The sequence below is a fragment of the Lycium barbarum genome, chromosome 1, assembly GCF_019175385.1.
Source record: "Lycium barbarum isolate Lr01 chromosome 1, ASM1917538v2, whole genome shotgun sequence".
In the NCBI taxonomy this organism is placed as follows: Eukaryota; Viridiplantae; Streptophyta; class Magnoliopsida; order Solanales; family Solanaceae; genus Lycium; species Lycium barbarum.
Genome location: NC_083337.1, coordinates 164,338,853 through 164,483,031, shown reverse-complemented (window position 1 = coordinate 164,483,031; position 144,179 = coordinate 164,338,853). Strand labels below are relative to the sequence as shown.

Genomic DNA, 144,179 nt, shown 5'->3' with positions numbered 1-144,179 from the left:
TACTGATCATATTTTTATTCAGACTTATCTTATGTCATCTAAAAGTAAATTCATCTTGAGTAAGGAAGAACAATGATAAAAGGTTTGAATTGTTAGAATCTCATTGTGTACACATTAGTGCACATAATGATGTAACCAAATAGTAGTAACAAACCGGGTAGTTAAAGGTGATTCTAGGTTGTTGAGATTATTTATTAATGGAAAGTGATTCAAGCATTACTTAGTCGTGGTTAGAAAGTTAAAAGCTTAGAAGTGGCAAAGGTAAATGAGAAGGGCCTTGAGAGAGAAAGAAGGTTTTTTTTTTTTTTTTTTTTTTGGTTATTAAAGGAGCAAAGGGCATGCGAAAACTACATTTACGGGTCCTTTCTTTTCTTTTCTTTTCTTTTTGTTATAAAAGAGTGTAATAGCAGTATTATCTTTTTCTTTCTGTTTAACCTAAAATAACCATGTTCGCTCATCAAAATAGTACAAAGAGGAAATTTATCAGTATTCACCAAAAAGATGTGACTTTATAATTTTGATTTTATGACATAATATTAATTTATTATATTTTAAAAAAAATTATTGGTTCAGAATTTTATATTTATTAAAATTTTAGTCATTCCAACATATAACATTATGTTCAGTTAATTCATATTACATAAGGTTTGTCTACTCCGATAAAAAAACATCCGATTATAATACGACGTTGCTTTAATGGCTCGATATGAAAAATATCATCAAACAAATATGAGAGGGAGTTAATTGCACTAAACCTCAAACTTGGAAAGGAGTTAAATGCACTACACCACAAACTTAAGGCAAAGTTAATGAAGTTGGATAGAAATTAAATTACTAGGAGTTTTAACTTTTCAACAAGTATCTTGTTAGGGAGGAGGGGAAGAAGAAGTGGGTAAGCGACATCTGTCAATATTTGAGTGGGTGAAATTTTACTCTAAAGGAAGGTTTACATTTTCAAAGGCGATGGACAAGGCTTGTTGAGTTCTTGCCAACGTTTGCAAGTGAAGGCGTCTAACTACTTGCGTATACAAAGCTTTCCTTTTCCATACACATAGGCATTTCATTTTCATTTAATATGATTTTTCCACCTATGGTCCAGAAGGAAGAGGTTGATTTTTAATGCTTCATAATTGTTATTTTAGTTTTATGATTCTTTTTCACTAGAGATCATGAGTCAGAAATGAAATAAGAAATTTGTTAATAAAATACATGAAATCTTTGTAAAATCACTTTGTTCTATTCAAATTGTAACTAACATATTACAGGGGACATTATTCATCCGAGAGCTATACTCTTTTCTTAGGAGAAAGAATGCTAACCGACCACTATTTTTAACTAATGAGCAGTCATCCTATATATTCAAGGTATATATCAATTTATGTTAAAAAGAAAAAAAGATCAACGTGTGGTGCTCCACATAATTTGAACAACCAATATGCCCCACCTAGGCCCAGAATCGTTATTTGCGAATTGCCCTTCTTTTGGGGTGGTCTTTAAATTTTGCCATTCATATTTGAAATCTTTAAATTTTGCCCTTCGGCTAAACTTCATGGGTTCCAGGTTCGAACCCTCACACAGTCAAAATTTTAAAAAAAATTCGCAAGACAGAGTTTAAATTTCGCTATGCCCCCATCGGCATACACTTGTGAAGGAAATTACCAAAGTTATGTCGGACCCGGCATACTTATGCCTTATGGGCAGACTTGGCATAAGTATGTCGGGTCTGACATAACTTTGGTAATTCCTTCACAAGTTTATGTCGGGTCCGGCATAAAAGTTTGCCCATTAAAAGTATGCCCCTACCGGCATAAACTTGTTAAGGAATTACCAAATTTATGTCGGACCCGGCATACTTATGCCTTATGGGCAGACTTGGCATAAGTATGTCGGGTTCGGCATAACTTTGGTAATTCTTTCACAAGTTTATGCCGGTAGGGGCATACTTTTAATGGGCAAACTTTTATAGTATGCCACATAAGGCGGAATTTTTCCTTAAGGCATAACTAAAAGTTTGCCTTATAAGGCAAAGTCTATACCTTAAGAAAAAGTTCTGCCTTATGGGGCATACTTTTGGTTATGCCTTAATTAAAAGTCTGCCCCATAAGGCATAGTTCCATAAGGAAAAGTTTTGCCCCATAAGGCATAACTAAACTATGTCTTGAGGAAAAGTTATGCCCCCTCCGGCATAATTTTAGTTTTTCCTTAAGGGCTTTATGCCGGATCCGGCATACACTCCCCCAGCCCTGCCTTGCGAAATTATTTTTTTATTTTATGTCTGAGCGGGGGTTCGAACCCAGAACTTCAGGTATCCAAGCGAAGGGCAGAATTTAAAGACCACAAATATGATGGGCAAAATTTAAAGACCACCCCAAAAGAAGGGCAATCCGTGCAAAAAAAAAATGTTATTTTGCATCCTTACCTACACCCAAATGCCCCGCTAAGGCCCCGTCTCTTCCGTATTCTGGAATTTCATCGAAAATCATTAATTCTCTATTAATGGATATAAGAAGTCTTGGTAAAAAACTAAAAACTACGTACAAATACCTTAAACTAATCAGAGCTGCAGATGGTGATGATCTTAGAAATGCATGTTTCAAATATACATAAGTGCAAGTTTCTAATTTTTTCATATTAGTCCTTCTATAAATTGTACGTGCACGTCCTCTGTTTAGGCCAACTTGCTCTAGATCCTTTTTATTCCTGGATAAGCTTTCGGGGGAGCATGGAAAATATATCTGTTTTTGATTAATAAGAAGTTGTCCCACCTGACTAAACTCGACATGATGATGATGATGTCCTTATTATTAGCTAGGTTGTCATTTTTTATCTTTGTGTGTGTTTTATGTCATGTACGTGTTGGTTTGCCTATACACAAAATGTGTTGGTGTATCGCATTCAGGGGCAAATGTATGTATAAAAAATGGGTTACCTGAATTCATGGTCACCCAACTAATGTATATTATGTATATAATTCTTAAAATATATCTAACATTAACTTAAGGAATACATAGTCAAGCTGGACCGAGTGGAGCACTGATTAAGTGTTGAGTTTAATCCAAGATTGGCCTTTAATGTTTTTAATATCTTATCTTAAAAGCAACGGTGCACTCATCCTCTTAAAATTTTGGATTCACCTCTAATCGCATGCTACCTCGTAGTTGTATGTAAGAATTAGTGATGCTTCAAATTAAACTCCAAATTGACTTTTGAGAAAAGCAGTGTAGGAAAACAATACGAAGGTGTTGCTAGTATTATTAAACCTTTTGTTCTTTCCTAAAGCTTCCACCCTTCTTGCTTAAACACTTTACTTTTCTCATGGTGCTTTAAACTTTAAAGAGAGACATAGATGAAAATATAATTACTCGCTCTATTTCAATTTATGTGCCGATGCTCGATTTGAGGGTTAGACGAATTATTTTTTTATCAAAATTTTTTCATATGTTTTTTATTTATTTTTTGAATTATTAATTATTGTAACTTATCATACTTTTTATGTAGTTTCTAAAAATATATATTTTATTTCGAAAAACTAAAAGATACTATATATATTCAAATATACGACCAAAACTAAGAAGTTTGAATAACATAAAGCAAAAGTGTCACATAAATTGAGATAGATGCAGTAATATATATGAGGATACTAGAGTGTCAGCAATTACGAATATATTAAAATGAGCTGACTACTCCCTCCGTTTCATATTAAGTGGTACTTTTAGCTTGGGCACACCCTCTAAAAAATATAGTCACTCCTAAAAGTAAGAAGTGTTTTTGTTTACTTACTTTTAATTATATAGTATCTATTTAATAATTACATAAAAACTCATTTATCTAAATATGGATAACTTTTAAAAAAAAAACAATTAATACCTTATTGATTATGTGAAACACAAACTTATTTTCAACAAAATAGAAAAAGTAACAACCACACTTAATATGAAATGGAGGAAGTGTATAGTACTCAATATATTTGGTGGGTTCTATATTACTAGTATAAATTTATCAGATTATAAAAACCAGGTGGTTAAGAGTTGTTAATTTACTATTAACATTTCTTTAGCAGACACAAATGTTTGGTCACTTTGCCGTTTCCTTTCCTTTTCTAGGACCATTCTTTTAACATATTATAAAATGTTCCACAACGTGTCCAATGGGTCAAAACAGCATCAAATTTCAATCCCCGCTTTGGATTAAATTGACTTGGAGTCTTGGAGACAACTTCTAGGAGTTTGCTTAGCTTTTTAATTGACACTTCTTTTTTGTCAAGTACTGAGACTTCAGTGAACGCTCTAGAATACTGATATTAATTATTTTCCTTTATTTTCTTCTTAAAACCCACAATTCTAAGGATCACCTGGAAATCGCTTCTTTAATTTTCAGAAATCAAGATATCAGAAGAGTAATGTCGCATTTTATTTTGATATACGTACATTAATTGGCAGTACGCTACGCAGTACGCAGTATGCCCATATTCTTGTGACATATACTAGTTGTAGCTGTAAAATTAATTAGACTTTGAAGAGTGTACATGCAGGTGACATTTAGATACAGGATGGGCAGCCTGATCCTTAAAAAAGAACATTTAATTGGTTTTAACCTCACATATACTCTATATAGCTACTATTTTTTTTTTTAATTATTATTGTTGTTACTATTTGTTTAGTTGGATGGAAAGAAATTCTATGGAAATCGATGATCTTTTACGTAGTAATAATAATAATTATCCTATTAAGTACTCATTCTAGTACAACTTGACCGTTCAAGAAGAATCGAATCATACATTTGAATACATTATTCTACACGAGAAACTTGTGTTTGGTATGAAAGAAAATGTTTTCCGCCAAAAATGTTTTCCGAACAATAAGTTATTTTGTTACTTAGATTTTGGATGTTTGATAATTAAACAGCAAATAGTGTCTTAAAACATTTATGTATAATCAAGCGAAAACCATGAGGGTGGGTGATGGGCTGAGTTGTGGGAGGAGACGGTGACTGTGAAATGTTAGTACTTATGCAACTTGTTTTCTCTACTTCTATAAGTGAATTTTTTTATTTTATTTTTAAGAAACTTATTTTCCTAAAAAATATATATTTTACACTAAACAGGAGAAAATCGAATAAATATTTTCCTTCATGCCAAAACACTATAGTAGCAGCAGCTCGTTCAAGTGGTAGCAAGAAGAGTACAGGTGCGGTCCTTGTTGAAACTGTCTAACAAGTAAAGGTGTTAACCGGTTCCAACCGGAACCGGACCGGTAACCGGTTAGTTAACCGGCCGGTTCCGGTTTTAAACTCCAAACCGGAACCGGTCCGGTTTGGAGTGCTTAAAATCTTTTTTTTTTTTTGTATTATATATATATATATTATAGTATTTATTTGTATATTGTAGGTATATTTACATATGTTATACAACTTTATAATTAAAATTTAAATATTTACTGACTAACAGCCTAACAACAAGTCAGCAATACAGAATAGTGCTTTTCGTATACATATATATGTATAACTTACATATACTTACTATATATATGTATAACTAAATATATGTATAACTTAATATATATACTATATATATGTATATATATGCACTATATACTATATATACTTATATATAGGTATTATATATACTTAATATATATACTAAATATATGTATAACTTAATATATATACTATATATACTTAATATATATACTAAATATATGTATAACTTAATATATATACTATATATATGTACTATATACTATATATACTTATATATAGGTATAACTTAATATATATACTATATATACATATATACTATATATACTTAATATATATACTATATATATTTATATATAATATATACTATATATACTTATATATGTGTATAACTTAATATATATACTATATATACATATATACTATATATACTTAATATATATACTATATATATTTATATATAATATATACTATATATACTTATATATGTGTATAACTTAATATATATACTATATATACTTATATATATGTACTATATACTATATACTTACTTATATACTATATATACTATATATACTTATATATATGTACTATATACTATATATACTTACTTATATACTATATATACTATATATACTTATATACTATATATACTATTTTTTCTATATATACTATATATACTTATATATGTTTAAGTATACTATATAACTTAATATACTTATAAGTATATTCTTAGTATATTTTAGGTATATTCCTAACTTAATAAAAGTAAAAATATGAACACAAGTAAATAGAAGAAAGCTCAATGAGCCATATATTTTATTCATTCTTCGATAACATTTATTTGCAAGTTGTATTTTTTTTTTAACTTGCAAATAATACATGAGTTGTACAAAAATAGTAGAATAATAAAATCACCAATTTTGAACCATTTCGTTAATTTCCCCCACATCATATTCGGTCATGAAAATATCTTCAAAGTCTTCCATTTGGTCCGGTCCACTAGCTATCAAATCTTTAATTTCTTCCTCTTCGCCTTCCTCCGCTTCTGAGTTTTGGTTGCGTCGCTCCGATCTAATCCAATCTCGAATGCACACTAGTACTTGCAAGCTAAAGCCGGATAATAAATGTCTATGGTCTCCAATTTGCTGTCTTCCTTGGCTAAATGCGCTCTCCGAAGCCACAGTTGATACTTGAACCGTAAGGATATCTCGAGCCATTCTTGAAAGTACCGGATAGCTTGCCTTGTACTTCTTCCACCATGCTAAGACGTCCACCTCATCCAGTTGGTTGATATCCACATTTGGCTGCATCAAATAAAAGTTAAATTCATCAAAGTTTGCGGTAGAAGAAGAGGTTGGCTGTGAATGTAAAACTTTTAAACCCGACAAGCCCTTTTTGCTACTCTGAGAAGTAGTAGGGCGTGCAGCAACGGGTGTAGCACGTTCTTCCAAACTAGAATAATGAGTAAAAACTCTTCTAAACTCATCATCAATAACGAGATCGGCTTCAGCTAAAGATGGTTGAACTCCCTCTTCAATTTCTAAAAATGTATAAATTTGACTAACCAAATTTTTAGTATAAGACACTTTTAAACAAGGATTTAAAAGGGAACCCAATATAAATAAAGTTGGGATGGGAAAAAAATACTTCTTAAATTTGATTATCATTTCAAAAATAGCCACTTGATAATCGGGTTTATATTTATACTCTTGTAAAACTCTAGCTATTTCCGCTAAATAGGCTAAAATTCCGGTTACCGTGGGATAGAATTGTCTAGAAAAAGGAAAAGTTGCATTATAAAAATTTTCTAAGAGTTCAATACATTTTTTAACATCTTCCCAATGCCTAAAGGTTAACCAATCCTCACTATCAGTATTATATTTGTTGTGAACTTGTTGTATGAGAATCCTATACTCATATGCTTGTTGTAGCATAATGTAAGTGTAGTTCCACCTAGTCTCAATTTCTACTTGAATTTTCCTAGGTCTAAGGTTATTTTCCACACAAGCATTCTTAAAATCTCTAATTCTTCCCCCATTAGCATTACAAAAAAGAAACGCAACAGCATTTCTAACTTTTTGAACAGAATCATCAAAATGCACAAGACCATCTTTAACAATTAAATTTCAAATGTGACAACTACATCTTACATGAAAAATATTTCTTAGAGGAGGGTTTATTTCTCTTTTTAAAAGACCAATTGCCTTTGTATTATTAGAAGCATTATCTAAAGCAATACAAAGTGTTTTTCTATAAATGTTAAAAAATCTCATTATAGTAGACATTGAATCGGCTAAAAATTTTTCATCGTGACGACCTTTTCCTTCGTCATATAAAAAAGCTATAATTCTTTTTTGCATAACTCAGTTGTCATCAACCCAATGACATGTAATAGCAAAAAAATCTAAATGGTTAATACTAAGACCCAAATCAGCGGTAAGACAAACATTATAATTTAAAGAATTAAATACATGGCGCAAATAAAATCTATATTTTTTAAACAAATCTATAACATCGGCTCTACAAGTACTTCTAGGAATACCCTCAAATAACGGGTTATAACAACGTTGAATGTAAGTAACAAACCCCAAACCCGAGGGAAAGGAAAATGGTAAACAATCATAAGCTACCATTTTAGTTATTTCTACGCGTTCTTTTTTCTTGTCATACTTAAAATTTCTACCGGTTCGTGGGTCTATCGTCATTTGAATTCCCCCCACATTTGAACCCGTTTGTTCTCCCCAAATATCCATATGTTTGGTTCCCATATGACCATTTAGTGTACCCGTTCCACCATCCTTACCAGTTCCTTGCTTAAAACTAAATACTTGTCCACATAGGGTACACGTAGCTGTTTGGTTTTCCCTATTCTTAGTCATAAATTTCCAAACTTTAGCTGTTGGCTTACGAGTTCTAGGCGGTTTGTCTTGTGTATGTGATTGTGCAGGACATGTATCTCCTATGGGATTTTCGGGGGGTTGTGTTTCATCATCATCATCTAAGTCTTCATTAAAAGTGTCGGTAAAATGTTGTTGCATTGCCTCATGACCTAAAAGTGGATTATTTCCACCAACATCAATACCTAAATTAGGTATTTCTTCCACAAATGTTTCCTCATTAAGCGCACCCCTAACAGTACGACTACTACTACCGGCACCACGTCTTAATCTCTTTGACATTATTAAATAGAATTAATTTAAATCACAATCAAATAAATCACAAGAAAATAAATTACAACAAATTAAATTGCGTAAATTAAATTGCGAAAAATAAATTGCTAGAATTAAATTGCGAAAAATAAAGATAGAGTTGGAACGAAGGTACCAAATTGCCGGATTAATTTTCAACAAAGTGAAGGCGGCTAGAATTGCAAATCCACCAAAGCTACTTCGAATTGTTGCAAAATCACCAACTCCACCAACAATATTATAATTGCAAAATTAATAATTGAAAGTTAAAACTATAATAAGACTTTGTGGCTAATTATTGCAAAGAAACTGTAATTGAGAGATTGAAATTTGAGAGAAAGATGAAGAAGAGTGAATTGATGTGAATTAAAATGAAAATGAAGAAGGGTTTATATAGAGGTGGGGATGGGTTAAAGTGTTAAAAAAAAAAAAAATTGGGGGCCAAAAATTAAAAAACTGACCGTTTGGCAACGACCATTTTTGCAAATGGACCGTTGCCAACGGTCCATTAAGGCCCAACGGCTCTTTCCTTTTTCTTTTTTTTTTTAATTTTCGGTTAAACCGGTTTAACTGATCCGGTTCCGATTTTACCGGTTTAACCGGTTCTGGTTTCCAAAATATTGAAACCGGATCGGTAAACAATTACTCGGTTAACCGGTTCCGGTTCCGGTTTAACCGGTCCGGTTACCGATTAAAACTGGTTAGCCCGAACCGGTTGCCACCTTTACTAACAAGTAACATGTGATCATGTGACCTCATTCAAACAACCAACAACAAAAAACAAGTAATATTAAGTATTCTTTCTTGGCGCCCTTTCATTTCTAATCTGTCTAAAAAAGAATGTCATCTTTTTATAATTAGAAACAACTTAACTATAAAATTTTCCTTTATCCTTAATAAAATAATCATGGCCACACAAATGTTTAGAGTTTGTTTTAGACCACGATTTTTAAAATCTTTCTTTCTTCTTAAATTTTAGGGAAAAGGGTCAAAAATACCCCTCTACTTTGGAAAAAGGGCTAAAAATATCCTACGAACTTATTTTGGGTCAAAAATACCCCTCTCATCCTTAAAGTTTTCAAATCTACCCCTGTCTTGACGGAAATTATCCCCCAAAATAACCCAATTTTTTTTTTTAAACCCGCTTTATCATTTAAACCTGACACAACTAAATAATAACCCATAAGATCCCCTTATTCCCCAATTCCCTCAAACTTCAAACCTACATATTGGGGGTATTTTTGACTCAAAATAAGTTCGGAGGATATTTTTAGCCCTTTTTCCAAAGTAGAGGGGTATTTTTGACCCTTTTCCCTAAATTTTATACCAAGTTACAAGGTGCCATGTAAATTAGGACGAAAGGAATACTTAATATGTATGTGTCGGCACTTACTTTTGTAAATGGCCAAAGTCATAGATGGACCCCTGAACTTGTCCTGATTTTTTATTTAGACCCCTTAACTGAAACGTTGACCATCTGGACCCTCGAACATAAGATAAAATGTCACATTTGAACCCCTCGTGCCAGCTAGGCACTCGCGTGTAGTCCACTTGCAGTGACATGGAAAAATAGACCAGTGACATGGAATATCTGACCAATAAAAATAAGCCATGTCAACAAAAAAATTAATTTAAGAAAAATTAATTTTAAAATCTATTTAAATAATTTTAAAAAATCTGAAAAACCCAACCCATACTCTCCGATAGCCCACTTCACCGCTGCCACTGCCGCCGCTGCCTCCGCCGCCCCACCACCGCCGCCGCTTCAAAATCTATTTAAGTAATTAAAAAAATGGTGTCGTTTTTTGTCTGAGATTTATTTAAATAGATTTTGAAGCGGCGGTGGCGGTGGTGGGGACGGGGAGGCAGCAGCGGCAGTGGCGGCGGTGAAGTGGGCTATCGGAGAGGATGGGTTGGGTTTTTCAAGTTTTTTTAATTATTTAAATAGATTTTAAAATAGAGTTTTTGTTAAAATTAATTTTTAATGATTAAAAATTTTAAAAAAGGAAAAAATTTGGTAGCTCACGCTCTGTTTTAAGCAGTGGACTACATGTGTGTGCCCAGCTGGCACGAGGGGTTCAAATGACACATTTTATCTTATATTCGAGGGTCCAGATGGTCAACGTTTCAGTTAAGGGGTCTAAATGAAAAATCAGGACAAGTTCAGAGGTCCATCTATGACTTTGGCCTTTGTAAATTAATGATGAAGTTCACATGGTTTAAATACATAAAATATAAAAAGATTCTGAAGCGAGGAAAACGTGAAAAGCTATCGATACTTATTGCACATTTCAGGAAGTTCAGAAAAGAAATACATCAATTATTGAATGGATGATTACATTTTCGCAGGGATTTAGTAGCTCAGATTGGTTGGCTAGCTGAACTTTTACTTTGTTGGTGAGGGTTCGAATCCCCATATTATAATTTCATTCCTCATTTTTCCTTCTCCTACCCCCTATGTAAAATTAAAAAACGGATGCTTACATTTTCGGAAATCAAGAAGAAAGCTCTTTAAATTAAATATTTATGTTTTAAATATAAAACTTTCCACGTATATCATATAAATTCTATTCCTTTTAACTGAAAAATAATCCTCCACTAAGTAGGCGTTTGGCCATCAATTTTCAAACCATGGTTTCAAATCAGCGTTTGGTCATCAATTTTCAGTCATGGTTTGAAATCTGGTTTGAAATCATGGTTTGAACCCAAATCATCCAAAAAGCATGGTTTGGGGTTTGAAATCATGATTTTAATTTTTTTAAATACAAAATTTAACCCATAAGTTAATATTTTGTAAAAAAAGACTCATAAGTTGGTAAATATTTTTAACAATTACCCTCATCAATCATTTACCAATCTCATTAACTTACACCAACCTTTATTTATGTCCACCAAACTTTAATTTATGTGGGAAGATTATATTAAATAGTAGTTACATTACTATTCATGTTAAATTTTCGATTTTATTGAAGTAAAATTTGATTAATTGATGTTGCATTTTTAGAAAAGCCTTCTAGTAGTGTATTAATTTTGTTATAAACTATGATTTGCTCATTTGGTAAGATTGTATAAGAATTGAGAATGTTTTGATAGTTTTCATAATTTGTGGGTTTTTTATGTCTATAAGAGAAAATACAAGTTAAAATATCCAAATTGTATGTCCAAATATGATTTGAAACCATGTCCAAACGGGCCTAAGCGATTGGAAATCAGGGTCTATATGTCAGGGATCTAATATACATGGGGCACATATCACTGACCTCTTTTGTAAATACGATCAGTCTTTTCTAAAAAAACAGATATTTTGAAATATAATTTAGACTAAAACGACCCTTAAAATGGAATGAACAGAGTACAAAGATGCATTTTACAAAATCTGGTTCTCATAAAAAATAAAATATTAGCTGATCCAAAATCTGAAAATCCTAATATAGAGTTGAGCTGTGTAAAATAACGTGTTCCAATTGTCCCTTGAAATTTATATATATATAATACTATATTAGAAGCATGAGTTGGGGTGGTTTTGTCATCCACCTCGGACTCATGTTAAAAAAAAAAATGGACCTCGTACTAAAAAAATCAAGCAATATAAAAAAATAAAAATAAAAGTGGATCGCACCACCTCCAAACTCATGAAAAGAAAAAAAATGGACCCCATATTAAAAAAATCAAGCAATATAAAAATTTAAAAAAACGTGCACCTCATATTAAAAAATCAAACAATATTCATGTAATTCAAAGTATCCCATTAAGTCAATAATGGTGGATTCATTGTCATATGCGTATCAACCCATTAGTGGGAGCAAATGAAATTATTGTATAGCAAAAAAACGTGGACATCATATTATTGCATTTCTTCAAAAGGTTAAGTAGCCAAACCATACAATTTCCTTTCTTTTCTTATATTAGCCTGAGATCTAACCTGGTTATTTAACTATTGTATTTATTATTCCGCCATGTCATTTATTTGTTATGTTTACTAAAATAAATATACTTAAAATATTTATATTTTAAAATAAGATAGAATTTAATTTCTTTTTCATTTTTATTCTTATTCTAATAAATGTGAAAAGAGATTAATGTCGTAAAAGAAAAATATTATTAAATGGAGATCAAATAATAAATAAGATAAATTAGTCAAATTATAATTCTAATTGACGTTTCCTTAAAAAACGTGCAAAAGACAACATGACAAGTAAAATGAGCTAAACCAAGAATATTCACCAAAAAATAAAAAATAGTAGTTTTTCGTTTAAATAGAAAATCAAATTTCTACTTTGTTTCGTTTTAAACATGTAAAATTAATTTAATAATTTGAATTAGAATTATCCAAATCAAAATTTGATAAAAAAATAATAAATATTGTTTAGGTCCAATCTACGTACATTAACAATAGAATATTTTACACCTTTAAATTAATCGAATTAAAATTCAAAGTATCAACTGATGCTTAAATATTGCTATTATTTTGTCTCAAAGAGAGAAAGATAGTTTCCTTTTAAACAAGTCTTCTCTTTGAAAAAGTATTAGTAAATTTTTGCAAACTTTGTATTCGTAGAAAACACTAATATAATAAAGTTTTGGGTACGGAGCACAAACTACAATGTTATATTAATCGTGTTTTGAACAAAATATACATATACATAAAAACAGTGCAAACTTATGCATGTTTATTAGCAATATAAAATATATATATATATTATCACTACCTAACCATAAGTACATATATATAAATATATTATAATTTAAAGTTTTGAGCCCGTGCTGTCGCCATCTAGTACGGTGATAAGTTCATGGACCCAATGACCTTTTTGTTTTCTTAGTCCTTTATAAGGGCTCGAGGGGTCATTATTCTCACATGCTTCATGTTTTTCTTAATTAATTCTAGAACAGTCCAACTTTGCTAGCACGTGCCTTTAAATGCTTACAAAACTTGAAAGTTGTAATGTGAGGGTACCTAATTACATGCTTTGGATGAGAAATCAAATGCGCAATTATTTTACTACTTAAATTGGTTCCTTTGATTATGTCAACCTAGAACAAGCTTTTCTTTTTCAAGTTTTAAATCCCAACAAAAGCAACGTTAGTAAGAAAAAAATCATCTATCTAAATTCTGACAGACAAAATTATTAAGTACATAAGCTGATGAGAGTACTAGTAAACTAGTCCAAGCACTATCATGATTTAAAAAAAAAATTTAATACATCAATAACTCCTCAAATTTGCAGTAATTTTGAAAAAAACTATGTTTGGTAACTTTGTAGGACTATACTTGGTATATTGTTGTTGTATGCTCAGAGTATCATAACTATCTTACCATGTAAAAGGGGAAGGCGAGACCATGATTTCACGATGTCAACATAGAATGGTATCATTTACTCAATAGTGAATATTCTAGATCAATTAATAGTAGTAGTTGGACATCTCCACATGGTAGCAAATATTTAAGAATGGTTACTATTTTCCACGTGATGATTGGCTCTCTTTTAAATTGATGAACATATGTACCAGATACGATGCATTATGGGGTATTGATGATAGTGGATTTATGGACATGCACTAGAAACATTTGGAGCATAACTTTTAGAAAAAAAAAAAAAGAATATATAAATTGCCACCTAAATTAGTTCAGAAAAATTACATACTTTACTTTATGGGTGACTTCTCTTGTTTGGAGGAGAATGTGAAGGATTTGGTTTACACTAACTGTTTGCTAATGGTTGCAGGTACACAAACTAACATAAATGGAGGATTTTTAATTCAACAGGTACCACAGAACAACCACACCGAAGGAATACCAACAAGCAGCGAAATACAGTGCAATCAGGATGTTGAGAAGAAATTGCAACTGGTTGGAGGCACTTTTGACAAATGACATGAAGTGGAGTTACTGCTCTTAATGATTGAGCACATGGAACACAACAGACCTCTTGAGTACACATGGGCATACAGTTTCTATTTAGTGGCTGTTTCTTAGTTGGTGGTATTAGCACCCCGGGATGCTCATCCTACTGAGAACTGGTCATTAGTTAGAAAATGATAGCCTTGGTGCATATAGAGGGCCAAATATAGAGCATGTGAGATATAGAAACAGAAGTTCTTTATGGAGCAATTATTTCAAATTTCATTCTATTAGTAAGTTTTTAACATTTTGTAATATCAAATTAAGACAAGTTATAAGTCTTAGTTTGATCATTAGTTTAAATTTTGTATTTTTCATTAGCCTTTTTGGCTACGGTTGTACAAACTTCTGGATTTTTTTGATAAAATTTATAAAATTAGCCCTAGGTCAAAAGCCTAGTGGACTTGAATTTAAAAAAAAAAAAAAAAAAGTAGAACTTATACTCTCCTAAGACATATATAACTAGTCGCTTGGCAGAAGGCATTACACACTTGTAAACTTTGTATTCGCCTTGTATTACCACCTCAAACACAATTTGATTTACTTTATTATAAAATTTTCACAAATATCTACCTTTTAGCTGCTTCTAACAAGCTATAACTATAAGTTCATTATTTACAATTCGTAGCTGGTTTTTCCTATATTTAGTTCCTGGACGCGTCACATAAATATAGCCAAAATATAGACTAAATACACGGAACTGTTGAGCAAATAATGCCTCTATTTAAGGAAAAAAAATCATTTTCAAAACTAAACAGAAATCTATTTTTAATGTTCCATAAATCACGCAAATCTCATTCTCTTCCATATCTAATCACATATCTCATTCAACATCTAATCATTCACATAAAATTTGAATTCAAAAACTCTCTTCATATTTTTTCCGAAAATATAACTAAAAAAAATCTCTTTTTAATGTTCCATAAATCATGCAAAGCTTGATTTGTTCATCAACTGAATTACACGTTTCACCGTGTAATTGCAATTTTTTTTTTCTGAAACTTTTAGTTGTTTTTCATATATATTTTGGCTATATTTTTAATTGTATTTTGATTATTATGTTCAATATTACTTATTCTGGTTTCTGTTGACTATATTTAAGATATATTTTTCATATATTTTGACTATATTTAGAAAAATTTCAAAAAAAAAAGTTGCAGTGAAAACGTTGCTACCTCAATTATGAACTCAATTATGACTATATTTTGGCTATATTTTTTAATTATATTTTGATTAATATGTTCAATATTACTTATTCTGGTTTCTGTTGACTATATTTCAGATATATTTTTCATATATTTTGACTATATTTTTCAAAATTTCAGAAAAAAAAAAATTGCAGTGAAAACGTTGTTACCTCAATTATGAACTCAACTTGAATTCGATATTTCAACAGATGAATTCAAATATATATTCGTCGTTTAAAACGCAAAAATAACAGAGAATCTTACATATTTTAGGAAATAGAGTTGAATTTTGGGGGTAAAAGGTTGAAATTAATGAGCAGTTAATACAGAGTAAAAAAAGGAAGTGAAAGAAATCAGAAACTGATTTGAAAAGCACGAAATTAGGGGAGATGGGGAGTTAGAAACGTGTATATTTAGGAAAAGGGGGGAGAGAGAAAGTGTGCAGCTAAAAAATAGGGGTGTGGGGAGTGGTAAGTTAATTGGTAGAAAAGTGGGTAGCTATAAGTTGTAAAAATATAATATTATAGCTACTAAACTTAATTATTAAAAAGTATAGTTATATTCCATAAATATATAACATAGTAAGCTATGCCAAGTAAAAATTACTACTTTATTCACTTCTGTTTTTGTACATTGCTTTTCTTTTTATTACTCTTTTTTCATCTCTTTCTTCATTTTTATTTTTGTTTCTGTCGATATCAACGTGGAATCTGGGTGCTGCTACTCACTGTCAAATTAAAGTTAGGTTGCTCACCCCAATTTTTTTTTTTTTTTTGAAGTTCATGGTCTTTGTTGGACAAAATAATAGCCCAAGAACGAGCCCAATTGCATAAGTTGGCCGACCCAACACTTGTCATATCACCATGTTTATGCGCGGACAGTCCTTTTTTTGGGGGAGTCTTTAATTTTGGACCCTCAAATTGCTAGTCTTTAATTTTTGTCCTTCGCCTATAATACTCAAAGGTACTGGGTTCGAATTCCGACTCAATAAAAAAAATCGTAAAGCAGAGTTTGGTAGCAAAGTATGCCTATTCAGGCAAAAGTCTGCTTATAAGGCAGAGGCTTCTTGCAAAGTTAAAAAAAAATAAAAATGTCTTAAGGCAGAATTTTGCATCAAGGCTAACCTCTGCATTATAAGGCAGACTTTTGCCTGAATATGTATACTTTGCTATCAAAATCTGTCTTGCGAAATTCAAATCCTGCCTTGCGAATTCATTTAAAAATTTTGACTGAGCGGGGGTTCGAATCCGGAACTAATGAATTTTTCGGCGAAGGGCAAAAATTAAAGACCATCAATTTGAGGGACAAAAATTAAAGAAACAGCCCCCCCCCCCCCTCCTCCCCCGCCCCCCGACAACCACCAAACCCAACGAAGCGATCATGCAAATTGCCCTCATATCACCGTTAGCCCACATTTGTAAATTTGTTGCTCTATTTGTTTTACATATTTTATGTCTGTAATTATAAATACGAATACGCTGGAAAAGAATACTTAATACATCGACAACCCCCGATAATTAGAGAAACGTTTATTACCAAGGGAAATATGTAAAATAAAAAAATAAAAATACAAAAGACAGCCCACTTCTAAAGTTAGACAAAAGGCCTCAACTTGAGCAACACCCTAGCTAGTTTAGAATCAAAACTATTAGCCTGGTAAGAGCTTTAGCAGTTCTCATTATGCCTTGAAATATGCTCTGATTTCTTTCTAGTCAAGTTGATTTCAGCTCTGCATTATTTTCATTTGCATATTTTTCTGCCCCCTTTTGGGGCAATTTTGAGTATTGCATACCAGTCTTCTCCATGAAACTCTTTTGGAAGTCCCTCACATTCTATATGGTACAACTTCCTAATAGAGCCGAGTCCATGTTTATCACTTTCTTAACTTCCTAATAGAGCCGAGTCCATGTTTATCACTTTCTTTGTCCCATTTTAACTTTTGCTTTAGCTCTTGTCATGTCCATTAAGAAAACAATAAATATAATGTATATTTACCTCTATTTATTAGATATTTTTTTTTTAGAATTGAACATTATTAAAAATAATTAATTTCTTTAATGCTAAGGGTTTAATTGGAAACAATTGCCAACTAGAATCTTTCAATTTCTAAAGTGACGGAGGGAGTAGATCATTAGGCATGTAACCAGCTTCCTCACATTATTTCCTTACGTTTAAGATTTTCTTCACCAGTCAAGATGCTTGGTTATGAGGGTTTTAGTGTAAATTTACAAAATATAAATGAAAAAGGGCCAAATATACCCTTCGTTATACTTTGGGTCGAAAATATATCCCTGCCGTTATACTATTGGTCTAAATATACTCCTCGTCCGTTAAAGTTGTCCAAGATGGACATCCAATCCTACTTGACACTGACATTTGATGAGGTGGATGCCACGTAGCATGCCACCTCAGCACCCCTAACCCATTTTATTCCCCCTCTATTTGTTCTTCCACCACTAAAATCTTCTTCCCTTCCACAACCATTGCCACCACTACGGTAAAAAATGTCCAAAACATTGTCTTACTGATTAAGATTAAAAAATTAATTCTTTTTTGATATCTTATGAATTTAAGTATTGATCTGAACATTGTCTAATAACTTCATAGAAAAAGGTATTCGGAGGGATCAAAATACTCTGATTGATGGCCATTTCAAAATATTGAATCAATTAAGAAAAGAAATTAGAGGGGTTGTAATATCTCAAATCAGGGGGATCTGAACATTTTTCGCTTGCAATGAGACTGCATTTCGTTTGCTGATTCATTTCTGTGGATAAGCCATTGCTTTCCTCACTAACGTGGAAAGAAAAAAAAAAAGGACAAAAAAAATGAATTGGAAAAAAGAGGGAATCTGGCGTGACCAACAAGGATGATTTACTTTAAATGGATGACAAATAAAATATCTGATAAAACTAATATATTATGTAAAAAGTTGAACAGTTGCTTGTTTCAATTTGCTAGATTCTATTTGAGTTTCTTTTGCTTTTAAATTTTCTAATTTGTTTTCCTGACCATTTATTTGGACCATATTAGATGGGAAATTGCAAAGTTGGCTACTTCTTGGTTAGTTATTTCTGCCTGCTCAGTTAGATAGACGAGGAACTCGTATCTAACTATTGACTTTTGCAATGGATTCTTACTGTCAAATCTATTTATACCACAGGAGCAACCTCATTTCTCTTTACGATATACCAGTATATTATAGCGTACTATGATTAAGATTTTATATTAGAGCTCTGGATAAACTGAAGTGGAGAACTAGAGCTCTAACTATATGGCAAGAGTGGTAGCAATGGTGGTGGAGGGGAAGAAGATTTTAGTGGTGGAATAACAAATACGGAAAAGGCTCATAAATACCCCAACCTATTAAAAAAGGTTCATAAATACTCTCCTTCCACCTTTTGGTCTAAAAATACCCTTCCATCCACCTTTTAGGTCTCAAAATACCCTTAAGGTTTGTTTTTGGCTCAAATATACCCCTCAAACTAACATGTCAAATTTAACTCTTTTAAAAAGCCACGTGGCATTTTCTAATTTGTTTTCAGTAAATTGATATAGCCATGTCATTCAGGAATTAAAAAGATCCTCCTATTTAGTTCAATGCAATCTTGTAAAGTGAAATCTGAAGTCCTGCTCAAGATCTAAGGCAGCGATTGAAGAATTACTCTGAATTGTCACAATATCTTTTTTTTCACCTTTAGACTTGATTCACAGTTGAAAAACTTTGATTTATAAATAGAAGAGACCAATGTGTGTCTGGATAACCCAAATTGTTAGACAAGTATGTACAGAGAAGCTGAGAAGGCATTGGCATGTTGTAAGGGTACGTGTGACCAATTACAAAATGCCATGTGGCTTTTCAAAATAGTTAAATTTGACTTGTTAATTTGAGGGGTATATTTGAGCCAAGAACAAACCTTAAGGGTATTTTTAGATCAAAAGGTGGAAGGAGGGTATTTATGAGCCTTTTCCGTAACAAATATAGGGAAAGGGTAAAATGGGAGGTGACATGCTACGTGGTATCCACCTTATCAAATGTCAGTGCCACGTAGGATTGGACCACCTTGGACAACTTTAACGGACGAGCGGCATATTTGGACCAATAGTATAACGATAGGAGTATATTTGGACCCAAAGTATAATGGTGGTATATTTGGCCCTTTTCCGAAGTATAAATTAAGAAAATTAACATGTGTCCCTCCTTTCTGCCCTGTCTTTTTCTCATCCTTTCTCTTGCTATAGTTGATTCAATCGAACCAAACCAACGGTAACCACATAAAAAAAACTATAAACTCCAAATTCATTGTCTTTTAGCGCCAAAAATAGTTGAAAACAGTAGAGGCTACTTGTTGCGACAAGTCAGCGAGTTGTTGGAAAGCGTAGAAGTTGTCCAACAGCTTCCACAATTGTTGCAACAAAAAGGCTAAATTATTTATACCGATTTTAGTAGTTGTTGCAACAGATAAGTACAGAAGTTGCAACAACTCTGTTGCAACAACTGCATAAATTGTTGCGTGTTGCAGAAACTACAATAGCTGTTGCAATAAATTCAGAAGCTCTTATATAGCATCTTTAGCACTTGTTGCAACAACTGTAACTACTACTGTAAATTGTTGGAAAATCAGCAGTTATACCTAAATGAATAATTGAAATAAAACAACATTGTTTTACTTACCAAATGAGCGGAAATCACCTATGAAGTAATGCCAGTGCTACATGAATGAAATTCGATCCGAAAATTATGTAAATTGGGTGAGTTCGTTTTTTTTCTTAGAACAATTTTTTTCTAAATGAAAGAAGAAAGCAGCAAAAACAAAAGAGGAGGGGGGTGGGAGGGGCTGGAGGTAGGGCGACGGGAGGGCGAGGCTGGGGGCGGGGTAGGGGGCCGGGTGAGGTGCGGGGGGCCGAGGGTGTATTTTAGAGTTTATATTGGTTGGGTCAAAGTGTTAAAAATAAAACTTGGAGGCAAAGTGTTAAAAACAAAGCTTGGGGTAAAAGTGTTAAAAACAAAGCTTTGGGGCAAGTTTGAAAATGGAAAACTCCCTAATCACTAATCCAAATTTTTTCACCCCTACTAAATACATAAAACTTGAGTTACCCCAACTCAATTTTGAAACTTTTTTTGTCACCTATAATTAATTTACCCAAGATGCTTGATTACGAGGGTGTTAGTGTAAAGTTACAAAACATAAATTAAGAAAATTAACACGTGTCACTCCTTTCTGCCCTGTCTTTTTGTCATCCTTTCTTGCTATAGCTGATTCAATGGAACCAAACCAACGGTAACCACATAAAAAATAAAATAAAAACTATAAACTCCAAATTCACTGTCTTTTAGCGCCAAAAATAGTTGAACACAGTAGAGGAAATCACCATTTACAGTATGTACTCCATAGCTGCAAGCTCTTTCTTCAACCATTGCAAACCACTCCAGAATTCACCTTTTCACAATCCAAACAGACCCTTATTTACAGTTATACGCTCTTCTTCAAGTGTTGCTCAAGAAGCCGATAAATCATCATCTGAGGGTTTGGAATTTCCGCCAATAAAGGGGGCGAAAAGGGTAGTGTTGGTGAGGCACGGGCAAAGCACGTGGAATGCAGAGGGTCGTATCCAAGGCAGCTCTGATTTCTCAGTTCTTACTTCTAAAGGAGAGTCTCAAGCTGAAACTTCCAGACAAATGCTTATTGATGACTCCTTTGATATCTGCTTTTCAAGGTAAGATTCCTAAACTATTGGTTCATGTTTATGCTACCAAATTTATGATTGAAGTACTTGAGGGTTGGGATAGTATTACAACTTTGATCACTTGTTCAATAACTCAGGCAGTTTTCTGAGTAGCCACCAGTAAAATTCCCCAAATGTTTGTTGGGCATGCGAACAAAGTCCCACATTAGTGTTATCGACAATTATAGAAACTTAGGTTTCATTTAAAAGAGTTGATCAAGAACACAGAGTTTTGTTGTAATTGGTGCTGAGGAAAAGAGACAATCTTCGTAGGTTTTTCTGATGGACTGGTTTGATTGATCCAACATGGTTCCAGTTGTGTCAAATCCGTGAAATTGTTATATGGGGATGGAAACATGTAATTCTTTATTTACTTAGTTGTTTTAGTATTTCCAAGTTTCAAAATTTGCTGAGTACTCAACTGGCAGTTGTGATAGGCATAGGGATATTTAATGAAGAAGTGGAGCATTGATTTTTCCTTTAACTTGCACAAACATCTTGTATCTGCTAACAGCAATTTCCTAGTATAGTAGGTTTTCCTGACTAGGGAAAGAAACAGTAGCCCCTTCATTTGTTAGGAAGCTCTATTAAGTAAGACACTGCACATTTGTCGCAATAGACTGATCATAATATTTAGTATTGTACGGCATACATTTACCATTTTTACACAGGGATTTTGGTACGCGTAGATGTGCTTTCAAGTGGACCTAACTCAAATGTATGGAAACATTTGAGAAAATGTACTTTTGGTGTATTTCGTATGTCGCACTACACCTTTTGGAGTATCTTGTCCGTTCTACATTTATGGGTTGGGTGGGGGTCTTGACGACATATTTAATTTAAATTTCCGGGATCCATCTTCTCCACATTTCTCCTTTTGAGGTGAAGTGGAAGGAAAGAAATAAGAAGTTCCTTTTAGAGGAGAAAGTGGGAAGCTGCATGCTAAGTCCCAACCCCAATGTGCACATACAAAGCGTTTCACGAACATAATTTCTTTCCATACTAGTGGGGCTTTTATTCGGACTAACTTATCAAACTAGACAAGGACTATATGCTCGAGCACTCCAGTATTCAAAACTCAGATTGAGTCTTGACTTGGCTCCTTTACGACTCACCTCTCAGCAAGGGTGGTTCTCTTCAGTGTGTGGCAGTAAGCCAGAACTGAATTTGGGGAATCCATGCTTAGGACGCCGAAAGCACTTTAGGCTGTCATGTATTTGAAGAGCAGAAACATGTCAGATCACTGTGAGATTTTAGGCATTCCGTATCATGGTTTCATTCATAACAATGAAAACATAATCTGCTCTTTTAGTGTCTGTATTCTTGAGTTTTCTGCTGGTGACCTTTCACTCAGAGGAGTCGTCTTGTATCTGTTAGTGGGTTATTCTTTGCAAAGGAAAGAGGAAGAAACTAATTATTTGAAGAAATAGATAAGGGAGAAGAAAATTTCCAGATTAACTGCAGCACTTGCATTTTGAATTTTATCCTTGATCTTAAATGCCGGAGAGAAGTTAAAGGGTTTCAAGTAGTCTGTTCTTAATAATCTGCGACCACAAATTGCTTGATAATTTCACTTTTAGCTGTTGCATGTAGAAAAAAAGAGTCTCTTGCTATTCATTTTTATGTTTCCAAAACGATTGACAGAAGTGGCCTGCATGTTCCAGTCCACTGCGTCGCTCGAAGAGGACAGCTGAAATAATATGGGGTGCTCGTGAGGAGGAGATCATTACTGATTCTGACATGAGGGAAATTGACCTATACTCATTCCAAGTCAGTTGTAGTTTACACCTCTTCTTTGTGTTTTCCTTTTGGACTTGAAATATGTAAATATGGCAACAAGATGGCAAAAGTTATTCTTGTTGACTGTTGCATGTGGATCACTCATGCAAACATATGTCTGCTCTAGGGCCTCCTGAAACATGAAGGAAAAGCTAAATATGGTGAAGCTTTTAGTCAATGGCAATTAGATGCACCAAATTTCGTCATTGACGGTCACTACCCAGTGAGAGAGTTGTGGGCTCGTGCTAAAAGCTGCTGGGACAAAATCTTGGTCCATGAAAGCAAGTCTGTCCTAGTAGTTGCTCATAATGCAGTTAATCAGGCTCTCGTTGCAACAGCCCTGGGTAGTCTTTGCTTAATATAATCATAATTGAATATGAGGTTTCTAGCATCAGCTAGCAGTCTGAACCTAGTTTTTACATTTGTTTCACCATCAATCAGGATTAGGAACCGAGTACTTCAGGATTCTACTTCAGAGCAATTGTGGGGTTAGTGTGCTGGACTTCACTCCACAACCTGAGGGCGGAACCCCAAGTATCTGCCTTAATCGTTTAAATCAGGTATCCTGTCTGGTAACACTTTTGATTTAATCTTAGCTATTAAAGTTCAGCCTAAAATATCTTCCTTTCAGAAAGTTTCTAATGCTGTAATACTGAAGCTGAGTTGGTAGGATCTTATATACCCATAGTACTTCATGCAGTAAAATTGAAATCTGACCTTGACTTTATGGATCCACTACATCAGCTGAAAAACCTTGATGTAAATAAACTGAACATATCATTTGCCCCATGAGAATATCGGCCTTTTAATTGCTAACTCCATCATGATCTTATTTAGTGCAATTTTTGAAACTGAATATTACATCTGATTGTCAGATAGTCCAGGTCAACATATTACTTGTAGTTTCAATCTTCTTTTTATTCATTTTGTTTTTCAACTACTGGATGCATCTTTGTTCTTTATGGCTTGATTTGGAGTTTGGACTTCAAGGCTCTGGTTTGTCGTTTATCTGATTATCTTTGTGGTGTGACTTAATTTTTGATAATGCAGACCCCAGGATCGCCTGTAGCAGTGGGCAGTTCTGCAGGAAGAAAAGCTAGTAACCGGATGGTACTTGTCTGCCATGGAGTGTCAGAGAGTGACCTACAGGTATGCAATAGGCTATGGACCAATTATTCTATATTTCCAATAAACAGACATATTAGGCTCCTTGATTTCATATTTGTGAGATAAAAAGGTAGTCTATGAGACTATGACCCAGAAATAGCAACTAATGCTTGGGGAAAAAAAATTATGTGAGAACAGAGCAAAGTTGAAAGCATGTATATTTTCTGAAAAGGGGCCTTTTGATCCTTATTGAAGTTTGAATCTGCAAGACTCGTATAATTTCTGGTGAAAGACTAGTTTGAGTGCTACACATTCATTCGGTGCTAGGATTTTGGCCTTCAGCTGATAGAAGAATCTTATGTGTCCATTCTATCACCCTCTCATGATATCATTCTCGAAAATACCACCCTTATAGACAAACCATTGGATAAATTAATATGAAATAAGGCTATATACTAACCATTCCAATGGCCCTAACCTACTCCAATTTTCTAGAGGTGGAGAGTGCACTTGTCGAGATTTGAAGATACAACAACAACATACCCAGTGAAATCCCACGGTGTGGGGTCTGGAGATTTGAAGATACTAGAGATAATTTTGTCCGCCTTTGCAATGACTTGAGGAACTTCTATACGCAATGGACTGCAGTTTCCTCTCTAATCAATAAAAAATTTACAGCTTCCACTTTTTCACTTCATGAAATTTAGTTATCTTATAAGTACTTGCAGAATTACTAATAACTGTACTTTTTAGCTTATGGTAAGAGATATAGATGAAATAAAGATTTTACATCCGCAGATATATCTGCTCGAGGGAAAGTTCTACAAAGCGGTGGTTAGACCGACTATGTTGTATGGGACGGAATGCTGGCCAGTTAAGAAAGCTCATGTCCAGAAAATGAAGGTAGCAGAGATGCGGATGCTGAGATGGATGTGCGGGCATACTAGGAGAGATAGGATTCGGAATGAAGTGATTCGGGACAAGGTGGGCGTGGCCCCTGTGGTGGATAAGATGCGGGAAGGGAGGTTGCGATGGTTCGGCCATGTGTAGTGGAGATGCATTGATGCGCCAGTGAAGAGGTGTGAGAGGATGGCAGTGGTGGGTCGGAGGAGAGGGCTGTAAGCCAAAGAAGGCCTGGGGAGAGGTGATTCAGCAGGATATAGCGCTACTTCAGCTTACCGAGGACATGACCGGGGATAGGAGAGGGTGGAGGCGGAGTATCAGGGTAGAGGGCTAGTGGGGGGGGGGGATTTCTATCCCGTATTAGGAAGTATTATTATACTGCTTTTATGTGTTGGGTCTTGTCTATCCATGTTGTTTTAGAAGTCCTTGTTATTTCTCATTTTCGCATTGCTTTGTTTTGCTTGTCCGTATCTGACTCCTTTCCCTTGTTTCTTTTGAGCCGAGGGTCTTTCGGAAACAACCTCCCTACCTTCGAAGGTGGGGGTAAGGTCTGCGTACACTTTACCCTCTCCAAACCCCACATTGTGGGATTCAACTGGGTATGTTGTTGTTGTTGTAGATATATCTGCTTGAGGACTTTAACATCTATTTAAACGAAATCCTATCTTTGGACAATTTTTGAATTTAACAGTGAATTTTCAACCTGAGCATAAACAAAGAGAAGGATGATATAGGAAATCATAGGTCACTTTCTCACAGATTAAGTAAAAGAAAAAGGGGGGAAAAACTGTGTTGGTTGGCTGATCTGGAATGTGTCAATACTCAATACTGCTTCTAAAATGTTGTCCTCAGTGACATAGAAAATTGAGAATGGGGCTTGAGCACCTTATGAATGTTGTTGCTTATTGTCTTTTTGGTATCCTTATCTGTTGCTTTGACCATTTTCTGCTCTTTTCTCATGGAATTTGAAATGTGTACAGAGTAGTATGCCGTATACTGGCAATGGCCCCATGAACATGCTTGGAAATATACAGGTAGGATGGTTCTCCTTTCTATAGTAGCATTCAGCTTCATATTGGGGGTGTCACAATCTTACAGGATTTTATTAAAATGGATGACAGGCACAGAAAATAGCAGAGCTGCTTCTCGATCTGAAAGTGAATACCGTAGTCAGTGGAACTAAAATGGCATCTGTAGAGACAGCTGACACAATCACCAAAGTATGGCCATCCAGATAGTATGTCGGTTGACAATCTTTTATAGAAAGAGCATTAGTTTTCTTGACACAAATTTTTTACTAAATATTATAGGTTCAAGAAGCTGCTGACTGCCTTGGAGCTGACTGTATCCCACGCTATGTGGAAACAAAGCAGATACCAGATCTAGATATTGAAAGTATTCTTACACAATCAGAGAAGGCAAGAAACACGTTACTGATTTCCTAAACTGAAACAAGTTGATGAATTTATTAACAGTTTTGCATGCAAAACATTCTTAAGATAAAATCATAAGGATGCATCCAAAGTCATAAAGAACTCTTCTTGATTCGCTCCGAATAAATTTTGCATAATCTCAGCTTGTATTATTTCTCGGTTTCTAGTTTGAAATACTTGCATATTTAAGCCTTTCTAGAAATCACTCTACTACCAAAAGGGTTGGTTTTGGAATTAACGATTTCCAAACCTTGTATCGGTCTATGGTTTACTCGATCATTCCTTAATAGAATTTAACAAGTACAGAACAGTCAATTAATTAGTCTGTGATCAGAAGGTTTGTTCTTCTAGTGATGCTGCCGGGTTTAACTTTTTTATGTTGCGGATTTTAGTGATTCACTTGTTTATATCCTGTAGCTCGCTCCTATACTATTTCCTTTGTTTTAGAAAATGGCGTAGATTTTTTTTTTTTTTTGTGGATTATTAACAGTATGTAAATCACCCTGCAACATCATTTTCAGGCTTTATATGTGTTCCTCTCTGTGCAAAATTATTTTTGCAGTGGATTGTTTTTCATACTCTTAATTTTCTCTGCTCAATTCCTCTGCAGGATGCATCAGGACTGCAAAATGTTCCATCAGGTTGGTTAAATAGATTGGAAGATGAAGTCACAACATCTTTATGGGATCAATCAGGGAAAGCATGGAAACATCTATTGTATGAACTATCACAGAGATCTGACGGCCAAGACAATATAGTCATTGCTGTTGGTCATCCTGCACTTCATATTTCGATGATGGGACACTGTTTAAATCTGACAAAGGAATGGTTGGGATCGTTTCATCTGAATGCAGGCAGCATTAGTGTTATTGATTTTCCTGATGGACCCTCGGGGAGAGGAGTTATCCGCTGCATAAACTACACTGCGCATCTTGGAAGATGGTCAATTCCTATTACTAGATCAACGCAAGCGGATGAAGAATATTGAAGTGTGAATGTACTTAATTGTGGAACTGAGACAATGTTAATTAAAATTACATTAAAATTACAGTCCAGAAATATGTCAGCTGAATATATTGCTGATAAATGGAAATGAGATTTCCAGTTTCTTAATTCCAAGGCCATGTCTTTTGTGATCTTGCCTCCACTGAGAAGTAATATAGTATTGGGCTACTGATCCCATGTAATAGCTTGATGTTTATGGGGTTATTTGCACGATTGTCCTTATTCGGGGGTGGTCTTTAATTTTGGCCCCTCAAATTGCTGGTCTTTAATTTTTATCCTTCACCTAATACCTCGAGGTTCTGAGTTCGAACCCGGCTCAGTAAAAAAATAAAAAATAAATCAGAAGGCAGAATTTCGTAGCAAAATTAGGCCTATTCGGACAAAAGTTAAGCTTAAGGCAGAGGTTTGCCTTAACTTTTGGCCAAAATTAGGCCTTAAAGCAGATAGGCCTAATTTTAGGCAAATGTTCTGCCTTAATGCAGAGGTTTCGCGAAAGCCTTGCCTTGCAAAATTCTTTTTTTTTTGTTTTGACTGAGCGGGAGTTCGAACCCAGAACCTCGAGGTATTTTCGGTCACTTTTTTAAGCGAAGGACAAAAATTAAAGACCAACAATTTGAGGGCTAAAAATTAAAGAGCAGCGCCTTTGAAGGATAATCCACACGAAAAAATGATGTTTATGCCAATTTTACAAGCATTGGGTTATTGATCCAATGGGCATTTATTTTCTGAAGTGTTGCCACGTGGAAATTATCTAAGGCGAGTTGCCTGACGTGGCAACCTACTTGCGTTTTCAAAACCAGATTTAGGATTTTATGGTATTATTTATTTTCTATGAGATATAGGCATAGTCGAGAAATAAAGTAGCACATATCTTTATATTTGAATAGTTAAATGAAGTTGAATTATTTAAAATTTGTGGAAGTTAGATAAAATTCCAGTAGAAGTACTGTGCCAAATATGTTGAGACAATCTGAAATTAGAAATCTGCTGCATAAATGATAGTGTATTATGTTCATGTCCATTACACTTGTATAGTTGTTGACATTAGCTAAGAACATGTGAATTTTATAGAATCTTGTTAACATCAATAGTAAATAAAATATGATACACTCCCTACAAAAAGAAAAGATACTTTTGTATACGGTAAAAATCGGATATATGCTAGACCGGTGAGACCAGAGACCGAGGTAAGAAAGAAACAAGCACGAGCATGAAGACTTTCTTTTGGGACCGGAGGAGTGCTTGATCCGAAGAAAGCAAAGGACATCGTTTGGTCCGGTTTCTCCATAGCCGAGCTGATCGTAGCCGTTGGCCCGGTTGATCGTGGCCGTTGGCCCGGTTGATCGTGGCCGTTGGTCCGGTTGTTCCGTTACACAATTGCCACGCGTCAATACCGTTCTGCCACATTGTACTACCAGTCGTACGGGTGTCAGACCGTACGATCCAACCTTATCATTTTTAGGGTTTTTCTTTATTCAAAAGGGCTTGTGTTGTAAGAGGCCCATAAGGCAAAGCTATAAATAGGAGGCATCATTTTACTTTGAAGGGTTGACTTCTTGAATTCTAGAATATTTGTAATAGCAAAAAATATATAAATCTCTCCCTCTCAATATCTAATTTTGGTCCGGATTTATTGTGTTCTTCTTTAGATTTGTTCAATCAAACGATAATCAATATATTAACACATACGTTTAGTGCAAATCATCGATTACTAGTTAGATTATCCATAGTTGATCCTACTCCACTTTCTCTCAATCAAAAGTAGATTAAGAGCCTGTTTGGATGGGCTTATGCTTATAAGTTGCAAACAGCTTATAAGCTAAAAAAAATAAGTTAGATAAGTTGGGGTAGTCTAACTTATTTTTTTTGGCTTATAAGCTGTTTTCAGCTTATAAGCTGCTTTAGATAAGCTAAGTCAAATGGGCCCAATTATTTTTTTGAACTTATTTTAAGCACAAAATGACTTTAAGCTGGCCAGCCAAACACTCAAAGCTGAAAACAGCATATAAGCAACTTATAATCTTGCTTATAAGCCAATCCAAACGGGTTCTAAGTTCAACCACATATCCTATACCTCACTCATAAATTTAATTGATTATCCAAATTTGGGGTAAACAGTTTGGCGCCCACCGTGGGGCTAGGATAATAGTGGTCTTTGATCTTGATATCTATCTTACTCGTCAGAATCAAAAATATCTTTTGTCCGTCTCTATAAAAACGGACCAAATGGTTAACAGTGGACAATCTGGTCACGTCAACAGCAACGAGATTGTGGCCGAAAATGAAGATAGCGGGCCACAAGGATTACCAGCAAACCCCGTAGACCTGAACCCCGTTAATTCGAGGGAGGGCCTCAACCGGCAAAACATCGTGAACCAAGAGAATGCCGCCCAGCCGGCCGCCGATCCTTTAAATACTCACAATTCAATTACTTTGTCCCGGACACAGGGCCGAAAAGAACCGGATACCCCGAATGATAATATTGACTTACGTTTAATTTTTGAAATGTTGCAGGAACAGAGAGCAGCGATTGCCGAACAAGGAATCGTAATAGCCCAGTTGCAAAACAGAAGAGATAAAACGACCCCGGAGAAGGCGAAGGGTGTTGCTGAGCCCAGAAGGAATGAGGCACGGATGGTTGAGAGCAATGGGTCCGGAGCTGGTTCATCCACCGAGGTTCTGAGAATGCTCGAAACATTGGCGAAGTGGGTAGACTCGATCGAAAAGAGGGTGGAAACATATAACTCTCGGGTGGATCAAATACCGGGGGCTCCGCCTATTCTGAAAGGACCGGATTCGAAGAGGTACATTCAGAGGCCTTTTCCTCCGAGTGCGGCTCCGAAATTTATCCCGAAGAGGTTCAAGATGCCGGATATCCAAAAATATGACGACACAACGGACCCTCAGGAACACATGACTTCATACACCTGCGCTATAAAAGGCAATGATGTGGAAGAGGATGAAATTGAGTCCGTGTTGCTAAAAAAGTTCGGGGAAACTCTGTCAAAGGGAGCATTGACTTGGTACGATCATCTGCCTGAGCATTCAATCACTTCTTTCGAAATGCTCGTCGATGCTTTCATAAAAGCTCACGCCGGTGCCAAAAAGGTGGAGGCCCGTAAGGCAGATATTTTTCGTATAGCCCAAAGAGACGATGAGTTATTGCGTGAATTTGTCAACCGATTCCAAAGGGAACTAATAGAGCTCCCTCCTATTCCGGAGGAATGGGCTGCACAAGCTTTCACAAAGGTCTCAATCCTCGGAGATCGACGGCTTCGTTCAAATTAAAGGAAAACTTGCTGGAATACGAGGCTGTGACCTGGGCGGATGTCCATAACCGATACGAGTCAAAGATTCGGGTGGAGGATGTCCAACTCGAGCTTCCCCCGGGGCCCGTAAATATGAACAAAAGTTTGGAAAGACCAAGGAAGAACTACGAACCGGAGGCCAGATCATCGAGGGAAAGGTATCGGCCATATTCTCATTCGGAAAAACCAAGCTTCAGGTCGGAAAAATCAAGGGTTGGCCCGAGTCATTTCTCCGGTCGGGGTGATAAACGGGCCGAGCGCCCATCGAACAGTCGAGGTCTCTCATTCAGGAGAGATGCCGGAAACTCGGCCAGCAATAAAGACTTGCCGAGGATATCGGAGTACAACTTCAATGTCAACACTTCGGACCTCGTCTCGGCTATTGGCCGTATAGTAGATGTAAGATGGCCGAGACTATTAAGGTCGGACCCGGGCCAACGAGACCCGAGCGTAATGTGTGAATATCATGGAACTCATAGACACAGAACTGAAGATTGTCTCCAGCTAAGAGAGGAGGTGGGGCCATATCCGAGAATTGCTAAGTGAACGAGCCAAAAGTCACTACAAGTAAAGGGACACTCACAAATGGGCATAACCAGTGGAACCTCAACATATAATCAACATGATAATCAGGGGTACCGATACCCTCCGAGGGCCGGTGATGAAATGGACCAAGGTTTCTATTGTGCGTGAGAAGCGCAGCCGGGATTATTTACCCGAGGGTTCCATCTTTTTTAGCAACGAGGATGCAGAAGGCATCATCCAACCGCACAATGATGCATTGGTAATCTCTATACTTATTTTTAAAACTCAAATTAAACGTATTTTGATTGACCCAGGTAGCTCGGCCAACATCATCCTGTGGAGAGTGGTCGAACAGCTAAGGTTACTCGATCAGATCGTGTCAATAGCCCGGGTACTCAACGGGTTCAACATGGCGAGCTAAACCACAAAGGGGGAGATCTCATTGCTGGTAAACATTGATGGCACTATCCAGCAAACGGTGTTCTACGTAATCGAAGGAGATATGAAGTATAATGCATTGCTGGGTAGACCTTGGATACATAACATGAGGGTCGTGCCGTCGACATTGCATCAGCTGCTGAAATTCCCGACCCCAGAGGGGATAAAAACCATCCGAGGTAAACAACCTGCTGCAAGGGAGATGTTCGCGGTTGAGGAAGCGACACCTCAACCCAAAAAATCGGATCAAAAGGATGAAGATTCAACCGGGGAAAAGGACACCAAATAGCAATCAAAGCACACGGGGTTGGATTCGGGGTATGAAGAGGATTTCGGTGTACCCAGATCATTTGTCATGTCGGATGACTCGGATGCAACCAAGTCAACAGTAGAGGAGCTGGAGCAGATCATCCTATTCGAATATCTACCGGACAGAAAGGTATACCTGGGCACGGGGTTAACCTCGGAGCTCGGGAACAAGTTAATTGAATTTCTTCGAGCTAATGTCGATTGCTTCGCATGGTCCCATATAGATATGACAGGTGTGCCACCGGAAGTAACAACTTACAAGCTCAGCTTAGACTGGAGGTTTCCCTCGGTGAAGCAGAAGAGAAGGCCCATGGCAGAGGCAAAACACGCCTTCGTAAAGGAGGAGGTAACGAAGCTTTTAAAAATAGTGTCTATCTGGGAGGTAAAATACCCGGACTGGCTAGCTAACGTAGTAGTGGTGCCGAAAAAAGGTAATAAATTTTGAATGTGCGTTGATTATAAGGATCTAAACAAAGCATGCCCGAAGGATTCATTTCCGTTGCCTCACATCGATAGAATGATCGATGCGACAGCCGGGCATGAGATGTTAAGTTTTCTCGATGCTTACTCCGGGTATAACCAAATCCGGATGCACTCGGAGGATCAAAAGAAAACATCCTTTATTACCCGATATGGGACTTACTGTTACAATGTCATGTCTTTTGAATTAAAAAATGCCGGTGCAACTTACCAACGCCTAGTTAATGGGATGTTCGAAGAACAAATAGGGAAAACAATAGAATTTTACATTGACGACATGGTGGTCAAGTCCCTGGAAACAGAGGACCATTTAAAGCATTTGCAGGGAACTTTCGATGTACTCCGCAAGTATAACATGAAGCTGAACTCGAAAAAATGTGCCTTCGGTGTCCGGTGTGACAAATTTTTGGGTTTCATGGTGTCAAACTGGGGGATTGAAATCAACCCGGACAAGATGAAAGCCATCGAGGATATTGAGGTGGTGAATAACGTCAAAGGAGTGCAGATGCTCACCGGAAGGATAGCGGCGCTGAGTTGTTTCATATCGAGGTCCTCGGACAAGAGTCACCGCTTCTTCTCTTTACTGAGGAAGAAGAACGACTTCGTTTGGACACCGGAGTGTCAAAGAACTTTACAAGAATTAAAAAGATACTTGTCCATCCCACCGCTGTTGCACACACCAAAAGTGGACGAGCAGCTTTTTCTCTACCTTGCTGTCTTCGAGGTAGCGGTAAGTCGTGTTTTGGTCCGAGAAGAATTAGGTACACAATTCCCTATATATTATGTAAGTAGAACTTTTGGGGGATGCGGAGACCCGTTATCCCCACTTGAAAAAATTGGCATTGGCATTGGTAGGTGCTTCTAGAAAGCTCAAGCCCTCCTTTCAATACCATCTGATATGTCTAGTGACTACTTATCCCCTAAAAAAACATCATGCATAAACCGGAATTATCGGGTAGATTAACTAAATAGGTCGTAGAAATTAGCGGATATGATATCGAATACAAGCCGCGGATGATTTTGTGGCGGACTTTACCCCGGCTATGGTCCCCGAGGTTGAGAAAGAACTTCTGCTAACCTCGGAAAAAGCTTCGGGTATTTGGTCGCTACACACGGACGGAGCCTCGAACCTCAAAGGTTCCGGGCTAGGAATCGTCCTTAGAACCCCGGCCGGGGATGCCGTTTGACAATCCATTAGAACTGTTAAATTAACTAACAATGAAGTCAAATATGAGGCTATGATTGCAGGTTTGGAGTTAGCCCGGAGTATGGGGGCTGAAATGATTGAGGCAAAGTGAGATTCTCTTTTGGTCGTTAACCAGGTGAATGATGTCTTGAAGGTCAAGGACGAACGGATGCAAAGGTATCTGGAAAAAATCCAAGTGATACTACACCGGCTTAAAGAGTGGACCATGCAGCATGTACCGAGGGAGCAGAACAGCGAAGCCGATGCATTGGCCAATTTGGGTTCTTCAGTAGAAGGGGAAGAGATCAACCCCGGGACTATGGTGCACTTGATGAATTCGGCGATAGAAAACGGACATGCTGAAATAAACACAATGGGTTTAACTTGGGATTGGTGCAACAAGTACATTGACTACTTGCGAGATGGAAAGCTCCCGAGTGACCCAAAAGAATCACGGTCACTAAGGACAAAAGCTGCCCGTTTTTGCTTGGTAGACGGCCAACTGTATCGACGGTCTTTCTTCGGACCCCTGGCCAAGTGTTTGGGTCCCGGAGAAACGGAGTATGTAATGAGAGAGGTGCACGAGGGGACCTGCGGCAACTACTCCGGTGCTGAAGCCCTGGTCCGAAAGATTATCAGAGCCGGTTATTACTGGAACCGGATGGAGGAAGATTCGAAGAATTTTGTTCGGAAATGCGATGGGTGTCAAAGACATGCCCCGATGATTCATCAGCCCGGGGAGTTGCTGCATTCGGTTGTGTCGCTTTGGCTTTTCATGAAGTGGGGAATGGACATCGTTGGTCCACTGCCATGGGCACCAGGTAAAGCTCGTTTTATTCTGTTTATGATTGACTATTTCTCCAAATGGGTTGAAGCGCAGGCCTTCGAAAAAAATTAGAGAGAAGGAAGTCATTGACTTCATATGGTACCACATCATATGTCGTTTCAGCATCCCGACCGAGATAACTTGTGATAATGGTCCTCAGTTCATGGGCAGCAAAGTCAATGATTTTCTCAAAAGGTTAAAGATCAAGAAAATCGTATCAACTCCATACCACCCGTGTGCGAACGGACAGGCAGAATCCACGAATAAAACAATAATTCAAAATCTGAGAAAAAGACTTGAAGCGTCAAAGCATCACTGGAGGGAAATACTACCGGAGGTATTGCGGGCTTACAGAACCACATCGAAATCAAGTACGGGGGAAAAACCTTTCTCGTTGGTCTACGGGGCCGAATCCCTCATTCCCGTAGAAGTTAGTGAACTGAATCTCCGGTTTAGGTATACCACCGAGGAGTCAAACGAGGAGGCCATGGCCGTAAAACTCGATCTCACGGATGAACTTCACGAAAACGCGTTGGTCCGTATTGCATCCCAGAAGCAGAGAATAGAAAGGTACTATAATCGGAGAGCCAATTTTCGGCATTTCCAAGTTGGGGACTTGGTGCTTCGGAAGGTTACCTTGAACACCAAGAATCACAACGAAAGAAAATTGGGTCCGAACTGGGAAGGACCGTAAAAGATAACCGAGGTAACGGGCAAAGGATCGTATCAGCTGGAATCCATGGACGGACAACGGTTGCGCAATAAATGGAATGTGGCTCATTTGAAGAGATACTGCTGCTAAGGTATGTATACCTCGTGTTATACTATTAACCCTTTCTTTTTTGCAGGAAATCGAGTACCGGATAAAGTTAGAATCTAGGCCTGAAAACACGTGTTGCACTCTTTTCCTTAGTACGGTTTTGTCCCAAAATAGGTTTTCCGACAAGTGTTTAACGAGGCAACGAGTACAACGTGTTACTTGACAAAGACGAGGACAAACGCTCGGAAACTCGGGGTCACAGCCTACGAGTGGGGCCTTAATAGTGTTTGCCCGATTTTGCAGCTCGGATAAGCACTAGGGGACTATCACACCCACATCGAGGCTTACCCCGGTTAGTGAAAAACGGAGGAGCTCAATAAATCAAAATCGGACCTTCTAAATTAGGCTTCGATGTAAGGACCAAACGATCAGAATGAATCGCTTCCACTCAGTATTTGCTACGGCAAAACCCAGACAGGACCTTCTGCGTTAGGTTTCGATGTAAGGATCAAACGATCAGAATGAATCGTGTCCATTTAGTATTTACAGAAGGAAATAAATTCTCATGTTTGTACAAATACTTGCAATACAAAAATTATCGAAAGTTCGGATTACGGTATTTCGGATGTCTTCTTGCTAAAACACCTTACCCCGGTGATTATCGCCGTATTTCGGCATTGCTTCATTCATATACCCTATTCCGGGCATTACGGTCGAAATTCGACAAAGGAAACAAGGTCACAGTGAACCGAGCCAAAATGTTTAAACTCCCTCGAATGGGGACTGCTATATCAAATTTTGCTAAGGGCGGGATTCAGGTGTCCGAAAAACACTGGCCCTAAAAATAGCCGAAAAACACCGGCCCTAAAAATGCCTATCATGATTCGGAGACGTCTGAACTCACAAAGCATTAGATAAGTCCTACGGCCAAAAAACTCGTTTAAATTCCAGGACAAAACATAGCAGAATAATGACTCCGAGTCTGCTTGTCCTTAAAATGGATCGACAATTCAGGCAAAAGTCATAACTGACATTCAAACAAAAGAATAAACAAAACCAATAAAAATGCATGTTCCATTTATACAAAGGTTTTTACATCGGAAACTGCTACAAAGGCAAAAAACAAAAGGCTAAACACAAGCCCTGGTCTATCCGGTATGGCTGAATCCGGAGTGTTCGGACACTGTCCGCTCGGAGTCGTCGGAGTCAATCCCGAGAGCTCTCTTAGCTTCTTCCTCGCCCCTTTTAGCTTCGAGTATCAGGGCCGGAAGATCCGCAAAGCCATGCCCGGCTTGCTCAAGGGTGATCCTCTGAGACTTCCATTTTTCATACTCCACAGCAATAGTAGTGTGAGCCTCGGCAGCCTCAACACTCTGAAGGGCTTCTGCCAAATTGGCCTCGGCCTGGGCTAACTTTGCCACCAGTACGTCCCGATATTCTTCGAGGACCTTTTGGATTTGAGTGGCCTACTCGAGCTCGGCCTTGAGAAGGTCATTAGCATCAACCGTCTCCTCGAGCTCGGCGGGCCCTGTTCTTTGCCTTCTCCTTAAAGACCCTCATCCGCTCTTTGTACCGGGCACTCTTAGATTCGAGCAGCCGATGCCTCTCGGCCATGCTCGTAGCATCGGACTTGACCGAATCCAGCTCCCCCCGGAGTTGAGAGACGGTGGTTTCGAGCTCACCAAGCCTTGAGGAAAAATGAGCATTGTCCCGGCTAAGGCCGACTTTGTCCGCTTCTAGAAGCCGGTTCTTTTCGACCATCTTGGCCAGCTCATCCTTTAATCGAAGGTTTTCGGCCTTCATCACATCGAGCTCGGGTTGGAGGTTGGAAATAGTAACTGCTCGGTTCAGCTCATCCTCCTTCACCCGTTAAAGGTGCTGAAACTTCTCCGTTTCTTAACCTTGGGCATCGAGTTGGCCCTTGAGATCATCGACCTCTTACTGAGCACGAACGAAGGCTTCGTTAACAAGCACCTCACCCTACAAAGAAGTTAAAACTCGGATAAGCGGAATGCTAAAATTCTCAATGAATTATGCAAAGGATGGCTGATAAACTTACTCAATTGCCCGTGTGCATGCCCTCGTTAATGAGACACTGCCAGGGGACTCCATTCATCTTCCGTTTTTCCGAGTCCGAGATGAACGGCCTCAGGTAGCTTGCTACTCCCACCGAGCGAGAAAAAAAGCTACAATCTTCGGGAACGGTGATTACGGATGATCTGGTCCTCCTGGGTTCCACGCTTGGGGCTGGGAAGACACGCACCATGCTATCCTTAGCTCCAGTCTCGGTGGTCTGGATAGCCGCCCTCGTGGCTCGAGGGATCGGGAGATGTCCGAAACCAGCAACTTCGCGGTAGCGGGAGGAGTGTCCGAGAACATGTCATCAAATTCATCCGACCTTGAAGCCAGAGTTGGAGAACTCGGAGCGGCTTCAACGGCTTCGGCAAAGGCAGGGATCTCCGAAGTTGCGGCAGTCTCATAGTCGGGTAGAGGACCAACATCCGTGGGGACTTCGGTCTCGGGGACCGGCTCAGTCCATTGACCAGCTTCGGCAGCAGGTGCCTTCCCGGATCTTCTTGTCCTTTGCAGAGGGGTTTCTTCGGAAGAAGCATCACCTGAATTATCAACGAATTCAATCTACCTTAGAGGAGTCGGGCAATGAATTTCTTCCCCACCTGTGTATAATACCGGAGCTGAAGGTCCTTCCCCGACTGAAGGAAGTGATGAAACGGTGATACCCTCCTCCGGAATAGAAGCCACAGAAGGGGCCATACCGATCCTCCGAACGAGGAGCTCGGGCTCTGTTTCATCCCTTAAAGTCCTAACGACGCTCCTGGCCCTCTTCTTCGGTTTCTGCCCTTTGTCCAAGGGATTTTTTCTCTTGTTGGCGGTAGCAATGATACGGGATGTACTCGTTGAGTCGAACTCGGGTGCCAATGTAGCGAGTTCAGCTACTGATTCCGGTCTCGGGTCCACCGAGCCCTTGGGCAAACCTGAAAGCCGAAGATGTTACACAAAGGAGAGGTAGAAAAATGTCATGAATACCAATAGAAGCAAAGTATTACCGTGGTTTTGAGTGACCCATCGGCCACGAGAAAGGAGTCCCCATGACCGAGCTTCATGAGTATGTTGGCTGAGGAGAGCAGTAACTCATTCGTTGAGGTTCTGGACAGCCGGAGGTATCCAACCCACAGCTAATATAAATAAGAGGACAAGTAGTAAGAATGTGTGAGAATTAGCATTTGGCAAAGCATACAAAAGCAATTATTAAAAGAGCTGAGACTTACGATTATTATTCCACCTCTCTGGAAAGGGCATGCAGTTGTCCGGAATAATGTCTGTGGTCCTCACCCGGACGTAACGCTCCAACCAGCCCCGGTCTCTGTCTTCGTCCATTTTTGAAAAAATTGGATTCCAGCTACGCTTAGCGAGTTTTATTACACCACCCCGGAACAACCTCGGGGAGTATAACCGTATTAAGTGGGCCAGCGTGAACTCCTTTTTTGTATTATTGGCCAACAGCCGGAGGCAGGCCACGGTCCTCCAAACAATCGGACCAATCGGGACCAAGGTTACATTATAAGTCCGGCACATGTCTAGAATGACCGGATCGACCGGGGGGTCGATCTTGAGGGTGAAAGGATAAGTATAAACGTACAAGAAGCCCTCATGATGGTCGGTAACTGATTCGTCTGGTCCGGGGGCAAAAACTTGAATCGAACGGTTATCCCATCAGCAATCGGCCAGGACTAAAACGAGTTTGTCCTCAGTAATGGACGAGGGATACCGCCTTACATCAAACCCTCTATCGGAAACTAGAGAAGGTTTCTCGACCTCGAAATATTTGTTGTAGTTAGGTTTGGACGGTACAATGTCCAAAGCAGTCGGTTCGAAGGTGACCTTCCCCTTGGGTTGAGAAGTTGGCTCGGTTCTTTAAGAAGAAACCAAGGGAACATCATGGGAGGTGGTTTTGGTGTTGGCAGACATTTGAAAATATGAAAAAGGAGATTGGGTGAATTCGAAAAAGAAGTTAAAAAATGGAGTAAAGGAACAGTCAAGAAAGAATTCAAAATGGTGAAGAGTGAGAAGCAGCAGCAGCAACACACTCTAGTGAAGAAGTTGGCAGAGTTGTTTTCCTTTCACGTAAAATAAGCGATGAATGAAAGGGGGTAAATGGTTGAATCAGCAACAAACTTGAGATGGAGGATGATTAGAAGTGATGAAATGAAGAAATGAAGTAGAGAATAGGTGAAATGAAAAATGTAAAATGTAAAAATGAAGAGGAGAATGGCGTTATATAGATATGGGATCGAGGCGGTTTCAAACCCCAGCCAACCGGGGGATGCCACGTATCCCGTAATTAATGAGAAATGACTTGAAACGACGTACGTTACGGCGGTTGTCAGAGCTGACTATCCGGGATGAGACACGTAGCCTATGACAGAGGAACGTGACGTAATTGTTCCCGCCAAAATGAAAAGATAACAACGGACAAATGGAGCTACCGGTTTCTTGATTCATCCACTTCCCGTTACTCCGATAAAATTACGGTCCGGAAAGTGTGGGGACTATCTGTATACGGTAAAAATCGGATATATGCTAGACCGATGAGACTAGAGATCGAGGTAAGAAAGAAACAAGCACGAGCATGAAGACTTTCTTTTGGGACCGGAGGAGTGCTTGATCCGAAGAAAGTAAAGGACATCGTTTGGTCCGGTTTCTCCATAGCCGAGTTGATCGTGGCCGTTGGCCCGGTTGATCGTGGCCGTTGGTCCGGTTGTTCCGTTACACAATTGTCATACGTCAATACCGTTCTGCCACATTGTACTACCAGTCGTACGGGTGTCAGACCGTACGACCCAACCTTATCCTTTTTAGGGTTTTTCTTTATTCAAAAGGGCTTGTGTTGTAAGAGGCCCATAAGGCAAAGCTATAAATAGGAGACACTATTTTACTTTGAAGGGTTGGCTTCTTGAATTCTAGAATATTTGTAATAGCAAAAAATATATAAATCTCTCTCTCTCTCAATATCTAATTTTGGTCTGGATTTATTGTGTTCTTCTTTAGATTTGTTCAATCAAACGATAATCAATATATTGGCACATACGTTTAGTGCAAATCATCGATTACTATTTAGATTATCCATAGTTGATCCTACTCCACTTTCTCTCAATCAAAAATAGATTAAGTTCAACCACATACCCTATACCTCACTCATCAATTTAATTGATTATCCAAATTTGGGGTAAACAACTTTCATGTACTTGAAACCAAGTAGCAACTTCTCCAGCAAAAAAAAAAAAAAGTGGCAACTTCTCTATCTATTGAGCAACAAAACTGTATATTATATACTCCAATTGACCCAACACAAAAACAAAGAAGAATAGAAGGTTCTTACTTCTCTGCATAAATTAAATAAGAATTTGTTATAAATATTATTTAATTATGGATACCTATCTTTAGGAGAAACTTTAAGGTTTGTGACTTTGGCACCAAGTTAACTTTCTCCTATAAATAGAGATGTTCTCTTCATTGTATTGAATCCCTTCAAGAGAAATAAGAACTCTCCCCTCTTCTCTCTTTCTTCACAATATTCTTCTTGCTTGCTTTATTATTTTATAACACGTTATCAGCACGAGTCTCTAATATTTTGTTAAAATTTAGTCCACATAAATATTATCATCTTTGAGAGCTTTATGGTACCACCCGTACCTTGTTAGAAATTAAGAGGAAAAGTAACTGATTCGTATGTATTTAATTCTTCATGAGATCTGTAACTCTAGTATGCTACATTACATGGAAAAGGTAAGGTGGCCAATACATGTAAGTAATTGGGGCTTTCTGCTTCCTTTTGATTTGATATTCTTTTTTATTATTCGGTTGGTTACGGGATATATGTATGACTTAGTATACAACATTTATTTTGGTACTTATTACCATAAAATAATCTGAAAGGATTATAAATTGGAAAAGAATCTTAGGGTTGTTCCAACTTCAGTAGAGTTTGCCAGAAATTATACGGCCACCTGTAGTGGCAATATTTTTGATGTCTTGTTATGGTTAGATTTATTTATGCGAATAATCAGCAGAAGTGGTAATATTTTCATAGATTTGCTGTGATTACAAATGAAGATATGTTAGACAAAAGTACTCTAATACTTTGATTTGCTCCTGAAGTAGCAACATCTTAAAAGAGGTATTAAGTTATCATAATTTGATATGCTCAGAACACGTAGAGATGATTCTGTTTCATTCCTGAAGAATGAGAACTTTTGATGAATGTTACAAATACAGATCCATTCCTTGAAGTGAATGTGATAGTCTGTAATAAAACTTATAAACGTGTTTTTGGTTGTGAAAATATCACGCCTCACCTCAGATAGAGGTAGAATAATTGAAAAAAGAAAATATTCTAAATATTTTATGATTTACTCCCGAGGTAGTAAACTCATAAATCTGCTCACAAAGTAGCAAACTCAGAAATCTTCTCCCGAAGTAGCAAATTTTGAACTCTACTATTGTTTTTACATATCCATTTAATTATTGTTCATCTCATGACACCACCAGTGTTTAACTAAAATTTCTTTTATGATACCAGCAGTATCTAAAATATATATGATAGTACAATATCAACTAAGAGCTCCAGAAGAGCTGACTATTTATCTAGAAGATCATGGCACTAGTAATGTCTAAATTTGCTTTCATGATACCAGAAGTATCTAAGCAATATTTGGTAGTACAAAATTAATGATCAAGGTCCAGAAGAGCCCAGTTGTTTGTATACAAGAATCATGACACCAGTAGTGTCCAAACAATATGTGATTATGGAAAATAAATTAAAGGCTCCTGAAGAGCTTATATAATATTATGTCATTCATTCTAGATTGAAATACACAAGGTTGTTAAGATCGAAACACAAGTTTTAGTAAACCCGACGTTTACTAAAATAAATGGCTACCATATTGATGCTATAAATGATTGGAGGATTAAATATCTTCAAAACCATATTGGGTAAGAAATATGTATGTGAATGGTTACCCTCTTTATTCTCCAAATTGTATTACACAAATATAACCATGATGAAATCACATGTTATGGTAAACCAGAAGTTTATTGGTACAAAAAATAATAATTTATGTCATAGTAAACCAGAAGTTTACTGAAACAAATAGCACATCATGGTAAACTTGAAGTTTACTATTATAGATAATTTTATAAGTTGGCATGAGCAATTTGGATATCACGATTCAAATATGATGTGCTGATTGAGTATTCATATTGAAGAACTAGAAGATTCTTCAAGAATTTATATTTGTTGTTTGTTCTCATGATAAGTTGATTATACTGGCTAATGTTGGGATTGAATTCCCTAAATTCTGAAGAAAAAAAATTGAATATGGGCCCCTTCACCTGTTATGTGATCTTAAATAGGTGCATCAATGAGATGGTCACATGTGTGTTTATTGTCAACTTGCAGTTTGACATTTACAAAATTACTTGCTCAAAATAATTGAGTTAAGAGCACAATTTTCAGATTATGTAATCAAGACAATTCATCTTGATAATGCCAGTTTATATCCAAGCTAGTTTGGCGTTAAATGCCTCCACTAAATAGTTAAACCATTGCTTATGAGAACAAAGCTTCATGTGCTGGTCTGAGATATGACATATTGTATACAACATCACTTGTATGCTTCAGACCAATAAATTATGATAAATTCACCCCTCACAATTGGTTCAGGGTTAGGAACTAGATATTTTCATCTAATAGTTTTTTATGTGTGGGGTGTGTGTTAGTTTTTCTAACATAAGGGGGAAAGAATAAGCAACTGAGGAATATGTTATGAATTATATATCATTAGTATGATCCTCATTCAAAAGATAATTCAACTCAAATGTTAGAAGCATTTGCTGACCCAAAACTAGTTTCATATCTCAGCTGCAAAATGCTCCTATTAATATTAATGTCCCTGAAGGACAAAGTATACAACATGCATGAAGCATGGTAGATCAATCAGTTCAAAATGAAATAATCCTTGAAAAGGGCGAGGAGCAAATGATCAAAATGGTCATAATAACGAGGCAATGTGCTCTTAGAGCACACGACATAACACTTCATGAAACCTTATGAGAGGTTTAGGTACCTAAAATAATGAAAGTGATGAGATCTCAACAAGTTATGTCACACTGTGAACCGATACAAATGATATATCATCGACGATATCTTTGGTACAATATAGCGCAATATTGTAAAAGATTATGAGGATCTAAATTCTGCGTCTATTAAAGCATGCTAACGTAGAAATTATTATCAAGTGAAATGACGCATCTTGGTAAGCGTAAAGCTTACTGGACATGTTGTCTAGACACCAGAAGATGTCACATCATTTAAATAGAAATAGATGCTGTCACAGCCTATATGAATTACTTGACAAATTATATGAAAATTCCTGAAGAATTTTAAATGCCTGAAGCATATACAAATTGTAGAAATTTGTTCATAATTCTTATATGAATTAAGTTAAGCAAGGTGAATGCGATTTTATCACCTTAATAAATATTTACTGACTAAGGGCACAAATGACTCTATTTATCCTTACGTTTTTGTGAAAATCAAAATTTGTCATATTGTTGGTGCAAGTTGATTACTTGAGAATTATTGAAACTCTTGAAGAGTTTTCAAGAGAAATAGATTATCTACTGAAAGAAGTTGAAATGAGAAACTTGCAGAATTTTTGGATCCTGAAGTGCCATATTTTTATGCAATTAATGCATTTATATATTTTGCTATGACTGAGGGATTATAGTCATACGATGTTGTTCTACATAACAGTAACAATCATATAAAGATAACTTTTGATTATAAAGCAAGTCAGAAATGCACTTGGAGTGATTTCAACAATATTATATGTCGATGCAACTCTATCCAAAGACTGAAGATGCAACAACATACATAACCCAACTAAAGAGTGGATTCATAAAAGGACAAAGCTTATTTCACCAAAGTTGTTCTTCACACACGAGCTTCAGAAGAATGGTGATATCAACATGCAACAAATTCATTCAAGTGATAATATGATTGATTTGTTCTCCAAGTCTCTATCAACTGCAACTTTCGAGAAGATGGTTCACAAGATTGGAGTGTGAAGATTCAAGTTTTTGGATTGAATTTCTCATCAGGGGGAGTTAATACGCATTGTACTCTTTTTCCATTTCAAGGTTTTTGTCCCACTGGGTTTTTCCTTGTAAGGTTTTTAATAAGGCAACCAAATAGCGTATTATTAGAAATGTGTACTCTTTTCACTACTAAAAAGAGGGGCATTTTCGACCAAAAAATTTCGACCACAGGTGGTCGAAATTTGCAGAATTTAATTTTTATTAAACTTTTATAGGATTTCGACCACACTGGGTCGATTTTTTAACTGGAAAAGTGAATTTCGACCACGTGTGGTCGAAATTAATTTTTGTACAAATAATAAATGGAAAAAAATATATTTTATACATAATTAAATTATATAAATATAAAACAATTAATTTTTTTTAAAAAAACTAATTTCGACTACAAGTGGTCGAAATAATTAAGTCAAATTTGGTCAAATATGACTTAATTATTTTCGACCACATGTGGTCGAAAATTCAAACAGATTTAGACCCCATCAGGTCACTTTCTTTTTACTTTTCTCCTTCTCTTTCTCTCTCCTTAATTCCTCCTCCCTCTCCTCTCTACGCAGCCCACCACCCCACCTCCTTATACGCTCAACGCCGCACGCCACTGCCGTTTCCGACCAGCAGTCGAAAATCCCAACCAGACGCCACCGCCGTTTTCGACAAGCTCAGGTATTTTTTTTCTTTTTCAATCTTATGAACACAAGCCCCAAATTGAACTAGTTCTCAAGCATGTATTTCAATACCATGTTGTTAGTTGCATTACCTTCTATATTTAGTAGATTTGATAACCTTTTTTTAAATCCCAGTAGTTGTTCTAGGGTTTATATCATGTTATTTTTTTAGGGTTTTGAATTGAAATTGAATGAAATATTGAAATTAAATTGGTCTGGATGTCACCTTTATAAAACATAGATTTTTTAACTATGATGAATTAGGATGCCTTATATTGGCGTTAGGCATAATGAATAAGAGGTTCATCACATCACCGGCTATGTTGGGGGGCGGGCGGGAGGGGGTAGGGGTTAATGGACCTGAGTTGAACAGAACGAATATAGCAAGTTTCATTAGTTGACTTTAACTAGTTGGGGACTGAGAAGTAGTTGATCCAAGTTGATGCGGGTGTGTTGTGTTTAAAGCTTTTAGCTTGATTGGTACAACGGTTTTAATTTTGTAGTTTCTAAATTTTGCTATTTATAATTGCAGGCGATAACAGCTGCATTTTTGTCAGCGGTCAGTGATATAGTGTCTCAAAAGATTACTGGCATTAAGAGACTTCAAATTAGACATTTTCTTCTGAAAGTGGTACTGTTTTCATAGCTTCCTTTTAAACATGCCTGTGCGCTTCTTTTTCCCCTCTTTCCTTTTTGTGTGTGTGTTGCGGAAATCTGAAAACTTTGTCACATGTGTTCAATTTTCTTAACTTCATTGTGGGAGAAACTCTGTCTACAATTATTCATTCTTGAATCTGAACTGAAATTATGACTCCCATTTGTGAGCAACAACGTATCCTGCTTAACTACAACAACCTTCTTGTTCCTTTTCACCATAGAATTTTTCCATCTGTAATTTCCATTTCTTTTTGGTACTAAAGCAAGAGCTAATTCTTCATTATGTCCCTAGTTCCTTACATAATTCGATAAACGCCTTTTTGTTCGTTTAATCACTTGAAGAAATCTGGACATGGAATTTGGAATGGTTCCTCTTTCTTTCTTGGCAAGTTTGAGAATTTCTAACCTGTGTTTGCCAATGGAAATGCCTATGTTTTGAAGAAATTCGTGGTTGAAGTAAATGATATCTTCGTGTTCGAGTTCATTATGAGCAAAAGCTAGGCCATATTCATAAACAAGAGGGGGCTCTAGCCCTGTTTTGCAAAGCCAAGAAAACCAGTCCATGACTTTTGTTTGTTTGGCTCTGATTTTAGGTGTGTGCTTGAATGGAAAATGAAGGGGTTCTAGAAATATTTATAATGAAGCTATATATGAAGACACTATATTGTAGAGAATAAAAGTTTAAAAGGCTTAAAGAGATGAGTGAATGTTGGTCGCTGAGATATTGGACTTTCACTTTTTATTCAGTGTGTAGCTTTGCTTAACTAGGTGGTAGTTGAAACTTGAGAGTGAATAAAAGAAAAAGAGAGGGTAGGCACAAATTGTGTGCCCCGGCCGCCTAGTAATCAATGAAGCAGGTTGAAAATCGTAAAGTCTTTATTAAAATTTCTGCGGAGGGAGAAATACTAGGTTATTTCTTCTCATATGTTCAAGTCTTGGTAGAAGATAATAAGTAGGCATTTGGCCATAAGAATTATTCACTTTATTCCGGATTTTTTTTTCACTTTTTTCACTTTTCAGCGTTTTTCATTCCTGTGCGCTTCTTTTTCCCCCCTTTACTTTTTTTTTCACTTTTTTCACTTTTCAATTTTCTGTAGACTGTTCTAAAATTAATTCACTCAAGAGAAAACTTCTAGTATATTTCGGCATAATTTGATCGTAAAAGCTTGATGACTTCTTTTGCCACGCTTAATGTTGATGGTCTGATGAACCCTTTGCCGGTTTTGGAGAGTTTGATTTAAGTATATTGATGTTGAATATTGAAAAATAAGAATCTTATAACCTCTGCAAATAAAGTTTTGTTGAAATGATTTGATTATGAGCTACAAAGGCTTACTACAGTTGTAGTGTTATGACAAGACTTCTAAAATGACACTTAGTATCAGAATCATGTATGCTTCAAATATATTCCTTTGCTTAGCATATATAAGTTGCTTTCTGGAATTGTTATTGACTGCTAACATAGTTACATGCAGCTTTTTGGCTTTGCCTATCTTGGACCATTCGGGCATTTTTTTCACTTATTGCTGGACGAACTTTTCAAGGGGAAGAAAGACACAACAACTGTTGCAAAAAAGGTAAACAGAAATCCTTCTTCTTTGGATAATTTATAATAAGTATCTGGAAAAGAAGTTCCATATTCATCTTGTACTCACTTATCACATCCTTTATTTTTTCCTGTTAATAGATTATTTTCATGAAAGCATAGATGCTGCTGATGATGGCGCAGTTGATCCTAAGGACCATGAAGCTATGAAGCATCAAGTTGCTCAGCTAACAAGAACACTTAATTCCTCGGAGGCTAGGATGTTAGGTATGCAGGCCCAAATTAATAGTTTATGGTGGATATGTTTAAATGGATATATATATTATCTTTAAGGGTTTGAATGTAGTTTTAGTTCGAATTAGAAGTACTTTTAAGTTTATAATGTTTAAGTGTTTGAATGATGTTTAAGTGTTTGAATGTAGTTTTAATTTTAAGTACTTTGAGGTTGAATTTGATTGTTTATAAGTGTTTGAATGGACAATGGTTAAGTGTTCAAGTGTTTGAACGTTGTTTATGGTTGTTGTGTTGCATTGTTGATGAATTGGATGACTGTTTTGGTTAATGAATTTGACTATTTGGAAATTGGCAGGTGGGCTGCCAAAAGCAGACAAATGCTGGAAAAAATATTCCAGATTTTCGACCACAGGTGGTCGAAAATCAGCCCAGATATTTCACAATTTCGACCACATGAGGTCGAAATTGTACCCAAAAAAATTCAATTTCGACCACATGTGGTCGAAATTTAGCAAGATTCTTGCCAGATTTCGACCACATGTGGTCGAAATTCTGGGCCCAATTTACAATTTCGACCACATGTGGTCGAAATTGAATTTTTATTTTATTTTTATATTTAAATATAAATAATGTTTTCAACCACACGTAGTCGAAAAAGTTAAATATAATTTAATATAAAAATAATTTTTTCGACCACATGTGGTCGAAAACAATTTTTCCCTTAATTTCGGTAGAATGTGATTTCGACCAAGCTGTTATCGACCTACGCGTGTGGTCGAAAAATTGACCGAAATAAAGGCTTTTTCGACCTCGTGTGGTCGAAATTTTTGGTCGAAAATCCCTGTTTTTTTAGTAGTGTTTTCCCTTCACTAGATTTTTTCCCACTGGGTTTTTTTCGAGTAAGGTTTTAACGAGGCACATTATCTACCAAATAGACATCCAAGGGGGAGTGTTATAAATATTATTTAATTATGGATGTCTATCTTTTGGAGAAACTTTAGGGTTTGTGACTTTGGCACCAAGTTAATTTTCTCCTATAAATAGAGATGTTATCTTCATTGTATTGAATCCTTCAAGAGAAATAAGAACTCTCCCCTCTTCTCTCTTTCTCCACAATATTTTTTTTGCTTGCTTTATTATTTTATAACAAAATTCATTTTGTTGGAGATCTCAATACTAATCTAACGTGCAGTAATCTCAACTCAAAAAGTCATACAAGTAAAAAACTACAAGAATCAGCTTAACATATGATTTTTTTAATTTTAAAAGAAGTCAAATATACCATAACCTAATTAACTTTTGTAACCAATTCATAGATGACACGAACGATATTGCCTTCAAAGGAAGGATCAAGGAATTTAAAGGTGTAATTCTTTTTTCCTTTAAATAAGTATCAATTGGACGACTTCCAAGAAGCTATAGAATGATAAAACCCTCAATTTTCTTCAATAATATTATAGTTTCTGACTTTGGACATACATTAATGGTGATGCAGAAAGTGCATATTGTATTATTTGATTTTGTATTTTTTTCTTTTTTGATTTTGTAATTGGAGATGGGAAAATTGATTAAGCATGGCATAAGAGAAGGACTTCACATGTTGCAAGTGGACGAGATGTCCGTATAGTTTTCTTTGTGTTTCTTTAATTAAATTTCCGCAAAAAATAAATATAAATATCAAATAAAAGTGTTATATTAAGTATCTCTTTGGATCAAAGCATTTGTCCATTCTTATTCATTTGTGAGTGCCAACGAAGTATTCATTTTTGCCAAAATGGTTTCTTACATCATTTCTTGAAACATTTAACCCTTCACCACGATCAATCGTGGGGAAAAAGAAAAGTAACATTGAATCATAAATTTCTAATATCGGAAAAGTAGGAGTATATGTTTTACAAGTTAATGTCTATCCAAAGAATAGAAAAATACAAAATATAAATATAAGAAAAGACAAGTCTCTGTACATGCACACCGATGCACGAAGACTTGTCTTTTTTATTAGTCAATTTAACAAATTAAAACCTTTCGTACATGAAAAGAAAGAACACCTCTTGAGAAACTTTTGGAAATATTATTATAATGAAGTCAGTATGGCAACTAGAAAATAAAAATGCCAAACAAATGTACTTATAAACTATTTTCTTCTCCTTATATATATTTATAGTTGTTAAGTGTCTAATGTTGGGTTTGCAAGTCCGAGTCTTCTGGCTCTTGTCACTCCAACACAAAACACGCTTGATCTAAGATGTCTTTGCTCACAAGAAAATAAAACAAACTAATATAATTATACAAATTCTTGTAAACAAGTAAGCTACTTGCTCACTAAACCTTGACCTCTCTTATTTGGAATTTAGCTTTTTCACAGTAATAGTGTAAACAGATTTTTAATGAATCACACATATATATGAAAGATAATTATACAAAATTGTCCATAATAAGTGAAACTGGTCACTTAAAAGTTAAAGTAGAGAACCTTCTATAATATATAACATGCTACATTCAATTGATAGTATAAAACAAAAGTTTACATTGTCAACTTACGTAAGTTATATTCACTAGTAATTGTGAAAGGCATGGGTTTTTAAGCCCGCCACCTAACTAGTTAGTGATGAACTCATTAATTAAATTAAAATAGTACTACGTATTCTCAGGGTCTGAAAGAATATCTCGATTTGCTGGAAGGCTAAAAGTGAAGAAATTTCCTTTAGTGTAAGATCTTCATTATTCTATTCTATTAATTAATTTTCCATTGTTGCCTCCACCTTCTAGAGTAGTTTCTTCTTTCTATATACATGGCAACTACCTTACAAATGGAGTGCTCTTGTTGGACAAAACAAACACCTTTTTTGTCTGTCTTATTATTATTTAAAAATAAAATAAAATTGGAAGTTAGAATCAGGAATACATGGAGCTAGAAGGCCATAGGAAGTTAGAATCAGGAATACATGGAGCTAGAAGGCCCTATACAGATTCGGGCACAGTCAGTACTTTGATTAAAATTTTATATTGGTATTGAAAAGTTATTATATACATCCAAAAGTCAATAACTAATATTTGATATCATTATTTTGAATTAGAACTCATAAATTTAAAATTTTGACTCTCTCTGATCAGAATCCATCATGTTGATAGCTTTCCACTATGAAAAAAGATTCAATAAGTGGCTGCTTGACAGTTGAAACCCTATTTACAGCGTTTTAACCACGATGAAAAGAAGTTAATTAAATGATTAAGTTAGGATTTCATAAAAGTAAAAGACACTCAACAGTTTAATTTCCAAGATATGGAGTTTACCGATAGTGACATTATGTTAAAAAGTGTTTGGCTGCCTAACGAAATGGGATTGCTGGAAATAAAAGCACAAATTAGTTATTAACAAATAATACTATAGTCCTTTTTTTCTCACCAAAACGGGGACGACTATCTTCTTGAAACAAAACCTAACAAAAACTATGCTGTTCGTGGAAGATCCAAGGATTAGATAGGTACAAATTGTGGACCATATGAAAAGTGAATCGATAACAGAAATTTACTTCATCAATTGATCATTTTATCTTCTTCTTGCCCCACTTTCAAGCAAATTCTTTAGTGTGCAATATGATTATATATATTGTTACCAGAATGGGAGATCTGTGCCCTAGGAACTGACATCTGGGGTTATCCCCCCACCCCACTCAATAAAATGGTAAAATAACAAATAATCACTTTTTAGCCAATATAATTAAAACAAATTTCATAGCCATATATTATCATGAAATTTTATTTGTGGAATTTGATAATCGATATAGTCTTTTCAATTAGAGAACTCAAAAGTGGAGTGGCTAGCCCGTACTTTTACTTAAAAAGATATATCCAGAGAGACACTTACTCTAGTCCGAAATATTAGTCGATTTGGCAAATTAAATTGAATTAATTTAATAATATTTCATATAGAAAAATAAGAAGTTATGTTTCTTTTTCAAATTTACCCTTATTGTTTCAATTAGCGGAATGCTAATTAAATAAAATGTTTAAGTAGATATAAAGGTTAATTTGGACAATTTATCTTGTGGTGAATGCTTTTAATACAATAAGTGGTGCGCATAAAAACACAGTTAATATGGATCGAAGGTAACTATATATTAATGTTCCCCATTGAATTATATGCTTTTTTAATACTAGATATCACATGTTGTTTTCATTTCAATTAGAAGAATTTGTTTATGAAGCATTTCTTTCTCGGTCCCTTTTCCTTTTTTTTCTTTTTCTTTTTCGCGTATTTATTTATTGATTTATTTTTGGAGGGTGAACCGGAGAAGTCACGTTATAGTGAAACTAGCTGTTATAGAGCCCATTTGGCTTAGCTTATAAGTTGCTGAAAACTGCTTATAAGCTGTTTTCAGTTTTTTTGAGTGTTTGGTTGGCCAGCTTATAAGCCATTTTGTGCTTAAAATAAGTCCAAAAAAATAAGTTGGTCCGTTTGGCTTAGCTTAAAAAAAGCAACTTATAAGCTGAAAACAGCTTATAAGCCAAAAAAAAATAAGTTGGGCTACCTTAACTTATTTTTTTTGGCTTGTAAGCTGTTTTCAGCTTATAAGCCGCTTATTTTAAGTCCATTCAAACAGGCTCATAATATGTTAAAGTTTTACTCTAGCTCTGAATCGGGTGAAACATTGAACCCCGAAATAAAGAGTTTCCACCATTAAGAAAGGCGTTATCATTAGAGTACAATTTTTATACGTTTTAAGACACTAATCATAACAATACACCTGCTTTTCTTTGAAACTGATTAGGCCTTTCATTATCTTTCTCTTTTCTGTTCTTTCTTTTGCCTTTTTATGTTAGCTTCTTATTCATCCTTTCCAATTTTAGCTTTCTTTCAAAACCATGTCGTTTCGGAACTTAACAGATAAGCATTTTCCCTTTTAGCATAAAATATGCTAAAGAATTTCTTTTCTTTTTCTCTTTTAGATATTTTATTACTATCATTTTTTTTGTGATACATATATTTCTCTTCATTAGGCCTTGGGAGACCGGACAGTGATGTGAAAGCAGTCGATAAAAATTTAATAGATTCATGGGGGTTACAAAATAGAATTTAATGTTCTTTCTCCCACCTACAACTTCATGCACTATAAATTTATGCGTACCACCATTAAAAGGATTACTTATTCCGCTCAATATATATCACAATAAAGATGATGATAAAAATAACAAAAGCTGTTACAGTAAACGAAAAAAGAGATTTCAAAGGGATAAAAGAAGATGAAAATAACTCAACCTTATTCCTTTAGCTTTTAATCATATACTGTATATGTTTTGGGGTTAGGAGTTGTTGGGTCAGCAGACTTGTTTTAGTAATTTTTAGGGGCCAGCTCTCACTATCATAATCCTCTCACGTCACAGTTGTTGGGTCAGCAGACTTGTTTTAGTAATTTTTAGGGGCCAGCTCTCAGCCTCTCACTATCATAATCCTCTCAATAAATTAATCGAACCCCAATAAAGATATCGAACTCCAAATGAAAGACAAAAAAAACTATCCTTTCATATTTTAATTGTAACAAAATCCAAATAAATCACTACTCCCTCATGTCCTAAAAGGAGTAGTTAATTTGGTCGATTAAAGTCGTTTCAAAATATTTGGTATGTTAGAACATCAAGTATAGTTACTATTTTCTTTTTCAAACTCACTCTTACCTCTCCAATAAGTAGCGCGTTAATTAGTGACACGTTCAAGAGAAAAATAAATCGTCATTTAGGCAAATATATATGATCTTATTATTGTTATTAAGACTAAGAAATTATGTTTTGTGAGAGGCGTGCATAAACTTTAAAAGACAAGTAATAAAGACCGTAAGTAGTAAAAAGAAAATTTAAAGATTGCCACCAGTGGAAAATCTCGTTCATCTACAGTGCTTGATCTTTGAATTATATTCCTTCAGTTTACTTGACTTTCACCTTTGAAACTTTCTCCACAAGACCTAATCATTACTCTTCAGACTTTGTCGTGTACAAGAAACTTACACTTATTCTCTATTGAATGGTAAAATTATTCTTTTCCTTTTTCTTTTGATACGTATCGCGTAGTACTTATTCTCTATCAAATTGTACAATTATTTTTTTCCTTTTTTTCTTAATATATGCAACTTTCTTCATATATACCCACAAGTCACAATACAAAATGGGATTATACCCTAAGAATCAGTCACTGAACGTCCAAATTCTTTGTATGCAAACAGTTGATATTCAAGAAACTGACAATTTATTGTTTTTGAATCATGTCTTGTCCGAGGTCTTTAATTTCTAAATTTGTCATCAAACTGATAGTTTTTTTAGTTACTAACTCGCAAGTCACAATTAAATATTTAATAAAATTTCTAATTAACAAAAATATAGAATTTAAGTAAAAGCTATTGAATGCGTCTAATTAATATTGCAACTCGGTTGCGTCTTGCCTGTAGTTATTAGTCAATCATTAATCCTATAATAAAATTACAAGAAGCTGAATGAAAAGAAAAATAGACTAGACCACTAACATGCAACTTCTACCACATTAATTTCCACTTTGCGACTTTGATCCATCTTAATTACTCCACTATTCTATGGTACTTAAATTAATTAATTTTTACGTTATTTTCTTATAAGTAGTATGTCAGATGAACTGGCAAAAGAGAATAAAAAATATAGGACTCCAAAAGGTTTTGTCTTAAAGTTCTTGTTTTCTTTTCCTTTCTTCTCTTCTCCTAAGTTGCAAATATTACGGTGAGAGAGAGAAATAGAGAATCATATTTAATACACTTACCTTACATGTTTGCTGTCAGGAAAGAGGATTTATAGTTCCTTCTTCCTCTGAAATTTCCCAATCAGAATAATTCCAAAACAAGTCCTTCCAAATCTCTCTTTTATTTCTTTCTATTAAAAAGCCATAACCCTCCATTTCTTCAGATCCCTTCTCATTATTATTTTTTTCAAGAAAATGAGAGACTTTGCTTCTTGTTTCAATGAATATGCTGTACAAGTCTCTGATACTTCTTGTTCTAGTTACTCAAATTCTGCTTGTATCCCTCCCTCTAATTTAATCCCTTCAGTACAAAACACAGTCAATTGTTTGTACAAAGTCACTTTGTCCAATAAAAAGCAAGTCTTGATCACAATTTCTTGGACCAAAACAAATGTAACACAAGGCCTAAGTGTGCACTTTGGTGATGACCCTTCAAGCGTCTTCAAACTCAACACGAATTCGCGTCTTTTTAGGAAGAAAAAGGGAAGCAAATCAATGGATTTGGATCATTACAAGGTTGAAATTTTCTGGGATTTGTGTGCAGCCAGGTATTTAACAGGTCCTGAACCAATTGATGGATATTATTTACTTGTCACAGTTGACTCACAACTTGGCCTAATTCTTGGTGACATGGCTGAAGAAGCATCACTAAGGAAATTGAAAAATGGAAATCCTATGGCAAAGTTCTCATTAATTTCAAGACAAGAACACTTTTCTGGCAACACCCTTTATTCAACTAAGGCTCAATTTTGTGACAATGGCAACATTCATGATGTTTTAATTCGTTGTAGCGGCGAAAATGAAGGTCTAAAGCATCCAGTTTTATCAGTTTATATTGATAAGAAGATGGTGATTAGAGTTAAAAGGCTGCAATGGAACTTCAGGGGAAATCAGAGTATTTTTGTGGATGGATTGCTTGTTGATTTAATGTGGGATGTTCATGATTGGTTCTTTAATCCAGCTTCTGGTATTGCACTTTTTATGTTTAGGACAAGAAGTGGAATGGATAGCAGATTGTGGCTAGATGATAAAGACAAATTGCTACTAAAAGGTCAAGATAAGGTTGAATTCTCATTGCTGATCTATGCCTCTAAGAGCACATAATTGAAAGTTTTTTTTTCTCTTCCAATTTTTCTGTCTTCTTTAATTGAACCCCATTCATGTGAATTTTCTCCTTTAAAACTTCATCCCTCATGAAAGGAATTAGAGGGAAAAAAAGGAAAAAAAATTAATTATGTTCTGATCTTTGATAGAATGGAAATAACTTGAAGAATTATTCTTTCAGATTTGACATTGTATATTGTACTTTTGTGGCTCTAAGAAATATAAACAGATTGTTGCTTTTACTCTAATGGAGAGATTGTAAGTTTGTAAACTCTCTATGTGCAGCTGGAGATTTGACTTGGTTATTTTTTCTTGAGTTTTTGAAAGTGGATTTGCAGGCAAAAGTTGTAAAAGGGAAAGACAAAATATGCCTCGGGCCGTTTGTCCATGAGAATTATTCACTATTTTTCGGAATATTTTTTCACTTTTTTTACTTTATGGTGTTTGGCCATAAAAATTTCAAATACAACTTGAAGTTGTATTTGAAATTTGAAAAACAATCAAAACTTTTTTGTCACTTTTTTCACTTTCAATACATTCAAATAATTAAATATTCTTTGCAAAAACTATAACCAAACACAATTTTATCTTCAACTTCAATTTCAAAATACCAAACAGGGTGAAAAATATTTGATTTAGAGTAATTGTGGATTTGGAAGATTGTACATTGTGCTTTGATCCGCCGAGTAATTTGAATTCACGTTTGACTAGAGTATTATCGTCATTAGGTAGACAAAAGGGTTCAGAGTCTCCTGACATTGATCTTCATGTTCATTTAATTTCTACTATTTTCTTTGTCCAATTAGCATACACAAAGGTTTTTCAAGAAAAATATGTCCATTTTTTACAGCCATGTTAAGCGAATCAAAAAGATGATAAGATTGTTATACACACGTTTGAGTTAGGTGAGTTTCTTCCCTTCCCATAAGGCAATCAAAGTGAGATTGCCAGGTAGGTTCAAACGGTGGATGTTGGCATGTTTATCTTTATTTGGATCTTGAGAAAAGACATTAGTTAGCCCCTAAATTTGACACGAAAATTCACTTTAATAACTAAACTTAAGTTGTATTTATATACCCTCCTAACAACTTTCATTTCAATTATTTTCCACCCTAAAAAAAATAATACCACTCTCACAAGGTGAGGTGTATTACACTCGCGTCACGTCATTGCCACGTCATTGCCATGTCAAAAATTACCAACACTTCATTTTTTGTTTTTCTTTTATTATTTTTTCTCTTTCTCTTTCTTCTTCTTCTCCCTTTTCTCTTTCTTCTTCTTTTTCCTCATCCTCACCCTATTTTAGCAATCACTACGCCGCTGCTGCCACCACCGCTGCCGCCGCCACCGCCAAAAAAATTATTATTATTATCATTCCAAATTGGACAAACTGCCTTTCAAAAAAAAAAAATCATCACCATCATCTTTAACTCACACCTACCACCACCACCATCATCCCCTCACTAAATTTCATCCAATTCCTTCTCAAATTAGTCTCACTTACACTCAAATTCGTCCAAATTGATTGTTTTGGTTGTTATTGTTGGCCATTATTAGTTTGGACGAAATGCCCTTAAGAAAAAAAAAAAAAACACCAACACCATCTTTAACCCACACCTACAACCACCGCCATTATCTCCCCCAACAAATTTCATTCAACTCTTCTCAAATTAGTCCCACTTACACTCAAATTCGTCCAAATTGGTTGTTTTAGTTGTTATTGTTAGCCATTATGATTATTATTAGCAAACTCATTTCTTCTATAACCATTATTCCATAACTTTATTTTTGAAAGAAAACAAAAATCAAAATCAAGAAACCAAAAAATGGTGAAAATGAAAAGAAAAGATTGATGAGAATATACAGAGAAAGAGGGATTTGTGGGGCGGGGCTGTGGGATGAAAAAGAAGAAGAAGAAGAAGAAGAAGAAGAAGAAGAAGGTGGTGGGGGCGGGGCTATGGGGTGAAGAAGAAGGTGGTGGGGCGGGGCTGTGAGGCGTGACAGCGGGGGAGGGGGGCGGCGAGACTGTGGGGCGTGGCAGTGGGGGAGGGGGCGGCGGGACTGTGGGGCGTTGCGACGGGGCCTCATAATTTATGAGTTAGTCTTCAAGAACAATTACTCCTAAGAGTAAAATGGAAAAAAAAATAGTACTTAATTTTATCTTAAAATTCTAAAACAATAAATAATGGGAGACAATTATGTTTAGGAATTAAGACAAATAATTTGAGGCGAAGGGATTAGTTAGTTCATTTGTCTCTCTCTATTTATGGCGGATGTAGTTCTTCGGCAACGAGTTCATCCGAACCTAATGCTGAGCATAAATAAATATATGAAAACTTTACAACTAATTCAATATTAAGAACCGCAAAAGTTAAATGTGAGGATGGGGCTAGTAAGAAGCTTAAGAAGAGTTCAATAAGAGCCTGTTTGGATTGACTTATTTCAGGTGTTTTTATGCTAAAATAGCTTTTAAGCATTTTTATAGTGTTTGATTAAAATAAAAAAGTATTTTTAAACACTTATTTTTAAGCTAAAATGATAAAAATAAGTCAAAAGTTAAAAGTTAAAATTCCTAATTTATGACTTAAGTCAAAAGCCATAAGTCCATCCAAACGGGTTCTAAGTAGTCTTCAGAGCACCATATATCGACTCATTAATGTTTCATACAAGAATTTAATATGCGAAGTAGTAGTGCCACAGCCTAAATGATAGGCACTAGTTTTTCTAGTATTCCAGTCAATACTGAACAAGGAACCATGAAAAATGAATAACGAGTCAGCACATGGTTTAGTGGTCAATAAATAAAGAAAGATCGCCAATGTTGAAATTTCAAGGGACAAAAATGGTGATTTCTCGGTAATCATATTGTCGACAGGTAGCAAGCACCAAATGGAATAATCGGATTCATGCAACCTGATTTGAACATCACCCTAAAAGTTCACGTATGTATTGAGAATTACTTACAAATATCACTTTTATTTTTTAGGATTAAAATATCACTTAATTATCATTGTCCTCAGAATATATTAAACACACAAATACAAAACCCTCTTTCTATCCTTATTGGCATGTCATGTCACATAAAACTCTATTTTTTAATAATAAATTTATTTAACTCTTTAAATCCATGTAATTCAGCCCAAATCCATTTAATTTAACTAACCAGCTCATGTCTTATACCCATTTAGCCATGTTTAAAAACATCAAAGAAGCGTAAGTTTTATATCCGATTTTAAATTTTTTGCATTTTACACCCTTAACGTTTATTTCCTTTTATAATCTTTTGTCCGGTACTCCTCAATTGAGTATTTTATATATGCCATGTGTTACAAAACCATTCATGTAATAACCCAATTTTTAAATAAGGGTTTAGTTGGTAATTTTAGCTAAAAGAAATTTAAAAGAAAAGAAATTCGTAATTAGAATTAAAGAGAAAATAGAAAAAGAAGCCATTTAGTGGGCAAAGCCCAAAAAGGAAAAAAAGAAAAAAAAGGAGGGGGGGGGGGGGGGGTGTGGCTTTAAAATTCTGATGGCGTGAATCACTAAATTGCTGAAAGAAAAAAAAAAAAAAAAAAAAAAGGGGAAACGTGCCAACAGAAGGAGAAAAAACCAGTGGGACAAAGGAAAAGAAAGGGAGAAAACAAGAACTTTCATCCCAAATCATCAAGGTAATGACTCTAATCTTTTATTTAAGTTTATTACATAATTATGGGTGAATCTTTATGGTGAAAACATGGGGATATTTTGAGAAATTGAGAAAGTTTAGCTCTAGAGTTCTTCAACTAAAATCATTGATTTGAAAGGGAAAATAGCGTCGGATTTTAGACTTCTATATATCGTTGGAATCCTCTCGTTAAGGCCTTTCCGAAAACATAAGTCTTGTCGGGTTTTGAACACATTGACCAGAGGGCGTTTTCGTCCTTTAAAATTTGACTTTAACCGTTTAAGCCTCTAAAAATATAGAAGTGGTTTACCCTAGGGGTTTTGACCATTCTAAATCCGTTTTTGTGTAGTTTGAGGCAATCCGGAGACTCGAGAACGCAATTATGATTTATTGGGAAGTGTGCTTGAATTGTGAATTTGAGGTAAGTGAGACTTTAAGCTTTGGGTACTTGCTTTTCAAAACCCGTTTTAAAAATATGTTTTGTCTGCCTGGTCCATGTGTTGGGGCGAGCGTGTGCTTGGCAGAATCGGTGGTCCTTAAGGCCAACCGCATATACTTTATTTTCAAATAATCAAAAACTCTCTTTATAAATTATTTTGTGATGTGATATAGCTGTAAGCCATGCAGATATTGGTGCATTGTGTATGCTTCCCTTAGCATTGTGTATGCTTCTTGATGATATTGGGGCATTGTGTATGCTTCCTGACATATTTGGCACATTGTGTATGTTGTCGTGGATTCATAGTGTTGACTAATTCTTTAACTGCCACTTATAACGGTTTGTAGTGTAAATTGTGTTGAGATATATAATATATTTGATAAACAGTGGTTTGAACCTTGGTTGCTATTATATAATGATATATTCGTGTGCATAATATTTTTGTGCTTGTTGTGTGTTTGTATTTTCTAACACTTGTTCCAGGGGTATTTGAAGTGGCGGGTCGAGGATCTTACTGGGTTATATTTATTTATAACTCACTCCTGCATGTCCATGCAGATACTGTCGTTGAGAACGAGGCTGGTAATTGAAGACTTCGTGAGTGGATTATGTTGCTGAGGTGAGCCACCGCATTGTTCGTGGAGGCAGTCATTTCAGCTTTACCTAGTTTATTTCTAGTTATTTCTTTTATTTTGGGTTTACATGCCCGACACTCAAACTCATGTAACTCTGTTAGATGCCCCATGGTCTTAGCATGGGATGTGGGCTAGATATTCTTTTTATCTTAGCGTTGATTGGTTTTCATAAATCGATTATGAATTTGGTTGACGACTATTTCGCATTTTTATCATTAATAACGTTGTTGGACCTGCACTTATTTTCTTTTAGTGCTTTTGTAAATGATTAAGAGTATGATATATGGTTCGCCTGGCAGGTGGTGTTTGCTGGGTGTCAATCACGTCTAGCGGGTATTTTGGGACGTGACAATTCCAGCACATAACTTAAAAACGTTACTATGATTTTTTTTTTAAATAATGAAATCTGGAAAATTCATTTTGGTAGATGAACTAACAGTAACGTAGTTCGTGTATTTTCATTTTCTTTGTTTACTCCTTTAATTTAAACATTTAAAAGGCATAATTGACCATGAATAATGAACTTAATCTAAACCGTTAATTACCAATTGTATCCATGGCATATATTTTTTTTTTGCGTGTTTAATACATTCTGAAAAAAATAATGATAATTTAGTGATATGATAATCCTAAAAAAAAATACAAAAGTGATATTATAGGCAATTCTCACGTGTGACCTTGGGAAATTTACCCCCGTTATTATTAGAAAAAAAAAAAAGGAGTTCACTAGAAGACAAGGGAGGAAGGTGGACCAGAATGTCCAGATCCAAAATGGGACAGCTTGTTGTAAAAATACATCAATCCTTTGTTGATCATAAGAAAGGTACTACACTAAAACACTATTCATGATGAACCCACCTCCAAATTGTACAAAAACCTGCACCTATCCGATGAAATAAAAAAGATACTAAATTTTCGAAATTAGTACCAAAAAAGAATTAAATATAGGGCGGGTGAGAGTTGCTTAACTGTTCTAGGTTCATTCTTACCATTTAATTTCCTTAATGGTGATAATTAAAGTTGTCATAAATTTTTTTTCTATTTATTCGGCAGTGGCATTTGTTTTCTAGAATGATTATAGTGTACTAAGAATTCAGTTAATGTAGTGCCATACATCAGCATTTGGATAAGATGCTGGAGATATTTTATTAATATAAGCCAATGGGCAAATGACAAAATAGGAGAAAATAAATATGCATTGTCTTAAATGTGACATGATTTTAATTCTTAAAATTCTATAATTAAAAATCAAATAAGAATTGAAAGCAATGAATAGTGAGTACCTACTACACATGTTATACTTTGTGGATTGAATGTTGTGTTGTACTTTTCATTCAGCTGTTCATCACTTAACAAAGTAGCAGTTGTCTTTGATTATTCGCAGTATTTATGGTTATACATATGAATCATATAAGTTCGTAAAGAAGGAAAACCTTTTAATTATATACTACTACGACAACAACATACCCAATGAAATCCCACAAAGTGGGGTCTGAAGAGGGTAAAATGTACGCAGACCTTACCTCTACCAAGGTACAGAGGCTGTTTCCGGTAGACCCTCGGCATAGGAACAAGCAATTCAAAGCCAGACGAAAAAGGAATAACGAACAATCATGAAAACAGAGTAATACAATAGTCAAAGTAGAAGAAATAACAAATAGTAACAGAAATCGACGAGCAAGAAACTACAAGAGTAATAATACGACTACAAGCATAGAAGGATAAGCGTGACAGTACTCAACTACCTACTAACCTTCTACTCTAATATGCGCCCTCCAAAACCCCTTATTTAAGGTCATGTCCTTGGTAAGCTGGGACTGCGCCAAGTTCTGTCTAATCACCTCTCCCCGGTACTTCTTCGGTCTACCTCTCCTGAAACCGTCCATAGCCAACCTCTCACACCTCCTTACTGGGGCATCCGGGCATCTCCTCTTCACATGTCTGAACCACCTCAGTTGCACTTCTCGCATATTGTCCTCCACCGATGCCACTCCCACATTGTTCCAAATATCATCATTTCTAATCCTATCCCTCCTAGTATGCCCACTCATTCATTGCAACATCCTCATTTCCACTACTTTCATCTTCTGAACGTGAAAGCTCTTGATTGGCCAACACTCCACCCCGTACAACATAGTTGGTCTAACCACCACTTTGTAGAACTTGCCTTTAAGTTTCGATGGCACCTTCTTGTCACATAAGACTCCTAATGCTAGTCTCCACTTCATCCACCCTGCACCAATACGAATTGTGACATCATCATCTATCTCCCATTTCCTTGAATAATAGACCCAAGATATTTGAAACTTCCTATCTTTTGGATGGCCTGGATACCGAGCTTCACCTCCACTTCAGCCTCAGACGTCACGCCACTAAACTTGCACTCGGTCTTGGTCCGACTCAACCTGAACCCTTTAGACTCCAGGGTTTGTGGAAAATTATATCATAGTAGAAAATTAAGGATCATGTCACATTCTTAAAAGTTGTAGAGCACTAGACTTGGAAACTTTAAACAACGTAGCCTTTTACTCAGTATTATGAAATTAAGGATTATTTCACATTTTGAGTCCTAAGTGTGAAAAAAAATCATATTAAAAAGCGTTTCACCCTTATATAGGCTTCAAATTGGTGTACAAACCCGGATGGATCCAAAATAAAAAGTTTTACCATTGCTTGCAAATTAAGGATTATTTTACATGCTTAAACTTAAAAAAGATTATGCTGTAATCCTGGAAAATGTAACCAAGAAAACCTACTAATTTAGTTTTACTATTAAAGATGACAACCTTATAGAAGGAAAATTTGAAAATTTTGTTTAAGATTTGGGTAGAGGCCGCGCAAACACCGGCCCCTTCAGCCACAAATTATGACATAGGCTCAACCACTTGGGCCGACCTTAGGCAAGCACCCCACCAAAGTGCAATGGAGGTCACAAGCCCAAGCCATGGGTCTTGTTGATCACCCATCGACCCCGTTCAAGTAAGTATGTTTGCTTGAAGCTCCATCATATCCTTTTGTAACCTTGCGGCACCTTGTTTTCATTTGTCTCAGCCGGTGTGGAACAAAGCTCACACACTTAAGTAAAAAATGACTTCTCAAGAGTTCCAATTTCGTGCTTTTCCTTCTTTCTTTATTTGATCTTTTTGTAGTTAGATGAACTTCAAGAATGAAGTTTGTAATGTAATAGATGTGTATATATATATATATATGAAGACTGTAAAAGTAGGAAACATAGAATTTCTCTCCTTTTTTTTCTCACCAAGTGAAACACATTATGATATCTAGATCGTATATAGTTGTAATAAATAACAAAATAGTCCATAGAAGCTATACGGAAGATGGTATTAGTCATTACGGGGCTTGTGATTAAGCAGCTCTTGATTACCTAGCATCTAGCCGTAGGATATATGAAGGGGGAAAAAGGATGTCAAAAGTATATATGTTCTGTAGCTTCAGTGATCGGTGTTCTGATAATTAATATTAGGCAAAATACATTAAAACACCCCTAAACTATACCCCAAAAGTCATTTTCACACTTAAACTATCCTGGCGACCCATTACACACCTAATATATAAAAAAGTGATATTTTTTACTCCCTCATATAATATGACCAGTTGCACTAGGGGAGAGTGTACACACTCTCTCCCCACATCAGCGCCACGTTAGTCCACATCAGCGCCACGTCAAAAAATCCTTTAATTTTATATTTTTTTCCTTTCCCCTCCTCCCCTACCCTCCCTTTCTTCTTTATCCCTTCCTCCCCCACCAATCCGCCACCACTTTCACCACCACCAATCCTCCAATAATTGTGGACAAATAAATTTGAACGGAGGGAGGATTAGTAATTTTACTACAACAAACAGAAGCATCCACAACAACTATATAGACACAGCTGATCATAATCTATATACAACCCACACACATGTCTACAGACCTCTAAGAGTAACAACAGTGAAATATGACGGGACAGGGCCCCATCGTACCCCTGGACAAACATATATATATATATATATACATCAGAAGATCTGTACCAAAAATCTAGGCTCCGGAACAACGGAACTCTCCAAGACAGCTAGATGGAAATCCTAAGCTGGGGATCACCGAATCGAGCGTCTGTACCTGCGGGCATGAAACGCAGCCCCCCGAAGAAAGGGGGTCAATACGGAATATGTACTGAGTATATAAAGCATGAAATACAGTAAAAGGGATCATAACTAAAATGGGGAGTACAGGAGACAAGTATAATATTCAGAATACCAAGACACTAGCCCTTTTGAAACATAAATCATGCATGTCAATATCATATGTCATACCCGGCCCATTATGGGACTCGGTGAATAAGGTCGCCACCTACCATCCTTGGCGCCATAAACACATCATAACTCCATAATCACATCATAACGCCATTATATATATATATATATATATATATATATATATATATATATATATATATATATATATATATATATATATATATATATATATATATATATACCGTACTCAGCCCTCTAGTGAGGGACTCGGTGAACAATGCAGTGAAACTGTACACGAAAACGTATCCTGGCCCGGAACTCAGTGAAAGATATGTTGAGGCATGCACGAGTAGAGTAGTGAGCAACCATATGCAAATTAAATCATATTTGATACTCAATAGAATAATCAAAACGAACTGTCATTTGAAAATCAAGACAATAGTCATATCAAGTATCCGTCGAATATCACTATGGATTTTATCAAAATAGAACTTCTGGAATCACATACACGTATCAAGACATAATGAAATAACTTATGGAAATCAAGAACATTAGCCATCCTAGTGGCTCTAAGAATAGGAACTTCTTTTGGAATCATATACACATCGTCTGTTCATTTCATAGAGATCATACCAAAAGAAAGAAGGGTTAACTTTACATACCTGTTTAAGGTTAATCGTAATCTCGTTCGCTTCGTCGCCCCTTTAACCTATTTAATATAAAGGTAACGCTATCGTTAGTAAACTATACTTCCTAGCTCGTAAATTTGTAACCAATCGCCTATAGGACTCATTCTTTAACTTATACTTTCTTGATTAGGGTTTTTCATTAGTTAAGGACTTAATGAAATCGGGCAGCATTTCCCCTATATATTTGCCTAACCCGAATTTCCAATTATCCTCTTGTTATTACAGAAATACCAACAATAACAGCAATAGAGATATGCATACAAAATTCTTACAATTCAGCCCATAAACAATTCTAACAATCCAACAACCCTTCTTAATCCTTTTCAACCCACAATTTCATATAACAACGATTTCATGCATTTTCTTACTTCCAATTTCATCCAATCCAATTTTAATAATTCCATTACAACACTATTAATACAAATACACCACAAAATAATAAAATCTTACCTAAATTTTCTCGGAGGAATTTCTACACTTAATTGCTCCAATTTCACAATTTCTTCTTCCTCAACTCAATATCCAATGTTGCTACCACCTCCTTGAACTTGTAATGCACTTGAAACTTGATCAAAACATTCAACAATTTATTTTCTCCTAAATCACCATGGCTGGCCGAGAGCAGCCATGGGAGCTTTAATTTTTTTCCAACTTGATTTTTTTTGTGAAATGAAATCAAATGTTGATTTCTTCATTTGCCACTAGCTTATATATGGTTTTCCATATGTTGACACGTCTACCCCCTCTAATGACTCACCAAAAATATTTTGTTGAATTGTTATTTTTTTGTTTTTTTTTTATTTTTTTAATAAAAACGGGTGGGGCCCACACATAGTAATTAGGTTAATTAATTTTAATTAATCACTAATTCTTACTTAATAATCTAATCACAATTAATTAATCCCTAATCTCTAATAATATTTCTATACTAAATAAAATTTATAAACAATTTGTGTTCTAATTAAAATTGAAAATTAAAAGTTCCTATTTCGTATTCGAAAATAATCCTGTCTTTAACTTAAGTCGATTAGCTTGCGAATAACTCGACGTATAAAAATACGGGATATAACAGAAGTGATGAGATCTCAGTAAGTTATGTCGAATTGCGAACCGATACAAATGATATCTCATCGATGATATCTTTGATACAATAGTGTGCGCTCTATTGTATAAGGTTGTGAGGATCTAACTTCTACATCTCTTAAAGCATGCTGACGTAGAAATAATTACCACGTGAAATTATGCATCTTGGTAAGCGTAAAGTTTATTAGACCTGCAGTTTAGACATCAGAAGGCGTCACACTATTTATACTGATGGATGTTGTCACAGTCTATTTGACTTACTTGACAAAATTTCTGAAGGATTCAAAATGCCTGAAGCATATAGAAGTTCCTGGGAAACTTGTTTATAATCCTTAAATGGATTAAATGAATCAAGGCTGATGTATTGAGATCGCCCTAATGAATATTCATTGACGAAGGGTACAAAGATGATTTTGTTTACCCTTGTCTCTTTATGATGATCAGAAGCTTTCATATTGTTGTGCAAGTTGATGACTTCAATATTATTGGAGCTCTTGAAGAGTTTCCAAACGCATTAGATCATATCTGCCGAAAGAGGTTGAAATGAAAAAAAAAATTGAATTGGTCCCCAAGTACCATATATTTGTGCAGTTGATGCATTTATATATCTTGCTATAACTACGAGCATGATATAATTTTACTCCAACATGGAGATATTGAAATAGAGCAACTGCACATTGCAAATGAAAGTCCTGACATGAATGTATTTGTCGTAACAATTATTGTCAAGTGTTTTGGATATACAGGGTATTCATCTGATCGACGTAAGAGTTCAATCCAGACATGTTATCTATTTCCATGAAGGATTACTGTCATATCATGTTGTTTACATGATCGTCAAATCATACAAAGACAATAAAGCAAGTCAAGCATGTACTTGTCGTGATTGCAACAATATTATATGGCGATGATGTAACTATATCTAAGGAAGGAAGATGCATATCATCAACCAGTTCGTCAAATGATCATTTAATATATCTGATCGCAAATGCTCTGCCAACCTCAAGATTTGATAAGTTGGTATACAAGATCAGAGTACATCATCTTCAAGAATTATGCGATGCTTTAATCAGGGGGAGTAAAATACGCGTTGTACTTTTTTTCCCTTAACCAAGGTTTTGTTCCATTTGGGTTTTCCTGGTAAGGTTTTTTACGAGACAGCTAGCAATGTGTATTACTAGATACGTGTACTCTTTTTCCTTCACTTGGATTTTTCCCACTAGGTTTTTCCTAGTAAGGTTTTAACGAGGCACAAATCTATCAATGAATATCCAAGGGGGAGAGTTATAAATACACCGTATTGTGGATGTCCATTCAAATACACAGTCATCTGGATAAGCTTACAATCAAGCAGACAACTTGCAAGTAGCTCAAGCAGGCAGCTTGCCGGCATCTTCTGAAAAGCCTCACAGCAGCTTCCTGAAATGCCTCGCAGCAACTTCCTTTCTTTTATAAATAGAAAGTCAATTAAGTTCATTTATATAACAATTGAAAGAGTAATAAAATCTCTCTCTCCCCCCTCAACTAGTTTGATTATATCTCTTGTGTCGTGTACTTTTAATATTATTTTATAACAAGAATAAGTTTTTAATTTTCTACTGCACTGAAAGAGAGAAAAAAAGATCCTAGGAAGATTTGTGTATAATGTAAACTTTTCAAATTTAGGGACAAAAGTGAAATAGGTGTTAACCGGAAGGAGTATCGGTGAAATATGTTGGGAAATTCACTCGTCACCTATTAGCGATTGGATGATTTCCTTATTTTAGGCTAGTTAATTTCCTTGTTGCCCTTGTCTCTTCGTCGACGCTACCTTTGCTAATCGCCGTCAGCTCTCTCTCATTCGCTTTCCAAGTAAGTCCTATCTCTCAATCTCTGTGGACCCACGGTTTTTCCTATTATGTTACTAGGGTTTAATTTATCTCTAGTCTGTGATTTGGCATTCCTCTTGTGTAAATGGATTGCCTTTGGATCCGTTTTTTAATTTATTTATGTCTGTTTTAAGAGTCGGATCTATTTTTGTCGTGGATTGATTTGATTCTTTCGCGGCTGGTATAGCCCGATAACACAACTACTTTTTTCTTTTTATTTGGATTTGGTTCATGTATTTAGGTCTGCTCCAAAAGTATAAGTTGAATTCGACTCGATAAAGATCATAATTACATGGGTTGACACCAGTTGTTCAACTCCACAGTTCGAGTTACATTGGGGTAATTAAGAACCATAGCGTGTGTGAAACAATAATAATTATTGGTCAATCAAGTGAGTTGAGAACCATCAAGTCTCGGTTCAATTTCCTGCACTAGGTGGTGTCTTCCCATTTGTCCAACCCTAGGCAACTGTGTTGGTAGGAGGTAGCAGGTATCCTATGGAATTTAGTCAAGGTGGCCGGACATCACGGTTTAAAAAAAAAGATAGATTATTGGCGGTTTTTGGTTTCTGGTTTGTGATATTATTGTCTAGTAGTTTACCTTGCTATTTATTGGAGCCACTTTGTCCAAGTATTTGTGAGTATTGGTGAGCTGTAGGACTATCTCAATTCCTTGTTAACACGAGGATGAACGATAAGGTTGCTCAGGTAGAACATTCTTGAGCAATAAGTGATAAAGATATGACTTGTTTGCTAAAGCTAAGCTATGCAAACAAGAGAATAACAACTACAGCATACCTATTGCAATCCCACAAGTGGGGTCAAACGTTACCCCTACCTTTGCAAACGAGAGAATAAGGGACTGATAATACAGTCTGGTGAAAGGGCTTTGTCTTAAGTCAACCCATGCCTATTACCCATTTTTGCTGCAAAAATCGCATAAACCACAGAGCTAATTGGCTTATTGATTAAAACATGGTTGTGGTTGGACTTAACATTTCTGTAGTCATGTATTCTTTGATGCTAACATGAGTGCCGACACCGCCTTGGCTTTATTTTTTCATCCTGACTTAACTATCTACCAAAATATGTTATCAGAACATGCCCTGTGTTTTTTTATCCTAGTTCACTTAATCAGTGAAAGTGATATTGTACTTGTTAAATTAGAATTTGAAGGTGCAAGCCATGGATGTCATATATGCTCAGTGCTTTTTGCTTTCCATTTCTTACCATTAGACTAGTTCCGTTGAACTTGATTCCACCAAAAACCATCTCACTTCTCACCCTTACAGCTTGACTAAGCATCTATTTTCTCTTTTCATTCTTCTTCTTCTTCAAGAGTTACAGTCACTATTGCAACTTACCGAGATTCATTTGAGAAAACAGAGACAATTCTCACCCACAATGGAGATCTCACAGGGTATTCCACCACTTTTTTTTTTTTGTGTGTGTGTTTGTGGGGGGGGGGGGGGGGGGGGGGGGGACGTGCTGTCTTTGTCGGTTATGCTATCTTATTAGTTTTCAGCATATGTGATGCCTTGAAGAAAACAAGTCTCAGTTTCTTGCTATAGAAAAGAGCCTTAATTCCGTGAACACCCAGATCAGTCTGTCTTTGCTTCTCTGTTGTAACTGGAGACCTGTATTTGCTGGTTATCTTTATTCAAATGACTGGGTGGTCTGCCAGCGCGTTCGGCCATGTGCATTTCATGCACTTTTACATGTTACTTTATGCTGATGGACTCTTCTTGTTTCTCGACCACAAGTTCAATTGACACCCCCTCTCTAGAGTAAATTATTTTATGCAAAGCTTGCTTTGGTTATTTTAGCATCCATGAAAGCTTCACTTATTTCCTACCTCACAAATACACTAAAACGTCAAACAAATTCTGTTGCAATGGTAAAAAAAAATAAGGAAAGGAAATCATACAAGTATGCTCATAAGAAAAAGTAAGGAATGTTGCAGACCGCTCAATTGGATATCAACCATCCTAACGTGGAGCAGGTTAAACTGATTGATATATTCATTTTATTATGAGAATGTAAATTTACTAGTTACTGAAAAACGCAGGATGTCAGAAGAAACACCTTTCTATCCCAGAGAAAAGCTTGTTGAGAAGCAAAAGTTTTACCAAAGCGTTCAGAAGCACACATACTTGAAAGGTCGTTATGACAAGCTTACCTCAGTGGCCATTCCAGCTGCCTTGGCAGCTACTGCTTTGTTTATGATTGTGAGTTTCTTTCAAATTTCTAGATTGCTTTATCCTGTCTTGAATCAAACTCTAATCAGATCCTGGATGATGTTTCAGGGGAGAGGGATCTACAATATGTCTCATGGCATAGGGAAGAAGGAATAAATGTTGGCTTATGCTAGGCCCTATGGCGGCTTATTGAAAGGAGATAATCTCAGTCCTGTTTGTTCTTTGTGGATTTTTAATTATCAGTTGCTAATACTAGTCACTTAGACGCAAACAATAGAGCGTGGCGTTGTATGGCATATGCTATCAGTACTTAGCAGCATAACACATTTGCTCACCTGTTTGGGTTTTTGCATATTTGTATTAAACGGTGTTGGCGTGGAAATAAGCATGTCAAGTAATGCATCTCGTTTATCCTATTTATAACAAAATGAGAAATCCCGTCCCTCATTGACCCCTAGTCTCCAAGATAAGGAGATTAAAAATAGTAGCACCAAATTAGAATTTGAAAAAAAACATAGATTGTTCCCTTAAACTTCAATCGTGATTGTTACCAATATATCCTGCTTTGCTTTTACTTAAACATGTTGTCACTTGTACAATGTGTTACTGTATATTTTAGGCTAAACCATCAGGTTTTCCAAGCTCTAATCCCTTTTTATTTATTCTAAGCCTACTTTTAAGTTGATTTTCATTATGTACTAACATTAGTGTATATTAAGTTGATCATTTTATACCCTTTGAGAGGAATTAAATCCCACGCTAAGATGAAAACTCCGCAATTTACTCGATCAAAGGTGTCTACAAGGATCAAAGCAACAGCAACATACCCTATGTAATCTCACAAGTGGATCTGCAGAGGGTAGTGTGTATTCAAACCTTACCCCTACCTTGGGTGATAGAGAGGCTATTTCCGATAGATACTCGGCTCAAGTAAAAACATTTCAAAGCAGTTCGAAAAAAAAAACAGCGAGAGTGAAAAGGATCAAAGCAACTGCATCTTAGCTAAATAGTAAAATCTGAAACCTTGTTGGAGCCTCCTCTTTATATCCAATTTTTCATCCTGGCTGCTTCACATCACTCCCCTCCCAAGCACATCATTATAAAAACATGGTTTATCGTGCTCTTCAAAGTTCTGGATTCTACACTATGCTATAGTAATGAAATATATACTACTTACATGGCACAGAGATATCGTGTTAAAAAAGAAGAGAGGAAGAAAAAAAGAAAGAAAAACAAACCTATCCATTCTCAGGTCTAGTATAGCTAAAACATCTCAAACTCAATATCCTCTCCTATACTTTTGAATTCTTTTTGAGACTTCGCAATCTCCTTGTTCTGTTGGTTGGCATCAGGGATTACATTTCCCCAGTCACAGAATCTAGGCAGTTCTGGAGGTGTTTCACATCGTATTAGCGCCCAGTTCAGTCCTTCGAAGAAAGGATGCTGCTTTATCTCTGCAGCCCCTTTCTCAGCTCCCAACCTATTCTCCGGTTCCTTTTGCAATAACCGTCTGATCAAATCTCTCGCATTAGAGCTAACCACAGGATATGCAGGGAACTTAAGACACTGAGAAACCACATTCGCTAATGTATCCTCATTTCCTGGTCCTTTGAAAGGTGTCCTTCCATATAACAGTTCATAAAGAAAGATACCAAAGGTCCACCAATCTACTGCACTGCCATGACCTTCTCCTTTGATAATCTCTGGAGCCAGGTACTCATGGGTGCCAACAAACGAGTTGGATCGGGCATCAGTGGGCTCCACTATGAGCTGTGGCAAAGGTGTGACTTGTCCAGCTATGTCAGCCTTTAGCTTACGTGTCTTAGCTGCTGCGGATAAAAATCTAGGGGTGAAGCAGGATACTTGCCAGGACGGATGTAGGCAAAAGGGGTCTATGCAGCTAGATTCAGAGCATGGACTAGACGTCGTCTTTGGAGGCTTAACGACAGGAGTAGATGATTTCACCAATGTAGGATTAACAACACACCTGAGAGACAAGTCAAAATCGGAGAGCATGATGTGACCATCTTCTCGAACCAAGACGTTCTCTGGTTTTAAGTCTCGGTAGATGACTCCAAGCATGTGAAGGTATTCCAAAGCAAGAAGAACTTCAGCTACATAAAATCTGTGTAAAGAATAAGAATAACAGAAAACGTCAAGATCACATCGAAAACCACTTAAACTGCAGAATAACAGAAAAATGTCAAGATCACATAGAAAGCCACTTAAAACTGCATCTCGCGAGATATAAAATGACAAGCTGCACTCCCATTACCAGATTACTAAAGAACATTAGGAAGACTTGTCCAACAAAGTAACATATAAAGCACGAGATCTTTGCTTAAACAGAAGTATTTTGGAAAGTTTTTCAGTAAATTTGAAAGAATAGGCTCGACATGTTATGCGATGCGTAGATACTGTTAGAAAAGAATGACTGGAGAGACAGGTTTCATATCCCTACTCATTCACCAGAAACTAAATAATGTCTCCATACAAAGTGGGAATTCACTTCCGGATGTGAGATGAAGCATGGAGATGCCATGGAGAAGAGATGCAAGTTCAGTGACAAGTCACTTTCATTGTTCACATATTTTCACTAGGTTTTCTTCTTCTCCACTTCTTTCTTTGATTCACCCACTTCTTATGTTTCCGTTGAACTGACTTTTATCTGTTCATATCGCTAGTTGCTAATGATTTTGACTTTAGTAACTTTCAATATTTTGCATCCACTGGAAGATGGGACACTGCTCAATCAAGAGAAACATATATAACAAAGATTCAAGGAGTTCTAACTTCTAATCCACTGAGACATGCTCAAGAACAATCTTTCGTGAGGGTTGGAACATGGAAGGACTAAAAAGAAGAAAAGGAAATTGGAAGATAATTTGTCATAGATTAGACCTGAGCTTCCCGAAAATTACAGGGAAACCCTCAAGCTTTGTAGAGGAAGAGACTTCCCTATAAGTTTGATTGACCTCCCCTGATTAACTCAAAATTTGTATTTAAGGTCCAAATTCTGGAAAAACAAACCTGTCTCTCAACTTTGCTCTTTGTCCAACCAATAAATGGATTTTGGTCCGAAAGAACAGAAAACAAAGCAAATAGTCAGACGCAAACTGGTTAGTTTGATGAGCCAGTTTTTTGACTAAAGAATTTCTTGGTTAAAGGCATTCAAGTCAGTTTACAAGTTCTCAGTGATGGAGTGAGCGTTAAGTGTATAATTGGAAGAAAATCATAAACCTCGGATATATAAACAATGAATTTAATTTTTCCTGATTCACATGGGACATACAAGGAAACTGGAAAAGACGTATTTTTAACTCTCATATGCTAAATCCATTTGATGTTATTTTTTATAAGGAACTCTCATATGCTAAATACGCTTGAAATCCAAACCAATTAGAGAAGTTGTCTAACTTATTCCTGTTTCTTGTACTTAAGCTTGGTGTTAACTGTTATTTGAACTCCATATTTACACAAGTTGAGTTCTAATCTCGTTGAATAATAAGTGATAGCATATACCAAGCTATTATCCATCAGCAAATGACAGGTGAGTGTCATTTTGTGGGATGCAAAAGAGAGTCTACTAAACCATTGAAGACAGATATCTCTAAAGTCTTTTGGAATCTAGATTAAGAATAGATATAATAAGAAATAGTTTCAGGGAAGAAGTAAACCTGGCTGCTTGTTCAGAGAAATTCTTGTTGGGTTGCTTTTGCCGGAGCACATGCAGATCACCTCCTGGACAATATTCCATCACTAAACATGAGTATTTGTCATTGGTAATGTCAGCATAGAGTGTTGGGAGAAACGGATGATCCAGTATTTGCAGTATTTCTTTTTCAGCCTGCGCTCTTGTCATTTTCCTCCTGCTGGTCAGAAAGTCATTGTCCATAACTTTCACAGCAAACACACTGTTTGTGCCCATTAGCTCAGATAGATAAACAGTCCCAATGTCCCCTCCACCAAGTTTTTTAAGCATCTTAAATTGCTTCAAACTAATGTTTCCGTGCTGCTTCTGAACACAATGAATGGCTTCCCATCTCAAATCTTTGGACATATGAGGCCGATATCCACTGCGACTAGACCCACTGCGATAGCTTTCTTCGCTAAGGCTTGTGGTGCTGCTATAATCCCCGATGCTACTCTTTGAACTTTGAGATATCTCCCCCTTTTCTCTTGATAATGATCTTTCATCGCCTTTTGTAACTATACTTCTTGTTCTGTTACAATTGCTTGAGCTGAGACCAGGTTTAGTAACACTTGAGCTAACTTCTATGCTATTTGGACCACATGAGTCTGAAGATTCCTTATCCTCTTCCTTCTGATCATTCTTTAGTACATATTCAGGTGTTTGACAAGGTATCTCGCTTGTACTACAACTCAAATCATTGTCAGTTCCTCCATTAGATTGCTTGGAACAGCCGGTGAGAGCAGAAATAACTTTCTTCTTAACAAAGGTTCTGCTTCTGGAAGCTGATCTCGTAAGTCTGATGACTTTATTTCCAGTAGATGAACAAGAAACACGATCTAAATCTCGTGCCTGCTCTTTGTCTGATGGAATTACAGTTGTTGGAACTTCATCTAAGGCAGGCATCGTTTCGGCTTCCACTTTATTGGCAGTTGAATAACGCGGTGGTTCCAAAAATAATTTCTGCTCCGACACTTCTTTCAAGTAACCAGAACCAATATCAGTTGAGTGAGGAAAAACCTCATTTCCACCTGAAATTTCTCTTATTTCTGCGCTGTGTTCAAATGCATCATAAGTAGGTTTTTCCTTAATGGACACATTTTCATATTCAGTAATCTTATCAGAAGTATTTGACATACTCCTATCCGGGATAAGGGAAATCTCCACTAAATTCCCCATACCTTCATTGACAGTATGTTCAGGGCCATTAGTCGGAACAACGACAGGCCTATAAAGTCTTTTGGCAGCCCCCGTCTCTGAGAATCCCGACAGCCTGGATGCTTTTGATGACCGCTTCTTCACAGCCGCAAGCTCTGATGCCTGAGAGATGCATAATCCTCTGAAGGCCTGCTTCAAACTTGCAGGCTCGGAATTATCAAAACCTGATGCTCGAGAGGGGCTAGATCGCATTGGTCTCTTCATTGCGCTTTTACTCAAAACATCTTTGACACCCCTTTCTGACTTACTCACACCTCTATGGCAAGTCCTAATTTCTATAGCTTCAAACAATTTGTTAATATCATCCTTCATACAATACTGTTGACCGGTTGCAGGATTTAAGTCCTCTATTGACTCGGTAATTTCACTAGTACCTGGCAACCTGCCCATTGCTTCTAGAAGCATATCTAAGAAAGAAGAACACAAATGGAACAGTCCATTAGAGGTTCTCCAAAATGGTTGTTGATCATATTCAATTCCAAGACGGAAAACTTGGCAACTACCTCTTTACTGCATTCAGTATGCAGCATACCTTATCTGCTACAAATGAAGAAATTCAGCAAATTACAGATGCATAATTAATTCATATGAAAAATTGAGTCATTTAAAGCCAAAAGAAGGATTTATAGCACCCGCAAGTTATGTCCTTTCAATGCTTATGGTTTAATTACTGCTGTTGGGAGTTGAAGATAAAGGACTAAGCAGTCCTCTCCTCTAAATTATAAACCTGTGAAAATTCATGCCACTGTACACCTACTTATAGCATCTAAAGCCAGCTGTTCATATGTTCTTTAAAGACAGCCAATGTTGAAACTAAATCTGTGTAGATTTTGGTACTACTTTAGACAACTACCACAATGGCAAGTTTAAAAACAATAGCTTTCTTGCTCACTCATTTATTCTCAAAGCTGTGAACTCATATGACCACTCCACTTTTCTATTTCATCATAAGTTCTAAATTACATTAACTGTATATATGCATTGCTCCACCAATTTGTTTGCATCTGTTTTTCCCAAAAATTTAAAGCCCAACAGTTTTTTTTTTTTTTTTAAAAAGAAGCTTCAAATGAAATCCACCAAATAAAAGCTAAAGTGATCCAAATATTCAGATGAAAAATCCATAATACATAGAGTTATTAGCTAATCTAGGAAGAAAAAAATGACATGCAAGAAATAGCATTAGGAAAAGGCAACCCAGAAAAAAGTTAAAAACCTTTCAATCTTTATTAGGGATCAAGAATCTATAAATCTTCCAGCTAATGAAAAAAACATTACCAAGAAAAGCCCGAAAGTAAAAGAAATCAGGAAATACAATCCCATATTTATTTCAATGAAAAAAGCAGAAGACACAGAACCCAGAAAGGAGAAGCAGCTTTAAGACTAGTTTGAATATTTAAAAAGAAGAAAGACAACATAAAGTTTCTACCTTTAAACAACATATGCTCAAAAAAAAAACATATGTAGGGAAAAAGAAAGAGATGAAGCAAGAACCTGAAAGAAGACCAAAAGCTAAATCTTCATTGAACAAAGAAGAAGAAGAAGAAGAAGAAGAAGAAGGGTAATTTTAGGGTATATACGCGTGTGAGAGAGAAGGGTGAAAGGAAAGAATGAGAAAGTTGAAAACTTAGAAGGAAAAAGTGGAAACCCCATAAGTGATTATTACTAGTTTAGAGAGAGAATGGGGAAAATGGGAAGAAGGGCAGTTGGGGGGGGAATCACACTGTTCTTTTCCTCTGTATTGACTCTCTGTCTGTGTATATTTTCCTGAGTTTGGGGGACTCCAAATTGGCGGAAACAAGGAAAGCTTACACTCTGGACACTAACAAGACTGACTCGTATCTGACTTTAGTACTTGGGGAATGCCAACTGAAGACAAAGTGTTGTTGTAAATTAACTCTTTTTTTTTTTTTTTTTTAATTACCTCGGTAGGCAAGGGGAAATGGGAGAGGAAATTATAAGTGAAAATTCGAACTCTCACTTATTAGGTGAAAGTTTAGTAGTCAATTAACCGAGCTATTAAAATCCCTACATGTTAGTTGTAAACTACTTAAACTACTACTATGATGAATATATTGAAAGACCTAAATAAAACAAAATCGAATATACAATTTCTTTTTTACACCATCAGGTCAATTTAATTGGTTGTAACAAGTTATGTTTCTGTTCTCCAAATTATCATTTCAAAGTTGTGTTATGTAAATTAACCTATTATTGTTATAAGTAAACTTAACGTGATGATGCAAAAAGCCGAAAATACACGAAATTTAAATTTATATAATTGCCTAGCAAATCTTTGTTTTTTTATTTTAACGTAACATCAATGTGGATTGGGTGGAATTCACATGTCAATAATATTTTGGGAAATATGTTCAGCTTTGCTCATCTACTTTTGCTTATGATTTACAATTATCCTACGTTATACTTCAGCTCAAATTTATGGTGTAACTCAATTAAGGGCAAATACGAGGTGAATTGCTATCGTATGAATGGTCTAAAATATTGAGTAACAAAAGATAAAAGTTTATAATATTTAGAATATCTTTTTATAACTTTTCCTAAATCAAATTTAGAAGAGTTGTAGAAGTCCGACCTATAATATGCCTAATCATTAATCGAGTCAAGTTAGTATGAAAAAGTTGTTAGAAATTGTTTACCAGAATTAGATGAAAATATGTATGCAATATAATATGCACACACATATAACAAGGTGTCAAATAAACAATACTAATAAAATTGAATATACTTGGTAGATAGGGCTCTTTAATCAAAATGCCGATTTTCTTTAATGAGCTTCTCAGTACTCTCTCATCTGTTACTCTACTGCTTAATGACGTGATTACAGGTGCTTTGGTTTTGAGGAAGGGTAGGCTAGGGAGGTGGTGGGGGAATTTGAACGAGGGGACATAAGGGGGTTGATATAATAATGTGTTTTTGACTGTTTAATTCATCTTTTTACTCTTTTAATTTGCTTTTTAAATTAAATTGTGACCTTTTTGGTTACTATTTTCATTTGGGAGGAAAAAGTTGAGCTGGAATTTGATCATTTCTCTTCCATTTCAATTTGAAAGTTGGAAAAAGACTTGCTTCTCTTTTTTGACATTACCAAAAAGGTAAAAGGATTCAAATATTTAGGGGCCGTTTGTTATAAGGTTAGAGGTTATTCCGGCATAAAATTCATACCAATATTATAGAATTATCTTATCCCATATAAAATACGAAATTACCTATCCAGATTTTAATCTTGAGATAACCTTATCATTATCATGTACCAAACAATCAATGGATTATAGCACCATTGCACTCAATAAGGAAGAAACAATCTCTCTTCCCCCCAGCCCCCACCCGCCCTCCCCCCCCCCTCTTTTTTTTTTTTTTTTTTTTTTTTTTTTTTTTTTTTTTTTTTTTTTATGTGTGTGCGCGCTTAGAGTATATTATAGGATCTATTCTCATGGATGATTTGGTTCCTGTAATTTTATTTCATCTTAAAATTTGCTCAAGAGTGAATAATGCCAGATATGGTTCAAGTATCGATCATGTTGCTTCCCTCATGAATCAGTTATTGGGGTCTTTGATATATGGGAAAAGGTGCAAATATACCTCTTAATTTTGTGATTTAGAGCAGAGATACCCCTGTTATAAAAGTGATGTAAATATACCCATGCCGTTACAAAATGGTGCAAATATACTCTTTTGCTGAAGGATTTTTTTTAAAAAATTATTTAATTTATTTTTTAATTAAAAAAATACACGTGGCTTTAAAAAAGAGTCTACCCATTTTTTTTAGTATACATATTTTTCTAAAGCCACATGATAAATTTTTTTCTGGTCGGGTCTGGTTCTTTTAAACAAATGGGAAGACTTTTTTTTGTAAAGTCACGGAGATACTTTTTTAAACAAACCAGACCCGACTCACCAGAAAAAAAATGTACTGTGTGGCGTCAGAAAAATATGTCTACTCAAAAACAATGATTGACTTTTTTTTAAAGCCACATGACATTTTTTTTAAATTAAAAAATAAGCTACATGATTTTTTTAAAAGGATATATTTGCACTATTTGTGTAAGGACAAGGATATATTTGCACCATTTTATAACAGCAAGGGGTATATTTGCACCTTTGCCCTTGATATATTACCAAATGACTGCTAAGAAATTAGTGACTAAGGCAGATCGAAGGTCTAAAATTTATTGGTTCTCGATTTTATTCTGTTGGAGTTGCAACAACAACAACACAACATACCCAGTGTAATCCCACAAGTGGGGTTTGAAGAGGATAAAGTGTATGCAGACCTTACCCCTATCTTAGAAGGTAGAGAGGCTGTTTCCAAAAGACCCTCGGCTCAAGAGAAAACATTAAAAAAAAGTTAGACAAGGAATGATGAATATAGAGAAGCCATGTCAAAATAGTATAGATAAACACTATGAAGAAAAGTAACAGTAAATGCATCAAACTAATATGATAATCGAAGTATTAGAGATAGCAAATAGTAACAAGAAATCGAAGGACAAGAAACTACAAAAGTAATACTACGCATACTAGCATGGAAGGAAACACGAGACACGCGCTACTACCTACTAACCTTCTACCCTAATCCGCGTCCTCTGCAACCTCCTATCCAAGGTCATATCCTCGATAAGCTATAACTGTGCCATGTCCTGCCTAATCACTTCTCCCCAATACTTTTTCGGCCTACCTCTACCTCTCTTGAAATCGTCCATAGCCAACCTCTCACATGTCCGCACTGGGGCCTCCGTGCATCTCCTCTGTACATGCTCGAACCATTTCAGCTTCGCTTCCCGCATCTTATTAGAGTTACTAGGTTTTAATTTATAATTTATTAAATGAATTTTTAAGACTGACATAGGGTTTGGACCAAAAATATTATTTTTCTTGAACCTATTCTGTCAATGACACATCCGCATTGTGTAACGAGATGACTCGATCTCTCCACCTTTAATATGATGTCTCGAACTCGAGTCCTGAGGGAATGATGAGCCCCTTAGTGGTGAAGCGTTTTATCCTCTTATTTATTCATCGCAAAATAAGGGTTATTATTCATCGCAAAATAAATGAATAACACCAATAAATTTTGAATATCAAATTCCTAGAGAAAAAATAACAATGCCAAATTAAAACAATTGGCAGTTGAAACTTTCAAGTCTAGACGGATGGTTATTTAATTTGGAAGGACAGTTGTGTACATCATGAGACCAAAAGCTTAAACCATATGTGATATGACCTAGCTAACCTTCACACCCCTCGTTTGACAACTTACAACTAATTACTAAAGTTGATCCTTCATTTTAACGGTGCGATCGAAATTGTAATTACCTGTTGTTTAAGATAATAAAGATTGGCCCTCTGAAAAAGTTTCACAAATATCATATGAATTAGGCGCACCTTAATTTTGTTATATGATTTAGACGCATAATCATTCGTTAAAACACAAGTCACAACACACCATATGAGATTTATTAGACCACTTACTATATGCCATTTTAACTAAGTTTAAATATGCGATCATATCCCCTACTCACGCTACGTTTGAGTGAATTCCACATTTACTCCCAACACTAGTAAACTAGTCCGCGCTTCGCGCAGTTACAGAAGACTTCAGTTACAAAATAATGTTTTTCTTATTAAACAATTAAATAATCAAAAAATAATTATTTGTAACAACTAAAATAGCTTCAGATTTACTTAAAACAAATAATTTAAAATATAAATTCATAATTTCAACTCAGAAGTATTTCATAAAACTTATTTCAAAAAAGGAACTAAACATCAAATCCTAACATAATCTTATGATACTATAAAGTACCATAACAACATCACTCTCAATTTTTTTCTTTTACATCAGAAAAAAAAAATCCTAAAACAAAATTCAAAAATGTTTTCCTCTGGTTCCGTAATTTAGAAATTAAACTTCGCTACCTATTTATATTAGGTGAAACTACATTTTTCATTATTATATTTTTTTTGTAAATATAGATGTATTTAGGTAAATATATTGTTGTGCATGATTGTATTGTTTAATATATATTTATTATGTGTCGTAAATTAGAGTATAGTTATCTTTAAAAGATCTTCATAATCTAAGAATAAATGAATAAAATGGCAAATAACAAGTAGAAAAATAAGGAAAGTAGTATGGAGTGTACTTGATAAATTCCCCGAATTGAGGGAATGCACAAATGGCACAAATTGTGGCTACAAATGGACCTGAATGATGGAATCAAGATGGATAGATCTGTGAAACATATCTTCTTTTTTTTGCCCCCGTTTTTATCATTTTCAAAGTCACTCAGCGCCTCACTCAGAGTCGGATTCAGAATTTAAATTTTATGGGTTCAATCTTAAGAATTTTAGTATTGAACTCATTATATTTTAAAAGTTATGAGTTCATATCTATTTTATATACAATTTTAATTTTTTTTTACACATAAACTTATACTCTGTGTTGAAAGTTGAGGGTTCTGTGCCCCTGACCTCACTCATGACTTTTGCAAATTGCCACCTACTATTATTTTCATTCCATAATTTATCAATATTCTCTTAATTTGTTCTTGCTGATTCTCGCCTAAAATCAGTAAAATCCTCATTTTACTTCAGATTTTATGCAAAATCCACACAATTCTTCCTCTTCCTTTTATATTCTTTTTACCATCCCAATAATTCCATAATTATTCTATGAATTCATCACACATATTACAATCAACAACGTAAAGGAGTCCAAATAAAAAAAAAATTAAAAAAAAAAAGAGAGAGAATAGAACTCCTATGAATTCTTTGTTAACATTGTTGCATGCTCTTTAGTACAAGAACATGAAAAAATATCCATGAAATTTTAAATACACTCTCCTTCACTACCCTCTCAAACTAATCTCTAACTTTCCCTCTAGACCTTGATCAATTAATGTTGATGCAGCGAAGACAGACTTCCGGGAAACAGTGGTGAATCTATTGCACGAGATTCTTTTCCTATCTTTTTGATAATCCTTTGAAGGGAAGACCTACGAAAGAAAGAGGTGAGACAAAAATCTATATATAAAGCCAAAACGAAGTTGATTTTGAAATGGAAGAGGATGTGTGCTTGAAATCAAATGCTTCAGAGTACTATTTATAGGTCTAACCTAGCTGCAATTATATTTACGTTATGAATGATCAAAGTAATGGGATTTAATGGTGGTGGCAACGTGGGTATAAGAAGAATAAGAAATAACTAACGACTGATATTCATCAGGAATTGAGGAAAGCTTTCATAAGGAAGGAACGTGGGCATAAATGATAGTAATATTAAGGAATGACAATAAATAAGGTATATTGATTTATTTGTTTGCAGATTTTCTAGACCTTAAATAAAGGGATAGATCAAACTGTAACGAAGGCTAATTGATTTGTTGAGTGCAATAAGTTGTTGAAGAAGTTACAACTTTTCATTGTCTTTTTCAATTTCAACAATAAAGCCATCATTTATGTTTCACCCTATAATTACCCTCTCTAATTGCACATTAAATAAATAATAATGATGTTAAAGAAAAAATAAACCAAATAAGAGAGAAAAATGCCAAAAAAGGAGAAAAAAGATAAATATGATTGTAGGTCATAGAGAGGTGCCACATCACATTGTCTATGCCTAACTTTATATTATATATAGATAGATTAGCTTTTGAAGATATAGTTTTTTTTTTTCACAATATTTCAATCCTAAATAAATTGGGGCTTCACTAATCATTTTTCTGTTAGAGTTTACCCTGAATTTTTTACCTTATTTGGATTCTATCATAATTGTGTTTTACTTCATAAAGGACTTCTTGGTAGAAAATATTTTCTTTGTGGAAAAAGACTACATATTCATCCCCAACACCCCCCCCCCCCCCCCCCCCCTTTTTTTTTGAGAAGTTTTGCACTTCTATAAATTGAGGATATTCACTTCAAACAAAAATACAATAGCATTCACAATGTAGTTTAGAGAGACTTGTTTAGGGGGAGGTTATTCCCTCCATAGTTTTTATGCTTTCCTTTATAGTTTTTCATATGTAGGTCAATTGATCAAATTCTGTTAAAATATTATGTTTTTTTAGTATATCTGATTTATTTTGTTCAAGGTTTACAATTATTAGCTTCCAGATGATGCGCTGATTATTTCGAACCAAACACTTTCTTGCATTAAAATTCAAATAAGACAAGTAACAAATCCTCATTGTACCATTTTATATACACTGATTGTCGGTGATAATTAATTAGCAGGAACGAAAACATTTTAAACGATTTGGAGGAAGACATCATGTTATTTAAGCACACAATCATTTATGCATTTCGAATTACAATCTTATAGTCTTCCTTAATATACACACAATCATTATCTAAGCATCATGAACTGGCAACCTCTGGTTTCATTTTAAATGATAAATTTAACCACTTTACATACATCGTATTTTGAGACAAGTTTAGACATTCGGATAGATAATGCTCAGTAGTACCACTATTATGAAGGAATAATCACTCACGAGAAAAGGACATAGATGGTCCCTTAACTATGAGAGTAGGTTCAAAATAGTCATTTAACTATGCACTTAACGGTTTCGGTCCTTTAAGTTTGTCACAAGTTAACAAAATTGATCCCTTAATTATGAGGGTTGGTTAAAATTAGTCCCTTAAGTATGAAATTAACAGTTTTGGTCCTTTAAGTTCGCCAAAAGTTAACACTTTTAGTCTCCGACAAAATATTCATCGAACTCCGTTTGTTAGATTTGACGTGAACTAAAAAAAATATAGTGAGAAATCACATCTAGAGGCACACATTATTAAAGAAAGGCTAAATACCTCGAGACAAAATCGACTGACATCAGTCAGTTATAGGGAAAATCGAGAAAAACCTACATAATTGATAATGTCAGAAAATGATGTCTCGGAACACAAAGACCGACGGACTCTGTCGATTAAAACTGAGGTAGTCCATCGGCTAAGTAAAATACACTAGACTCGTTTTTACTGAAAACCCGGTATAAAAATAAATACTTCAATTGTAGTGATTCTTTTTTTTTTAAAAAAAAAAAAGGCGCATTTTTCCTCGAAAATAACCGACGGATGTCCATTGGTTTTCGTAAAAAACAATAAAAATTAAAAGAAAATAAAAAAATACTGTCCCACAATTTTATCCATCTGTTTTCGTCAATTATTTTTGTCGCTTGTTTTTAGTAGTGACAAATTTTGTAGTTTCTGTTATTTCTAATTTATTTCCTAAGTCTGGTGTATTTTACTTAGCTGATGGAGTCCTTCGGTTTTAATCAACAGAGTCTATTGGTCTTTCTGTTTCGAGACACTATTTTCTGACATTATCAAGTCTGTTGTTTTTTTCCTATAATGGACTAACGTCCGTCGGTTTTGTCTAGTCTTTTCTTTAGTGATGTGTACCTCTAATTGTGAGTTCTTTGCTAAGTTTTTCTTTTTTTTCATTGTTCTAGTCAAATCTAACAGAGTTCGATGAATATTTTGTTGGAGACTAAAAGTGTTAACTTTTGGTGAACTTAAAGGGCCAAAACTGTTAAGCGCATACTTAAGGGACTATTTTTAATCAACTCTCATAGTTAAGGAACCATTTTTATTAATTTGTGGCAAACTTAAAGGACCAAAACTATTAAGTGCATAGTTAAAGGACTATTTTGAACCTACACTCATAATTAAGGGGCCATTTATGTCCTTTTCTCAATCACTCGCACACAGCGCATTCACATCAAATTTACAATTGGCGTTTGGCCATAGAAACCAAAAAAAAAAAATCACTTTTTTTGAAATTTTGGAGTTGGAGTTGGAGTTGTGTTTGGCCATACTTTTTCAAATTGTATTTTTTTGTTGTTGAAAGTGGTTGTTTTGGTTGTGAAAAAAGTGAAAATTTTGAAAAACAAGTTTTTCTTATTTTTGGAATTCCGGAATACAACTTCAAGTTGTATTTGGAATTCTTATGCCCAAATGCTGATTCCGGAAAAAAGTGAATAATTCTATGGACAAACGGGCCCTAAGTATGTATGTAATAACGCGTATCATGAATTTATTGATTAAATACAAATATGAGATGTTAGATTTTATTTTTTTAGTAGGAACTTAGTAGCTTAGTTGGTCTTTTTTTTTTTTGCGCAGATTGCCCTTTATTTGGGGTGGTCTTTAATTTTTGCCCTTCAAATTGGTGGTCTTTAAATTTTACCCCTCGCCTAACACCCCAAGGTTGTGGGTTCGAACCCCAGATCAGTTAAAAAAAAAATCGCAAGGCAGAATTTTGCAAATTTGGGTTGCACAGGCAGAATTTCTGCCCATGCAAATTCAACCTGAAGGGAGAATTTCTGCCTTAAGGCAGAATTTACACGGGCAAAAATTCTGTCTGAAAAGCAGAATTTAAAGACCACCATTTTGAGGGGTAAAAATTAAAGACCACCCCCAGCGAAAGGCAATCCTGTAAATTGCCCTTAGTTGGTTGGCTAAGTGAACTTTCACCTCATTGGTGAGGGTTTGAATCCCACGTTGTAATTCTCTCTCTCATTCCCCCTTCCCTATCCCTATGTAATTAAAAAAATTAAAGAAAGTTAGGAATTTTTTTGCCCACGAAGATATCGCACGTTAAGTAACCTATATTAGTCAGTATAACCTAAAGCGATTGGAGCAGTTGTTCTTTGTTTTGACACTTATTAATTAGCTAAAAAAAAAATACGAGGGAATGAATTATATGCAATTTTATGTATAGAATATTTTATACTAGACGTGATGTGATATTGCTTTTATATATATATATATTACTATATAATATAAGAGCAAATGTGAGGACTTTTGTAGTCCTCACAATAATTTTCCAATTTTTTAAAAACTTTTTAATTAATTATTTTTAGGTCCTAATTTTATTTATTTAAGTCAATTTTTTGGTTTTTTATTTTTAAGGTCTACTTTTCAAAAGCTATCGAATCTGGGGATTTTTGTAGTTTTCACAATAATTTTCATTTTTTTAAATTGTTTTTTAATTAATTACTTTTAGGTCGTAATCTTATTTATTTAAGTCAATTTTTTTGTTTTTTATTTTTAAGGTCTACTTTTCAAAAGCTATCGAACCTCCTACCTCATTTTTCATGTTCTTTGGTTTTCTGGTTGGTGCTCGATATCCGCATTTGAGCCCAATTAATCCAGATAATTCGTATTGTATCGAGCCTCTTCGGGGGGAGCGCTTCCTCCAAAGATTTTTTCCATATCCATGTTCGAACCCCTAATCCCTAATTAAGAGAGGAGCAGCTCCATCGGCTGTACAAGTTAAATTATGTATTTGTCTTAAAAGTTCATTAACTATGTATAGATTATTTATTTAGAACTAAATAACTTCAGAAAATTAGGATACATAAGTTATAAATGTCAAATTCTGGCTCCACATTTGATTTGAAGTAAATAATTTCATCAAAATGGAAGTTAAAATATTAAAGGAGTGGAATGAAAAATTTTCTTTCATATAACTACCCACTTGTGGGACAACAATGGGTATATGACTGTTGTTGTTGTTGTACACTTGTATTAACACAAATTATATTTCTTTAGTTAAAATATCTAGTTTTATATCTTGAGTTCAGGCTCGGGCTTAGCACGGGCCTCACATAACTAGTAGATTATATATACTTATACAAAAAAGTCACACGACTGTATACTGTTGCTGACATCAAGTGAAATCTTCTAAGCTCTTCATAAACTGCTATTAAGTTATAATAAAGTTTTAGATATGGAGCACAAATTAAAATATTATATTAATCGTGTTTTGAGCATAGTGTGTATATATATATATTATCACTATCCAAATACATACACATAGATATACTATAATCCAAACTGTTGGGTCCGTGCGCACGGGCATACGCGGTCTAGTACTTATATAAAAAGTCACACGACTATATACTGTTGCTGACATCAAGTGAAATCTTCTAAGCTCTTCATAAACTGCTATTAAGTTAAATTCATTAATATTGGGTATGTTCTAAAACTATTACTAACATTTTTCTCAATTTATGTTTCGTCTCTAAAGTTATTCCTTTTTCTATTTTTTGTTCTTAAAATCAATATCTAGTCAAATATATAGTCATCTTATAAACTGGAAAGTGCAGATAATTTCTTTCTATAAAAAGAATTTAAAGAATACTCACTTCGTCTCAAATTATTTGCCGTGATTATTAAAAATAGTTGTCTCAAATTATTTATCGTTTTAGAAGTTCAAGACACAATTAATTACTTTTTCTTCTTATTTTACCCGTAGTAGAATTTTATTATTAATGGAGATGACATATAATTAGAATAAACATCTAATGCAGAAAGATTATAACTTAAACATAAATAATGGTAAAAATAATCATATACCTCTCCTAATTAATACTCCCTCCATCCCATAATAAGTGTCACCTTAGCAAAAGAAAATTGTCCCATACCAAGACATAAATTAGTTAGTTTTTTTCTAACTCTACCCTTAGAGAAAAAACTGACAAGTTAAAGTAACATCTAAATGATGATTGAAAAACCACATAGTAACTTGATATTGTTGGATTTCCTATGTCAACAAGGTGTACTACTTGAGCATGCTCTAATCAAGAGGAAAAAATAATTTATTTTTATTATATAGAGATAATTTAGTAAATTTCACATTGCATTATTAATTTTTTAATATAAATATTTTTTGCTAAGATAACATTTATTATGTTAAATAAAAAAAATGATAAATAATTTGAGATGGAAGAAGTAGTGCGGTGGGATCAAAAATATCCTGTGAAGTCGTCATTTAATTTAATAAAATAAAATGGTTGAGTGGGGCGTCACCCCAGTGTTGTGTGTTTTCGCGTGGGCATTTTCCCATTAATAAATGCGATCCAATTATTGTCTTCTTCCCATATACTTGCTTGTTGGATCATGAAAATGCTCATCAACTTTCACTGTATGATTGATGAACATGTTATCAATACTAATTTCGTTTTTTTTTTTTTTTCTTCTCCAAATATTTTTTCTCAACATATTAATTTTCTGTTCCAGCACCAACCTGATAATATCTGAGTGAAAGCTCATCTCTGATTGTGGAGGGCTATGGAGGCTTATAAGAGATGGATTAGGAGGAATAAACATTTTGTCCTTAAATTCGATACTCTTGCCAATGTAAGACCCTCTATATATCAATATTTTTCAATTTATAGCCCTTTGCTTGTGTATGGTGTGAAAACTAGTAGTTTTGACTGGCTACAAGAGTGAAAATTGGACTTAATTCTCGAATATGGTGGACGAGTTTAGTGGATAAATTTCAATTTTGTTTTAGGCCATCATTTTTCTGTTTTTAAGATGAGTAAATGGTAATGTATGTAGGAAAAATGCTTTCCCCTTATGAGTAATTTTACAAATAATTCTTATGGAAATGAATGACAATTCAGTGGTATGGCCACTAGTTATGCAATCAAACTTAGATGGAAGGTAACATTGCTTGAGATGTTACATTGCCAAATTTGCACTAAACTAAGAGATATCATAGTTTTCGTGTTCTCCCCGGCTTTTCCATTTTCATTTAAATCTTTCATTTTTTGAAATTATTTTGTTACTTGTTACTTCAAGCATTGGTTGTAGCTTGCTCATACTTGACAGAGATAAAATGTGGTTGTCAACAGAATGCAAATTTACTTACTTTTTCTGAATGTCCAGTATTTGACATGGCTCCTCCCAGATGAGTTTGCTGAATCAGAAATTGGGCCAGAAGCAGGTTTTGTGAAACTTTGGTAACAATAGGCTTCTTTTTTCTGCTTTAAGTATGCCTTTCTAAACGGATTTCTTCTCTTTCGAATTTGGGATCACTCTTTTCCATGTTGGCTTCGTCGTGTAAACTATAGCAACTTTAAGATTGAAGTGTTGGCTTTATTGGAAAAGTTTTCCTTGCTTAATGTTTCATTACCTAATGATAAACATTAATAAGGAATTACTTCATTTTAACATTTTTACTTTCTTACCTATGTTTTTTATCCTTCTTTTTCTTTCCTGAACTGTCTGTTCCTTGCAGTGTCATCTCTTGTAGGAATGATTACTACCGTAAATGAATTTATAATAGAGACAAGTCCAACCGAGGTACATACGAGATGTGCAGAGTGTGCTTTTATCCCTTTATCATTATGCCTTACCTTACTGAAAGACTTGGAGACAACGATTGAGGTTGTGGGTGAACAGATTTATGGTGAAAAGAACAAATGGAATCTGATTGCCGTTACTGAGGCTGTCAAGTAAGTGTCCCAGCTAACTTATTCATACTTTCGAAAAAATAAATTTGGTACTTTACGACTAAATATTTGCACCATTTTTTTTTTCCTTTTCAGGGTTTGTATTAGGCTACTTATCTTCAGGAATTCTGGGTACAAAATGCTTTTACAAGGAGGGGAGACTGAAAATGCTGAAACTGATTCTGATTCTTCTTGTCCCGAAGAAATGAAGAGGCAGCTTGATAAGCCTACAGGGAAAGAAGAGTCTGGTATCACAAAAAAACTACATTTGCAAAACTCGGGGAATCTTGAAGACAGGGCAATATCTGCCTTAAGCAGTTTTAGCAAGAATGCTACAAGTAATTGGTGTTGGTTCAGAGCTAAATTCAGGCGATTTGATTGTATTCCTCGCTTGGCTCTTAATTTTTTTTTTTTCACATATCTTTATAGGTAAACTAGTTGAGAAACCTAGTCTACGGACTTTCTTATCTGAGAAAGGTATTCCTGGGGGCTTCTTTGTGACCGGCGAGATTTTGTTCATCATAAGGCCTCTTGTTTATGTCCTATTGATGAGGAAATATGGAACACGCTCGTGGTTTCCCTGGTGTATGTCGCTGGCTGTGGACCTCATCGGAAATAGCATTCTCTCATTTACATTGATGTCTCAGCATAGCGGGAAAACTCAGCAGCTTCAGCCTTCTGACTCTGAGAAGGACGAGGTTAGGATACTTCAGAATTTCCGCATTTTTCTTCTCTTATGGAATCTAAGTTCACTCGTACTGACACTAGGCTTCCTCTGCAGCCATATCCTTCTCATGTATAAACTAAGCAGTTGTGCCTCCTCAAATTAACAGCATTTGTTCTATAACTTTTTCCTCATTTTTTTCGCCTATTAGACCTGCTTCTATATATACTCTGGTTGGGTGCCATGGATGTAATTCCTTCTTGAACTGAACTGTACCATATTTCTATCGTAATTATATCAGTGTCTTTTTTTTTTTCCTGGCTTTTTTTACGCACTCCTCCACCATCACACCACCAGCCCCACACTTTTTCCATGCAAAATTTACCTACCCTCGTGTAATGAATCCTGTTTAAAATTTTATTTTACATGCTGAAATAAAATGATTTTGTTCTACACTCTATGTAGTTGAAAAGGCGGAGAATGTTATGGGCGTTGTACCTAATGTGGGATCCATTTTTTACCAAGTATACCAGGTAATTATGTGTTTTCTTCTTGTTACATATGCTTCTGATGGTTACGCTATTACTAACTAATGCCTTCAACGAGAACTTGGAATCAAGTAGAATGATGCTAGTGCCTTCTGTTATTGCAGGCAAAGACTCAAAAGCACTCAAAGGCTAGCGCAACCTGTTCCCATTCTTGGATTTGTTGCAGGTATGTTTTAAGATATTCATGGAGTTCAGTTTTTGGCTTCTATGTTCACAATTTTTTGACAAAGGCTGGTCTTGAAATGCAGAAAAATTAGTTGAAATTGTTATTGGAGTCCAATCGCGTTACACATACACGTCTGGTTCATAACCGGGGGAAGCTATCAGGAGAAATTTGTAGCCTCTACATCTAGATATTTGCAGTCTCTCTCTTTATTCCTTTTCTTGGGGATTTGGCTTTGAGGCATAGCTGATTGATTTTCTTTATTTGAGGAGAATTTACTATCACATTTGTGTTGTCATGTTGGCGGGCTTCTCTCTCTTTAACCCCACCCCATCAGTTGAGTATAGTCAAAGTATGTTCCAAAATGTTCAAAGTTTATTTTTTGATATAATCATCTGGTATCCAAAACCCACTTGCCTGACATTAAAGGGGGAAACGATCTCTACCAATGGTTTCTCCAAATTGTCAAAGTAGATTAAATCTTTATCATAATTCATTACTGAAATGAATGATTCAACAATTACATCTTAGTGCATTCCTTATTGTACAAGTCCGAACGTCCTCTTAGCTTAAGCTGGATCTAAGTGCTTGAACTGAAATACTTGATTTTACACAAAATTGCATATTCACAGACAATCTTAATTTATAGCAGCTCCATTATGGAAATATTATATTTCAAGTAAAATGGGAAAATGTTGGATTATACTCTAGACTTCTAGTGTAGATAAACTCCCGTATAGACATTATAACCCGCGTGTTACTTAGTTTAAGAAACAATTTCATGCAGTGATATTGACCAATGCGTGGATACGGGAGGTCCTTTGGGCAGATTGAAAAGATCTATAGCATAAATTATGAAAAGTCAGGGCTCGGAATTTACTTCAACCAAAACTGAACTAAATTGTACTACCTGTGTTACCAAGAAAGTGTGCAGGGCTTACTTGTAACACATAAATCTAATCCACAAATTATGAGTGTACAGACAGTCTGGAGAATACTTAGTAATGTACAATCTTCCCTTGAGCTTGAGTTTTGAAATTTCATACAACAAAATGACGTGTTTAGTTGGTGACAAGCCAACAAAAGGATAATTTTTGTAATATTTCTGTGTCCTCATTTATGATTCAATGAAGAGAAGTTTCCAACTGCATATCAAAACAAGTTTGATTTGGGAGGCAGCTCTAGGTCTTCACTCTTCCCAATATTCATCATCTATCTTGGCGAAGTAACTGCTACATCACTATATCCACTGACAACATTAGACAAAAGCTGTAAGACTAACGGGCACATGTTTACCACAAAGAAATGTCTTTGTTTAATGCAAAAACACTAAGCACCCATAACTGTTTCCGTAGACAGATAAAAACAACTTGCATAAAAGAAATTTCATCATTCACATACACTGCAAATCACACCTGTTGCTTAAAGCATTCTCTGATTCAGTGCGTTCAAGTTAAGACGCCAGCCAACCGAACGACCTCCAAGAGTATAAAATCATAACATGCAGTTTAGCTGTTCATGAAAGTTTAAAGAAATTTACATAAATTCTAAGATAACACAGTAGACACAAATGTTTGACATTCTTGATGGAGTCCCAATTTTGGGAGAGTTTTTTCTTTTATCAACTAAGTATGATTTTGGGCAGAGCTTCATAATCTAAGTTATAACGAATTCCACTTCTCACACCAAATCAAAAGAGTAAGAAGAAAATGTGCATGCATCAGAATCTTTGGAAGCGAAAAGAGAGAAAATTGAAGGATAATCCTACCTTTGTTAGATCCATGAACAAAACACCCACCAGATCAACAAAATTGAGTTCTGTTTTTCCTAACAAAACTAAAATAATAAGAAAATCTCAACTTTATCTAATTATAGAGAAAGAGAAGAGAGGAAACTGAAGTGGTATGATAGTGACAAGGGGTTATTCACAAAAGTACGAATAGAAGGGCGAGCTGAAGTTCAAATCAAGCAGCATTCAACCAACCTTAAACTTCCGAAGCAGCTACTATAAGAAAGTTTCTATGTTTAGAAATGAAGGACTGGGGGTCTTTAGTTTGGAGATCTAGGACTTCACAAGTAAGAATTAGTATTCGTGATGGACACGATCAATCTCATAACCAGATATCCTCTAGCAACAAATCATCTCTTTGAAATCAAATTAGATGCTAGATTAGGAATTCAGGAGGCGAGCTGAAATGGCATAGCTGTTCAGTTGACACGAATACAAACATTTTTTGACAGGTAGGGCGAAGAATAGTTTCACAAAGTTAATAGACTATCTTGCCCCCAATCTGAGCAGGTGATTACTTAAATATACCTGTTCGTTCCACCATACAAGGATTTTTGGACAACTCAAGATTGGGAGTCATCGGATATGGAGGTATGTATGTCTGCAATCTAAGAAGCATTCCAGCAATATGTCCAAACATCAAGTGCCATGTAATTAAAAAAACGTGAACTGATATAGGAGAACAGGTAAGAATACTGATGTACATATAAGAAAAGAGTTAACTGTAAATGGCTTTTCACGTCATTATTGGTCAATGCCACCCAGCTTTATTTCTTTACTCTGTTTTGGTGTAGCTGATACAAAATAAAAGAAGAAGCTACATCAAGTCCTGTAAAACTGATGAATAGACACGATTGAACCAGGGAATGAAAACAACATTATCTGTTCGTCTATGCCAAGGAAACCGAAAAAAATCCGACATACGCTTCTAAATGAGCTCTTCTACAAAGATAGTACTCTTACTTTAGTACAAAATGAAAGATCATACGCAATTGTTCATCAAGTCAAGGCCAAATATGTTTTCTTCAGCTTCATTAACATCTACACGCTTTCCGGGTTCAATTCCTGGCCCAACTACAGCAACCTTCAACCAAATAGAATAAGATCATGAAAAGGAAGTCTAAACTACTGTTTTTAAGAGTCCCTGATGGACGATCCTGTCCTATAAAGGAAATATAGACGGGAAACATGACAGGAAATCCAGCTACTGTTTTTTTATGTTTCTCAAGAATCAAAGAAATTCAATCAGAGAGCTGGATTTTACTTGGGGGTGGCCCACGGGGAAGAATAGCCGGTATATGGTAATCTTCAATGCTAGTAAGAGAATTAAAACTCTACTCAATTTCATACACAAGCATCCACTTTATTTTGCTAATAGCATGTACCAAATACTTTATCCAAATATAATATCAAATAGTTCAACCAGTTCATAAATTTGAAACATCGAGACAATGCAAGTGGGTCATCACAGGACCTGCAATCAACACAATGCAAAGTGTGAAAACGATTCAATTTCAAAAAAGGTCATTATTGAAATAATGTCCATATGATAAGGCGAGAAGAAAAAAAATGACATATATAAGTACAGATAATTATTTAAACTCCCACAAACAAGAAAATCTGATTAAAAAAGGATAAACCATCATGAGACAGAAGAGACAGAGAAGGGGCTATACTGCCTTTCCAGTCTTGAAAAGAACATTGCCATGCTGGTCCGAAATTTTTTCTGTTTCAGATCAGAATAAAAAAGGGAATGAGAATGACCAATACTTACATATCCAACTCCCCATCCCATTAACCCTTAAGCTTTAGAGAAGGAAAAGATGTTGAGTATGCGGTTCCCTTCTACGCAAACATGTTTCCGATCATCACACATGAATTACCAGCAAATGACTTGTTACATAGATATAAGAACATATCATACAGAAAAAACAACAAACCACAAGCTAAGTGTGTACGATGTTCGACGAAATAAGATAAATGCATTTATGGAGGGCGAAGACTCAATAGCGACATGTCGTAATCATTTAACAGCACGAGAAGCCAACTTTCCAGGATTATTTGTCATCTAATAATTGAGAAGAATAGCAACAAATGGGCCAAAATAAAGATAAAATTCTAGACATATTTGGACAAACTGGGCCAAGCTAGGATTTTTATTAGCTAATGAAACACAAACATTTCTTTGACGGTAGAAACCACATCTAGACTGGCTTTACATACTACAGAAATGGAAACTAAAGGAAAAAGTTATGTCTGGCCAATGCAAAACTACGGTACAAGGGGGACGAAGGATGAGCATCAACTGCCTGTGAGCCACTGCTTTGGTTTTGTTCAGTTGCTGGAACAGTACCAGCAAACTGATATAGTGGAGGTATAGTGTTTGGCAACCCCGTAGAGACTTCCAACTGTGGTGGTGATCGCCTATTAGCATCACCAGGTACGGTGTTTGGCAACCCCTTAGAGCTTTCCATGTATGGCACAGGCCTATAAGCATTACCACACGATCCATGTAATTGACCAGCATGACTTCCTACTTGCCTGGGTGTACTATCAACTCGACTCCCTCCATGACCTCCAGCATATGCACCTCCTTGCGGACTTGGCAATATACCAGCTCCAGGTCCAACCATGGCCGCACCTACCAGGGCTCCCGCCAGTGAACCAACAACATTTTCATGTATTGAGCCGGCAACAGGTCCATGCAATACCGGAGGGGACATAGAATAACCATAATTGTGGCCAGCAGTTCCACCACCTTCTAACAAGGTGTTGTTGCTAACAACATGATTAACAACAACTCTTTGCTGCTGATGTGGCGGCCATGGATTTGAAAAATGTGAGCGTTTCACTTCTTGGTTGCTCAACCACTCAGTTTCATAGACTTTTCTCTTACGTAATCCAGCATTTGGTTGTGCCATCTTATGATCAGCTATCTGCTTATTGAATTCAGCAATTTCTTTCTCCAAGCTCATTATTCTCATATTGATTTGCCAACCCCCAAGAAGTTTTGCAGGATCAATATTGTGACATCGCAAACATTTAATGACCGATTTCAGATCATTCAAGTACTTCCTTTTTGCTCCGATATTCCCTGGATGTGCACCTTGTGATCCATTCATTTTGTCAAATGAACTTTTAGACTCTCTTAAAAATGATGCCAAAAGTTTCTTAGGGTTAAACCTGTCCTGAATTCCAAAACAATAGGCAATGTGAACAGCTTTAACTACTGTCTTATTGGCCACCATGTCCCCTATTATTTCTGGAATCTTTGCCATGAGAACATTAGATCTCCTAATAGCATCAGAAATCCAATTAATATTACTTACCTGAAGTAAATCTCTGATACATGCGTCATTAAATTTATCTGGAATCCCAAAACACCCAATAAACATGAGCAATCCCCGGGCATCCATTTCTTGAGCCTGTTTTACACCACCTTCAAGATTCATCCTCTTTAACCATGCTAAAGCTGCTTGCTCTGCCTCTTCCTTCACCTCTTTCTCAATCTCAAATCCCTTATTATCGTCGTCGGTTCCCATCATCAACAAGAAACACTCCAAAAGCAATACTAAAGCCTTCCTTTTGGCTCTTTTTCTATGATGTACTTTGGTCTTCCTTTCCTGGATCAAAGGTGAGTTATTAACATACGACTTGCTCCCTTTGTTATAAAACTTGCCCATACATTTAAATACAAGACTTGCTGGTCCGGGTGAAAGTTTCAATGCTTTAGGAACTTGTACACGCAGTTCGTGAGTATATTGGATATGTGTTATCATATACTCCCGTAGACCTTCACTGTCCATTGTTTGGCATAAGATTTCCAACTCCGAACCGGGCGATTTCAACTCCGAACCAGGCGTAATCAACTCCGAACGAGACGGTTTCAACTCTGAATGAGGAGAATTCACTTCTTCTTCTTTCACTTTCTCGTTGTATTCTTCTTTTTGCACATCCTTTTCCTCTCCCTCGACTTCTTCTTCTTCTATGTCTTCAGAGGGATCAGATTCCCAAGATGGTTCGGGTTCGGGTTCCGGGGCTGGTGCTGCGGGCTGTGATGATGTGGCGAGTAAAGGAGTGGAGTTACTTGTGTGAGGCGGTGGCAGTAAAGAGTCGATGGAGGTACGGATGGAATTAATGTGTAGTTGTAGATCACTAAAGCATTGTTGGAACGCGGAGAGAGACTCCGAGAGTTGGCGGAGATGTGATTGCTGGGTGGCCAATGGTGGCGTCGCTGCACCGGAATTATTCATCGTATTCACACTGACTAGGCTCACTTCCTAATAGTATGTGTATGCGTTACCTTTTTTATCTTTTTATGGAATTTAGTAGTTCTCTATCACTTCAGTCAATAGCTGGTAATAGCCTCATTTATAATAATGCAAAATCTAATTTAGTTAGAAATTGAAAGGCATCTTCCTATATTATTTTTACTAAAAAAAATATATTTAGATCCTTGTCTTACCTGAAAATATAATTTTTAGCATAATATCTAGCTTGTTTGGTCAAGCTTTTGGAAGGCGAAAAATATTTATTTTAAAAATTGCGAGGCTTTTGACCAAGCTTTTGGGAGAAAATAAGTGTTTTTGGAGAGTTGCCGAATTTGTTTTTCAAAAGCTAAAATAAGTACAACTTTCCAGGATTATTTGTCATCTAATAATTGAGAACGAATAGCAACAAATGGGCCAAATCAGATTTTTAGTAGCTAATAAGACACAAACATTTCTGAGACTGAAAAATTACTTCTAGACAGCCTTTATATACTACAGAAATGGAAACTAAAGGAAAAAGTAATGTCTTGCCAAAGCAAAACTATCTCTGCTGGTACAAGGAGGACGAAGTACGAGCCACTGCTTTGGTTTAGTTCAGTTGCTGGAACAGTATTAGCAAACTGATATGGTGGGTGTATAGTGTTCAGCAACTCCACAGAGCCTTCCAAGTATGGTGGTGGCCTATTAGCATCACCAGGTATGGTATTTCGCAACCCCTTAGAGCTTTCCATGTATGGCACAGGCCTATAAGCATTACCATGCGATCCATATAATTGACCAGCATGACTTCCTATTTGCCCAGGTGCACTATCAACTTGACTCCTTCGGAGGACCTCCAGCATATGAACTTCCTTGCAGACTTGGCGATATACCTGCTCTAGGTCCACCAATGGTCACACCTCCCACGGGTCCTGCCAGTGAACCAACAAGATTTTCTTGTATTGAGCCCGCAACAGGTCCATGCAATACTGGAGGTCTGCAGTTCCACCACAAACAATTATCTAAACTCCCACAAACAAGAAAATCTGATTAAAGAGACAGAGGAGCTCAATCCTGAACAGGAACATTGCCAAGCTGGTCCGAATAATTTACTGTCTCAAATCAGAAGATAAAAGGGAATGAGAATGAGCAATACTTACATATCCAGCTCTCCATCCATCATCCCGTAAGCTTTAGAGAAGGAACAGATGTTGAGTATGAGGTTCCCTTCTATGCAGAGAAGGAAAAGATGTTGAGTATGAGGTTCCCTTCTATGCAAACATGTTTCCGATAATCATACATGAATTACCGGCAAATGACTTGCTACATAGATATAACTCTATAAGAACATATCATACAGGAAAAATAACAAACCACAAGCAAAGTGTGTACTGAACAAAGTTACAAGAAAAAGAAGGACCAGATGATGTTCCACAAAATAAGGTAAGTGCATTTATGGGGGGCAAAGACTCAATAGCAACGTGTCGCAATTATTTAACTCCACGCGAAACCAACTTTCCAGGATTATTTGTCATTTAATAGTTGGGATCGGGGGCTAGGGTTGGGGGGGCTAAAGGGGTTGAGGGAGCTTCTAGGTTGAGAGTAGGGTCTTGAAATATTGGGACTTTATCGGGAAAGTCCATAGAGTTAGTTAAGATTCTTAAGAAGAGGAGGATTAATATAGCTTGCGTCCAAGAGACTAAATGGGTAGGACCTAAAGCTAAGGAGGTGGACGGGTACAAGCTTTGGTTCTCGGGATTGGTGGTGGAATGGAGAAGTCCAAGGGAAGGTAGAAGCAAAGAAGCAGGCATATGTGAAGTTGGTAGATAGCAAGGATGATGAAGAGAAGCGGACAAACAGGGAAAAGTATAAGATGGCGAGAAAGGAGGCGAAGTTGGCAGTTTCGGCGGCTAAAACGGCTGCTTTTGAACGCCTTTATGCAGAACTAGAGGACACAAGTGGGGATAAGAAGCTATTTAAGCTCGCCAAGGCGAGAGAGAGGAAGGCACGCGACTTGGATCAAGTGAAGTGCATCAAGGACGAGGATGACCAAGTATTGGTACAGGAATCTCGCATTAGACAGAGATGGTAGTCATACTTTCATGAACTCTTGAACGAAGGATGGGACAGAGACATTGTGTTGGGAGACTTGGAGCACTCGGATAGGCGTCGCAACTTTGGATATTGTAGGAGTATAAAGGTTGAGAAGGTTAAGGGAGCTATTCATAGGATGCGCAGGGGAAGAGCGACCGGACCTGACGAGATTCCTGGGGAATTTTGGAAGAATGCAGGCAGGGTAGGCTTGGAGTGGCTGACTGGGTTGTTTAATGTCATTTTCAAGACAGCGAAGATGCCGGAAGAATGGAGGTGGAGTACAATGATTCCCGTGTACAAGAACAAGGAAGACATTCAAAGCTGCAACAACTATAGAGGTATCAAGTTGCTAAGTCACACTATGAAAGTGTGGGAAAGGGTGGTAGAAATGAGGGTGAGGAGAGGTATGTCTATTTCAGAGAACCAGTTTGGATTCATGCCGGGGCGCTCGACTACAAAAGCCATTCATATTATAAGGAGATTGGTGGAGCAGTATAGGGAGCGGAAGAGGGACTTGCACATGGTATTCATTGACCTAGAAAAGTCCTACGACAAAGTGCCAAGAGAGGTCCTATGGAGATGCTTGGAGGCTAAAGGTGTACCTGTGGTGTACATTAGAGCGATAAAGGACATGTATGATGGAGCTAAGACCAGGGTAAGGATGGTAGGAGGAGACTCGGAGCACTTCCCTGTTATGATGGGGTTGCATCAGGGATCGACTCTTAGCCCGTTTCTATTCGCCCTGGTGATGGATGAATTGACGCGACAAATACAAGGTGAGGTGCCTTGGTGTATGTTGTTCGCGGATGACATAGTCCTGATTGACGAGAGTCGCAACGGAGTTAACGATAAGCTGGAGGGCTGGAGACAGACGTTGGAATCTAAAGGATTTAAATTGAGTATGACCAAGACAGAATACTTGGAGTGCAAGTTCAGTGGCCTACCGCGTGAGGCTGACGAGGAAGTGAGGCTTGGTACCCGAGCCATTCAAAAGAAAGGAAGTTTCAAGTATCTTGGGTCTATTATACAGGAAGATGGGGATATCGACGACGATGTTTCACATCGTATTGGTGCAGGGTGGATGAAATGGAGGCTCGCCTCCGGAGTGCTGTGTGATAAGAAAGTGCCACCAAAACTTAAAGGCAAGTTCTACAAAGTGGTGGTTAGACCGACCTTATTGTACGAGGCGGAGTGTTGGCCAGTCAAGAAATTTCACGTTCAGAAGATGAAAGTCGCGGAAATGCGAATGCTGCGGTGGATGTGTGGGCACACTGTGAGGGATAGAATTAGGAATGAAGATATCCGAGACAAGGTGGGAGTGGCATCGGTGGAAGACAAGATGCGGGAAGCGAGACTGAGATGGTTTGGGCATGTGAAGAGGAGAGACACAGATGCCCCAGTGCGGAGGTGTGAAAGGTTGGCTATGGACAGTTTCAGGAGAGGCAAAGGGAGGCCGAAGAAGTATTGGGGAGAGGTGATTAGACAGGATATGACACAGTTTCAGCTCACCGAGGAAATGACCTTAGATAGGAGGTTGTGGAGGACTCAGATTAGGATAGAAGGCTAGGTGGCTAATCCTTTCACTATAGTAGTTGTAGTTTTGCTCATTTGTTTATTGTCATTTGATTTCTGCATTTGATTGCTGCTTATATTTATTGGGCCGTTGTACTTTGATTATCTTAGTTATCTATAGTAGTTAATGCTCCTTTCTTTCCGGACTGTTCTACCATGACTTTCTCACTTTTGTTATTCCTTGCTTTCATATTGTTTTCGATATGCTTGATCCTATCTAACCTTTTGTCTTGTTTTTCCTCTCTTGTTCTCCTCTCCTCTCTTAAGCCGAGGGTCTTTCGAAAACAGCCGCCCTACCTTTCAAGGTGAGGGTTAGGTCTGCGTACACTCTACCCTCCGCAGACCCCACATGGTGGGATTATACTGGGCTTGTTGTTGTTGTAATATATGAAAAAAGAATAACAACAAATCGGCCAAACTAAATATAAAATCCTAGACATGTTCAGACAAAGTGGGCCAAACCTAGATTTTAGTAGCTAATGAAACACAAACATTTCTTTGAAGCGGAAATCACTTCTAGACTGGCTTTATATACTGCAGAAATGGAAACTAAAGGAAAAAGTAATGTCTGTCCAACGCAAAACTATCTCTGCCGGTGCAGGGAGTACGTAGGATGAGCATCAACTGCCTGTGAGCCACTGCTTTGGTTTAGTTCAGTTGCTGGAACAGTATCAGCAAACTGATATGGTGGAGGTATAATGTTTTGCAACCCCGTTGAGCCTTCCAAATGTGGTGGGGGCCTACAAGCATCACCAGGTATGGGGTTTGGCAACCCTTTAGAGCTTTCCATGTATGGCACAGGCCTATAAGCATTACCAGTTATGGTGTTTGACAACCCCGAAGAGACTTCCAATTGTGGTGGTGGCCTATAAGCATCACCATGTATGGTGTTCGGCAACTCCATAGAGCCTCCCAAGTATGGTGATCGGCTATTAGCATCACCAGGTACGGTGTTTGGCAACCCCTTAGAGCTTTCCATGTATGGCACAGGCCTATAAGCATTACCACACGATCCATATAATTGACCAGCAGGACTTCCTACTTGCCTGGGTGTACTATCAACTCGACTCCCTCCATGACCTTCAGCATATGAACCTCCTTGAGGACTTGGCGATATACCTGCTCTAGGTCCACCAATGGCCACACCTCCCACGGGTCCCGCCAATGAACCAACAACATTTTCATGTATTGAGCCCGCAACAGGTCCATGCAATACCGGCGGGGAGATAGAATAACCATAATTGTGACCAGAAGTTCCAGCACCTTCTAACAAGGTATTGTTGCTAACGACATGATTAACAACTCCTCTTTGCTGTTGGGGTGGCCATGGATTTGAAAAATGTGAGCGTTTCACTTCTTTGTTGCTCAACCACTCAGTTTCATCGATTTTTCTCTTATGCAATCCAGCATTTTTTTGTGCCATCTTCTGATCAGCTATCTGCTTATTGAATTCAGCAATTTCTTTCTCCAAGCTCATTATTCTCATACTAATTTGCCAACCCCCAAGAAGTTTCGCAGGATCAATGTTGTGACATCCCAAACATTTAATGACCGATTTCAGATCATTCATGTACTTCCTTTTTACTCCAATATTCCCTTGATGAGCAACTTGTGATCCATTCATTTTGTCAAATGAACTTTTAGACTCTCTTAAAAACGCCATCAAAAGTTTCTTAGGGTTAAATTTGTCCTGCATTCCAACACTATAGGCAATATGAACAGCTTTAACTACCATATTATTCGCCAACATTTCATCTATTATTTCAGGAATCTTCGCCATGAGAACATTTGATCTCCTAAGCGCATCAGAAATCCAATTAAGGTTACTCACCTGAAGCAAATTTCTGATATTCTTATTTTTAAATTTATCTGGAATCCCGAAACACCCGATAAACAACAACAAACCCCGAGCATCAATTTCTTGAGCCTGTACTATACCTTTTTCAATATTTATCCTCTTTAACCATGCTAATGCTGCTTGCTCTGCCTCTTCCTTCACCCATTTCTCAATCTCAACTCCCTTATAATCGTCGATCAATAAAAAGCACTCCAAAAGCAATACTTTAGCCTTTCTTTCCTGGATCAAAGGTGAGTTATTCACATACGACTTGCTCCCTTTGTTATAAAACTTGCCCATACATTTATATACAAGACTTGCAGGTCCAGGTGAAAGTTTCAACGCCTTAGGGACTTGTACACGTAATACATGAAAATCTGAGATATGTGTTATCATGTACTTACGCAGACCATGACTGTCCATCGTTAAGCATAAGATTTCCAACTCCGACCAACACGATTTCAACTCCGAACCAGACGATTTCAGCTCCGAACCAGTCGTAATCAACTCCGAAGGAGACGGTTTCAACTCCGAAGGAGACGATTTCAGCTCCGAACCAGACGAGTTCAGCTCCGAACCAGGCGTAATCAACTCCGAACCAGACGATTTCAGCTCCGAAGGAGACGGTTTCAACTCCTCCGAACCAGATGATTTCAGCTCCGAACCAGGCGTAATCAACTCCGAACCGGGCGGTTTCAACTCCGAAGGAGACGGTTTCAACTCCAAACAAGGCGATTTCAACTCTGAATGAGGAGAATTCACTTCTTCTTCCACTTTCTCGTTGTGTTCTTCTTTTTGCACATCCCTTTCCTCTCCCTCGACTTCTTCTTCGATGTCTTCAGACGGGTCGGATTCCCAAGATGATACGGGTTCGGGTTCCGGGGCTGGGGCGGGTAAAGGAGTGGTGTTAATTGATTGAGCGGGGAGCAGTAAAGAGTCGATGGAGGTACGGATGGAATTAATGTGTAGTTGTAGATCACTAAAGCATTGTTGGAAAGCGGAGAGGGAGTTAGAGAATATGCGGAGATTGGCGAGGAACAATTCCTGGGAATGTGATCGTTGTAATTCCGATTGTCTCTGTGCTGTTTGGGTGGCTAACGGTGGCTGCGAAACCGGCGTCGCCGCCGCGGAATTATTCATCGTATTCGCTGGAGAACAGGTGTGAGTTATATTTTCTTTTTAACCAAAACCAAAACTGTCCTTGGAGTATATTAATTGAGTAATCTTTTACAACTTCTCTACTAGTACGGAGTATATGAAAATAGAGTAGCCAACATAAACCCTATTTAATAGAGCACAACCTAGTTTAGTTAGGAACTTAAAAACATATTTCTATGTCATTCTTACTAAAAAAATTATTTGGATATGAATTAAATAAATATCAAATCCTAAACAAATTTGATTTCCCACTTCAATTTTGAATTATTCTTCAAACAAAAAAATTGAATGTTATAATGCAGAAACTATAAAAAGAAAAAGGAAAAAAAATACTTTTGGAATTGTGATTTAGTGATGCCACTGGATTATCTTAAAAGGACAACCGTTTTTCTTTTGAAACAAGAAACGACTATTTTTTAAAGAGAAACGCATCTTAAATAATTGATCAGTTACATAGACCAATAAAAACCAAATTGTTATAAATATCCCAAGTAATGGATATCCATTAAGTTATAAATATCCCAAAATATCTCAAAATATCCCATGTCCTGTTGCTCCTATAAATAGGATGCACAGATGCAATGTTGAAAGAGCAGAAGTAATATAATCTGATATCTCTCTACATATTCTCTCTACATATTTCTCCTGTGTATTTACTTCATAGTTTTATTTCATAATACGTTATCAGCACGAGCCTCAGTCATCTTGAGCAAATACTTTGAAAGCCTCGAAGGTGCAATTCTTGGAATTACACTGAGTACAAGTCGTTGCCACCTGGAGATAAAGTAAAGGACTTGCAGTACTTATTTAGTCTAAACAGTTCAGGTAACAGTGTTCCAAGTATTTTTCTATCTTTGTTTTGATGGTTGATTATTGTTGACTTTAACAACTATGAAAATTTTAAACTGATTTTTGGGAGAAGCTCACCATCAACGTAGTAAGAAACATGGCCTTTCTTTTTTTAAATATTACTATGGAATATAACACTTCGGCCTCTTTTTGCCAAAATATCTTGAAACCAAAGTTGCTGAAGGCCTTATGCCAATATTCTACTGGAAGGTTAGTTCGCAAATATGAATTGATTAAATGAGTTTATATCCGTGAACACCAGAAGTGGTAATATTTTTACAGGCTTATTGTGTTTATGATTGAAGATGTGTTAGAGAAAAATTCTCCACATTATATGTATGCCTCGATTTGCTCCTGAAGTAGCAATATCTTAAAAGAGGCTATAAGCTATCACGATTTGATATGCTTAAGGCGCGTTCAGATAATTATGTTTTATTCCTGAAGAATTAAAACTTTTGATAAATGTTATAAATATAGATCCATTCCCTGAAGTGAATGTGATAATATGTAGTAAAGCCTATAAATATAAACATGCATTTGATTGTGAAAATATCACGATCCATCTCCAGAAGAGGTAGAATAATTGAAAAGAAATATTCTGAATATTATATGCTTTTCTCCCGAAGTACTAAACTCATAATTTTGCTCCACGAGTAGCAAACTTTCAATTCTACTCTAGAAGTAGTAAGCCTATGTATTTTACTCCTGAAGTAGTAAGGTTTTTAATTCTACTCCTGAAACAACTCTGAAATCTACTCCCGAAGTAGTAGAATTCAGAAATTTACTCATGAATTAGTCAACCTTTAAACTTTACTTCCGAAGTGGTAAAACTTGAAACTTTACTCCCGAAGCAGTAAAACTCTGAAACTTTACTCCTAAAGCAGAAAGAATTACCAAAATATCTGAGAAATACTTTGAAGCAATATTTTCTTGTGTTTGAGCAAAATAACGAGCTATTGATGAGCGTTGTATTTCAAGCACATTTAAATAATCAGGTTTCATTCCCCGAAGTGAATGAACAAATACCACAACTTATCTCCTGGAGGGATAAAATACAGGGAATGTAGATGTTATATTCTAGTGGTATGAAAGTCAGACATTGCTATATGTACCTGTCGTACGTCGAAACATATTTCTAAGGCAAAAGGAAGAAGAGTAGAATGCTTTCTCCTATAACCACATTAATACATTATGGTTAGTTGTTATTGATTTCCTTGAAGGAAATAACAATTAATGTATTTCTTTATGAAGGATTTGATTATTATGTGTTTGAGCTTAGATACAAAATTCTCAGTTAATGATGAATCTCCCTGAAGGAGATGTTTGAAATATTGAAGTTTAGAATTCAATGTTTATTTCGTGACACCAGTAGTGTCGAAATTTGCTTTAATGGTACCAGAAGTATTTAAGAAATATTTGGTAATAGAAATTAATGATCAAAGGCTCCAGAAGAGCTAATTATTTATTTACAAGTATCATGACACTAGCAGTGTCCAAATAATATATGATTATGGTGAACAAATTGATGTCTCTCGAAGAGCTTATATATGATAGTACCATTCATCTCAGATCATAATTATTTCAATCGGAAAATAAATTATAGTAAACCTGAAGTTTACTAGCGAGAAAAATGGTCATCATATTGAGACTACAGATGATTGGAAGATTGAATATCTCCAACTTATTACGGGTAGGGTCACGTGTGTAAAGCGTTACCCGAGCATGATGAGATCGCATGTCACAATAAACCAGAAGTTTTGACATAAAATTTTATGCAATAGTAAACCAGAAGTTTATTAAAAGAAATAACACTCGTCATAGTAAACTTGAAGTTTACGGGTACAGATAATTTTATCAGTTGACAAGACCATTTTGATCGTCCTGATTTAAATCTGATGTGCTAATTGAGTATTAAAAAACATATTGAAGAACTAGAAGATTCTTCAAGAATTTGTTTGTGTTGCTTGTTCTCATAATAAGTTGATTACACCAGCTAATGTTGGGACTGAATCCCCAAAATTCTGAAAAATATAAAAGGTGAATGTGGGCCCCTTCACCTGCAATGTGATGTCTTAAATAGATGCATCTATTTAAGACAGTCACATGTATGTTTATTGTCAACTGGCAGTTTGACATTTACAAAGTTGCTTGCTCAAAATAATTGAGTTGGAAGCACAATTTTCAGAATATGTAATCAAGACAATCATCTTGATAATGTTGATTTATATCTAAGTTGGTTTGGCATTGGATGCCTCCATAATACAACTAAACCATTGCTTATGAGAACAGAGTTTCAGATGTTGGTCTGAGATATGATATATTGCATACAACAACACTTGTATGCTTCAGATCAATAAATTTTGATAAATTCTCCCCTCATATTTGGTTCAGGGTCAGGAACTAGATATTTTCATCTTTTAGCATTTGATGTGCGGTACATGATTAATGGATATACCATGATGCACACAGATGGATTTTCCCAAAGAAAATGGGGACATATGTCACTAAAATAAGGGGGAGAGAATAAGCAGCTAAGAAATATGTTGTGAATTATCATCAGTATGATCCTCAGATAATTCAAGTCAAATGCTGGAAGCATTTGCTGACCCAACTATTTCATATTTCATCTGCAAAATGCTCTTAATGTCCCTGAAGGACAAAGTCTACAGCGTGCATGGAGCATGGTAGACCAATCGGTTTCAAATATAATAATCCTTGAAAAAGGGAGGAGCAAATGATCATAATAAGGAGGCAATATGCTCTTGAAGAGCTACGACATAACACTTCATAAACCTTATAGGAGGTTCAGGTACCTGAAAATAATGAAGTGATGAGATCTCAGTAAGTTATGTCGAATTGCGAACCGATACAACATGATATCTTGTCGACAATATACAATATAGCGCGCAATATTGTATAAGGTTGTGAGGATTTGATTTCTACGTCTCTTAAAGCATGTTGACGTAGAATAATTACGAAGTAAAATGATCCATCTTGGTAAACGTAATGTTTATTGGGTCAGCAGTCCAAACAACAGAAGATGTCACATTAATTATACTGATGGATGCTATCACGACCTATGTGGCTTACTTGATGAAATTTATATGAAAATTCCTGAAGCATTTGGTTTAAAGTCTCGGGAAATGTATTCAATCAGATTACAAAGATCATTATATGGTTTAAAACAATCAGGGCGTATGTGGTATAATCGCCTAAGTGAGTACTTGATAAATGAAGGATATATAAATGATGCCATTTGTCCATGTGTTTTTATTAAGAAAACAAAATCAGGGTTCATTATACTTGATGTTTATGTTGATGACATAAACCTCATTGGAACTCCAGAAGAGCTCCAAAAGGCGATTGAATATTTGAAGAAAGAATTTGAGATGAAAGATCTCGGAAAGACAAAACTCTGTCTTGGTCTGCAAATTGAACATTTCGCAAAAGGGATCTTTATACATCAATCCGCCTATACTGAGAAAGTTTTAAATCGGTTTTACATGGACAATGCGCATCCTTTAAGTACTCTTATGGTTGTTCGCTCACTTGAAATGAGCAAAGATCCGTTCCGACCTCAGGAAGAAAACGAAGAGCTACTTGATCCTGAAGTACCATATCTTAGTGCAATAGGTGCACCTATGTATCTTGCTAATGTTACAAGACCTGACATAGCATTTTTTGTTAATTTGCTAGCAAGATATAGCTCTTCTCCTACACGGAGGCATTGGAATGGGATTAAGCATATATTGCGATATCTGAAGGGAACTAGCGATATGGGTCTGTTTTATACTAACAAAGGTAGTACAGATCTTGTTGGTTATGCAGATGTAGGTTATTTATCTGATCCACATAAAGCTCGATCTCAAACGGGCTATCTGTTTACATGCGGAGGTACTGCTATATCATGGCGATCGACCAAGCAGTCCATTGTTGCTACTTCTTCAAATCATGCTGAGATAATCGCTATTCATGAAGCAAGTAGAGAATGTGTGTGGTTGAGATCAGTGATACATTTCATCAGAGAAAGATGTGGCTTGAAGTGTGATACAAAAATACCCACAGTATTATATGAAGATAATGCTGCATGCATAGCTCAATTAAAAGGAGGTTTCATAAAAGGAGATAGAACAAAGCACATTTCACCAAAGTTATTTTTCACACATGATCTCCAGAAGAATGGTGATATTGATGTGCAACAAATCCGTTCAAGTGACAATCCTGCAGATTTGTTCACTAAATCTTTGCCAACTTCAACTCTTGAGAAGATGATATTCAAGATTGGAATGCGAAGACTCCGACATCTGAATCTTGGTCTTCGTCAGGGGGAGTGAAATACGCGTTGTACTCTTTTTTCCTTAACCAAGTTTTGTCCCATTGGATTTTCTTGGTAAGGTTTTTAATGAGGCAGCTCTCAAAGCGTATTTCTAGATATGTGCACTCTTTTTCCTTCATTAGGAATTTTTCCCACAGGGTTTTTTTTTTTAAATAAGGTTTAACGAGGTACATCATCTATTAATGGACATCCAAGGGGGAGTGTTATAAATATCCCAAGTAATGGATATCCATTAAGTTATAAATATCCCAAAATATCTCAAAATATCCCATGTCCTGTTGCTCCTATAAATAGGATGCACAGATGCAATGTTGAAAGAGCAGAAGTAATATAATCTGATATCTCTCTACATATTCTCTCTACATATTTCTCCTGTGTATTTACTTCATAGTTTTATTTCATAATACAAACAAATATAAACCGTCATTCGACATATATGTTTTCTTAACACTATTGCTTCTTCTTACTCAGAAACCAAAACCTACTTTTGACTAAGAAAAACTTTCGAGACTTTTGTTTTAGGCTTTTTATTGTTACGCTAACTTACTAGTCTTTTCTTTTCACCAAATATGTAGGTGAAGGTTTGAAGTTACAGTTTAGTTTCAAAAATTTAAGTTCCAGTTAAACTGATATCTGATTGGCATTCATAAACTTTTATGTTTAGTTTAGATTTAACAAGATGATTGGCAGTTTCTGGCAACTCTTTGAAGCTCTTCGGTATGAGATGACTTGAATGACAACAGACAGAAATAGAACCGGTCTGTTCATAAAGGAAAGAAGACTAAAACATCCCACGGATATATGTTTTATAAACATGTTACAGAAAAATGCATGCAAGCCAAGAAAACAAAGAAGCCTTTCGACCAAACTTACCCATCCTTTTATGCCTTTAAAACAAGTCAAGAAGCAGTTAATAGCTATACAGAGCATCTCAGCAGGAAACATAACTAGTTAGACATCTCGAGTCAAACAGGCTCCAAGACTGAAAACTTAAATTCAGCCAAGCCAAACAGGCTCCAAGAATGAAAACCTCCAGAGGCGGCTTTGCCTACATTCAGGGGCGGAGCTACAGTGTTATGGGAAGGTTCAGCCGAACCCAATAGCTTTTTCGTAGACCCTGTATTTGTACTAGAAAAATTAGTAAATATACATAATATTTACTTGCGAACCCCTATACATAAATGAGCAGATGGTTCAGTGGCTTTCCCACCCAAGATGCGGGTTCGAATCCCACCAACGCTATTGCTTTCTTTTTTGTTTTCTTTGGTATAAAGCAAGATTTCCTTTTATAATTCTTTTTTAAAATTAGAAGAAATTAAAACAACTGAACCGTGCAGTTTTTTCCATTGGGATTTGGGGGTATGTTTTCCCTTGTAGTTATCTACAGAATATTATACTCCCTTTTTAACACTTTATTTTGTAAAAACAAAATATAAAATTAACAAATTCAAACCCAAAAGCAAAAAGCAAACGACTTGTATGCAGTACGCTACCATTCTTTTTCATCTTTCTCTTTCACAAAGCCAAATCAAAAATCAATTTTCAAAAAAAGCAAGGGTTTTTGAATATATTAAATACCAATACTTGTTCGTTAGTTTAACGATTATTATACATTAGCTTGAGGACTTGAGGTCGTTGTCCTGTCTTATGATTCGAACCCCCAGACTTTAAATTCTGGCTCCGCCTCTGCCTACATTATCAAGTGGCTCCGCCTCTGCCTACATTATCAAGTATTAATTCATAAAAGAACAAGACAATCCTGGCACAATGAATTGGGGGGAATTTTTATGGGAATAACGATGAATAAAAGAAGAAAATTGGGTAATCAAAAGAGAAAGGATTGAGAAAAGGTTTAATCCTCTGTGCTTTCCAACTGTGCTCAAAGAAACACTCTGAACACCTTTTCAGGCTGATTAGCATTTCAAGTTAAGAAAGCCTTGCTCCCAACGATACTGGCTAAAGGATAAGCTATTCTCATCCTAAAATTATAGGGGTCGTTTGGTTTAAAGAGAAGTTATGATGGAATAAATTATGTTAGAATTAATTATACTGAAATTAGTTATGTTGGGATAAATTATCCTAATATTATTTCTTATTGATTGTTTGGTTTGTTATTTTAAAAGTGACATGCCATTGTATAATTTTTAAGAAAAAATTATTTGTTTACAAAAATACCCCAGCTTAGGTAGAAAAAGTTGTTCTTGTCATTTTCATTGTTTTATCATGGGATAAGTTATGAGACCCTTTGCCAGGGATAACTTATCCCAGCACTATTGTTAATCCTGGGACAACTTATCCCAGGATTAGTAACCAAACAAGAAATATAGTGGTACTAAATTTTTATCCTAGGATTATTCTTCCCTATCCATCGTACCAAACGTCCCCTTAATGAACCCAGAGATAGCAGGATTTCCCACTAGCAATACTATTAAAACACCAAGACTGAGCTCCATGCTCTGTACTCTGAGCAAGCAATTCAACCTATCAAGGTCTCGACACTAACACCAATAACTCAACTTCGCAACATACGTATAATGAAAATGCCATGACATCTTTCAATGACGTAAGATCAAAATAGATAATATTTAAGAAAGCTGAAAATTTGAAATTACATACTATAATTTCCACTGTTTGCCTCAGCATGTTGTCCATAAAAATTCTAAGTTCAAACAAAATCTGTAAGTAGACAAGAAACCTCCTAAAATACGCTCAAGGAGAACAAAAAGAGATACTTCATAAGCTGAACTCTTCGAATTCTTCTAATCGAAAAGACTGAAACCCATGTCCTGTAAAAGAAATTCAAGAAAACCATACAAGCAGATGAGAAGATATTAAAGGTAAAAAGAAAATATTGACCATCATATAAGTTCACAAAATAAGGAGAGCAACATACATCATCAGACTCTTCTTTTTCTTCCACTTTCTTTTCTTCCTTCTTCTCCTCAGCAGCAGGTGCAGCGGCACCACCACCAGCAGGTGCAGCAACTGCAACAGCACCACCACCAGCAGGTACTGAAGCCAACTTTTCTCTGCCAGCAGCAATCAGCTCAGTGATATCTTTGCCCTCAACTTGAGAGAGCAGTAGTTGAATCCTATCATCATCAGCGTCAGCTCCAACTACAACATGTGTTTCAAATGTTAATTCAAATGAACCACTAAAACCAGCAGACGCATATCACAGTTAAGAATAACAAGCCAGCACAGTTTAGTATAGAGCATCAACTGAATAACATATCACCAGTTTAAGACATTAGATAAAACAGTGCAACCTGAATCAATCTGATAGCATCAAGGTAATTAGAAAGTATCAATTAAGACATTTCAAGTCAAGTCAAATCAATTACTCCTTTGTTCTTTATGGAAGACAGTAAGGATTACAGTATATTCTTACCTCTGCACAACTCAGGCAGGTACGGCACAAGACAAATAATAGCAGTAAAAGCAATCATTCTAAGTCTGGAACCAACTCTTTCAGAGGACCATGAAAACATAAAATAATACTTGAGGGTAATGAAACGAAGATGTTACCCAGTTACCCGCAGTTATAATAGCCACTAGTTGAAACAGAAAGTAAGGAGCATGTTTATCATGAAATTCCACAACCCTTCTTCTTTCAATACACGACTCTACATTCCAGGGTGTTACCTATATCCCAAAATAATTAACACTAGTTCACTAATAACAATATTCCAGTATATAGCATTCAAAAATTTCAAATCATCTCATTTTCCAAGTTTTGAGTAAATCTATAAAACTAATTTCTTATTCTATAACTCCTGACACTATCAAAGTCAAATCAACAAATGAAACCCGTCGTCGAATCAGAAATAGCTAGAGATACTCTCCACCTTTAAAATACATCTCTATCAGAAAACTGACGAAATGCAGTAAAGAACGTGTTACTTCGGGATACTCATAGACGCAATTTAGGCATGTATAAACAAACTGCATATATCTATTGTAAATAACTTCATGGATCAATGGCTATAAAGTGAAGTAGAAACTGCAACATATTCAGAATCCATGTGCCATAATAAATCAGTAACACGGGAAAAAATATATATACAGGAATGAGAAAACTTTCTTAAGGATACGTAGGGCTTACCAGATCCAAGGATTTTCTTCAAATCCTTATCTGTGGGGCAGGTGTTGCCACCCAACACGGCCAACAAGTAAGCTGCGATTACCTTCATTTCTCTTCTCTGTTCAAAATTAACACAAGACACAACACATTCAGATTTAAATCGCTGAAAAAACACAAACTACGAACAACTGAAATTTGAGAGAGAGGTAATACTTAGGGAGATTTTGAGCGAATAGAGCCTTCAAATGGCGGACCTTCAGTGCTGCTCCTAGGGTTTATGAAGAAACAGGGAATGATTAAGTTTATATAGTTAGGGTTTTTGGGCATTCTATCCGGACTGGATTTACTTATTTTACACTTTAATATCCTTAGGCCCATTTGGTTTGGATGCCTTTAGCAAACCTTGCACAAATAGCCCTCGGATTCACCGTTTACTTTTTTTAATATTAATCAATATATATAGATTTTACATTGATTAAATACATTTATACATGTACTCCGGTTCAAAATAAGTGTCCAATTAGCCTTAATAAAATACTAACCCTAGGAAGGCATAAGTATTTTGATTAAATTACTCTTAATTAATTACTACCTAGTTAATATTGTTTCTTGATTACATAAAAGTTCACTTATCTAAATAGGAGATCAATTTGAAAGAAAATAATTAATTTCTTCTTGATAAGTGAACATTCATTTTAAACGAAAATGGAAAAGGTAGGTGGATACTTATTTTGAACCGGAGGGGTTTTATACATTCTCGACTATTTTTAGCTTAAGAGGTTGGGTTTGCGTCTATTTAGGTTAAATGTCTTTAGGAGTGGAAAACGGGCGATTTAGTTTGAATTTGGGAGGATGAAAATGAACCGAATCAATAAATGAGTCATTGCTCAACCCTGACCACATTTTATTAGACAATTTGCATACTTGTCCTTATTCGGGGTGGTCTTTAAAATTTGTCCCTCAAAGGTTGGTCTTTAACTTTAGACCTTCGCCTAAAATACCCCGTGGTTCTAGGTTCAAATCCCGGCACAATAAAAATAAAAATTCTCAAGGCAGAATTTCGTAGCACAATTAGACATATTCAGGCAGAATTCCAGCAGAGTAAAAAAAAATTACTTTCTTGCAAAATTTCGTAAGGCAAACTTCGGTAGAAGTTTAGCGAAGCCTTGCCTTGCGGAATGGTTTTTTTTTTTTTACTTAGCGGGGGTTCGAACCTAGAACCTCAAAATATTTGCAGCCACTTTTTTAAGCGAATGGCAAATAAAAAAGACCACATATTTGAGGGGGAAAAAAAATTAAAAACCAACGCCTTTGAAGGACAATCCATGCAAAAAAATGCTTTTAATGAGGTAAAATATAGTGAGTCAAAATGAATTAAATAGTGAATTATAACCCAACCCGCTCAACTTGACCCATCGTTTTCACATACGCCTATATTCATATTTTAACAGATCAAAAAATAAGGAAACCATACATTCATGTATCTGGCTCAAAGAGCATATACATGTAAAGGATATTCGCTCAAATCAAGTGTAAAACATAAGCTAATATATCTAACTAGAAATTTATCACCTATTAAAAAATGGGGGGAAAAAATTGTCAGTTGCATCATTACTTAAGTCTCTACCGATCAATCACGGATGCATCATGCACCAATACCACCACCATTCAAGTTTAATTAGGTCAAATCTATCCACAGACATCTGTGGTCGTCCACTTTTTTCACTTGAGCACCTAAAGAGGATCTTGTTCCATTTAGACACTTCAGGTGGACAACTCATATTCTATTTAGGCACTTTTCGCTGACATGACAATTTGGGTGAGTTCCACGCTAAATAGGCGCGTGAAAAATACTATTTTGAAGTTGGGAACATATTTTTCTTAGTTTTTAACTATTTTCTTTTTGGTTCTTTTCTTTATTTAGTAATGGGAGTCCCACACACCCTCTTCCCCAAACTTCTCCTTCTCCAAATTTCTGAAAAAATGGCAGCCCTCTTCCCCAAACTTCTCCTTCTTCAAATTTCTTAAAAATATGGAATTAAAAGTTGGTGGACCTTATTAAATTGTTAAGAAATAAGGAGCAATTATAAAAATATCATCAAAAGCCATACATTTTCTTGATTGATTGTTATGTACCCATCATTGTTCTTGTTTGCAAAAATACTCTTTAACTCAACCTTGTTATGGCTTTTTGAATTACTACTAATGCTCTTTTGTTCAACCATAGTTGCTGAACTTAAATTTGAGTTCTTGAAAAGAGTAAGTTGAGATGGAGTTTAAGTTTTGAAAAACCCATATCCTTTCTTTACTTTTTTTTTTTTGCTGATACATAATTTGTTTATTGATTTAACTTGCCACGTTAAAAAATGATAGGAGTGGAAGGTTGGATATAGGTGGTAGTGTTGTGGTGGTGGATGGGGGATGGAGGAAGTGTTGAGAAGGAGAGATAAACAAGAAGAAGTGGAAAAAATTGCAATGGCGGGGATCTGGTGAAGAAGAAGCGGGGGGGGGGGGGGGGAAGGGTGCGGATTTGGTGAAGAAGACGTAGGAGGTGGGGGGGATCTGGTGAAGAAGACGCAGGAAGGGGGGGGGGGAGTTCTGGTGAAGAAGACGCAGGGAGAGAGGGGGGGGGGGGGGGGGGGGCGGGTGAGGGAATCTGGTGAAGAAGACGCAGGGAGGGGGGGGGGGATTGTGGCCAATTAAAATGAGTTGGCAAAATTTAAATGAGCTGGTACAATGTAATTGGTCACTTAATCCACGTAGGAGACGATTGATACACACGCCTTTGGGATTTAAAAAATCTGGTGTAAAAATTATCTAACTGGAACAGGTATTGCTCACTTGAGGTGTTTAAATGAAACAAAATCCACTTTAGGTGCTCAAGTGAAAGAAGTGGACGATCAAAGATGTCTGCCGATAGGTTTGACGTTCAATTAGATTAGGATGAATGGGTTGGACTACAAAGCCTATGAGCTAAATGGCATGGGTCATACTTGGGCTGGCAGAATTATGATGGATTCACTTGGGCATTATCAAAATCATAAAATTGTGCGGATTGGCCTTCATATGGACTGCTCTTTAATTTTTGCAGCTCAAATCAGTGTCTTTAATTTTTCCTCCTACTTTTCATTTAATAAAAATTTGTGGGCCAAAGTATTTTTATTCTCTAGTCTATGAAACTAGAGATTCGGATTCAAACCCCAGCAAAAAAACAATTTCGCAAGGCGGGATTTCATAGAAAATTATGCCTTTTCGGGCAAAAGTTATACCTTAAGGCCTAACTTCTGTAGAATCCTACAAAACTATGCCGGACAAGGGGTAAATTCATACCTTAAGGCATGATTTCTATATTGAAACTATGTCTCAAGGCATAACTTTTATATAGAAACTCTGTAGGATAACTTAATTTCTACATAACTATGTCTTAAGACATAACTTTACCCTGAATAGGCATATCTTGATGTGAAACCTTGCCTCATGATTTTTTTTTATTCTGCTGGGTTTCTACAGAAACTAGGCCTTAAGGCATAACTTCTACCCGAATAATCATAATTTGCTACAAAATTTTGCCTTGAGATTTTTTATTTATACTCTGCTGGGATTCGAACCCGGAATCTCAGGGTTATTTTCGGCTACTTAAGGTGCCGAAGAGTAAAAATTAAAGACCAGAAATTTGAGGGACAAACGTTAAAGGCCACCCCGAAAAAAGGTCATTTGTGCAAATGACCCCATCAAAATTAGCCCATATATAAAATCACTTTTGCCAATAGATTAAAGGGCAATTCGCAACTGCCCATCTTTTGGGGTGGTCTTTAAATTTTGCCCCTCATATTTAAAATCTTTAAATTATGCCCTTCGGCTAAAATCCATAGGTTCCAGGTTCGAATCCCCACACAGTCAAAAAATTTTTTAAAAAAATTGCAAGGCAGAGTTTAAATTTCGTTGTGCCCCCACCGGCATACACTTGTGAAGGAATTACCAAAGTTATGTCGGACCCGGCATACTTATGCCTTATGGGCAGACTTAGCATAGGTATGTCGGGTCCGGCATAACTTTGGTAATTCTTTCACAAGTTTATGCCGGGTCCGGCATAAAAGTTTGCCCATTAAAAGTATGCCCCCACCGGCATAAATTTGTTAAGGAATTACCAAAGATATGCCGGACCCGGCATACTTATGCCAAGTCTGCCCATAAGGCATGAGTATGCCAGGTCCAGCATAAATTTGGTAATTTCTTAACAAGTGTATGCCGGGTCCGGCATACACGCGACCCAAACTTTGCCTTGCAATTTTTTTTTAATTTATGCTTGAGCGGGGGTTCGAACTCAGAACCTCATGATTTCTGCGTGAATGCTCAGAGTTGCAATGCGAAGGGCAAAAATTAAAGACCACCAATATGAGAGGCATAATTTAAAGACCATAAATATGAGGAGCAAAATTTAAAGACCACCCCAAAAGAAGGGTAATCCGCGCAAAAAAATGTAGATTAAAACTAGAACGAATTGGACTGATTGTATAAGTTTGAGTCAGTTTTGGTACCCCCTTAGTTTGTTTTTGCGTTTGTGTCCACTGAATTACACACATTTTCAAAGCCTCGCTAGCTGAATTTTATTACTAACAAATAATTTAAATAAATAAGTATTAGGCAATACATCAAACTAACCTTACTAAGCATAATATAGACGAGACAAGGATTATCTTTGATTATCTTTATATAAATATATGAAATCAGAAAATTGTCTGGATAAAAAAAGCATGATTTTCGATCCACTTCTTTTACTTTGGAGGCCAGATCCTAAAAGATAATGTACAGTCCACAAAAATTATTTTTTAGGTACAAAATCCCCTCCAACTTTTCTTGAGTAACATTTTAATTAATGGCATCCGCATTTAAAGTGAAAAAACGTTCACTTACCACTTTTTGACCATATTCTTGAAATATAGTCAATGTTATGAAGTTTCAACTTTAAAAGATGAAATTCAGTGAAATTCATTTAAAACTCATATAGTGACTATTTCCCAATTATAAGCCTCATCTTTGAATTTTACACGCATTAAGATCTTCTCACCAAAGTGACCAAGTTAGGTTGACTGATAAATTCCGCACGTGTTATACACTCGCCAAATAGTCAATGGAATAAGGTCTTCATTTCTAAACATAAAACGGTATAAAAGGAATAGTTGAGACTAAATCAAAATACCTAAACACACTGAAATATATTAGTACTATAGTTTTTCCAATTCAGAAAATAAAGCGTAAGATGGAAGAAACTATAGAGAAATTCGAATAATACGTCATGCAAAATTAAGAAGTAATCACTTATGAGCTCCGGAAAGGAGTGTCAAAGCTGTGATAATATTAAAACTTTTGTAAGCTATACTTGGAATAAGGACCTAATTAGTAAATGAAGTATTTAAAATTGACCTTAATTGCAACAACAAAAGAAAAAAAGGCAGCAGTCTCTTTCAGCCATCAATAGAGTACTTGATCAACCCTCTTGATTATACTATTACCTAAGACTAAGTGTGGTCCAAAAGTAATGATAGAAATATTTATTTTACTAAATCAAAATACTTAAGCACACGGTTAATTACTTTTGTCCCTCAACTACAATTTAACATTTACATGCCAAGCAGGCAAGCACTTTCAATATTAGTATTTAACATGTTTTCAACAAGATGTTAATATTTATAACTACTTTTTAACTTATATTTTCTAAAGATCCTTTTGTATGAGTTAGGTAATTAAATTCAAATATTAAGTACAATCAATCCGGATTTCATGTTGGAGGGAGCTGGTTATTGTTACTCCAAGAGAATATATTGTCTAGACTTGAGTCCGGAGCCTAAAGGGCATAAAAATACACGGTATAAACCAAAAGGCGGTTGCGTTTCAGTTACATACCAAAACGGGTATAACGTGGACTCCTCCACGTTATACCCCAATTTTTTTTATTTTTTTTTGCATTGTCAGAATCACAAAAACAAAAAAATAGTATAACATGGACTGATCCACGTTATACAAATAATTTTGTATAACGTGGATCAATCCACATTATACCATTAAATATTTTTCTCCCCAACGTTTTACAAAATAGTTTGTAAGACGTTGCCTCTATTTAAATCATATTCGGCTGTGTTTTTAATTAAAAAAATTTATTGATTTTTTAATTTTTAAAGCATATAGTTAATTTCAGTGATTAACTCAAACAAATATTTTAACACATGCAATAATTAAATATGTTTTATATATGTGAACATAAATAAAAAATAAAATATAAGTTAAATAAACGTCACAAGACATGTTATATATTCTTGGAAGATTACATAAGGAAACAACGATCGTACAACTTAAGAAAAAACATAAAAAAACAACAAGCAACAACAACTACTGATTTCTGTCGGGGCAGCGATTCTTGTTATGACCTGTTTGCTTGCACGTACTACACTTTCTAGCCATGCGAGCAGGAGCTATATCCATTTCATTCCTCCTTCTAGTTGTAATCCGCGCTCCTGAAGTTCGTTCGTATTCAGTATTTGCAATTAAACTGAATGGAGAAGGTGGCCAATATGCCTCATCACCCAACGGTGAAAAATTTCCATTGTACGTTTGTTTGTAAAACCTGCAACTGTAGTACATGCTAACATAGGTCTTTGGTTGTATTCCGCGGATATCACAAAATTTAATGGCATATGAACATGGCATATGGTAGTTTCTCCACTTCCCAGACGAACACTTTTTCCCTTCGGTAGAGACTTTATGTATATTTCCGCCCTTACCTTCGTGTGCAAATGTCAGAATCTCAAAGACCCCTTCAGCTACATTGTATTGCTGCATGTCAATATGCTTTAGGGACCTCTCCCAGTATTCATCAAACTTTTATTCAACAGCGCGCGGCCAAAACTTTTTATCCGCAATCAACAAATCAGCAAGGGTGCTTCTCTCAACAAACCGATCAACAAGATTTTTAAACGTATAATGGACCATGGCAGTAACGGGAAATCCACGAGCTTTCTTCAATAAACCGTTGTAAGACTCGGAGACATTCATTGTCATAGCCCCCCACCTATGACCGTTGTCCTTATGCAATGTCAATTTCTCCTCCAGAGGAGCTTTTAACCTCATTTGATTTGACATTCTTTTGATTTGTTCCATCCTCATTTTATACTTCTTCTTCTGGTGCTCTGTAGCCGCCAACCACATTAGCTTCTCAAGGTCACTGTTAAGGAACTTTTTATTAAAGTTACTTTTCAAATGCCGTATGCAAAACCTATGGTGTGTGGATAGTGGTTGTAACCAATCATGTGTTTGGACACATTGCAAGATGCCCTGATGACGGTCAGAAATAATTCCAATTCCTTGTCTCTCACGAACAATATGTTTCGACAACAACACAAGGAACCACATCCAAGACTCAAAGCTCTCACGTGCAACAATAGCATATGCAAGTGGAAAAATGTTATTGTTTCCAATAGGAATTAGCAGTTTCATCTCATACTTACTGAACAGATGAGTGCCGTCTATTGAGATGACAGGCCTGAAATTTTTGAATCCATCGATGCTTGGTTTATAAGCCCAGAAAAGAAACTTGAAGATGTGTTCATGTCACGACCCAGCCCCGTGGGCCGCGACTGGTGTCCTTCTGGGACACCCCAAACGAACTCACACCCAGACCATCGTAATCAGACTCGTCCAAACTCAACGTACGTTATTCGAACTCAACATCGTAATCAGATCTCTACCGAACACTTATCCTAAGCAGTCGCCCGTACAGATCAGACAAATCACAAATCAGAAAGGAGGCGGAATATACATCGCCAAATTTCACACACACACATCAGAAGGGTGGCGGAATGCACATCGCCCCCAAGTACATACACATACATACAAACTCAGAGGCCGACTTGGCCATAGTAGCGTACGGGCCGCTTAAGATCGTAAAACAGACTCACATGCAAACACACCGGACCCACGACCCACAAATCTGACTACAGGCCTCTAGACAAAACAGAACATAAGAACATAGGACGGGACAGGGCCCCGCCGTACCCACTCACCCAAATATACAGAGTACAGACACAACAAAAGATATGTACCAAAAGTAGACTCCGGATCAAGGGGAGCTTTCCAACACAGCAGAATGAGTAGCCTAAACTGGAGGACCACCCAAACGAGCTTCTGTACCTGCGGGCATGAAACACAGCCCCCGAAGAAACGGGGGTCAGTACGGGAGAAGTACTGAGTATGTAAAGCAGAAGGTACAGAAATCACAAACACAGCTGGAGTCCGAAAGAACAAACACACCAACATCGCAAACAAAGCAAACCTGTGCGGGAGGCGAACGTACAGATGCAAATCAAATCATGTATAGGGTTTAGGAACGTGGTCACCCCCCGACGCTGGTGCCATAACACATCATAACTCCAGAAGGTTTCAAATCTCCGTACAATCTCCAGACACATCATATCACACACACATCATATCATCAGAACATATCAAATGCCATATCACATCATAACTCCATAAACGGTAACCGGCCCTATGGCGAGGCCTCGGAAACCGTAACACATCATAACTCCCGAATATATTATAGTGCGCACGATCACAAAGTCGGCCCGGGTACCGACGAACGGAGTCATAGCAGACAGCACGAACAGAGTAGTGCCGAAACCATATGCATATTAAAAATAATTTGTCGGACTCAACATATCGTTTACATATAGATAGATACTGACGCCAGAAGGCTCGGAGTAGGAATCGAATTGATAAAAGTAGGCATATAAAGGTTACGAAGTTCCAAACTGTCAAATTCGTAAGAAAACTGTTCATAAGTCATTTTTCCGGAATTCTCACATCATCCCAAAGTACAGAACATGCATTAATGGCATAGGAAGTTTCAAACACATCCTTGAGTCATAAACAGAAGATTGCGAATCATAACAGACACAAGCGAACCAAACAAACCGAATAAGGGGAGCCTCGGGGCTCGCGGGCCCACCTCGAGTCAAATTGAGGTGGCGGACACAAATCACAGACTTTCGGCTCCATAGAGCCATCTACGAAAGTTTCGAAGGGTTTCGGACACAACAGCACAAGTTATGGAGGTACGAACATTCTTTTAACCAAAAGTGACAAAAAGGGGTTCAATCGCGCTGAGTGAATAGTGCTCGAACTTGAACTTCGATTTCCAAGAGCAGGGTTATTCCCGAGATTCCGAAATTTACCTAGTGGGTCTAGGACATGCCAAAAGAATGAGAGGTAGGCTTTACATACCTGGTTGGCGCCTTACGCTCCTCAAATCGCAATTCCCGTTTCGTCCAGAAACTGCAAATGGTCACCTTTACCAGTTACTATTCATGAGAATTAACATATTCATCTTTGGGGCTAAACTTGGCTACCGAAATTTCGGCAGCACTTCCCCTATAATTATAACACCCCCGAGACTTAGCTCGGCTCAGAATACAACAACAACAACAACCCAAACGTCATTAAGCCATACAAACCACAATTACACTACATTACTTCAAAATTTCACTTTAATACATAAGTTGGCAATTCTTGATTCAACTTCAAAAGTCCAAATCTATTCCCACATTAGTGTATTCATTCACTCATTCCCAATTACTCAAACACACTACATACAAGTTCCAAATCACATACATACATCCCCAAAGTTCACTACTTTCCAATTTTCATTCAAAACACCAAAAGTTACGACGAACGTTCTAACTTACGTCGTTTCATTCCAAATTCGTTATCATCAACCATAAATCTTAATTAAGGTCTTTAGTATCATAAATATACTATGATATACACAAATATACCAAAAGTATACACTTTCCGATAACGTCCGAAATTATTTTCTAACACCAACTCAATTCTTTAATCGATCCTTTACGACATAATGATCACAACAACACATTATTCAAACTAAACAAGATAAAATTCTTATGGGTAGCACCACATGGATCTCACGGCCAACACACCCTTTTTTTTTACACACACACACCATGCACAAACACATCCTCATCCCAAAATCTTCACACTAATCCAATCACTAACACACATATATCCATTTCATAACATTAAAACATAAAAATCTTACCTTTTTCTTGAATTTCCGACTTGTCGCAAATGTCGCTCTTTCTCCAAACTACTTGTATCACGTCGGAGAGCGTCTTGAGTACTTCACAACTATGTAAAACTTGAGATTTTTGGATCAACAATCAAGCTTGGAAATTTTTTTCTTTCTTTTCTTTCTCTCTAGGCCGAAACCCCTCTTTTTTTGTGTTCTTGAATTTATGATCAAATTCTTGATAATTACCAAGTGCTAGCATGATATTTATCCAAATAGAAGTCATGTGCTTAGCACATGACTCTTTAAAAGTGGGCTTGGGCCTCACTTGGCCGGCCACTTCACCTATTTTTGGGCCTCCATTTTTGTTCAAATTTTCTTGGCCCAATTCATAAAATGTCCCGTTTTGTAATTCCCGAAACTAATTTCCGAAATTCCAAATTTACCCTCGGCCTTCCCCGAGGTCTTAACATTAACGACTCCATAACCAACATAGTCATACTTACTAAAATCAAAATATTTCCTCCACACACCCAAGTCTTATTTATTTCTTGATTTCTCGTTATACGAAAATACGGGACATAACATTCTCCCCCCTTAAGAACATTCGTCCTCGAATGTTGAATCGACCTCATGGGTGTCGTACTACTCCGGGAGGGTTCTCTTGATAGTTGTCCTTTATTGATTTCTCCGACATGTCTTCTTTACCAATACTAGGGTAGATTTTTCACATCACTGACTCAAATACCTTCGTACTACATCTTCTCATACTCAACGTAATCTCCGAACTCTGCACTATATTCTTGTAAGGGACGGACGCTTTCCAGACATCATCGTCAATATCATCTTCTTTTCACACTCCTGAGTTTCCTTACCACATCGTCGTAATCTCACTTTACTTCATATCAGACACTTCATGCCAAACAGATTCACAGTCGAAGTCAGACGTACGGACTCATATCGAACGGATCCGAAATCAAAAGCAATATACAGAATTGTTTCATCCCGAATCGTGATCAGACAAACCGAAATGTATCACACACACACGCGGTCAAAATCAAACGCACAGAAGTATATCAGACGGATTTATATACAGAGTCGGACATACAGAGGTGTGCCAGACAGAAACGGATTCAGAATCAAACGCACAAAAGGTTCATCGAACAGGAACATAGTCGAACTCAGAAATATAGAGGCGTACTAGGCAGAGCCTCATCGGAATCGGAAGTGCAGAAGCACCACAGACAGATTGTCAATTTAGAATCAAACCATTCATATTAAGGTTACAATAATTCATGAGAATTTCCCTTTATTTGCAAACTCACTCACCAAGTCGTCCCACAACTCGTCTTGCGTCTTACGTATCGACTCTTCCAAAAATTCCAACTACTCACACTGCTTATCTTTTCTTTATCACAACATTAGTTTCCGGGGCTCGGCTCTTAGCCCTCATAGGCCCTGAATGGAAATCGTACACACACACATACACATACACATACACATACACACGTTTACTCATACCTTACCGGCGAACATCTCTGACTGTTATTCAAATTCGTTCAATTTTCCAAGAGGTGTTGTACCCTTTCCCCTTTGCCCATTTAGTCCGCCTCGTTCCGCGCGACTCTCGAAAGGGCACTAATTACTTCACACACATCCTATTTGCCTTTGGTTACCTCAAATTCCCATCTACATTAATCATACTTACACTTATGAAAAACTTTGCATTACTTCCCAGGGGGTCACCCATCCCAGGATTGCTCTGGCTTGAGCACGCTTAACCCCGAAACTTTCACGCATTTTGATGCGTTAGGGCTGATATAATTCCATCAATTGCCCTGCACGACCTTTGTCACGCAATTTTAGGCCAAACGGGGTCTTAGCAAATCTTCCAGAAATTTTTCGTAGCGGGTCCCACTCTGACCCAAAAAGGTGGTTTGCTTTTCTGGCTGCGTGGTCTATCGTTCTAGCCTTCCAAATCCCATATATTCTCCTCCCACATGTAAAGATAACTGCCTCGGTTACTTTCATTAATTCGGATTCTTACCCTACCTTTACTGACACACACAAAAAGAATATCGCATAATACTGAGTTACAAACCTACCATTGCACATATTCATTAAATAAAAAGGTTAGTAATATACCTGGGTCTGTATCTGGGGGTGCCTCTGGGTCCCGACGACCAGTCAAAGCGTAGATGCGGTTCGAGGGACCGCTAGAATCTGAACCCCCAACACGGCCTCTACTGCGGCCCGCTGGTGCTGGCATACCTCGCCCTGTAGAGCGCGTGGCCGAAGGGGTAGATGACGAACCAGCAACGGATCTCATCGGTGGTGCTGCGCTACCGGAACCGCCTGCCCACGGACAATCCCGCATGATATGGCCCTGGCGGCCACAAGCAAAACAGGCCCCTGTGACCCTGAAGCACTCACCTGGGTGCGATCTTCCACAATATGAACACGGGGGCATAGGTGGCCTAATCTGACTGGGACCCCTGCTCGCCTGAGGACCTGGGGCTCTGGAACTCTGGTCTGCCCTGGACGGTCCTGCGCCATCAAATCTCTTACTAGCAGACTGTGTGTCCCGGCCTGACGGAGGAAAATACCCACTGGACTGATACTGAGGCTGCCCGCCCCGAGAATCTCCAAAATGCCCCGCTGATCTGGCCTTCTTGGGCCGTCTCCCATCGTACTCTCTGCTGGGCCGATCTGCTCGGTGCCGGTTCTCCATCCCCTGGGCGTAGGCCTGTAGACGGGCAATATCCATATCTGTCTGCAATGACACCGCCATACAGCCGTCAATCAGATAACGATCCAACCCCATAACATATCTATGCATCCGATCTGTCATATCTGCCACCACGGCAGGGGCATACCGGGCCAGGGAATCAAACTCCAAATTATATTCACGGACGCTCCGACCCCTCTGCTGCAGATGCAAAAACCGATCAGCTCGCTCCCGTCGTAACTCTGGGGGCAGAAAGTGGCGGGTGAAAGCAGTCACAAACTGATCCCACATAGCTGGAGGAGCACCCTCACCCCGGGATAGCTCCCAAGTCTCATACCAATGCGCGGCAACATCCCGAAGTCTATGCGAAGCTAGCTCAACCGACTCGGTCTCTGACGCCCTGACCAAGTCTAATGCACGCCGCATCCCCCGAATGAAGTCATGGGGGTCCTGTCGGGCTTAGACCCGAAAAACTCTGGAGGGCCGCATAACAAGAACTCCCGAACTCTCAGGCTGTCCCGCCTGTCCTCATCATCATCGTCCCTCCGCCCGCGCCTGCGAGCCTGTCCGGCTACAATCGTGGTCAACAACTGTACAGCCTCCCTCAGGGTCCTATCCTCCGCCCCTGGCTGAGAAGCTGGAGTCTCAGGAGCGGGTACACGGACCTCTGGAGCTGCTGAAGGTCCCGCTCCAGGCTGTACTAATGGGGGTGTAGCAGACCCCTCAGAATGAGGTGTAACCTCAGGCAAATCATAAACACGAGCCCGAGTAGCCCGTTGTGCCTGACTGGTCTCTCCCACCTTCGCCTTGCCCTTCTGGGCCGCCGTTGCCTTCTTCGGAGGCATCGCTGCAAACACAACAACGGGTCAGATCAGAATGACCCTAATAACACAGCTCTATCGCACGATCTAAGATTCCAAAGAAAGGGCAACACAACATCCTAGATGTCCTGTAGCTCCCTGTTTATAGATGTGGTGCACAACACATCGATAAACAAGACTCTACTAGACACGGCCTGTAGACATTCCGAGGACAAACCGCTCTGATACCACTTTTGTCACGACCCAGCCCCGTGGGCCGCGACTGGTGTCCTTCTGGGACACCCCAAACGAACTCACACCCAGACCATCGTAATCAGACTCGTCCAAACTCAACGTACGTTATTCGAACTCAACATCGTAATCAGATCTCTACCGAACACTTATCCTAAGCAGTCGCCCGTACAGATCAGACAAATCACAAATCAGAAAGGAGGCGGAATATACATCGCCAAATTTCACACACACACATCAGAAGGGTGGCGGAATGCACATCGCCCCCAAGTACATACACATACATACAAACTCAGAGGCCGACTTGGCCATAGTAGCGTACGGGCCGCTTAAGATCGTAAAACAGACTCACATGCAAACACACCGGACCCACGACCCACAAATCTGACTACAGGCCTCTAGACAAAACAGAACATAAGAACATAGGACGGGACAGGGCCCCGCCGTACCCACTCACCCAAATATACAGAGTACAGACACAACAAAAGATATGTACCAAAAGTAGACTCCGGATCAAGGGGAGCTTTCCAACACAGCAGAATGAGTAGCCTAAACTGGAGGACCACCCAAACGAGCTTCTGTACCTGCGGGCATGAAACACAGCCCCCGAAGAAACGGGGGTCAGTACGGGAGAAGTACTGAGTATGTAAAGCAGAAGGTACAGAAATCACAAACACAGCTGGAGTCCGAAAGAACAAACACACCAACATCGCAAACAAAGCAAACATGTGCGGGAGGCGAACGTACAGATGCAAATCAAATCATGTATAGGGTTTAGGAACGTGGTCACCCCCCGACGCTGGTGCCACAACACATCATAACTCCAGAAGGTTTCAAATCTCCGTACAATCTCCAGACACATCATATCACACACACACATCATATCATCAGAACATATCAAATGCCATATCACTTCATAACTCCATAAACGGTAACCGGCCCTATGGCGAGGCCTCGGAAACCGTAACACATCATAACTCCCGAATATATTATAGTGCGCACGATCACAAAGTCGGCCCGGGTACCGATGAACGGAGTCATAGCAGACAGCACGAACAGAGTAGTGCCGAAACCATATGCATATTAAAAATAATTTGTCGGACTCAACATATCGTTTACATATAGATAGATACTGACGCCAGAAGGCTCGGAGTAGGAATCGAATTGATAAAAGTAGGCATATAAAGGTTACGAAGTTCCAAACTGTCAAATTCGTAAGAAAACTGTTCATAAGTCATTTTTCCGGAATTCTCACATCATCCCAAAGTACAGAACATGCATTAATGGCATAGGAAGTTTCAAACACATCCTTGAGTCATAAACAGAAGATTGCGAATCATAACAGACACAAGCGAACCAAACAAACCGAATAAGGGGAGCCTCGGGGCTCGCGGGCCCACCTCGAGTCAAATTGAGGTGGCGGACACAAATCACAGACTTTCGGCTCCATAGAGCCATCTACGAAAGTTTCGAAGGGTTTCGGACACAACAGCACAAGTTATGGAGGTACGAACATTCTTTTAACCAAAAGTGACAAAAAGGGGTTCAATCGCGCTGAGTGAATAGTGCTCGAACTTGAACTTCGATTTCCAAGAGCAGGGTTATTCCCGAGATTCCGAAATTTACCTAGTGGGTCTAGGACATGCCAAAAGAATGAGAGGTAGGCTTTACATACCTGGTTGGCGCCTTACGCTCCTCAAATCGCAATTCCCGTTTCGTCCAGAAACTGCAAATGGTCACCTTTACCAGTTACTATTCATGAGAATTAACATATTCATCTTTGGGGCTAAACTTGGCTACCGAAATTTCGGCAGCACTTCCCCTATAATTATAACACCCCCGAGACTTAGCTCGGCTCAGAATACAACAACAACAACAACCCAAACGTCATTAAGCCATACAAACCACAATTACACTACATTACTTCAAAATTTCACTTTAATACATAAGTTGGCAATTCTTGATTCAACTTCAAAAGTCCAAATCTATTCCCACATTAGTGTATTCATTCACTCATTCCCAATTACTCAAACACACTACATACAAGTTCCAAATCACATACATACATCCCCAAAGTTCACTACTTTCCAATTTTCATTCAAAACACCAAAAGTTACGACGAACGTTCTAACTTACGTCGTTTCATTCCAAATTCGTTATCATCAACCATAAATCTTAATTAAGGTCTTTAGTATCATAAATATACTATGATATACACAAATATACCAAAAGTATACACTTTCCGATAACGTCCGAAATTATTTTCTAACACCAACTCAATTCTTTAATCGATCCTTTACGACATAATGATCACAACAACACATTATTCAAACTAAACAAGATAAAATTCTTATGGGTAGCACCACATGGATCTCACGGCCAACACACCCTTTTTTTTTTACACACACACACCATGCACAAACACATCCTCATCCCAAAATCTTCACACTAATCCAATCAATAACACACATATATCCATTTCATAACATTAAAACATAAAAATCTTACCTTTTTCTTGAATTTCCGACTTGTCGCAAATGTCGTTCTTTCTCCAAACTACTTGTATCACGTCGGAGAGCGTCTTGAGTACTTCACAACTATGTAAAACTTGAGATTTTTGGATCAACAATCAAGCTTGGAAATTTTTTTCTTTCTTTTCTTTCTCTCTAGGCCGAAACCCCTCTTTTTTTGTGTTCTTGAATTTATGATCAAATTCTTGATAATTACCAAGTGCTAGCATGATATTTATCCAAATAGAAGTCATGTGCTTAGCACATGACTCTTTAAAAGTGGGCTTGGGCCTCACTTGGCCGGCCACTTCACCTATTTTTGGGCCTCCATTTTTGTTCAAATTTTCTTGGCCCAATTCATAAAATGTCCCGTTTTGTAATTCCCGAAACTAATTTCCGAAATTCCAAATTTACCCTCGGCCTTCCCCGAGGTCTTAACATTAACGACTCCATAACCAACATAGTCATACTTACTAAAATCAAAATATTTCCTCCACACACCCAAGTCTTATTTATTTCTTGATTTCTCGTTATACGAAAATACGGGACATAACAGTTCACCTTGCATTGTAGTTGATTGGTGCTCCCACTCAACAACGGTCCCCGGATTGAAATATCATAAGGCAGCCATATATCGGGGCAATGTCTTGAAAGAGGTTTCAAAATCACCAAATACCATTTCAATAGCTTTCTTACGCCCCTTTTGTGCTTTTCTATAACTAGGAGTAAACGTATGCAATCCTTTTATTTTTTCCTGAACTGACTTAATACTGATGTATGGATCGACCATAATATATGGTATCAACATAGTAGCAATTAGGTGACTGTTCAAATTTGAATGATCCTTCCTATAATCATCCGTGAGACAATTGTGTTGGAGAACCGTTTTTCCTGCCTTCTACATACCACTTGAAATTTCTCTAAAACGGATCATCCACTCACATCCCAACATATGACTCTTGCAAATAACCCCTCAAAATTTACCTTTGTACTGATCACAAATGAACTCTTTCTTTTCTTTGAGACAATATTGTCTCACTGCGCCTTTCATTTCCTGCTTGTTTTGAAATAACATACCTAATTGCATAATACAGGGAAAATTATCAACCCCCTAAAAATGGGATAACAAAGAAAAAGAATATTCATTGCCACCATACTAACCTAATCTTATAAATTCAGGTTTTTTACAATCCCAAAGTGCAGATTGAACTGGACCGTTGTAGCATCCCCTTTGGAAGGATACCACTTACAAAACAAAAGCTAATTTCACACTTACGGTGTTTAGAAGGAATTTATGCCAAAAGATATTCACAAAAATATTTAATAGCAGAAATAGGCCCATGCGAAAAAGGATTGAAAGTGCGACATTTTTTTTTCATTGTACCCTCCGAAAAATTTCTTAGATGAAATACAATATCAGAGTATCAATTTAAAACGGTAATTCCCTTCTCAAATAGTCAACACATTTAAGAAACTTCGTTTTGAAATTTATATTTTCAAATCAACACCATTGCGGGTCCATAAGATACACAAAACTCAAACTTGCGATTATCACAGAAACTAGTATCTTCCTTTGTACATAATTACAAGGCAAAATGTAAACCCAATACATGGCATGACTTGGGTTGGTAGCACACCCTAAAATAGCAAAACAAGTCACCAAGTTCAAGTTACAAGCATATGGTCTTGCGTCCAACAAGCCTTCAAAATTTCATACATAAGTGCCACACATGGATCATGTACAAGTCCCCAAAATTTACAAGACCTAGATGCATATGCAAATGTGATTTTCACTAAGGCTCCCAAAAAGTCTACTCCAAATGGCCATCTTCACATCTCTTCCCGCACATTACCTACGATAGAAAACAACTATCGCTAAGCATAAAGCTTAGTGGTGTATAAACTTTGGGCTTGGAGCCATTAGGTTCTCCAATTCCCTTGTCCGTCGTAGGTAGCTCAAAAAGATAACAATAAACCAAGTAAACAAGTATATCAAAGTATCAAATAGCAACCTTGAAGAGTTTCAAACTATCGATACTAATATTCGAAGGCTCAAGTATCAAGAGAGCTTATAATTCAATTCAAGAGAGTTTGTCAAATAACCAATTTCGCCCAATATGTACGTCATGCCATCACACCAAGCACAATCAATACCAAGATGGGCCGAAGCCCCAAATCAAGAAGGGTTGTTACCCAATAGTCAAGAGAATCAAGAGCCATGTTGAAAGTTGCTTTCCACTCGTACTCGAAAATGGACTAAAATCCATCATCAAGACGAAATGTAAATCCAAAGTCAAGATGGGCAAGATCCGAATCGAGAGGCATGCCGATATCGATGACAAAGTCACCGTAACAAGAAGGACAAAGTCCCAACAAGAATGCAAAATGATCAGGCAATCCGTACAAGTGGGCGATTTAGCGAAAGTCTTGCAATACTTGAGATAATAACCATACCATGATATAAGATGAAAAGTAAGGAAACAACCCATCAAGGTACTTCAAGAATTCCAGAAAACAAGGATATTCCAAGTTCAAGTTTATACACAAACCTTGGCGTTTTACCACACAACAAGTTCTACCACAACTCGAGGAGTTCAAATCATCTACGCCATAGACCAACCAAAGTCCACTTCGTCAAACAATTCCTCTTAGCTTGTACAAGAGCATATATACCTTAAATACACAATCAAATACCTACTTAAGTTCAAAAGTCTCATCACATCGAAACTAAACATGAAATCAGTGAAAATCAGCCTAAACTATCAAAACAGGAATTCTGGACAGTACTACTGTCTTGTACTGTCGCTCAGTTTCAAAGGGGTAAATGACAAAAATAGATTTTGCGGCCTTAATGAAAGTTGTAGATATATGTCTTAGGGTCTTAGAGAAATTCGAATCACTCCTATAGCAATTTTTTACAAAGAGATATGCTCAAAATACTAACAGCAGTACATGTAGGGTTTGCAAAACGAAAATCTGGGCAGCACCTGCCCTGTACTTCTTCGCCTCTTTTCGAGTGAATACAAGCAAAACTGGGTTTTAGGGCCTGAATGAAAGTTTTAGGTCTATGAAATAGATTTATAGAACATCTTGAAGCACTTAAAACTAAGCTTTATACAAGGAGTTATGCCAAAAACACTAACAGCAGTCCAATCCAAAAACGGGTTTGTAACTTACCTCAATCGTGTGGAGTTGTTTGGGGCTCAACAAGGGAAAATATTGATGATTGATTTGGTGGATGAATGTTATGAGAGGAGAGGAGTTTTTGGTCTTCTTTTTCTATAAAGGAAAAGAAAATTATAGAGGTGGGGGAAATAAGAGACAAAGGGGTATATATCTTACTTGATAAGAATGAAAAATAAAATAAAATAACTTGTATCTTCCTTGATAAGAATGGAAGAAAATAATAAAATAGAATAAAAAGGTTGCCCACTTTTATAAATATCTAATCCATTTAATAAATTAATAAGATAATCATAGTAAGAGTAGTTTATATAACTACACCATAACACTTCAAACAAGTTTCAAATGTCGTCAAGTTCACATTGAGGAGTGCGAAGTAAAATATACCCTTACTATCAAGGTATGGTCAATCCAAAAATTCAAGAGCGAGATAAAAAAAATTTTGGGGTGTTACAATTGTCATCTCTCATGAAGGCAAAATCATCCGGGCCTTCTTCTGTGTTATCCAAATATGGAATCGCATTAGAATGGTAGCTAACGTTACCATCACTTCGAGCAGTAATGTCTTCATAAGAATGACCATCATCATCAGATAAGTGATTATCGTCTGTTTCTGCGTGATCTAATGGGATATCACTATTTGACTCATCGGAGTGATCATTGGCTACATCATTATTGCTCACAATTTGTGTGAGCTGAGTTAATACAGGGTTTTCTTCAAAATCGTTAGACCTACAAACATAGGAAAATTCAAGGCGTTCAAATCTTAAAAACAACTAGTTAGAAGTCTCATAGTTTAAGCGAAAAAAACATCGTTATATTTACCTTTCCGTAAATGACTCCACTTGAGTAGGGCGATATCGAACTATACTTCTGCCACCTAATTCACTTGTATCTGGAGTACTACTCGGTCCAAGAATATCACAGCTTTGCATAGTCCAACCAAAGTTATGTGACAGGCTACGAACTCCTACCATTATTTCTTGTTGAAGTGTACCTCTTTGAAGCCCAATATTCATAGCGGGAAGATACGTAGTACCCCAAATATCAAACTCATCGTCAGTGGGTGCTTCAACATTAGTAGAGCGTTCAACAGTTACATACATGTCAAGTGTCACTATGCTGATACGATTGCTAAATATATCAGGATTTCGAAGAAATAACGATAAGGAGTCATCGTCCGAAATAAGAGTTTCCTCGTAAATTTCCCCTAGCCGTAATTGATGTTGGATATCGTCCAGTGATAACCACTGAAAGGTTAAGATCAGTTATGGACATTTTGCTTATGAAAACACGTTGTAGACGATCGTATTTGAGGGAAAGGTTACATAACTATTGAGATTTGAGATAAATTCAATAATTAATAAAAAAAATCAATTTTTACAGTGTCCCTTTTTCCCTCTCCGTGCCACACGTAGTTTGCCGGCGCTCTCATTTTGATCTACGTTGGTGAACCTCCTCTTGTATCACACCCTCATCCTGTAAATGCCATAAAAAATAGAAGTTATTTTTGTATGATTGAATTCGTTAGATAAATTTTCTTAGCAATTGATTTAATTGTCTACGTAAAATCGGACAACATCTCCCCTGTAACAAGGACTTCCTCCAATACCATGTACCAACACAAACAACCAAAGCTACTAAGACAAAACACCACATAACAACCACAAGTCACCATATCACTCTTTAAAGACTTCTTAATCTAGTTTAATAGATAAATACTCTGAATAAAAAGCTAACCTGTGGCTCTAAAGTCTGTACATCCGGCACAGGAATGTGTGAGGATCCAAGATACAAGCTAGTTGAGTTGTTAGAATACTCACATCAGTAAAACTCAGTCTCCTCCCAATATAAGAGCTTTGTCCAGTGAATGCAGGTAAAGGCCCCTCAGTCATCCCATAAGAGCTGCCTGTCTGAACACTAAACTGTTGGGCCATAATTGCGAGGCTAATAGGCTCAGACGATGCGAATGCCTAAAAAGGCCCCTCACGTCTAATTACGACCGGTGATTGGACCTCGGAAGCAGACGTCGATGAGCTGGACATACCAAAATCTATTATTGGGTAATATGCATCATCAGCTGCAGGCATCGTTGAGCTGGGCATATCTTGATCAAAACGAACCTCTTCCTCATTAATCAACTAGTGATCCAAGGGGCCTCGACCCCATCTGTTACCTGTTTGGCGTCCTCTACCACGCACCGCAGGTACATTAGGACGTTGATGACGAGGAACTTCCACAGTAGGCGGCTCAACATACACCGCCGGTGGTGTATAATTGGGAGTGAAACTCAACATCGTCCCCAGAGAGGCAGCAGCCATGGACTCTGTATTAATGTGGCTAAACATCTCTACTAATTGCTTCACTTCATTAGACTTGGTTGGATCTTGGATAGTCTCCTGAGCCAACCTGTACGATTCTTGATGTCATAAAGCCTAAAAAAAGAAAAAAATAAATTATAAGATTTGATAGTGGTCTAAGACACATATAAAGACATCAAACATCTAATGGAATGTAATATACGTACAAGTGCCTCATGCCTGCCTGCCATGTGTTGGTATCCTCTATCCACATTATGCACAGGATTTCCTATGAAAGTGCGCGAGTGACGTCGATACCAACAAAAATACTCTGATAATGACTCTGGGTCTTGAGTTTCATACTCGGCCAGAATTACCATTTGTCGACAATTTTCCCACAAAAAGTCCGTTTGTATAAAATTTTGTTGATCCTCCACTGTTATAGCATACCGCTTGTCACGTTTATAATGAAAAGGATCAATCTCAACACATGGTCCCGGAATATGTTGCTTCCTACCAAACTGTCTGAGAACCCGGTCTACCATGTGCCACTCTCGATAGATCCAACAAATAAGGGGAACCTGCGCCATCCAAATAGCTCGGCCACGCCGACACCACTCAGGGAATCCATTAATGATGGCCTCTGAATAAGGCTGCCACACAAACAACCATAGAAAGAACATAAAATTACATGATAATAAAATAAATAAATTACACATAAGCGTAAGTATTATATCAAAACGCCATTAACAACCATAATTATGATAAAATACCTGACCATCTGTTAGGTTGTCCAATACATCGCTACATATGGGTAGCACAACACGTGTCTTATTTTCGCGAGCTTTACGATGAGTCCACTTTCGTGCAAGAGCCGTGTGTGACTGAAGGGCCCTGGGTGGTGGCTGCATCGGTATAATTCGCTCCTAAGCCAAAACCTATATTAAAAATTTAAAATAAATACATAAAAAGCTTATAACTATCAAATAGGACAACCAAATAAAATTATATAATTTTAAAGGTCACGTACCTGCAATAAGGAAATGAATCCACACACATCCTTGGCTTTCTTCAACGAAGCGTGGCATAAACAAGTATAAAAATATGACAATGCAGCCACTCCCCAAGCTTGTCTACTCATTGCTCTAAGGTCACGCATGTCAAGCAAATAGTCTAAATTAAGTAAGTCACCGGACTTATCTGGAAATATCGTGCCGCCACAAAGCCATAGCAAGTACAACCTAACCCGCTGTTGCACAACAATTTCTGGGGTCTGATCTGTAATGTCGTCTAAGCCTCTAATATATTCAATTAATTTATTTACTTCTAACCTACTAACACCATTAAAACAATCCAGACCGGGTGCCCAACCAATAAGCTGATGGATTAATTGTTGCCACCCAACAATACTTATATTTCTAGCATTAACATCATTCAAGGGATTAGCATCAACAACCATGCCAAACATGAGCTCAATATCTTATAATGTGATGGTCGCCTCACCCGTACGCAGATGAAAGGTGTGCATCTCAGGACGTCATCTCTCTATAAGTGCAGTGATGACTGCCCAATCATATGATACACATCCTACCTCTACTGCTCCCCTAAATCCACACAGACCAAAGTAGTCAAGGATGCGAGGATGAAAAGGATGACGCTTCACGTGCTTCCAAAATTCGGTATCCGCGCGGCGTGGAAACATGCATCCAGTCGGTCCTCTCAAGGCACCATCCCACACAGCCTGTGATCGATGCTTCTCCTGGAGTGTTAACACATCGTACTCTTCTGGCCCCGGATGTAGGCATACCCGTAGAAGCTCCATACCTTAGAAAAAAAAATTGAAGTCCAGATCAAGCTATTTGGAGTAACTTACTATTAAAAAAAAATATCATTCCAATTTTAGCAGAACAAATATGCACTGGCTAGATAAAGCCAACTTCCATACGCCTTATTTAGCAACCACTGGTAGTGGACCACATTAATACCTATAAGGTATAGACAAAATAATTGTCCACCCACTTAGACTTAGGTCGCATATAATAAAGCATTATCATGACATTTTAAGTATTTTTTTTTTGGGCTAGTGAGGCATCAATTAAGTTTCACTTTTCTGGCTATATAAATATCACATTAAAGGTACAATGAAAAACAATTAGTTATTCAGATCTTTCATATAACAATCCACAAAAATAACAGTAACATAACAACAAATTTCTTCAAAAGTGCTACTAAACAAATCAGACCTTTTATATAATAATGCTTCTAACAATCATATCTTAAGTTCAAATTAAAATAACACAAATAAGACAAACAAATATCTTATAGGTATTCAAATAACACAAATAAAAAATAACAATCAAGATATATAAGACAAACAGATATCCTACATCTACTATAAATATACAATATTATATGAGTTAGAAAAAATATCTTAATTTAGATAGCAACAAAAGATTTTTGATGAAGAAGTTGCTCCAAAAATTAGACTGTAACGCAGGGTTTAAAAAGAAAATAAAGGGAGGAGAAGGAGACGGAGACGAAGAAGAAATTCTGTAACTTCAAAAGGATGGAGGAAGAGGCGGAGGAGAAAGGAGAAAAATTGGGGCAACAATTTTACGAGTCGTGGACAGTCCCACGTTTTACAGGTATATGTTGTAAAACGTGGACTAATCCACGTTATAGAAATAATTTTGTATAACGTGGATCAGTCCACGTTATACCATTAAATTTTTTTTTTTTTTTTATTTTTGTTGTGATTCTCTGACAATGCAAAAAAAAAATTTGGGGTATAACGTGGACTCCTGGTATATAAATGAAAGGCAGCCCCCTTTTAGTTTATACCGTGTATTTTTATGCTCTTTAAGCTCCGGACTCGTCTAGACTTAGAGACTGATTTTTTAAGTAGGAAAGAAGCATTACAAAGTAATAGAGCAATATAAAACACGAGAACGAAACCAAAGCCCCTATTTAATATCATGTAACATAGATTTCTTTTTATTATAATAATAATAATAATAATAATAATAATAATAATTATTATTATTATTATTATTATTATTATTATTATGCCTCAATGTTTGGTCGGATATAAATTTGGTGACACGTTATAATAATATTGGAAAGTGAGTATGAGATATCATAATGTTTAGCAATTTTTAAGGTTTATATTTTAAATAAATTTTACAGGTAAAACTTTAAGTTATAGTTGTGAAATACCATCATTTAAACTTCACAATAGTGAATATATTTCAAAAAACATAACCGAAGAATAACTAGTAAACAAGTTTTATACGGAAAAAATGAACACAAACTGAAATTAAGAGTCTTTAAAGAATGTTATTTTACGAAAAAAGAAAATTAATGGAAATGAAAAAGAGTCAAGCTCTAACTGATCTAGCAAATATGAAAATAGAGTTAAAAAAATTCTTTTTATTTTTTGGTAGAAAAAGTTAACAACTGAATGGAATATTGTATGCCATGGAGGAACACTTATTATTGTTTTGTTGTATGATATAGAATATCCCTTTTTATAAAGTATCTTTATATGATTTTAGGCAAACAAACAAGTGATTTCTTAACAAATGCAAAATATACGTGATACATAATAAATATCTAACAATCAAAGAATTTTTTCAAAACCAAATTTGGATTAGCCCTATATCAACTTCCTTTTACTAGTTTCATTTTTTTTTTGCGCGGATTGCCCTTCTTTTGGGGTGGTCTTTAATTTTTGTCCTTCACTTAAAAAGGTGGCCGAAAATACCTGAGGTTCTGGGTTCGAATCCCCGCACAGTAAAAAAAAAATAAAAATTCGCAAGGCAAGACTTTGCAAAATAAGGCATAACTAAAAGTCCGTCGGAGACTAATAGTTATGCCTTAAGGCAAAGTATGTCGTCTCCGGCAGACTTTTAGTTATGCCTTATGCGGCAGATTTTTCCTTAAGTCTTGCCTTGTGATTTTTTTTTTTGACTGAGCGGGGTTCGAACCCAGAACCTCGGGCTATTTTCGGCCACTTTTTTAAGCGAAGGGCAAAAATTAAAGACTAGCAATTTGGGGACAAAAATTAAAGACCACCCCAAAAGAAGGTCAATCCGCCCAAAAATAGTTTTTTACAAGCCCAACAAAAACAATTCAATAAAAAGGAAAAAGTGGGTAATTGATGAGGTATTTTTGTCTTTTACATGGGACAAGAAGTAAGAGTGAAAAAAAGACACAAGAATTTCTTTGCATTACAAAACATTTGATGCCAACATGTTAACAGAAGAATAAAGGGAAAACTTAAAGCTTTCGCTCTTGAAACACAGCTTCTTTGACATTTTCTTCTATTAATAGTGGAGGCACATGGATATATTCTTCTGTTAATGATGATCTACATTATTTCTTTTCTTGCAGCATAATTAATGGAGATTAATACCACATGCCGTCTATTATTTAAGCCACACAATGTGTCTGCCAACAAATAATTAAAAATAGAAAAATGGGTTACGCACATGTTTCAGAGCTGCAAGCATTCCAGATTCTGGTGGAAGAAGGTGCATAGGAATTTATTTATTCTAAGGACTAAACAATTTAATTAACATGGCCAATTATTTCGAGACAACTAGAGCATTGACTGCCATAATTAAGAATATAACCGACACGGCCAATTAGTCCAAGGCTTCTAGTTAATTAAGCCTTTTATGCTTCTTGACGATGCTAGAATCTTGAAAACTCGATTCTTTAATATTTAGAGCTTGAATAATTCATAGCAGATCGTCAAATAATTTTAATATACAAGTAATTGGGGTCCCTGAAATATCTTCCAGCACCTAACCTACTTAAATGAAGAGAGAAAAGATCTAACTTTTTCCGTTCACTGTATCTACTAAAATGTAAACATTAATATATAGTGTAAAAGTTAACTTCTTGCTATTAAATGTTTTATAAGTATGTGAAATGTTTAACCAGATGCTGATAGTGCAAATAAAGGGCTCATTTGCAAAAATGACCTTCATAAGGGTGATGTTGAACTTCTGCTTTATTTAAAAAAATCTTTTTAAAATCATGATCTTTATTGCCTATCCCTTGGTATGTTCTATTGTATTTTAAAATCAGACTCAGAAAACTATAGTTTCTTCAGCACTTGAATGAGAAATTGATTCTCCATCTATACATCATGTGGCTGCTAAGATCAGTAATTGAAAGCCCCTTAAAGTGGATCACGAATCAAGTTTTTAGAAAAATTTAAACAAGCAAAGTCTTCTTTAAAAATAATACTCCTAGGTTTTCTAAGAATCTTTCTGCAACAAGTCCATGCACCCCCCCCCCCCACCCCACCACCACACCCACCCCCCGCCCAATCCCCCAATTAAGACATGCATGCAGCTATTATAGTTCAAGGCTTCAAGCTACCCTTTGGTTAATTAACAGCCACATTTTTCATAACCATGATTATTAGTAGATGATCAATCAGAAAATTAAGAACAATTCAATGCTTAATAAAACTTTGTATTATGCCATATACTCTCTTGCTTTATTGATACTAGCTCCATACCAATAATTTGTTGAAACCTTATGTATAGAACCTCAAGTACTTTGACTCGTCGAATTTATAGAATGTAATCTTCATAACAGTTTGTGAATTGATGTGTTCAAAAGTTATAAACGATTTCTTGTGATCTTCAAGTCTTGATAGTTTAGTTACAGATTCTGTTTTTAGTTACGAAAATAAATCAAACATTTGTGAAAACCTCTTGGGTAAATTGTTTTATAATTTGTCAAATAACTGATGAAATAGTCTCTTAATAAGCTCCATCTATCCAGATCACATAGTAACTATTTCTATTATCTATATTACTAGTATTTATAATGAATTTTAATCGTTCTCTTAACTTTGCAATTGGCATACATCTATGCAAAAATGGATGTAAGATCTGATTAATTCATCAATCTCAAGATAAAGAAGTGTCGAGACATACCCAATATTTTCCAAACACTTTTGTTATTAGATCAGAAGCGATCTTTTGACATTAGTCTATATATACATATATAGTTCAGCTCTCTAAGCCTAAACCGCTTGAACTAATTATAAAAGCTATCAAATTCTGCTAGTTCTAAATTATGAGTTCGTCACTGTCTATGACTGAGGCTATTGTTGCTGTCTTTCTTGAACCATGACCGGAAGTCCGCCTCTCACGGTGGCTGTCAAGCCAGGCATGAACTTTGGAGTGTCATCTTTTGTAACGACTTGAAAGTCGAATTGCCTAATCAAAGCCAAAGCAACACTCTTCATCTCCACAATAGCCAAATCTTTGCCCAAACAAACCCTAACCCCACCTTGAAAAACCGGGTACTTAAAGGGACATTGTGGCTTAAAAACCCCGTCTTGCAACCATCTTTTTGGCTTGAATTCGAGACAATCTTGGCCCCAAATGCTCTCCATTCTTCCCATCGCGTATGGATGATAAGTTACCCTTGTCCCTTTAGCAACAAATGTACCATCAGGGAGAGTATCGTTCTCTTGACAAAACTTCGAATCGAATTGAACAGGTGGAAATAGCCTAATACTCTCGTGTACCGCTGCGGTCAAATAATGCATTTTTCGAATTTCCTCAAAAGTAGCAAGTGTTGCCTTTTCTGTTTCTCCCATGACCCGGCTCGACTCAGCTAGGATTTCATCTATGACTTGTGGATTTTGATTTAATAGCCAAAAGAAAGTAGTCAAAGCTGAAGCAACAGTGTCTCTTCCCGCTAAAAGAAAACTGACAACAATGTCCCTAAGGAGTTTGTCATCATCAATATTCCTCATGAACCTGGACAAAAGGTCATTTTGGGAAGAAAAATCATTTTTTCTTTTATGCATTATTACCTCCTCAGCAAGCATATCAACCATTTTGATAGCTTCTTTCAACTGCTTTTCTGATCCAATATTTAAAGCCCTTTTGATTTTCCAAACTAAAGGGGAAACTGTCATCGCTCTTTCAGCTGACAATTTAGAAGCTAAATCAAATGCAACTTGAAGATCTGAAACTGGCAACGATAGTTTCAAACAACCAGGATCCATACCAAATGAGAATTTACATATACTATCAAACGAGAACCGCCTTAAAACATCTTGCAAGTCCACAACGTTGCCATTTTGGTTACTTTCCAAAAGAGGAATTAACCGGTTTCTAATTTCATCTCCAACGATCTCAAAAGCGTACGAACGTATCGATACGCTTCCAAGTTCTAAACTCGCCATTTTTCGTTGAAAATTCCATAATTTTCCGTCAACGGCGAATATTCCTCGGCCTAAAAGATCACCCAAGATTGTAGAAAATTGTTTCCCTTTTGGGAAATTTTCGAATTTTGTTTTGAGCATGTATTCAACGTTCTTGGGATTTGCTGTAATTACATTTCCAAGAACGTGAACATGTATTGTCCCACTTGGTGACTTTTTCAGCAGATGAGAGTACCAATCACATAGATTCTTGAACTCTAAAGTCCAGCTAGAATTCAAGTACCCTTTACAAATCTCACACTCACAATAAGGCTTAATCCTAAAAAGAAATAAGAAGGCTGATAATACTAGTACACAAGTTGCCAAAATCAAGAAAAAGAAAGTAGTAGCCATTGCTTTGTATGACTTCAAGAATTATGTAAAAAGAAGAAGAGAAGAGAGGGTGGAAATTTGTGAATGAATGAGGAGAAGTGAATAGAGGGTGTGGTTCTTTATAGTGAAGAGGACAATGATATTTATGGAATTTTCTATTTTACTATTCTATAAAACCAGGAATCAAAGTACACAGTTTCTAATTTTTGTCCATCAATTTGTTACACTACTTTGGTTTTTAGTTTTAGAAAAGGACATCACAACTGGTGGGTGAAAGCAAAGGACAACGACAGGAAGTGGGGGCACGAGTAACGCGTGCGCTAAAATATATTACTACGAAACAAAAGTCATTAAAAATATGTCGTGCTGTCTATATTGCCTATTTTAACACATGCGTTATTTATCATTACTGGTTATTGGAGCTCCAATTGTAGAAGTTAAAATGCTAATATTAATGGAATAGTCGTCGTGTTTGATATTTTTATGTTTCTAAACAATCGCTTGAGAATTGTTATTTTTTAATTGGTATGTATTAGATAAACTAAAATTGGAAAATTTGAATGTCATAACTATGTCTAAGAGCTATTTATGAATTATAACTATCTTTTGCAATAATTACATTTCGTAGCTACATTTTACATTTCGTAGCTACTATACATGATGCGTGCTATAGTTGGAGTGGTCATTGGGCATGTGCTTTGCCCTTGAGCTCCCAGGTTCGAATCCCGATGGCCACATTCTTCTTTCTGAGAAATTGCAATTTCGGCTATATTTCTGTGTTTTTAAATACAGCGAAATACATGTATCATAAAAATATAGTAGAGTAAATCATTTAAATACACGAGAGAGTTGTGTATTTCATTGTATTTATATACTGATAATCCTTTTGTGTTGTATTGGACTGTATTTCAATGTATTTGGTCAGATGTATGTGACATGTATTTGGTGTATTCAACTGTATTTCGGATAGCAATCTTACAGCTGTATTTAGAAACAAGGAAATACATGGAAATAAAGCCGAAATTGCAAAGGTAGCTACGGTTTGTAAATTGTAAACTTATAGCTATATATTATTAAGAGCTTATGAAAGGTAGTTGTTTATGTAAATTGCCCTTTTCAAAATTTAATGTGGATCATGCGATTACAATCAATTTGAGCAAAGGGAGTCCTCAAGTTAAAACATCTATTTTGACAAGAAAAATGAACAGAAATCGTGTGTGGTGCTGCAAATTATTTCAATGTATATTCATTATTTTTAGTGCGGTGAATCAAACACCCAACAAAACTAATTGTTGCATTACTAGCTAATTCTTGTATTACTAGTTCTTGCACTACTAGTCCTTGCATTACTACTTAATCATGTACTATTATTATTCTTGTATAGTTTGTTCTCAAGATCCCTAATGTTTAATGAAAAAAAAAAAAAAAAAAAAGAGAAGAAAGCAAATGTAAATGTCGCCCATGTCGGCAACATATGGGCAAGTTACACATGACAAGACGTCGGCAACTCTAGGATACATGCACAAATCTGTTTACTATAGTAATATACGCTATCTTCTGAGACAGATCCGCATTTTCATATACAAAAATTAATGTGGCTGTCTAGAATAATTGCATTTCTTATCCATTTGTTGCACATGTCTAGTTGCATTGTCTTCTCCTCTTTTTTCAATTTATCTCATTGCCAAGTATGTTTCCCACTAACAGTTTTCCCGTTCTCCATTTCTCTGA

The 144,179-nt window shown here is 36.6% G+C and overlaps 8 protein-coding genes and 1 non-coding gene across 12 annotated transcripts; 4 read left to right on the top strand and 5 right to left on the bottom strand.

Moving 5' to 3' along the window:
- The first annotated feature begins 21,038 nt into the window (after window positions 1–21,038).
- Window positions 21,039–27,840, top strand: LOC132604401 (probable 2-carboxy-D-arabinitol-1-phosphatase). Its single transcript, XM_060317898.1, has 9 exons — window positions 21,039–21,473; window positions 23,147–23,252; window positions 23,389–23,605; window positions 23,703–23,821; window positions 24,312–24,410; window positions 26,252–26,305; window positions 26,393–26,491; window positions 26,582–26,689; window positions 27,315–27,840. Exons 1-9 carry the CDS (start codon window positions 21,139–21,141, stop codon window positions 27,690–27,692), a joined length of 1,515 nt encoding a protein of 504 aa, XP_060173881.1. The 5' UTR covers window positions 21,039–21,138; the 3' UTR covers window positions 27,693–27,840.
- Window positions 27,841–54,516: 26,676 nt separating this feature from the next.
- Window positions 54,517–55,923, top strand: LOC132604390 (uncharacterized). Its single transcript, XM_060317888.1, has one exon. It carries the CDS (start codon window positions 54,773–54,775, stop codon window positions 55,679–55,681), a length of 909 nt encoding a protein of 302 aa, XP_060173871.1. The 5' UTR covers window positions 54,517–54,772; the 3' UTR covers window positions 55,682–55,923.
- A 7,323-nt stretch (window positions 55,924–63,246) lies between these two features.
- On the bottom strand, window positions 63,247–63,406 carry LOC132618336 (U1 spliceosomal RNA). The gene has a single exon (XR_009574062.1). It is a non-coding gene; the product is annotated as a U1 spliceosomal RNA (small nuclear RNA).
- A 4,735-nt stretch (window positions 63,407–68,141) lies between these two features.
- On the top strand, window positions 68,142–70,948 carry LOC132604382 (uncharacterized). The gene is made up of 3 exons (XM_060317876.1): window positions 68,142–68,299; window positions 70,384–70,543; window positions 70,622–70,948. Exons 2-3 carry the CDS (start codon window positions 70,385–70,387, stop codon window positions 70,667–70,669), a joined length of 207 nt encoding a protein of 68 aa, XP_060173859.1. The 5' UTR covers window positions 68,142–68,299; window position 70,384; the 3' UTR covers window positions 70,670–70,948.
- Window positions 70,949–71,488: 540 nt separating this feature from the next.
- LOC132604370 (serine/threonine-protein kinase D6PKL1-like) lies at window positions 71,489–77,317 on the bottom strand. Of its 2 annotated transcripts, none has more exons than XM_060317864.1 (3): window positions 76,914–77,317; window positions 74,191–75,829; window positions 71,489–72,638 (listed from the first exon to the last, which is right to left on the bottom strand). In XM_060317864.1, the coding sequence occupies exons 2-3, from the start codon at window positions 75,825–75,827 to the stop codon at window positions 71,777–71,779; spliced, it is 2,499 nt and encodes an 832-aa protein (XP_060173847.1). In that variant the 5' UTR covers window positions 75,828–75,829; window positions 76,914–77,317; the 3' UTR covers window positions 71,489–71,776. The 2 variants fall into 2 exon arrangements, with proteins under 2 accessions (XP_060173847.1, XP_060173838.1); XM_060317855.1 differs by having other exon boundaries at window positions 74,191–75,959; window positions 76,914–77,316.
- A 10,909-nt stretch (window positions 77,318–88,226) lies between these two features.
- Window positions 88,227–91,520, top strand: LOC132604348 (peroxisome biogenesis protein 16-like). Of its 3 annotated transcripts, XM_060317831.1 has the most exons (9): window positions 88,227–88,368; window positions 88,464–88,583; window positions 89,118–89,175; window positions 89,470–89,686; window positions 89,780–90,021; window positions 90,113–90,381; window positions 90,813–90,880; window positions 91,000–91,061; window positions 91,144–91,520. In XM_060317831.1, the coding sequence occupies exons 2-9, from the start codon at window positions 88,515–88,517 to the stop codon at window positions 91,203–91,205; spliced, it is 1,047 nt and encodes a 348-aa protein (XP_060173814.1). In that variant the 5' UTR covers window positions 88,227–88,368; window positions 88,464–88,514; the 3' UTR covers window positions 91,206–91,520. The 3 variants fall into 3 exon arrangements, with proteins under 3 accessions (XP_060173814.1, XP_060173822.1, XP_060173829.1); XM_060317839.1 differs by having other exon boundaries at window positions 88,272–88,583; window positions 89,118–89,191; XM_060317846.1 differs by lacking the exon at window positions 89,118–89,175 and having other exon boundaries at window positions 88,272–88,583.
- Window positions 91,521–94,298: 2,778 nt separating this feature from the next.
- Window positions 94,299–97,171, bottom strand: LOC132604341 (protein FRIGIDA-like). The gene has a single exon (XM_060317821.1). It carries the CDS (start codon window positions 97,098–97,100, stop codon window positions 95,085–95,087), a length of 2,016 nt encoding a protein of 671 aa, XP_060173804.1. The 5' UTR covers window positions 97,101–97,171; the 3' UTR covers window positions 94,299–95,084.
- A 14,331-nt stretch (window positions 97,172–111,502) lies between these two features.
- On the bottom strand, window positions 111,503–113,389 carry LOC132604340 (large ribosomal subunit protein P2-like). Its single transcript, XM_060317806.1, has 4 exons — window positions 113,241–113,389; window positions 113,049–113,145; window positions 111,837–112,060; window positions 111,503–111,729 (listed from the first exon to the last, which is right to left on the bottom strand). The coding sequence occupies exons 2-4, from the start codon at window positions 113,134–113,136 to the stop codon at window positions 111,703–111,705; spliced, it is 339 nt and encodes a 112-aa protein (XP_060173789.1). The 5' UTR covers window positions 113,137–113,145; window positions 113,241–113,389; the 3' UTR covers window positions 111,503–111,702.
- A 27,449-nt stretch (window positions 113,390–140,838) lies between these two features.
- Window positions 140,839–142,557, bottom strand: LOC132604334 (cytochrome P450 94C1). Its single transcript, XM_060317792.1, has one exon. It carries the CDS (start codon window positions 142,467–142,469, stop codon window positions 141,003–141,005), a length of 1,467 nt encoding a protein of 488 aa, XP_060173775.1. The 5' UTR covers window positions 142,470–142,557; the 3' UTR covers window positions 140,839–141,002.
- Window positions 142,558–144,179: the final 1,622 nt, after the last annotated feature.

Bases quoted from the DNA above. Each gene is read 5' to 3' on its own strand.
- LOC132604340 (XM_060317806.1), bottom strand. From the start codon at position 113,136: ATGAAGGTAATCGCAGCTTACTTGTTGGCCGTGTTGGGTGGCAACACC. The intron at 112,061-113,048 runs GTAAGCCCTACG...CACATGTTGTAG, and splicing joins GAAGAAAATCCTTGGATCTG to TTGGAGCTGACGCTGATGAT. The intron at 111,730-111,836 runs GTATGTTGCTCT...TTTCTTTTACAG, and splicing joins AAAAAGAAGAGTCTGATGAT to GACATGGGTTTCAGTCTTTT.
- LOC132604334 (XM_060317792.1), bottom strand. From the start codon at position 142,469: ATGGCTACTACTTTCTTTTTCTTGATTTTGGCAACTTGTGTACTAGTA.
- LOC132604370 (XM_060317864.1), bottom strand. From the start codon at position 75,827: ATGCTTCTAGAAGCAATGGGCAGGTTGCCAGGTACTAGTGAAATTACC. The intron at 72,639-74,190 runs GTTTACTTCTTC...TTCTTTACACAG, and splicing joins TTCTCTGAACAAGCAGCCAG to ATTTTATGTAGCTGAAGTTC.
- LOC132604390 (XM_060317888.1), top strand. From the start codon at position 54,773: ATGAGAGACTTTGCTTCTTGTTTCAATGAATATGCTGTACAAGTCTCT.
- LOC132604341 (XM_060317821.1), bottom strand. From the start codon at position 97,100: ATGAATAATTCCGGTGCAGCGACGCCACCATTGGCCACCCAGCAATCA.
- LOC132604348 (XM_060317831.1), top strand. From the start codon at position 88,515: ATGGAGGCTTATAAGAGATGGATTAGGAGGAATAAACATTTTGTCCTT. The intron at 89,176-89,469 runs GTTTTGTGAAAC...TGTTCCTTGCAG, and splicing joins AGAAATTGGGCCAGAAGCAG to TGTCATCTCTTGTAGGAATG. The intron at 91,062-91,143 runs GTATGTTTTAAG...CTTGAAATGCAG, and splicing joins CATTCTTGGATTTGTTGCAG to AAAAATTAGTTGAAATTGTT.
- LOC132604401 (XM_060317898.1), top strand. From the start codon at position 21,139: ATGTACTCCATAGCTGCAAGCTCTTTCTTCAACCATTGCAAACCACTC. The intron at 23,253-23,388 runs GTCAGTTGTAGT...TGTCTGCTCTAG, and splicing joins TTGACCTATACTCATTCCAA to GGCCTCCTGAAACATGAAGG. The intron at 26,492-26,581 runs GTATGGCCATCC...TAAATATTATAG, and splicing joins CAGCTGACACAATCACCAAA to GTTCAAGAAGCTGCTGACTG.
- LOC132604382 (XM_060317876.1), top strand. From the start codon at position 70,385: ATGTCAGAAGAAACACCTTTCTATCCCAGAGAAAAGCTTGTTGAGAAG. The intron at 70,544-70,621 runs GTGAGTTTCTTT...ATGATGTTTCAG, and splicing joins CTACTGCTTTGTTTATGATT to GGGAGAGGGATCTACAATAT.